Consider the following 144179-nt stretch of genomic DNA (forward strand, 5'->3'; position numbering starts at 1 on the left):
ACTAACTGGGGACTAATTGGTCAAAATATAAACAGAATATTATGCAGATATCAGGTGAGACTCATGAAGAATATGTTAGAAGAGAACTGTGTACGATACAAGAATTGTAAAAAGCAGCCTGGAAACCTGAATAGGAGATATGATGACATTGATGGAAAAAAATTTTTAATATATAAGTATAGGATTCGAACAAAAAAAGGCTTAACCCCCCCCCAAAAAAACAACAAACAAACAAAAACGAAATAAATACACCAAAATGTTGAGAGATTATAGTTTCATACTGGCACTATGAGCGATTATTTTTTCTTTTCTATTTTTCAAAATTTTTGACCAAGGGGCTCTGGTTCCTAGCACGTCCTGGGCCAGTGCGGGGCTGAGCCTTCCACATAAACTAAAACCAAGAGCGGAACGAAATTGGTGACTAGGCCAAGGAACCTCAGAGAGGCCCTGGCCCCTGTAACCTCCCACCTAGTGCTCCGAGGCTTTCCCTTCTCCCAGGCCCGCCCGCGCCCAGTGCGGGCGAGACCCGACCCGCCGCCTGGACCTTACTTACCCTGCACAGTGACCACCGCGCCCTGCGCGAGAGAAACCAGTGGCCGGCCACTCCACCTGACCTCAGGACATCCGAAGCCCCCCGACCCCGTCCGCTTCCTGCCTGGTGCACCCCTCCTGCCCTCCCTCCGGGCCCAAGGCCCCCTCTCGGGGCTGCTGGTCTGGATAAGGAAGATGGAGGAAACTGTCCGCCTCCCCTCCGCGCCGGGGTCCCGCCGTTCGCGCCAGGGACCAGCAGACAGCTGCTGGGTCAGCCCCGGGCGGGGCTCCCGGAGCTTGCGACGGCCCAGGATCTCCAGTCCGGTCCCTTTTCATTTTTGACAAGTGAGGGAAGGAGAGCTGGGAGAACTCACAGCCTGGCACAAAGAAGAGAGGTTCTCAAATTGGGGACTCCTCTCCGCCATTAAAGCGTTGACATTTTATTTCTACGGACGATGCATCGCACAGATGGTTCAGGATTCATTGGTAGATACTGAGCGATTGGGGGAGGTTAGGAGTCCACCCGAGATATCTCCCCGCCCTATCTTGGGCCAGAAATTCCGTCTTTAACCAGTCTTTTGATCCCCAGTCAAATGCAATTCCTGCCCTCCACCCCACGCCACTCCATCCCCCAAGGTACCCTCGGTCGCCGAAGAAAAGTAGAACTCTAGGGGTCTGTAATAGGACTCTTGGAAGTCGGGGTGGGAATCCTGAGAAGGGCGAGGCCAAAGCCACCGCCGGGGAACAGCTAGGTGGGGTCGTTGAAGAGGGCTGGGCACCGGCGGGCTGGGAGGGAGCGTAAACCGGCTTCAGTTTTGCTTGGGGGCACACGCGGACTGAATTCACAATTCCTCCCTCCCCGTCCCGCCCCGCCCCGCCCCGCCCCGCCCCCAACCAGGCCCAAACTAGAGCAACATCGCCCCCTGCTGGACTGAGCGGGGCATTAGATTTTACTCAAGGCAGGCCGCGCTCGGGAGCGGGAAGGAGCGTCCCATGGTACTTGGTCCCGGCTCAGTTCTGGCCTCCTGAGTTACTCTAGTAAGTGGCTCACCCTCCCTGGGCCTCCGATTTTCTTCCTCTATAAAATAAATGTGTTGGGTGGCATCTTCTCTGAGCTCACTTCCAGGTCCGGATTCTAGAACTCTCCTTTCTCCTCCCCCCGCCCCCAGCCAGGAGCCCGCAGGCGCTTCTTCACCTGCCTCCCCCCCGCCCCGCCCCTCCACCCGCAAGGTCCTGCCCACCAGCTATGGCACCCCAGTTTCTACCCCAGTGCTGCGGGCTGAGCTCTGTGCCCTAAGCGTGCAGCTGCAGAAGGCCAGCACCTGCCCCTCGTTTGGGGCCCCTGTTTTCCTGGGGTAAGAGTGGGAGATGTGCTGCCCCCTCCGATCAGGGCTGACTGTCCCCAGAAAAAATTTCTGTGAGAAACGGTGGAGGAGAATCCAGGCCTTAGATCAACCGGGGTGGATATTTGAGACCTCTGCCCAAGTCTGGCCCAGAGAATTGTGCAGAAGGAGTAACTGAGAAGGGAAGGAGTGTCAACCGACCCCCAGCCCCTCTCCGGCATCAACTCTGCCTCCACAGCCCCGCCTCGGGCCACCGTACCTCTGCAGCACCGCCTGCCTTCAGCCTGGCTCGCCACCCGACCCCCCCACTCCCATCACGCCTGCTTCTTCGCCTCCAGGAAAACCGAATCCGGACCCAGCTGGCTCTAGTCGCTTTGATCGCCCTCCCCAGTCCCCAACCCACCGGCTGAGGGCGGGGGGAGGCTGGGCTCCTCGTGCGCCTGTCCGCGGCGGCACCCACCACATCCTGGCACCCTCATCGTGGTACCACGTGTTCCCTTGTCTGCCCCCATTGCTTAGCCGGTGCCCAGGACGGCAAGAGACACCCACGGCAACCGCACGCCCCCCCACACACACACAGACCCGTACCCCAGCTCCCTGTAGCTCCTCTCCACTGCGCGATCGCTTGGGGGTCTCTGCGTGGAGATCCTATTTCATGCCTCTGCCTCTGAGCACAGCCAGGAACATTCCTGAAGGGCAGTTTACCTTAGTGTGTGGGGTGTGAAAGAAGCAGCTCATTTCTCTCCTTCCTGCTAAACTGAGAAGGTGCAAACCACCCTGAGAAATCCTCTAACCCCCATCATTCCGCCCCCGCCAAAGGCGGTGGGTGGGAGGAGCCGGAGGACGAGACGAGAAGGGAGGGAAAAGCCTTTGGTCTCCCTCGTCTATTCTTTCCTTCCCTAGCTCCGCCTTTTCTGCCCTCCTCCCTCTCCCAGGATCCACACCTCCCTCCTCCTCTTCCCAGAGAAGACTGATAAATGGGTCACCGTCCTACAGGAGTTGCTGGGCCCTTTTAAAGGGCCCGCCCTCTGGCTCTGGTGGTTAGCTGTGGAAACAGTCGTTCTTCCCTCTTGCAATGTTTCCATTGCTGCGTCCTCCGGCTTCCACAGCTCACCCCGCAGGTAACCGGAGACAACAACTCAGGTCCCCTCGGAAAGGTGCATGAGGGGCTTGTCATAGTTTGTAAAATGTGAGCGTGAAAAGCTTTACACGGTTGAGTTGAGGTTACTTCGTGGATGCTCCACCAGCGGCCAAATAAAAAAATTAACCCTCTTGTGTAAAAAGAAAAATTTCCACTGACTTTTTAAAGTTTCTGTTTTGGGTAAACGGTTTCAAGACGACAAATTGTCTCACCAAAAAAGAAGGAGGAGGAGGAGGAGGTGAAAGAGGAGAAGGAGGGGAGGAGGGAGAAGGGGAGGGGAAAGAAAGGAGCCTTGGCCTTTTGATTATTTTGCCTCACAGAGTTTTTTGGCAGAGCCTGAACTGTGAATACGGCAAACCTCAGGACAGTCTGAACAGAGAAAAGAGCTGAAGCCTCATTTGGTTGTTGAAATTAGTAGTGAACAACTAACTGGAAAGAAAGCACGTTCTTTAAGCACCAATGAAATTTGTATTTTAAGTGATGTGAGTTCTGGAAGATAGGGACAGCACCTGGTGTGTGGAAGTTACTAACATTGTTGACACTCAAAGAAGGCAAAGAAAGCAAAGAAGTGCTTTGCAGAAGAGGCTGAATGGCCAACATCTGACAAAACGCTCAATCCCATCCTTGTTTAGGGAGATGCAGGTTTAAACAACAATAAGATACCAACTCACACCTATCAGATTGGCCGAATTGAAAACACTGGCAAAACCAAGAATTAGAAAGCATGTGGGTAAATGGAAATTCATCCATAGCTGGTGTGAGTGTAAGTGGGTACCATCACTTTGGAGAGAACTTTGCCAGTAGCTATGGGGGTAAGAGAAGAAGATGCTTCAGGTCATCATTCCTGTCAAGGTCAGTGTCCTCCTTAAGTCATTCCTCTTCCAGGTTGATACCCTAGAGAAAATCTTGTACATGGACTCTAGGAAGTATATGTACAAGGATGTTCACCGTAGCGTTGTTTATAATGGCAAAAACTGGAAACAGCCAAAAGGTCCATCAACAGAGGACTAGAGAAGTAAACAGTGGTATTTGCCATCAAATCTTACTTCTCTTGTATCACCCCCCAAATATGAAAGACTATGTGCTCCACTCATTTAAAAAATTTTTATTGTGGTAAAATACACATAATGTTTACCATCCTAACCATTTTTAAGTGCACAGTTGAGTGGTATGAAGTACAGTCACATTGTTGCCCAACTATCACCACCATCCATCTTCAGAACTCTTCATTTTGCAAAACTGAAACTCTATACCCGTTAAACAACTCCCCATTCCCCCTCCCCTCCAGCCCCTGACAACCACCATTCTACTTTCCGTCTCTGATTTTGACTACTCTATGTACCTCGTGTAAGTGAAGCATACAGTATTTGTCTTTTTGTGACGGCCTTATTTCACATAGCATAACATCCTCAAAGTTCATCCATGACTACAGTATATATCAACATTTCCTTCCTTTTTAAGGTTGCATAATATTCTATTGTATGTATATGCCACATTTTGCTTATCCAGCCACCCATCAATGGACATCTGGGTTGCTTCCACGTTCTAGCTACTGTGAATAATGCTGCTATGAATGTGGTGTACCTCTTCACTCAGTTTTAACTTGACATCAAACACTTTTCATCATAGTATACTTGTAAAGTATATAATTTCCAATGTGTTGTAAATATTGGTATTTTAAAATAAAGCTTTACATCAGTCTTTTTATTTCTAATAGAATATAAACAGATGATGTATCAATTTTATTTCAACCATTGATGCCAAAAATCTTGGCTCTCTGTGCACCGATGCCAAAAAGAAATACGGAGACAAAGTTTTGGAGGAACGAGAAAGAGTAGCTTTATTATTTGCCACGCAAAGAGGGAACACAGTGGGCTAGCACCTCAAGAACTGTGCCCCCCTCCCTGGGGAATAGGGAAAGGTTTTTATAGCCCAGGGCTTGTGGTCTGGGGTAGGTGATAACACTCAAAGTAAATAAGGTCTTGCATTTCTTTTCTTCTGCAAATTCATGGCCAAAGCTGGCATCAGGCAGCGCAGCAACCTCGTGAGGTGTCCCTGAAGTTATCGGCCCATAAACTTCTTTCTGAAATGAAGAGTGCTACAGGGGAGTGTAGGGGGAGAAGAAATGCCAGGTGCAAAGGGTAATTCATATGGAGTCAGAGAGTAATTAGCTTTGTGAAGGACAAGTCTAGCTACAAGTGTTTGTTAGTAGTAACAGCTAAAGAATAACCAAGATTGCTTAACTCTTTATGGGCTGTTTCCCCAGCCTGTTCATTGTTTCCTTATTTTCCTTGTTTATCAGAAAAGAAAAGTCTCATTTCTATTTTTTGCTGCAACACCATCACCCATTTTAAAAATACAACAACAAGTTCTTTAACTTTTGGAAATTCTCCATCATTCCTTTTTTTCTTCAAACTTATGAATTCTATCCCACTTCCTCCATAGACATTTATTCTAATATAATACATTCTTATGCTTGAAGATCTTTTATTGATCATACTTCTCTGCCAAAAAAAAAAAAGCATACAAACTGAAGTTTTAATTTCCTACAATCATAAATTTCTAAGTATTAAAAGTTTAGATTATGCCATCATTGCAACTATCAGTAGTACACAATTGTTCAAAAATAACAAATTTAAAATAAAATTAATTTTAAATTATAAAAATTTAAATTGTTAAAAGTAATTATTAAACATAAAAAGTAACCCTTGGTTCTAATGTACTACAGTTATGCAAAATGTTACCATTGGGGGAAACTAGATGAAGGATACATGGAATCTGTCTATATTATTTCTTATAATTGCAGTGTCAATCTGTAATCATCTCAAAATAAGAAGTTTCATAAAAAAGTAACTTTGAGGGTGTCAGCTATGAATTGGCATTTTCCATTGGCACTTGCCATCTACCTCTACAAGGATTAAATCATGTGCTGCTACAGCTGCTGACTTTCCCTGAAAGGAGTTCACGGTGGAAAGCAGAAATGAGGCACTCTGTGCTCTGGGAAAAACTGGCAGAACAGGTCTTCAGATAGTTAGATATTTTCAGGAGCCCATTTTATGAGCCCAATTCTTGTATCTCCTCATATCTAGAAAAGCGCTAAAATCCTTCATGGTGACTGACGTCTGCTCCTCTTGGCTAGCAGTAACCTGCACGAGACTAGCAGCAACCTTCTGTAAAAAATATGTGCTTGGTTGCATGTATTCCCCCTTCACCAGAATCACATATATACTGATCTTCCCGCCTGCCTCTTTGGAGCAGTTTCTCAGAGCTATCTGGGATGCTGTCTCCCGGGCTGCCGTCCTCATTTTGCCCCAAATAAAACTTAACTCGCTCCTCTCGTGTTGTGCATTTTTTTTAAGTCGACAAGGGGAAATTCAGCTCTTAATGAGATGAATAGAGTCCAATTAGTTAATGAACCCACAGGATAATATTACCTATCGTTAGAATGAGACAGAGCTCAGCATCAATTATTTTACTTTTTGTTTGTTTGTTTGTTTTTGTTTTGTTCATAACAAGGAAGCACTGAAAAATCTTGTTTCCATAAATAAACAATTGGTTTTGTTACAGCAGAGTCACTAAATCTTTTGATTTTTCCAAAATTTTTTCAGCCAAAAAAACCCCCAATAACCCCACAATAGTGACCCATCATCAGAAGGTAATTTTAATGATCTATTAGTTGCTTTGTTATTTTGCAACTAACAAAGTACCACAAACTAAGTAGCCTAAACCACAGGAACGTGTTGTCTCACAATTCTGGAAGCTAGAAATTTGGGATCAAGGTGTTGACTATGTTAGTTCCTTCTGAGGGCTGAAAGGAAGATCTGTTCCATGCCTCTCTCATAGCTTCTAGTGGGTTGCTGGCTGTCTTTGGTGTTCCTTGAATTGTAGAAGCATCACCCCTATCTCTGTCTTTATTTTTGTTGCAGCAAAAATAGAAATGAAGTTTTCCTTCGAGAGCAAGGAAAACAAAGGGAACAGTGAACAGGACAGAGAAGAAACATAACCTGGCCTGAAAGAGTTAATCACGCCTAGTTTTATTTTAACTGTTACTAATCTGTAGTATCTGTAACTAGATTTATACTTCTCAAAGCTAACCTCACTCCCTCACACTATGTAAATTACATTCTGCACCTATCACCCCTGACTCTGTGTGAGTTACATCCTGTGCCTATCACTCCCTAACCTTATCACATCCTCGGGCATACATTCCCTATGCCCTCTGGTAACAAATCACCCCCTGCAGCTTCTGCATTTCAGAAAGGTCTCTGGCGGATAAACCAGAAACAAACGGTCCCAATTACCAGAATGCTGGACCCCAATTACCAGGCTGCCTGACGCCAGCTATGACTGTTTTGAAATAATGCAAAGGAAAAAGAATGCAAGACCTTCACTGTTTTGATCCTTATCACATACCCCGCCTGTGAGCCCCACATATAAAATCTTCTCCAATTCCCCAAGGGGGGGGCACAGTTCTTGAGGCACTAGCCTACTGTGTCTTCCCTTTGCCTGGCAAAGAAAAATAAAGACATCTCTCTCATCCTCCAAAATCTCTGTCTCGGTATTTCTGTTCGGCATCGGTGCACAGAGAAGCTGAGATCTGGCAACATTTTCACTTGATGTTCTCCCTGGCTATGTGTCTATAACCAGATTTCCCCTTTTTTAAGGACACCAATTATATTGGATTAGGACCTGATGAACTCATATTAACTCGTTTACCTCTGTAAAAACCTTATCTCCAAATAAGGTCACATTCAGAGATACTGGGGATTAGGACTTCAGCATATGTAAATTTGTTGGGGGGTGGGGGGGAGACTCATTTCAATCTATAACAGTTGCCAGCTCTAGTAGGTCTTCTTCCCATTATGTTGGAAGGAAAGACTCAGGAATCACTGACCTGCATGTGGATTGGTCATGATCTTTAGAGTTATTCACTTCTCAGTTTCTGGAATCCACCAAAATAGGCTTTATACTACAGCCTGTCAAGTAGCTATCAACTGCATTGTTCCTCTCTCACCAAAAGCAGTTGCCTACCCTGATGAACTTAGAAAGGGTTGGGGAAATAGAAATATTTTTAATTACCATACAAATTTACCAAAACAATATTTTGATAAAATATTTTTATCTTATCAAAGGCTTTACACTTTGTTTTCACTACAACTTTGGAGCTAAAGGTTTCCCTCGTGTGATTCATGGAAAATAAAAATACTTCCAACTAACCTCATTGGCAAAGGCTTCAATGTCAAACCAACTAGCAAATCAGGCTTCCGTTCTGTTAAAAAAAAGAAGTCTGATTCCTTTTGCAATTCTAATGAACATGTTAATGTGCATCTCATAATAACTGTCTCGCTTCTGAATTCCAGCTCTACAGTGGAGAGGCAGGTAGAGCGATGCAGCTCAGGAGTCCGCCCTGAGGAGCTCTGCCTCTAGTATTCTCCCGGATGCCCTGTTTTCCAGCATCTCGGGGACTCTACTCAGGAGAAATGCATTCTTTGGCAACTCCTAAGCAGATGGATACTAAATGAAAAATATTTGGGTGTTTCTCTTTGATTGCACCACAGTAAGGTACAGGAGGATGGGAAGTCTGCTGTTTTGTTTTAAAGCAGGAAAAGAACAATTATGAAATGCTGGGTGGGGAAGGAGAATCTGTGTGAAAACTAGACAAAGGCATTTGTTCTTGGGCAGATCTGTCTCAGGAAAAAGGATAAACAGGCTTTTGGGATCTGGAAAACAAACCCCTTAAAATTATGTGTATCCTCTGTTGGTGGGAATGTAAATTGGTGCAGCCATTATGGAAAACAGTATGGAGGTTCCTCAAAAAACTAAAAATAGAATTACCATATGATCCAGCAATCTCACTCCCGGGCATATAGCCAGACAAAACTGTAATTCAAAAAGATACATGCACCCCTATGTTCATAACAGCACTATTCACAATAGCCAAAACATGGAAACAACCTAAATGTCCATCGACAGATGAATCAATACAGAAGATGTGGTATATATGTATATATATATACAATGGAATACTACTCAGCCATAAAAAGGCTGAATCAAATAATGCCATTTGCAGCAACATAGATGCAACTTGAGATTATCATACTAAGTGAAGTAAGTCAGAAAGAGAAAGACAAATACCATATGATATCACTTATATGTGGAATCTAAAATATGACACAAATGAACTTATCTATGAAACAGAAACAAACTCACAGACATAGAAAACAGACTTGTGATTGCCAAGGGGGAAGGCGTGTGGGGGAGGGATGGATTGGGAGTTTGGGATTAACAGATGCAAACTCTTACGTATAGAATGGATAAACAACAAGGTCCTGCTGTATAGCACATGGAACAATATTCAATATCCTGTGATAAACCATAATGGAAAAGAATATGAAAAAGAATGTATGTATATGTATAACTGAATCACTTTGCTGTACAGCAGAAATTAACACATTATAAATCAACTATACTTCAATAGAATAAATTTTTAAAAAGTTACGTGTATCCTTAAGGACAGTCTTCACGTCCCCCCAAAGGTATGAAGACCCTGATTGAGAACTACTGAACTGTGGTATATTCACCAGATAATACTACTATACAGCATTTAAGTTAAATGAACTAAATTTACGTCTCAGCATAACTCAAACTCAAAGACATTCAATATGATAATATTTCTGTATATTGAAACATTCTCAAAAATTATATACAGCTAATACATATATATATATATATATATATATATATATATATATATATATATATATATATATATATGGTAAAGGTATTAAAACAGAGAGGGGCAAGTTGAAAGTAATAGGATGGAAAAAGATATCATTCAAACAGAAAACATAAGAGAGCTAGAGTGGCCATATGAATATCAAACTAGACTTCCAAACAAGGTATCACCAGAGATAAAGAGGGACAATTTGTAATGATAAAAGGGTCAATCTGATAAGAAAACAGAACAATCTTAAATGTGTATGTATCCAACAACAAAGCTTCAAAATATACGAGGCAAAAAGTGGACAGAGTTAAAGGGAGAAATAGACAAATCCAGGACCGTAGTTGGAAATGTAACATCCTTCTTTCACAACTGATAGACAAAAACCCAATTTTTGCTTCTGGGGAGGAGGCAAGTTATTTGAGGTTGCTGCAATTGTATCTGTAACGTTTATCTGAAGCAAATATGACAAAATGCTAACACATTAGTTTTGAGGGGTGTTTTCTGAGGAGCATATGAGTGTTTTATATTATTTGCTCTATTTTTTCCAAATGCTTTCGTAACTTAAAAAAAAAAAGTGAATGGAAGAAACATTTAAGTGAATGAACAATAAATGAGGTGCAGACATCAATGTCACCTCATCCAACATTACTCCAACTCCCTACCCTCCCCAGCCTACCCTCCCTCCCCCGCCTCCCTCCCTACCTGTGAGTCTTCCTCTGACAAACATGTCCTTAAGTGGACCAGGCACTGAACACAGGCTTACAATCTCTTCCTGCTATGGGCTGTATTCAAGCTGTCCCAAGCTTGAATGTCCTCCCAAAGCTCCTTTATAGCCCAAACCTGCAGCAGCCACCTCTCCATAAAGGCTTGCCACCTTCTCGAGCCCCATCCTGAAGTTCCTACACCACCTGAATTAATGCCAATGTCTTCTTCTCTCTCCTTAAATATGCGCCTTCCCTAAAGGTTCAATATCCTCTTCTGTTCCTCCCCTCCACTCTACCTCTCTTTGCAATCAGACCCACTCTCACAACTTAAATTATTACCCCCTTGCAGAGGCTGCCTCCCCAGCCCTGGCCCCTCTCTTGAATTCAAATCCTGGCTCTCCAATTGCATTCAGGATGCTTCTGTTTGAATGTTCTCGACATTAAAGATCTGTAGCAAGTTGACGCAACTTTACAGCAAACGTGTGTCTGCACCAAGAGAGGAGAATGACACAGCGTGAATACAAGTTGTCAGCCGATATGTGGGTTTTTCCCATCACGGATCAGCTTCTTACTCTCTTCACCCCATTCAAACTGTGACTAAGGCTCCCCCAAGCATATTTTAAACATCATCTCAACTTCTTCTGGCTTCCTGGGATGCCTTCCTCTCTTTGCTTTTGAAGTCTTGTGGTTCATCTTGATATGTTCAGAGATGGACATAGTTTTACTTATCCTATTTGGCATTCTGGGAGCACTTTTGATCTGACCACTTGTGTCTTTAATTGTAGAAAATCATAAGCAATGATCTCTTCCATTTTTCCTTCTCCACACTCCCTTTATTCTCTTCTTTCTGAAATCCCATTAAACATTTCACAGTACTGATTCACATCTCAATAGCTTTTCAAACTGCCTCTGTCTTTATCTCCCTGCATTGCAGTCTCTGTGAATTCCTCAGTGCTAGTTTCCATTTCACTAATTGTCCCTTCAACTATGTCTAATCTAGAGTGTATCCTAGTTTATATCTAAACTATATATAGATTTCATTTCCAGGATGCTCAGTATTTATCAGTATTTATTCAGTTGTTCTTGTTTAATTTCTGCATTTTTACACCTTCTTGTTCTCTGTTTCAAACTCTTTTCAGATTGTTCTATAATTTGCATCTCTTCTGGAGTGAACTCCCATCCCAATTTTAGTTAAATATCTTTACATATATTTTGAATTTTGAGTGTCTACATAATCTCATCTTGAATGGGAACTTTAAAAATCTCTCTCTCTTCATACTGCATCCTCCTGGGTGTTTTCAGGGCCCACAGTCAGAACCAGGCCTTATTCTGATGGCTCTGGGCTCCTGTCCAGTAGTGACACTGCCACAGCTCCAGTCTCTGGCCTGACCTCCCGACACTATAGGGGAGCAGCCCTATGTGAGCCTTGACTATGGAGAAGCGCACAGCTTTCTCCAGACTTTCACCAAGAGAAATCCTGACCCAAGACACAGACTCAGGAACAGACCCCAACAAGCTGGCCCCAGATTTCAGCCCTGGTTCCACCCCTACATCCAGGATGACACTCGCCTTGCTTTTGAATGCATCTATCTTCTCCCCTTCCTCCGTCTCCTTCTTTTACCTTCAACCATACCATTACTACGTATTAAAACATGGTATCAGCACCATCTTGATTAGAAGTCAAGTGCCTCATTCTAAGCAACCTCTCTCCTAATTCTTACCTTATCTACAAACCAGCCACTTTGTAAAGCCTTTCCTGAGCACTCTTACCTGAAATGAGCAATCTCTACCTCCTCTGATCTGCTCTACGCTGCATTTAGCTTTTACAAAACAAGGGTTTCTTGAAGACCAAGTGTGTGCCATGGCCTATTAGGCACCACAATATAAACATGAACAATACAAGGTCTCTTCCTCAAGACACCAAGGGTCTGGTCATCAAGCTGGATGAGCAAACACAACATTGCTGTGCAGAATAAGTGCTTCAGTCCAGGGACGCCCAAGGTCCAGGTGACACTGAGAAGCATATGGTCTATACTGCCTAGGAGCACAGGGAGGGGGCAAGGGGCTGAGCCCATGAGGAGGAGATGCTTGAACTGGGTCTTAAGGAAGAGGAGTTTACTAAGCAGAGAGCAGAGCTGAGAACAAGCCAGGCTAAAAGAATAACATGGAGGCAATGGCACTGAGGTGGAAAGGAGCAGGGCTCCTTTGAGAAACAGAGAGGCGGCAAGCCTAGGAGGTGTGAAGGAGGCAAGCAGGAGGGGATGAAGATGGGCTGCAGAGCCGAGTGTGCAGGGCCTCAGACAACATCCAGGATCCCCCAGCGTTCTCCTAGGGACCATGGGAAGCCCTTGCAGGATGGAGCACAGGGTTGGCAGGACAAGATTTTCACTGAAAGTGACCAGAAGCACGGGAAGAGACCAGAGTAGAAGTGGGGTGGCCAGTTAGGAGACCACTGCAAAAGTCCAGACAAGAGACGACAGTAGCCTCGTTGAACTTGGGAGCCTGGGGTGTGGAAAAGTGGAAATGGCAGAAGTGAGGTAGAATTAACAGGTATTTGTGATTGAGATAAAGCAAGGCTCTGATAATTCTAGAGTTCAAAGGCCTTTCTAGGCCCAAACAAGCTAACTCTTTCCAAGGAGACGGTAACATCTCTTGGACCGGCAAGGGGAGACAGCAGGCAACTTCCAACACCGTGATTCCAGGTTGGCCCTGAGTCAGCGTCTTAGGAGCTGATTAATTTCCTACCTCTGCCCTGCGCAGTTATGTGTTCTGAATAGTCTTTAATTAATGTAAAAAAGTATTTGCATGGCTTAAGAACATACACCTTGAGGAAAAACAAAGACCTGTTTAAATTCAGCATAGAAACTGGTTACTCTCTTACCCTCTCTCTCTCTCTCTCTCTCTCTCTCTGGATATCTTTAAAAATAAGGAGTTTATTTGACAGAGTGCTGCTGTTCCCCTTTCTTCATCCACCCCATGTGAGTGCCACACAGTGTGGGATGTGGAAGCTTACCTGGCAGGCCCCACCCAGCCCTCTGCACACCTGGCCCTGCAGCAAACAAGCATCCCCAGAACTTGCACAATTGCATCTGTTCTCCTGTCTTTTGCAGGGCGGATGTCACTGTGGTTTCATTGAGAATCTACCAGTTCTGTGAAAAATATCATTGGGGTCGCAAAGCCTCCTTGGTGGGTTTGACATGTTGCCCTGACATCCCCCCATCCTCTGTCATGCTCTGCACAAAAGGGGCTGCCACACACACGGCTGACACTTTTCTTAACTGCAAGGCTGGAAGACCTCCAAACCAGCTGCAGTTCACTTTCAGGAGACTGGGATAGGACGATTCTATTTTCAAGTCTTGTACCCCAGAATCTGGCCATCATCGTACTCAGGGACCTGGTTCCCAAGATCCGAATATCTGCAGGTTGACTCTGGCTCCCCTCCAGTGCTTCCTCCACCAGCAAGGTATGCCTCTGTGGCTGGCCATCCTCTTCACCACCCTCCTGATTGCATCTTTTGGCCAGAAGGGCCATTGAACATTCCTGCAGTGGGAACAGAGACGAAGCAAAATGGGAAACTATCTAAAAAGAGGATTGCCTTGTCAGTGGCCTATCTGGACTTGGCTGTTTCCTTGTCACCCTCATTGATGTAAGTTAAGGCACAGCACTGTGTCTACACAGCCAGGAACACACACACACACATATATCGATATGCCAGGGGACCCACTGCTGTGTGCCACAGTCATATTTACAGTTACAAAGGGTTTTCCTTCCCCCACCTGCCTGTCTTCCATCTGAAAATGTTACATGTGCATGAGTGACTCCTCAATGATACAGATACATTGTATCTACTACAGCCTTACTAGTAATTGCAAAAATTGAGAAACTGCTTAAATGTCTATTAATAGGAAAACTAAGTTAGGGAAAACCCATATAAAATGCGCCTCTTTAGAAATATGGAGTCGATCTACAGGTGCTGACACAGAAAGCTTTCTTCTGCTGTTAGACAAGAAAGGCAAGTTGCAAAAAATATGTGCATAGTACAACCATGTGTCAAAAATGGTGTGTAAGCAGCTGTTTATGCATAGATTATATCTGAGGAGCACATTTAACTGTTAACAGTGGTTTTCTCCGGAGAATGGATGATGGTGAGGAGAGCTGAGACAGGGAAATTTCCCCATACTCTTTTTTGTATTGTCTGAAGTTTTTCAAGAATACATAACTTTTGTAATTTAAAAGACACTGTAAAAAACATGTCTAAATATAAATGGTCCACGTTAGAGTAAGCACCTTTGATGCTTTGGGCGGAGGGCTGGGGGAGGGGGTTGAAATCAAAGTAAAAAAGAAGAAAAAGAAGCCCACCCAACACTTAAGTTCAGACCGCACGAGGGGAGTACAGTTCTGCAAACACAGCTCAGCCCAAGCTGTGATGTGACATGCAACCTCGCGGGGGGGGGGGCGGGGGGGGCCGGGGTGTGTGTCTGGAAAATAGTTCTCGCCACTGCCGCGGGGCAGAACTCACGGGTGGGGCAGACACATGGAACAGATAATGCCAGGTGGCTTTGAATCAGGCAGCAGCAGCATGAAGGGCACCCACTATGGGATGCAAAGTGGGAAGACCCTGAAGAAATGAGAGAGGGCACCCACTATGGGGCAGAAGGTTTCCGGACAGCAGAAGACATAAAGGAAGTCGCCAAGTGTGTGTCAGGTTCAGACAGGGAGAACTGTCTCCACCCAAGCATTCACCCAGGCTGCACACTTGTCCCCACCAAGCACCCATAGCCAGAGGTACAGAGGAGTGAGGTCCAAGTCCCCTAGCACGGGAGCTGGGCCCGGGGCGGAAACAGAACAGCATTCCAGGCATAGGGAACAGCAAAGGCAAGAGGAGCCCACAGTTCAGATAATCTCAAGCCCTGTGGGAATGCAGCGGTAGGTGGATGGGAAAGACGAGGGCAGAGGCTTGGGAGCAGCCAGAACCCAAAGGCTCGGAGCCAAGCCAGGGCTGAGCTGCCACGCGGTCCTGCAGGTCATGGAAGGTTGCAGGAGTGACACCATCAGATGCCCTTTCGGAGAATAATGTTCACAGCAGGGTGGCTGGGGGACTGGCCAGGAGAGGGGCTGGTGTGGAGGCTGCTGAGTGGGGGCCGGAAGGAGTGAGGCTGTGTGGCCAGGTGCAGCTGCTGGGGAGAGCCTGAAGGGTGTGGTCAGCAGAGGTCACACAAGGCTTGAGTGGCTGCTGCCCCTTGGAGCTCCGGAGGAGTGGGCCAGTCACGAACTCCTCTTCAGCCCTCAGGGCCCATTTTAGGGCCCCAAAGCCCCAAGGTACCGGTGCTAGGGCCACTTTGAGTGAAGGCAAAGGAAGTGGACACTTCTCTCTCCTTCCTGCTCACTCACCCTCCCTTCTTGAAATCTCTCATCTCTATCCTCTGCCGCTGTCACACCCACAGGAGAGCCATTCCAACGGCCACTTTCAAGCCCTTTTCCTTGTCCTCAAACCCGCGGTTCTCAACCATTCCCAGCTTCCCGTCAAGGCTGCCTCGACGGCCCCCATTCACGGACCCCAGCCCCCTCTCTGGGCTGGAAGGTGACAACCGCGAAAAGGAGGGCGACTCTCTCCTCCGCGGGACTTCACGTGACATCACATCCTCCGAACGCGAAATCGGCTCCGCGGCCGGCCGAAGGGCGCAACTTCCCCGGTCGGCGTCCCACTGGCTCCTGCGCTCCTCCGAGCTTCGAGCCGCGAGCGGAGCGGCGCCGCGGGGAGCGCGCCATGGCCTCGCCGGTGACCGCCCTGCTCCTGCCGCTGGCCCTGGTGCTCCGTGAGTTGGCGATCCCTGGGGAAGACGGGGCCGTGGCTGGCGGGGGGCGCGGGGCGCGGGGCTCCCGGCTCAGCCTCACTGCCTGTGCCCCGCAGATGCCGCCGCGGTCCTCGAGTCATTCTCGTTCCGGATGTCGCCGGTGCAGGTGCAGGCTCGCCTGGGCGAGAAGGTGAAGCTGCACTGCGAGGTGCTGCAGTCCAGCATGACGTCGGGCTGCTCCTGGCTCTACCAGAAGCCCGGGGCCGCCTCCAGACCCATCTTCCTAGTGTACCTCTCCAGCACGCGGTCCAAGCCGGCCGAGGGGCTGGACACCAATTACATCTCCGGCACCAAGGCCGAGGGCGCCAACTTCCACCTCACTCTGCACCGCTTCCGCGAGGAGGACCAAGGCTACTATTTTTGCTCGTTCATGAGCAACTCGGTTATGTACTTCAGCAATTTCGTGCCTGTCTTCTTGCCAGGTCCGGGCGCCCGGGGTGTGGCACCCCTCGGTGTGGGGTTTGAGGCTCAGCCTGAGTCCGTTTTTCACACGCTTCGAGCCTCTTAGCGCCCCTGGGGGCTACTTAGATCCTGTTCCCATTTCACAGTTGAGGAAACTGAGGCTAGGGGCTAGAGTGCGACTGGATAGGAACTGAAGATGGCTTTTTAGGTCCGGTTGATCTGGGCTCGAGTTCCGGGCTTGTGTGATCCTGGGCAAGTTGTACTTAAATTCTCTGAGCCTCCCTTTGCTGGTCAGTAAAATGCGGGTATCACCGCCAAGCCCACGAGGTTTCTGGTGGGGCCCTGGAGAGAGGCCGGGCGGAGGGGAGCGGGCCCTGCATTCACGTCGGAGGCGCCGGGTGCGGTTCGCGGACCAGGAGGTCCCACCCCATCTCCCCTGCCCTGAGCGCAGAGCTCCGCGCGGGCGGCGGTCTACGGCTCCTCCAGCGGAAAATCGGGAGGAGGCGCCCACTTGGCCAAGGCGCGCGGAGCGGTGGGGAGGGTTCGCGTGCACAGCTCCAGCCCGGCCCCCTAACCACTCTCTGTTGCCCCCGCAGCGAAGCCCACCACGACGCCGGCGACGCCACGATCCACGCGGGCGCCCACCAAAGCGTCGCAGACTGTGTCTCCGCGCCCAGAGGTGTGCCGGCCCTCGGCGGGCAGCGCAGGTGAGGCGGGCGCGGGGAGAGTCCTCGCCAGGGGCAGCCCTGATCCTGCAGGTAGAGCCGAGGGCAGCCCGAGTGGTGGGGAAGCCGAGAGACGGAGCCGGGAGAAGGAAGTGCCCAGGCTGGTGGGGTGGGGTGAGGGATCCCGGGCCCGCTCCTAAATGTCGGCGTCTTCTGTGTCGTCAGTAGACACAAGGGGGCTGGATTTCTCCTGCGATATCTACATCTGGGCGCCCCTGGCCGGGACCTGCGCCATCCTTCTCCTGTTATTGGTCATCACGGTCATCTGCCACCGTCGTAAGTCCTAGGGAATCGCGGCGGGGAGAGTCCCCCCGACTCCCGCCCTTTGCGCGGCTTCGCTCTAGGCAGCCCTTGCCGGGAGTCGGAGTTGGAATTCCTGGGACTCTGAGCTGCTCCGCAGGGCCAGGCGCAGCCTTTGTTTTTCCTGGAGAGAGAACGCGGGAAGACCCTCTCGCGCTGCTCTTTCCGCTCTCCGGGAGGTTTTTAGGAAGACAGTGCCCCGGAGCGGCAGCAGCAGGGGTGGGGTGTTCCCTGGGCAAAGCCTGTAGCAAGCGCACAGGTCTGGGCTTATTACAAATGCCTGGGACAGGGCGCGGGGCGCGCGGGGGGGGGGGGGGTGGGCTCTGTGGCCCTGGGACCTGTGCCCGGGAGGGCTGGGTCAGAACCACGACAGGCAATGGTTTATTCTTGGTCCCCCTCCTTGCGAGCCCCCCGCCCCGTCTTGGATCCCACGCAGGTGATTGTACTAACCCACGTTCACCCACATCTGTATTTGCAATGTTTTTTATTTAACATCTTTATTGGAGTATAATTGCTTTACAATGGTGTGTTAGTTTCTGCTGTATAACAAAGTGAATCAGCTATACAGATACATATATCCCCATATCTCCTCCCTCTTGCGTCTCCCTCCCACCCTCCCTATCCCATCCCTCTAGATGGTCACAAAGCACCGAGCTGATCTCCCTGGGCTATGTGGCTGCTTCCCACTAGCTATCGATTTTACATTTGGTAGTATATATATGCAATGTTTTTTAAATTGATGCAAAGAGGGATAGGAACGAAGCCCTTACCTGGACTCTCATGAGTTATAATCTTACTTACTGTATAGCACAGGGAACTATGTTCAATATTTTGTAATAACCTATAATGGAAAAGAATCTGAAAAAATATATACATATTATTTGTATAACTGAATCACTTTGCTGTACAGCTGAAACTAACACAATATTGTAAACTGTCTACAATTTCTAAAACTTTTAATAATAACTATTAAAACCATAAAATATAAATATTATATCATGCTTTCTTTATAGCTTATTTCTTTATAATATAAATTAATCTTCACAGTGTCAATCATCATTATGCACTAATGTCATTTTACAAGTTTATTATGTCTTTTTTATAATGTCGATGTAGTTATTGTTTGCTTTAAATAAAATAGTCATAGCCACACTAGAAAAAAAAAAAGAGTTATAATCCTAAATAAATAGGAAAAGTGAAGGAGAAACCATATTTGGGAACTATTCGTCGTGATGGGGCAGTCACTTTATCCCTTCTTTTTCCTTATCCAGGGAGCCGAAGACGCGTCTGCAAATGTCCCAGGTGAGTCTCTTATAACCTCTGGGCCTGCTAACCCCAGGCAGCCCTGGACACAGGTCCTGGCTCCCCAAGCAGCAGATGGTGGGAACCTTTCCCAGAAAGAGGCCATGGCAGTGGAGTCCTGGGGACCAGGGAGTCAGCATAGTGCCTGAACAAAGAGAGGCAGAAGGGTGACACTGGGGAGAAAATGGAGGCCCAGGTTGGGCTTAGGGGGAGAGAAGTGTGACTTCAGGAAATGTCTGTCTTATTTGGCCTAGTATCAAAAAGCCCATCTGAAGAATTCCCCCAATTAATCCTAGCTCCTCCGAAGACCTGTGGTCTATTTATCTGGATGATTCCAGCTGGGTCTTGTAGTTTTCTTAAGAAAACTTATTTTTTCCTATTGGCTTGGTCTAGACTTTTTTTGAGAGACAGCCAGTTTTATCACCTGAGCCAAATAAAGAATGGCCTCAGTTCCTAATTTCCCTGTGGCAATTCGGGGCCTTGATTTGCTGCCAAGGACTGGAGCGGGAAGAAAGGAGGACCAGGGGTAGGGGCAATTAGCTATCTGGCAGTTCGACTCCCTTATCCAGTTCCAGCCCATGATCTTTCTGAAGCGATTAGGAAAAAACAAAAACGAAAAACAGTGTCTGAAAGAGAGGCCTCAGTCTCCTCTCTTCTTCGAGCTTCGGCCAGACAGCCCTGTGCTAACATCCTGCAAGCGCCCACTCTAGCCCAGCTCTGTGGTGGGAGTTATACCCAGGGTCTTCCTTACCCTCACAGCAACCCCATGGGGGAAACACCGCGGTGCCATCTCACAGATCACTGGCTCAGAGATCAGGAAACCTACCCAAGGTGGCAGAGATATGCTTACACTCCAATTATCAATAATATTGAATAATAACAACCACTTGATGAAAGCCTAAAGTGTACCAGTGCCATATATATATATATATAAAAAGTTTCAAGTTTCATAACAACCTTTAAAATAGTTACTGTGACCACCATTTTACAGACGAGGAGACTGAGGCTTAGGACATTTAGTGACTTGTCCAAGGCCATACTGCTAGCAAGTAGCAGAGCTGCAACTGCTATTCAAAGCCCAGGCTCCTCTCTGTGGCTGGGGGCCGGGGCAGAGGGCGTTAACGATAACCAACTATATTCACCAGTTCCTTTCGGTAGGTGAAAATGTTTCAGGTTTTATACCTGGGGTTCACGTTTCACACTCCTTGATATTTCTCTGCAGGAACCCAAGTTCACTGTCTTATACATCATTATTTTTAACAGTGGAAATGTAATGAATTTCCAATGCATATACTAGAGGTGATATACCAAGGGGATAAAGACTCTTTAAAAGCAGAGAAGGATTTTTAGCAATTTCAATATTCAGGGTACAGTTGGGAGCTTTTGGAGGAGAATCGTCCCTTATCTCTATCTTTTCTGAAAATTCTCATTTTGAAATGAGCAACTGAGAATAAAACTCTGCCATGAAATACAAAGCTATGCAGATTAAAAATATGAGGAACTCACACATGAGTTAATAAACTCAGTGATGACCAAGGGCAGCTCAGCTTCAACACAGAGGTTTTGGAGGATGGTGTGTGTAGACATGACACTCACGATGAATCAGCCCATTTAGAAGGTGCCAGCCCAGTACTGAATTAACACATTTTTAGTGCAGCATCAAATTTGGGTTGTCAAAGGGACTTTCAGGTAAAGTAGCTCTGCTTGGTTGACGGTGGTGGTTCTTTCACATCCTCCCCTATCACTGTGATCCTCCTGAGGGCTGAGAATCAAGTCAGATGATGGCTTGGTTATCAGTCTGCTTCTCTCACCTCCATGGGGACCTTGACAAAGTCTCTAAGAAGCTAGGCTAACGGGCTTCAGATCCTGGCTCCACCACCTCCTAGTTATGTGACCTTGGGCACGTTCTCTAACTTCTCATCCCCAGTGGCTACCCCTCAGGTTGCCATGAGGATTAAACAAGATGGCACAAGGAAAGCTCTTGGCAGGGTTGCTGAGGTCATTCACCCAGTGCCGTGCTGGTGCCACAGGGACAAGTCCTCAGACCCCCATGAAGGCTGGGAGGTTGGTGAGGGGTGGGTAGACACGGGTGAATGCTGCATCGCATTGCAGGGGCTCTTGCTGCAGTGATGGTCACCTGCCTCTCTTCCAGGCCTGTGGTCAGACAGGGAGGCAAGCCCAGCCCTTCAGAGAGATGCACCTAGCATGGCGATGGGCCCCGCGTGACAGCCACTACAAGACTTCAAACTGAGAACTCTCCTGACAGGGAGAGCAAGAGTCCTTCCCTTTCGGTTTCTCCAGCCTTCCTTCCTTCCACATGTATTCATTCTCATTATTATTGTTTTCCTGGGGGTGGGGTGGGAAGGGTTAACTTTTTCTTTACGTGTTTACTTTAATTGACACAAAACGAGACTCTACCATGTCTACGGTACACCGCAAGGGTTATAATACCGTTGCGCTCCCATATTGGGGTAAAGGGGAGGTAGGCCAGAGCTATACCGCAAGCTGTGTTCTCAGAACCAGGCTGTGAGGGCTGGCGGGGGCCTCGGCACCCACTCAGCCCCAACCTCTTCCCCACCCATTTACAAAGGAGGAGGCTGAAGCCCAGAGATGGGGGGCAGCTGGACCAGAGTCCCAGCAGGGCTCAGGGCTCAACCTCCACACGGTTCAGGTCTCTCTTCTGGAGGCCTCTGTCTCAGCATGGGGAGCTGTGTCTCAAGCCTCAAGAGAACGAGTGATTTTTTGAGCACCTGTGATGGACCCATTACTGCGCCCAGAGCCCCAAGGAGGTAATGAAATAAGACAAGAGGACTTGACGGAGTTCTATGATGTAGCTGAACAGGATCAGACTTTTTAATAATCAAGTGTGAAACAATACAGGTAAGAGGAATTCCTCAAATAAAGTGGAAGGGGTGAACTGAATCCTGGAAAATGAAGAACTAGACCTCTGAAGAAAACCCCTGTGAAATCCTGAAGTGGAGGCAGGATGGTTCTCCCAGCCCTTGCGTTGCAGAGGGACCCATGAAAGAGGAGAGGCTGCCCTTTGCAAACAAGATTTGAGCATCAGGAAAGCTGAAGGGAAGTCAGCTCTCTCTGAACTTGAGATTTTGTATTTGAACATGCTCCTGGGATCGTCGGTGAGTTTTTACAGTTTGTAAAGGCGGAATTGTGACAGCAGCTGGTACAGGCCCTGGCCTCCCCCAGACCAGCAGATGTGGGAACGTAGCAGACAGACTCTGGTGAGGAAGCTAAGAGCCCAAACTGCAGCCCTACACATGCATTTCCTCTCTTACCGCGTTGTAGAAGAAATGCATGCTCATTGGAAGAAAAAACTTAAAAGATAAGGTAATAAGAATCACCCATAATTCTTTACCTCAGGAATAATCCATTGTTAATATTACGGTGTACATTCTTCCTGATTATTTTCTATGCATATATATAAAATATATACTTTTAAAAAATGGGATTGCACTATGCTTTTATAAGTGGCTTTAATAAACAAACATTTATGGCAAACTCTTTTTTTAATTACTTGGCTGCATCGGGTCTTAGTTGCGGCACATGAGATCTTCGTTGCGGCATGCAGGATCTTTCGTTGCAGCATGCGGGCTTCTCTCTAGTTGTAGCACGCGGGTTCTAGAGCGTGCGGGCTCAGTAGTTGTGGTGCACAGGCTTAGCTGCTCCATGGCATGCGGAATGTTAGTTCCCCGACCAGGGATTGAACCCACATCCCCTGCATTGGAAGGCGGATTCTTAACCACTGGACCACCAGGGAAGTCCTATGGCATACTTCATAATAGCAAAATCTCATTCCATTTTTGGTTGTGCCATCATTTAACTATGACTTGACGTTTAATTGTTTTCAATTTTCCACTACTATAATAACAAACACTACTAAAATGTTACACACATCTTTAGGAGGAATACCTAAAATTATTGGGTCACTGCCCACTTTCACCTTGGACCCCCCCCCATTTTCACATCAATTGAAATGGATTCATCTCTTCCTGTATCATCTTCCTTCCTTTTGTTCTTTTTGGCAACAGATGAGCTGATACTCCTCTCATAATAAATCACAAAATCTTCATGTCTGTTGTTCAGGTAAAATATACATACTGAAAAGTGCACAAGTCGTAAGCATACAGCTCCAAGTCGCTATTAAATGAACCCTCGCATACCCAGCACCAGGGCAGGAATAGAGCTTTCCCTGCCTCCCAGAAACTGCCTTCCACAGCCTTAATTTTTAAAAACAGTCTACTTTTAGAGAACAAAATTCTAGAGGAAAAAGTATCCCGAGTGTGGGAAAGCAGAAATGAAAGCTGAGAAAGTTCCTTTGAGACAAAATCTGGTGCTTGACCCCTCCTCCTGAACATACCAAGCTAACCAGACCAGGGTTGGGGGGAGCCACCCCAGGGACTGAGGCCCAGCTTGCTCTGGGCTGTCTCTGGGTTGCCTGAAAGAGGTGAGGAGAGAAGCATCCCACAAAGGGCACTCCTCTCCTCACGGGACAAACTTGTAAGGATGGCTGTTCTCATGGGACTAACTGGAGAGGATGGCCGTGGAGCACCAACGTCAGAGAATCTGAGCCAGGGCGAAGGGACAGGAAAAGAGCATTTGCTCTCCAACCTGCAGCTCAGGTGTAAGCAGCCGGGGAGCCATGCTAGGGAGGCTCCAGAGAGGGTTAAATATAATACTTACTGATCTTTTTCATACCCCCTACAAAAGGGTTTCACTTACCACAAATAATATGGTAAACAACAATTTGGAGATTAAAAACATCAACATAGGAAAAAGCATTCATTAGAGTTGGCCCTCGAGACCAGGAAGAAAATAGAATGCCAGTCTGCAGACCACGAGGCCTAAAGCATGCTAGCAGGGGGCTGCGAATCTAGGCTCAGGGCTCTCCGGAGACCACAGACATCCAGCCTGCTTGTTCTACGCATGCGGGAGAAACACCCACAGTTCAAAGCCGAAGGCCTCAGGTCCAACAGTCGTATCTTACTTGCCAATCTCTAGCCTGAAGCTCTAGTTTTACAAATTCTCCCATGTGAAAGATGCCCACAACACATTTTTGGACCCTGAAAAACAGGAACTAGAGAAATGACTTCTGTACTAGGCAGTACACTTGTTTATCAGCTGGCCAGAATCCAGCCTCAGTGTGGTTCATTAAACAAACATGCGTACTCTTAACAAAATGTATCCTATTTGTGGAAGAAAAAAACAGAGAAATTGGTGGTTTCTTTCTCCAGCTTTTAAACTGTTTCTAAGAGAGCCCACCATACGCTTGGAAATCCCCCATGACTCTTCAACAAGTGGGTCAGGGAGAAGGCTCTCTCTCTTTTTTTTTTTTTTTTTTCTTTAACCAGCAAGAAGCTGCCCCTCCCTTCTGCCCTGGGCCTGTATACAAATCCTTCCTGCACATGATTTTACAACAGGTAGGGACAGGCACCCTTAACCTGCTCTGAAAAGCAGGTTTGAGCAGTGCCTCTCCACCAAAGGGAGCTGCAGGAGGCCACGATAACCTTAAATTAGGTTACATGCAGAGGTTCTGAAAGCAGCTCCCTGGCTCTGCTATTAATTAACTGTGTGTTCTCCAGCAAATGACAACGTCTCAATACCTCAGTTTCCCCACTTGTAAAATGAGGGTAACAATAGTCCCTATCTCAAAAGGTTCTTGGCAAGAATACACACGTTTATATGTATTTTCCAAGTGCCTAGAACAGCTCCTGGAACATAGTAACAAACGTATACTGAAAAAATGAACTTGTACTGAATTTCTCAAAACTACTGTTGCACCAATTACACTCTGAATGCAGCCACTCGTGTCTGATTCTTCCAAATTCTATTGTGAAAAGGGGTACACAGTAGTCATTCCTGATGGATCCACACGCTAGTATACCCAGGGATCTCCACCCCTGTGTGCGGAAGACAGCCCTTCATACACATCTCACAAGAGCTCAGTCCCAGACGGACATGGCCTCTGCACGGTGTGATGTGAAGCTCCCTTCAGCCTGGCATCCTGAGTGCCACCACCCTCCCTGTGCTGGTGGGGGCTGTGCCTGTCCACTGCACAGGAGAGTCTTACCATCCTTAGAACAGTTGGCTGAGGCCAGCAGAGTGGGTAAAGGATGTGCCTGACCGTTGGTCATCTCAGCACCTACTGAAGGCCCCATCCCTGCAGGCCTATCTCACCTTTGCATGCCAGTTACAAATTCCCCTTGTCTGCTCTCTCTGAGCTGGCTGTGACCCGCATATGTCATCAGTCTTATGTTTCATTGACTTAACGAAATAATAGCTACCAGTTACTCAGCACTCACCACGGGCCAGGTATCTCATTTAGGCCTCATCAAAACCATGAGGTAGGAACTATTATTCTACTTTACAGGTGAGTAAACTAAGGCATAGATAGGAAGTTTCTATCACTTGCCCAAGATTCTACAACTAGAATCTGATGGGATCAGGATTTGAACTCAGGTCTAATCCCATAGCCCAAACTCTTAACTGCTTTGCTATATTGAATATTTTACAGTCTGTTTTTAATTTTAAAATTAGGCAAATACAGGCAAACCTCAGAAATATTGTGGGTTCGGTTCTGGACCACTGCAATAAAGCAAATATCACAATAAAGCAAATCACTCGAATTTTCTGGTTTCCCAGTGCATATAAAAGTTATGTTTATACTATACTGTAGTCTATTAAGTGTACAATAGCTTTATGTCCAAAAAAATGCACATACCTTAATTGTAAAAACTTTATTGCTAAAAAGTATTAACCATCATCTGCGCCTTCAGCAAGTCGTAGCAGTAACATCAAAGATTACTGATCACAGATCACCGTAACACATAAAATAGTGAAAAAGTTTGAAATATTGCTAGCGTTACCAAAATGTGACAGAGACATGAAGTAAGCAAATGTTGTTGGCAAAATAGCACCAATAGGTTTGCTCAACACAGAGTTGTCACAAACCTTCAATTTGTAAAAAACACAGTCTCTGTGAAGCCCAATAAATTGAAGAGCAATAAAACAAGGTCTGCCTGTAGAGCACTTAAAAATTCTCTAAAAGTCTAAAAGCATCTCAAAACCAAATGTACTTTTTTTACCTATGCAGCCCAAGGTAGAAAACAAAGGTCACCACCTGCTCTGAAATTCAACAAATGGGAAGAATGTTCTAGAACAAGCGTAGAACAGGGGTTCTGTCGGAAGTTAGGGCGAGGTTGCTGCTTCTGAATACCACCAGGGGCCAAGAAATGCAGCTCGAGTAGACGTACTGTCAGTGAAAAGCACTGACAGCTAACTCTTCATTTGTCCAGTATCTCAGGGGAGGTGAAAGCATTGACTACTGGTGCTGATGACTTAATTCCATTCTGTGAATCAAATTTCACCTGTTTCCTGGCTGAAATACATGGTTAAGTGTGGCAGAGACTGCAGGTTGCTTTCCTAACAACCATTCTCCCCTTCTTCCTTCCCAACAGAACTTTCATTTTATTACAGGCGGCGATGTGCCAGGCTCAAAGACTACATTTCCCAGACTTCCTTGCAGCCAAACGTGGCTCGTAAGTCACTGGGTAGAGCTTCCGGGGAAGACTTCAAAGGGGCTAACTCAGCTGGAAGCTTGTTCTTTCCCCACTCCTTTCCTCCTCCTTCCTGCCTGGAACACAGATATGATCAGAGGTGAAACTGAGGCCACACGTCAAGGCTGTGGAGCAGAATGACAGGAGCCTGGGTCCCCTGATAGCATGAAGCCACCACACATACCCCAGACTGCCTGCAGCACACACGGTGCTAACTGATACACACTAGCCCAGACACGGGCCCTCAGCCCAAGTTTCCAGAACCACCTCTCAAAGCTTTCACGACAATGTAATAATTTCCTGTGAAATTCCTCTGTAGGGCTGATTAGCTCACTAATCTAAAATAACTAAAAGCAACAGTCTTGTGTTAAGAACGAAAGGAAACCTAAAATGCATTTCTAACCTGATCAAAAGGGGAAAGCTCCCGAAACAGTCTTGAATGCTAACAAATAACGTGTTTCCTTTTAAGGTACATCTTTGCTTCAGAGGGGAAAGGACACCAAAGCCCTTCATTTGAAGGGCAGCACTTGCTCTGTGGCTGAATGCAGTCTTCAAACGGAGTAAAAAGACCAGTCCCAACGGGAGATCGGCATATCATTACACAACCCCCATAGTGTAGGGGGCCAGTATAAGTAAGCAGAGTGTGGAGAAGTTAGAAACTCACCTAGAAACTGGAGACAATAGAAAGAAATGGGAATATCTTCTAGAACACCAGAGCAAGGAGTCCCATCGCTTTGAGAGACAAGAACGCTTCAATGCCTCTATATATTACAAAAGATTTTGGAGCACTGTGTGTGACAAAAGCATCACCTTGCTGCATTTTCATTACACTTCTCTCAGATTACCCTCACTGAGAGTAGAGACCAAGTCTGTCTTGTTCACCACTCTCCTCCCGGAACCTAGAGTGCTGAAGAAAAACTCACTCTCAGCTTCATTACATACTGTACTGGCCTCCCAGGGTCTAACCTCCTCTCCCCAACCACTGTGGCCAGAGTGGACCTTAAAGACACACAGATCAGGAAATTTCCTGGCGGTCCAGTGGTTAGGACTTCACGCTTTCACTGCCGAGGACGCGGGTTCGATCCCTGGTTGGGGAACTAAGATTCCCGCAAGCTGCGGGGTGCAGCCAAAAAAAAAAAAAAAAACCACACACACAAATCATTACATCTCTCCTTTCTCTTCTCTCCCATCATCATCCAGTAGTTAGGTCACTGGTGGGAATTAACCTCACTACAGGGTCTTCATACTTTTCTACTTTTCTGCACCTACCAGCCATCCATAAGCTCCTGGAGGCCCAGGAACTTGTTTCCTCCTAGTGCCTGACGCTTAAAAAAAAAATTCCGTGTTGACTGACTGAAGGTGTCATTCCATGATATGTTAAGTACTTTCTGCATTTAACTGGCACACAACTGCTTAAGTTACTAATGGATTCTATTGCCCAAGCCAGTATTTAGCTTGAAGCACTTTGCACTTTTCTAAGCTGGAAGGAAGCATAGCTAAGGAGATACAAAATTCCCTGACACACATGAGCCCTTGCTTAGGCAGTGCTTCTAATGTTCAGGAATGTTACATTTGCTAGCATGGAAGACTCACGGGAGCATCACACCCCGCTGCAAGGAAAAGGTTTTTTGGAAAAAGAAAAAATACTTTCTATCATACACATTGACAGGAGATTTCAATGAAGCTTTGTGAACGGATCATTACACTGTCGTCCCTTAATGCGAGGCTGGCTGGCTTGCCTAACCACCCATCCACCCATCCAACCATCCATCCATCCATCCATCCATGCATGCATCCATTCGTGCCAGGCCTCGCGGCTTCTTGGCCCTCAGCATTGGAAGCGCAGAATCCTAACCACTGGACCGCCAGGGAATTCCCAATGCAAGGCTTTTTTAAACAGTGGATCCCGACCCATTAGAGAGTCATTAAATCAATTGTCTTGATGAGCATTAACCAAATAATAAAAAATATCAGAGGGCTTCCCTGGTGGCGCAGTGGTTAAGAATCTGCCTGCCAATGCAGGGGACACGGGTTCGAGCCCTGGTCCGGGAAGATCCCACATGCCGTGGAGCAACTAAGCCCGCGAGCCACAACTACTGAGCCTGCGCTCTAGAGCCCTCGAGCTATGAATACTGAAGCCCGTGCTCTGCAGCAAGAGAAGCTACCGCAATGAGAAGCCCCCGCGTGCAGCAATGAAGACCCAATGCAGCCTAAAATAAATTAAAAAAAAAAAATCAGAGCGCACCACACATAAGCATTAAATATATAGTTCTGTAAAACTTGTTTCAGAGTTATAAACTTTTATGTGTATACAGGGTTGTATTAATTTCTTACTGAGGGCCAGAAAAAAAGTTAGGAAAGAGTGTCCTCTGGGAAATGACATTTGTGTTTGCTGGGATATTATCATCAAGTTTCTCTACTGGGAGTTGAGGGTGAGAAGCATCAAGCTGTTCATCTGAAGGTACATTTTCAGTCTTTATTCTGCCATGACAAAAATCTATTATTTTACATCTTTGGTGCTCAACCTTCCCCATTTGGAGAGGGGTGGAAAATGCATTTTGCCACGCTGTGAATACAACAAACACTCCCTCAATTACCTGGATGCCTAAAGAAATACACTGATTTCTAAAATAACCATACTAAAACAGAGTTCAAAGCACACTCAATTTAACTTTTCTTGATGACTCTGGACTTAGTCATCAGGGTAAATTTTGTTCAGTACATGTGATCCTTACCTGCCACATTTAAGAGGAAGGATACTTCATAAAATAAGGGAGCATCCAAGAAGCTCCTTGTGAAGGAAGCCAGTTTTCTCACAAGCATGCAGATGTGGATTCATCAGGTCTGGGCTGAGGCCTGGGATTCTGCATTTCTCACAAGCTCTCAGGTGATGCCAATGTTGCTAGAGACTGACCACACTTTGAGTCTGGAGAGCCCCAAATGCAGGGATAGGTGGTGAGGCCAGGCCGCATCTATACCCCCGGGACCACTAGCTCCAAATGCCACTGGGTAGAACCCACCCTGATTCCCCTAGGTAGAAACATTCTAAAATTTCAGATGAGAATGAGTCTTTCTTAGAAAATATACAGAAGCAGCACAAATAGATCCTTGGTCTCTACCACCTTAGTGTGTCACGGTGTATGACAATTCATCCTCTGTTCCTCCTTGGCAAAGCTGGGTGTTCACGCCCCACTCCACCAGCAGCCTGGGCAGAGCTGTTTCCGGGCCCCTCTTCCCAGTCACACACTATTCACTTGGTCAGAGGGTCCCAGGCATCCACAGGATGAGCATGAGGGGCAGGAACCTGTAAACATTAACCCAATTCCCCCCTTAGAAACTGGGGACAGTGCCCAGCCACCTCCTCTTCTCACACTGCTGGTGGCCCAGAAACAGGATGAGATGGTGACAAAGATATTTCCTTAAATTCTTTACGTGCAGACCCTCAGCAAATACAGACAGCGATGTTCTCTTACCTCCATACTCCCTCCCTCCTACCTCTGGCACCTGTCACATTTATACAGACTGGTTCCACAAAACACTTTTCAAATGTGCATTTCTTTAATTTTTAAAAATATACACAGGAGAAGCCATGTGTTTTACATAGGAATACACACATTAACAAAGCATTTCTTATAGTTTTCCAAAACTCTATTATATCAGTCTGAGATTTATAAATTAAATAGATCAGAACCTTTTAAGTTAAAATGATATCCCTGAAACTACTGGATATGCTAGACTTTTCTCAAGATCAAATGAACAGAGAATGTGAATATGGTTTGTGTTAAATAAGGTTTATTGTTAGCTTTATTGCCTATAGTCTATAAGATGCAACTTTATTGTGCCTTTGCAAACAGGATACATTTCTTAAAAAAACTGATCAAAATTTTCCATACATATAGCTCTATATGATAGATTACAGTGCAACACTATTGTTACATAATTATAGAAATACTATAGAACCCAAGAGCACAGGGTAAGCAAAAGAAATACAATCCTGAGCCATCTGAACAAGATGATTTGATGAATCCTTTTAGTATAAGTCTAGAAAACATGGAGGAGGGCAAAAAAATACATGCACACTGCAGTCAGGAGCAAAATACATTAAATACCTGTTCCTTGCTAGACACAGGTGGGGGTAATGGTGAATTTCAGACACATGCACACTCATTCACGCTCCCATTTTCTTCTCCTAGCTTCCCTCCCATCCCCGATACATTCACTCCCACCCCTTCCCAAAAGAAAAGATCAGGCACTAAGTCCTCGTGAACCCCACATCTGCCTTGCTGGAGAACATTAAAATATGAGTATAGGTCATCACCCATAACATGAAACAAAGCATGTGCTATAAGCCAGTTCCAGCTGCTTCTGCCTCTTTGGAAGTAAATGAAGCATATGCTCACTACAGTTTCAAACTGTAGAGGGAAATGTCTTGAAAACTAAACTGTTTTCTCTCCCTACATCTTGAAGTAAAATCAACAGCGGAAAAACTCGCCCTAAAACTAATTGCCTCATCTGCTATTAAAATACATTTGTCATTCCATTTTTGGTATCTATTCAATTATCGTTGAGTAAGAACAGTTCGTGAAGTTTGTACCTGCTTATGGTAAACACCACCGTACTACATAAAACCTGCCGTAGCCGGACAGGCTTATGAAGCACCAAACCTTCTGTTGTGTTCCCTGCTAACATTCCCCCAAGACCAGAGCATTCTAGTGTTACCAAAGATAATGTACGAAGAGTTAAGTAATTAAAGGTATTTGGTTTGTGTCTTCACCTTACACATCCTAGTGATGAAATTAACCAAACATGCCTCCATGCCTTCCCTGAAAATAACCTGAGTCAGCTGACTAAGCAGACTGGCCAGCCTTACTGTCAATCCACTTAATCAGAGGTTGAGCTGGAAAACCAGAGGGCTAATGTCTACCAGCAGCTTGTCTTGTGCAGATAAACCAAGAGTTCTTGGTTTTTGCAGTATCTACTGTCCCAAAGGCTGAAACCACCGAGGTGGAAAATAACTCACAGCGTAAAATTTACTGAACTTTAAACTGCATAACCTGTGGGACTACCTGGAGAGAAAAAAGGATCCTCATTGCCCCATAAAATGTGGCGTGGGTTTTAGTGTCTCTGTATACATCATCAGCTGCTACAGAAAAATCAAAACAAAAGATTTACTTCATAATTTCCTTAGTTTCAATCAAATGCTCATACACCCACAAAATACTCACACACCCTATGAATATGAGGTGGCTCTTTTCTTCGAAATTTTAAAAATCAAGAGGCACCAATACCCGTTCATTTATGTATTAGAAGTATCAATATAATCACCACTAAAACGACAGAAATGGCATTTGTGATGATCGCACAAAGGAGAAAAAAAGATCAAAAGACAACCTTAGCCACTGCACTTCAGACTGTACTTGAAAGCACAGATGCTCTAAATCAGAATCTAAGAATCTGATAAGGTTTTACTGGTTTAGCATAGTCCCATGGCCTTTGTCCATGACTGGTAAATGGAAATGGTTTCCTAAAGAAATTTAGGAAACCACTCTGAAATTCTGTTTTCAATGGACATAATTAGTCTGACTGTAAAAACCTTGGCTCTTTTTCACGACCTTTTGCAAGAGGAAGCAGAGAGCGACGAAGCGCGTCCGCCCGCGCTGCTGACTGACAGCCTCAGTAATGACATGGTCCTGACACCATTGGTGAAGGTGTTTCTAGAGTAGAAAGGACAGCACGTTTTATTTCAGCATCTTTGGTTAAGGTCTGGCCTCTTCAAATCCACCTCTCTCCTTCACATTTAGTCACCAGTGAATTTTAAGTCCATGCATTTAATTAAAGAAGGTTATAAGACATCATTTGCACGTTAAATTGTCAGATCAATAGAGTTTCAAATTTTTGGCCCTAACCCTGCCCAGTGGGACCACAAGGACCTTGCACAGGAAGCTGTAAAATCAAATGCTTCCATTAAAGCATATTCTTTGTAAAGTTTCATGAGCTGCACAGAAAACTGTCAACAGGATTTCCAACACGGGGAGAGGGACAAAGCAGAGCTCTCTCCTGATTTTCTCCTTGAAACTGGCCTGAGCCAGCTGTGTGAAGTGTCTGGCCGCCAACAGACATTTACCAACAGCCTCTGGAGCAATGTCTGTATTGTTCCAACCTTATGTAAAGCCTAAATGTTGTGCAGGTATTTGAGGTGGAAAGGTGAGAGTAAGTTGTAACTAAAACTAAAACTACATCTGGCCTAGTGAGAAAAAGGTTAAAAAAAAAAAAAAAAAAGACACTCTGGGTTTCATTCAAAGGAAAAAATACATAATAAAGCAATTTTACATCCTCGGCCAGAGTGTCGCCTGGAGTTCTCTACCTTCTCCTGGAGTCCAAGGAGCTTCTCTCTGCTCCCTTCCTTCACTGTGTTAGTGGACAGAGGGTGCCGACAGAAAAGCCGTGAGGCCGAGCCGGAGGCTGGGCAAAGCGAGCGGCTCAGCAGGCCAGTCGATCCCTGGCCAAGCCCCCCAGCACACAGTAACTCCTGCCATCAGCCTGATCACACACAGCAATCAGGCAGTACCCCTTTCCTTTACAAACAAATCCCCGTTCCCTCAGGTGAACATTTCAGGATAAACCATCCAGCCTAGGATACACTACAGCAAATGCTGCCCGTTTCCAATTAACTTAGCACCAGATCTGGTATCTCCCTCCCCCGCAAACGAAGTCAATCTGCAGTTTAAAATGTGAAGCGTCACATTTGTCTTTGCTTCTGTGTATTCTTCTTTCTTCATTTTCTCATGAAAGTTTTCCTCTATTGATATTCAGTTCCGTGTCAGACGACACAGAGTTGCAAAGTATTTGGTGATTTCCATATGACATTCTTCTCAAAATGAAGTAACTTCATGGGTTTAAGTCAGAATTATGTCCACAGAAGTCTTTTCCATGTAGTTCAGCATACAGAGAAAGACTCTTACACATGGCTATTTCTGGACAGTGCATTAAATGAAGATACCTCACAAGAGAAAAGATCGTTATCTGTATCCATTAGAATAATATACAGATTCACAGTCAATGAGATGATATGCTTTGCAGAAGAGAGGCATTGAACAGTATACTACTATTCAAATACAAAAACAGCAATAAACATATTCTGCACTACAGAAAATTTGCTAGCTTCTAACTTTAAGGGTTGAAAGTGATGAGTCTGGTAACTGCACTTTAGGACTGGAACATGCTTCTTCCCCTCCAGATACACAATGTTTAATGCTGGTGCACATATATATATACACACATATATATATACACATACACGCAACACTGTGCCTGCAATGATATACAAATGCAATATAAACAGCCAAGTCCTGAAAGCAGATTTTAGAGAAGAGGGCTACCAAGACCAAGATAGCAAATATCAACTTAAGAACACTTCTAACTTCACAATTTTGTTTTATTGAACACGCTTTTAAAACAAGCACCTCTTGGCAATAAAAGCAAAGAAACAATAGTACTGCTTCCACTCTGTTCTAGTGGAAGACTGCTCACACCAACTTGCTAATAAATTGGTGATGGAATTTTATAACAGGCAGTCTGCTGGGGCTACAAGCAGAGCCAGTCAGCCTTGTCTGCTGACTTCTTGGTGAGAGCTGGAGCAGAGGAAAACATCACAAAAAGCAAATTTGGAATCTATCACAGCTCTCTTCCTTAAGCAAAAAAACCCCTGCAAATTAGTTTCATAACCACAATTCAGTTTTTCAAACTTTTTCTGAAGAGTTTTCATTTAATTATGTATACATAACAGGAAATAAAACATTTTCCACACACATTCTCAAGGCTTACAGTTATCAGGAGAATGACAAAAGTAAAAGCAGGAGAAATATTAAACACATGGCAGGAAGGTAAATTTCTGTTTCTGCTCTTAAAAAGTAAAAAAATCACCATATAATTAAGTACAAAAACCTGCATTGAATGACAACTGCTGGTGTATTTACTTGATCAGAAATGAAGACCAAGAATATAATAAAGCCCTATGATAATATTCATCTGGAGCGCTCCCCTCAGTGTGTATACACTAAGATGTTGGCAAAGTTTCCGGAGCATTAGCTTATATAAACACGGGAGTCCTTGGTTAGCTGCATTAAATGGAACGTTCTCTTCTGAAATGCACTCTCGATTCAGTTTCACTTACAAATTGCAAACTAAAGTTATTTCTTCAGAAAAATATCTGTTTGGCATCCCCTGGACTTTGTTCCATTGGACAATATGGACATTTTAATCTAAAGACAAGAAAGAAAACATTAAATCAAGGAACAGGATCAGTACCGAGCATTCAATTTTTATCTAGTTATAGAGTCTTTAACAATTACACACACACACACATGCACACGTCTGTTTTTTGCTTTGAGGATTAACTGTGCTTTTCCCTTAATGTTAACAGCCAAGCTTTGAAGGGTCACAAGTAAACACCATCCAAGCCAGATGCTAAACTTCAAGGCTCTTCTTCAGTGGAAATCAGTGAAAACTATTTTGAAAACAAAGACAACTGTTCTGAAAATTACTTTTGGGGTTTCAGAAGTAAATCCAATCTTTCTTCTCCAAGGTTTAGCTCATACCTATCTCAAAATGACTTTCAGACGTACTGGTGTCACAATCCACTCACATGCAGCAAATCTGATGCCAGCTGCTCTGCCTACCCAGAGCAGCCTACATGCCCCGTTGTGGCACACAATACTCTGCAGTGGCACATGAAACCAGCATGGTCTGAACCAAGATCAAGCTCTGGCTTCAAGTCACCACCTATCTGCACTCCCAGGGTTTCTGGGAAGAACGTGAACAGCTTCAGGGCCTTCTCTTCAAAGAAAGACTTCACCATAATGGGTCTGAAATGAACCCCAATGAGAAATTTTCTAGCTGCCTTAGCTAGAAATAGGGTTTTGAGACTGTATTTTTAAATTTGGGTTCATTATGTATAGAAATTATAAATGTATATACCTGTTGAATTACAATTCTACAAATTTATAAATCACATATAGATACGGTAATTCACTTTATAGTAACAAAAGTTAAATGCTCATCGTTAGGGAGCTGGTTAAATAAATTATCACATTTCCATATGACAGAATAATCTACAGCTTTAAAAAAGAATGAGGGCTCTTTCTATACCATAAAAAAATCTCCAAGATGTATCACTAAGTGAAAAAAAGCAAAGTTCAGAACAGTGTATAGCATGCTACCATTTGTGTAAAAGGGAGGGGAAGGGCTGAGATGACAATGTACCACCCACCCAAAAAGTTAAGAGTTAAAGATCATGCTTATAAATCTAATCAATAAATTCACGAACAAAGACTAAAGACTGAGAAAAGATACCACCCACTAAACTAAATAAGTAGTTAAGAAATCTGTTTATTTCTAAATTCTAGCTACATTTATTTATCCTTGTTACTTATCTTCCCACTAAGTTCCAAAAGAGTATTTGTTTCTTTTTTTTTTTTTACTGCCACTGAAAAAGTCAGGCACTTACTTGCTACCATTAAACATTTTATTCAGGGCATCTCTTGATATAATATGACCACAGACCAATTTCATGGGTGGATTGTTATCTGTTGTTTGCTGACGAAGAATAGGACAGGCAAATATTGAGTGATACCAGCACTTTTTACCAAGGTCCACTTCAATCTGTTTTTAAAAAAAGGTAAAAGGCTCACGTTATATTACAGAAAACCATCCACATATCAATACGTACTCTGCAGCAAAGAACATGTATCAAACCTACTCATCTGAAGGTAACTTTTTACAGCACTCTTCTAAACTAACCAAAGATGGACAGTCTTTGGGGTTCAAAGTATTACCTCACAATTCTAAATTATTTTTAACACTACGTATCAAACCAAACTCTGATGCCTGAGAGCAAGAGTCAAAGGCAAGGCAACGCTCTACAAGTCAAATACTCTTGAAAATTCATGAGGATATATCGAAGAGTAAACCCACCCGAAATCCTGACTGTTTTTACAGCACCCTTAGCTAGGTGATACAATTCAGTGCGATAATTCCTTTAAAGGTAGACTAAACATTGTTTACTGCTGTGTGGGCTTCAGATCCAGATCTTTTCCATGTTTTATGTGTAATTGTCCAGAGAAACTACCTGAAACAAGGGCTTTAAACTAAAGTTCAGCAGGAGAATACACAACCCATCCATCTGAGCTCACAGCACTTGTATCAGCTATCTCTCTTTGCAGTAAACAAAACAAAAGCTATGAAATCACCTTAGCATAGTGGTTCGCACAGGACAGAGGCTCCACAAACATCAGCTCTTTCTGTTTTCTTTCCTTTTAAATCTAAAATGGCTATATCTACATAAAAGTCTATTGCTCAGATTCTTTCAAGAAAGGTGGCAAAGTGTAACAATAATCCTGAGAAAAAATGACCAGATCATTCCCCCCCTGCAACTGTTTTATTACCCTGACACACAGGCTTTGGGTGAATTCAGATTTCAGTGTGCTTTGTTCTAGTGCGCAAGCGTCAAAGATACTGACAATACACCTGGGAAACTGCCAGGTTCTTGCAGGCACCTGCCTCAGCAAAGCGAGTGAAGGCTCAAGTTCTTTTCACTTGCTCAAATGAGCAGCCACAATGCAGGGTATTGCTCGTGTCCCGACCACACTCAGGACTGGCAGTGCACCTGCGCCTTTCATCAGGACAGATCTCTGAGAAGCTGGGGCAACCAACCGACAGTTACCAGCTGGAAGAACAGGGTAATTGCAGATAAACCTGCGCACAGGGGTGGCAGAAAAAAAGCAAAAAGCCAAATGCATATTTTAGCCCTTTAGGGTCTGTGACCAAGTCATGACAGGAATGATAATTCCCGTCAAAGTTTCAGCGCCTACTGTCAGAGGCCCGGTGGAAACATACACACACGATGACCTTTGTTATTGCTCCATGTCATAACTACTACGGCAACAAAACCTGACTGCCTACTATGTGTCCTATATTATTCTAAGCATCCCTCTGTTATCTCCAGCCTTTAATAGCCCCATAAAGAGAAGGATGGTCCCCATTTCAGAGATGGACAAACTACTGCTTTGAGAAGTTAGAGAGTTGGCAAGTGACTGGAGCAGATGTTTAAAACCACGGCCCAGTCCGTGACAACAGTGGACGCACAGCACGGGAGGGCCACTGATGACCGCAGGTGTCGCTGCGACGACCTTTAACAGCTATACACTTACTTTAATTGGTATTAGAAAAATATAACCAGCACAAGCCCATGATCTCAGAAATATCAATGTTTCAGACAAAACTAAATCAAGTTGACTCATTGCTTTCATATTTTAAAAAGTTCACAGTATGAGTGGTTTAGCAACTGCACTTAGAACACACCACATGCTACAGTATATCCACTCTCCCCACTTCTGATGCTTTCCTTCATTAGCTGTCACTGCCACTCTAAGTCAAAATGGTAAGAAAGCTCCTCCAGCGCCTCCAAAATGCACCAGCTCCCCACTTCTACTGTTTAATCATGTCTACATACACATAAAAGAACCCCTGTCAAAAGGCTACAATAATGTTCCCTGATTAAAAGGCAAGACAGGCATTTAAAATCCTTAACATCCATGTTCTTCTAATGACAGGAGAGGTAATAACTAACAGAAAATGGCACTCACAGGTAATTCATCTTTCTGGTTCCAAACTCCAGTGCACTGCCTCTGTTCGATCACAGCTTTGATATTAATTAAAGCTGGCAGCGCCACACAACCTGCTGAGAAACTGGGAGGGCAGAAGAGGAAATGTTAATGCCAGGCCAGGTGTCAGAAAGCTTGGTCCTAGGAAACGCCAACTCCTCCAGACTCTGTTCTGTGTGCAGAGGGCCCCGGCCATTGGATTCAAAGCATTACAAAGCCCTCTATTTTGCGTGCACGCACGCACACACACAGTCTTACAGTTTACAAAACCACCAGATTTAATAAGCTCTGCCTACCAGTCATTAATAGCATTTTTTAAAAATTATTTTATTTTATTTTATTTTTGGCTGCATTGGGTCTTTGTTGCTGCGTGCTGGCTTTCTCTAGTTGGGGTGAGCAGGGGTTACTCTTCATTGCAGTGGCCGGGCTTCTCACTGCAGTGGCTTCTCTTGTTGCGGAGCATGGGCTCTAGGCGCACGGGCTTCAGTAGTTGTGGCACGTGGGCTCAGTAGTTGTGGCTCGCGAACTCTAGAGCGTGGGCTCAGTAGTTGTGGCACACAGGCTTAGTTGCTCCGCGGCATGTGGGATCTTCCTGGACCAGGGCTCGAACCCGTGTCCCCTGCATTGGCAGGCGGATTCTCAACCACTGCGCCACCAGGGAAGTCCATTAATGGCATTCTTAACATTAATGACACTCTGAAACATTTTCTTGCACAGTTCCTTCCAGACCCAGATCACCCCTGTACAGGGCAGAAGCACCTTTCTCATCTAGAAGTGCTGGCGGTCAGCTCTCCACTGAGTCCCTCTTCAGGACTGTCCTCATTTGGAGAAAGCGACCTGACCAGGGACACGTTCGATGACCGCTCCACCTGAGGATACAAAAGTTGTACCAATTTGGGACAACTCCACAGGCCGCTGCAGCTCCAGAGCTCCGCAGGGGTGGACTGAGGCCTCTGGTGAGACTGTCTCCCAGTCCGGCTTCTCCCTCTGCCTGGTCTTGCTGTTTTCATTCCCCACAGGGGCTGATCCCAGTAAACTTCCTGCACGTGGGTCTCCGCTCATTTCAGAGTCCGCCCCAGACAACCAGACCTGCAGCCCCACCACACCTTACAGTTAACTGCACGAGTCTGTCTCCTACGCTCAGGTGGAGCCCCTATGGAACGCGGGCTGCGCCTTAGTCACCTCTGTGTCCCACACAATGCCTGGCACGTAGCAGGGGTTCAAAACACTGGAGGAGCCAAATAAATAGAAGAGCTAAAAAGGTTCTTTTTTTTTTTTTTTGGCTGTGCCGCGAGGCATATGTAGGATCTTAGCTCCCCGACCAGGGATCGAACCCGCGCCCCCTGCAGTGGAAGCAGAGTCCTAACCACTGGACCGCCAAGGAAGTCCCCAAAAAGTTATTTCTTAAAACTGGTTCTTAAACCTTTTGGATCTCAGGACCCCTTTACAGGCTTAAACATTAAGGATCTCAAAGAGCATTTAGTTTTGTGGGTTATAACTATCATTATTTATTGTATTAGAAATTAAAGCTGAGAATTAAAATATTGATTAATTCACCTAAAAATAATAAACATGTTATAAATAACAGTCTCACAAAAAATAACTATATTTTCCAAACCAAAAATAAACCTGTGAGAAGAGCAGCATTGTTTTACGTTTTTACAAATCTTTCTAATGTCTGGCTTAACAGAAGACAGCTGGATTCTTACAACTTCCTCTGCATTCAATCTGTTGCAATGTATTCTTTTGGTTGAAGTAAGTGAAAAAAATCTAGCCTCACACAGATATGTAGTACTTAAACCACCTTTTCAGATAACTGTGGATATTCTTCTTTAATGCCACACCAAAACTCAACAAATAGTAGTTTTGTTTTGTTTTTAATTTGGCTGCCCCGGGTCTTTGGTTGCAGCATGCAGGATCTTCAGTTGTAGCATGTGGAATCTTTAGTTGTGGCATGCGGGATCTAGTTCCCTGACCAGGGATCGCACCCAGGACCCCCCCCCCCGCCCCCGCATTGAGAGCATGGAGTCTTAACCACTGGACCACCAGGGAAGTCCCAACAAGTACTAGTTTTTTTAAAGGTTAGTTGGAAAGTGGAATCTGAATCCTTGCCATTGTACTTTTTGTACCCTGCTCCACTGAAATCCAATGGTCTTGTACTCTGAATGAATCTTTTACTCATGCATGATTTTGTGAGATCTTACTGATCTTCCAAGTGTTAGCACATTTCATTATGTAATATCAAAAAATTCAAACTCATTATTATTACCACCAATCTCATCAGAAATGTCTTTAAGCATTGGGGAACTGTCAAGCTTACAGTGGTCGGTTCAAGTTTTCCCAACTTTCTATTTTAGCTTACAATCTTGAATTTTACCACTGTAGCAAAAGATACCACCAGTTGCTTTCCCTGACACGACAGGCTTACTTCATTCATCTGAATAAATATCTGCCAAAAACCTGAGTGTGAGTAACTATAGTCTGTCTTTTAAGACAGTAAAAGTAAAAACTGTGTTCAAGTAAAAACTGTGTTCCAGGAAAAAAGCAACCAGTTTTTAGCTCGTAACTCAAACATTATACAGATGCTTTTTCTTGAGACAATCATCATACTGTCTCATGATTTGGCATGAGCTGAAGTGCTTTATCTGAGCTTCCCATTTGGGCACACAGAATATTAAAAAGATGTATACTCAAAGGTCGAAATTTAATAAAGTGAGTGATTTTTAACGTTTTGTCAAGAACATTCTTAAGTAAAACTAAAATATCTGCAAGTGTGTGGTGGATGAGGAATACAGCAAGTCCTTGTGGGGTTTGGGACCACTGCCCTGATCTGTGCTAAGGCTGGAGCAGTTTAACCCAACGTGAACACAGTGGAAAAGGCTCTCAGAGACCCCCCAAAGGATCACAGACCACACCTAGAACTAGGTCACTGCCAACTGTGATGATCTCTTGAAATACCAACTGCACTCTTCTTCAGAAAGACACATGTTCTCTCAGCTTTAAACATCAAGAACTAGACAACAAATTAAGCAGAACTAACCAATGCAATGCACATTTCAATAATAGGATAATTTCCATACCTGACACTGAGTGGGGACTCCACAGAGAGCCCCAGGAGGGCACAGGCATCCCGTGTAAAGATGTCACAGATGTCAGCCCACTGGTTTGCGTCAAGCAGGTGAACATATGGTGAGTTCTCAATCCCTTGTCTCAGGTACACGAGGCTTCCCATCAAAACCTGAATGTCTAAACAAAAGCAGCAACAATTTGGAGGTGTGAATGATCACATCTGAAACAGAGCTTGCAAGTAACACACTGAAAAAGGCAAGAATTCCCCCAGCTGACATGGCATAAAATAACTTACTGACAATATCTTTTAAAATTCTGGTACTTAAGCTTGGTTTCTATTAAAGAAACAGCACAGAGAAAAAGAAGAAGAAAAGGGAAGCACTAAATACTGAACTTATAATTTATACACAGCATAGTATAATTACCATTATCTAGAGAAGTAACACTAATGTCATAAATGGGGTCATCACATCTCTTTGGCTGTAAAACTAGTCAGTCCCTCTACACTGACACTTGGGGGTAACTGCTGCTACCCTGTCGCACCTTCAGACACTCTGTCGTGGCCGTAACAGCAGTAAGGTGGGGGATGCCGGGGGCAAGTGCATACTTTACGTTTTCTCTGTCTCCTCTTAGGTTAGTGTAGAATCCCCCAAAATGCAATGTCTCTCTCTGACTTTTCAATTAAGAGGCTTTAATGCTTTACTTTTGTTCTAGAGCCAGCCAAGAAGCTTTTTTTAGTAAGTGATTTATCATCTACAATTGTTTCAGTTTATTAGCAAATGTATATTAGATCTAGTTAAGATAAACGTAAATTCCAGTGGCGGCCATGGTCCTGTTCCAACCATTAAAAACAGTTGACTCTAGACTCACCTTTTTGATGATTTAGGGCAAACGGCTGAAAATTTTTCGCATATTGTAATGCCTCTCGTTGATTTGTAGTTCCACCCATTAACAAGCTAATAAAATAGAGTCTGTGTAGCTTAAATTCCAAGGAGCTGTTCTGGGCTATGAGCATTTCTCGGTTTGATACTGCCCATCTAAAGAAAAAGCAAAAAAAGATTTTTAACAGTAATTAAGAGCACAGGCATGTCTGTCAAAAATGGTTTGAAACCTAACACCAAATAATGGGTTTAGTCTGCCATCTTGTGGAAGTCAGTGGTAACATCAATCCCTAGGCCCAGAGACTTTCGTAAAGAAAGTAAACAAACTACACCTAAAGATGCTCTGCAGCCAGTGAAAGAAAGAAAAAATATTAAGTTAGATGACAATTACATATTTAATAAGGTTTAACACCAAGACAAGACTGTCTCTGACATATTTGGAACTGTACAAGGCCACCCTTTGAAGCAGGTGTCAGCCATGAGATTGACTACTGACTGCCTAGATCCACTACTCTTTTCCTGTTAAACTGGCATGTTTATAAATGAAACACAAGATTCTGAAGGGGAACATCTATGTTTAAACTTTCACTGGTGCAAGCTTTTTGTGCTATACTTGCTTTGAGATTAAAAACAGTAATCATAAGTATTTACCCTCAAGATGCTTTCAGTCTAATCAGGCAGATAAAGCTGTATAAGTAACATACAGTGTCAACACACAGCGCCAAAAAGATTTGTACAAACAGTGCTAATGAGGGAAAGAACAACATGCAGTTCTGAATGATCCGAAGTACAGTGACGCCAGCCTCTAGAGTACAGACAGTTGGAATAACCCATCTTGAGCTGGGACTATCAGTAAAAGGTAAGCACTAAAGCAGAAGAGCATTATCAGCCAGCTGTTAAAATCAGATTTGCAAGCAAGCGGTAAGAAGCACTGCTTCATTTCTTTAAACATATTAACACGTAGAAGATGTTGGTATCGTTCTTCTTTAATCTGATCTTTAGTTGGACAGATATTCCCCACCTAACCCAATTCACTAAGGACCCTCAGAATCTGAACTACTGGGTAGGAATATAAACACTGAGTTACTCTACAAACTACAAGAGCAAAACGCTTCAAGTTATTCTAATGAATCAGCTGACTGGGATTAGATGTCACGCAGCAGCACTTTCACTGGGTCCTGTCCTCCCCAAAAAGGTCGGCACACGCACATGCATATTCTCATCAACTTGCTGATACATCCACATCTTAGTCAAATCATGAAGCTTCTCTGACCTCAAAATCAATGTGATTTTAAAAAATACTAATCACTTGGACCTTGGAAATATTTGCTTACATTTATTTAAGTAAGCCTTGGATCCTGACGTGGCACTAAGGTTAATGCAGTCTGGTGACTTGGTGACACCAACTGGGTACTGCCAGCAGCTCTCTTTTATGAATGCCCAACACCCGCTGTCAGTACCGAAAGCACTGTGCATCTGCCCGTCTCCAGTCTGTCAGGCACCTTCCTGACTTCCAAATCCAAGCAAGCGTATTTAAATCAGATCACTTACCAAAGTTTTTCCTACTCCCTTCTAACTCATAAAAGCATGAGTATGTTTTCCTCCTACCAAGTGAAGAGAGGCAGTGAGCCTTTTCTTTTTTTCAGTTTCTGATATGAGGTATATATCCAAGCATTTGCAAGAGTCAAAGAAGGGAACTAACAGAGAGTAACTACAAATTTTAGTGAACGATGAAGACCAACAGAAAAGGGCAAAGTCCTTAAGTGGGCAACTCACAGAGGAGGAAAAACTCTATATTTATAGGCAAATGTTCATGATACAATGTTAAAGGGGGGGAAGAGTTGTGATATATAGGAAAAAAATAAATCCTACTCGCCAAAATTTTTAACAGGAATGACTCTAGGAAAGCTGGATTCACGCATCAACTGCTGCAGTGTGGGCTATGACTCATCGGAATAGGGCACCAACTATGAGAGCAGCCCCAGGGGGCTCAACACATCCAGGAGGACACACAGATGAACAGCAGCTAACGGCAGTCCAGAGGACAGTGATTTTTAAGATAGGTTCGTTTTCCAAGTTTTCTATAATGAACATATATCACTTATTTTTATACTTAACTTTTGTAGCTAATGCAAAACTAAACAAAATTCCTTAACTTTCTTTTTTCATCAAAGAGCTAACGGTAATTGCAAATTACTTTTGTTAAAAGTAATTCAGGCTATGCATTAGAAATTCAAGCTTTTCAAGCTATAAATATATGGACCTTGTTTTTAAACTTGGAGAGGCATTTAGACAATGTAATTCCTTATTTACTACTTGAATTTATTTTGACACACTTTCAAATTTTGCTATAGACAGGGCTACAAAATAGTCAGGAAAAACTAGCATTGCTAATTGCTGTCCCCCTACAAGATTCTTAGAAAAGTAGATACCGATTACAAAAAGGAGCTGCAGAGAGAGTGTAGAGAGAATGCAAAACCTAAATTCGTAGAATACAAGTTTTCACGTGTTTCTTAAGAGTCATATTTCTTGTCATTCTATTCTGCAACACTGTATTATCTTCATTTAACTTCTAAATATTATATTAAGCTTAAATCTCACAAGGCAAGGGATTAGAATAAACATTTCTAAGTTTCTCCCTCTCTGGCAAAATGTCATTTTCTAAGCTAAGGATGATATACCCCATTTTTAGCCCCGCAAACATGTAAGCACGCTTAAGCATTAGGGTGAAACCCTTGCTGATGGGGCCTCTCCCTCATCCCCAGGATTGTACCCGGGCCCTCAGGTTTGTATTTTCTTGACCCTAATTCCTGGGCCACAGTTTACCAGCCAGGTAAGTATCGGTTTAACACTCTGTGTTGCCTCCTAACATGAGAGTTCATCTATTTTGATCTCCTTCATGATCACTTCATGGTCCTACATCTCTAGCTGTGTAAGTTCTTGATGGGGTTGTCTCTCTCGACAATCATCGCAACACCTGCCTTACCTAATCTTTGGAATCTGGGTACGAATTTCACAGCAGCTTTCTTATCCACGCTAGCAGCCTCCCTAGACAGTTTAACGTTAGTCTATTCATGATGATTTCTGAGATGATGAAACCATCCTTTACTGGCAGTAAAGTCCTTCCTCAATCTCCTTTTATAACTGTTTTCTTTCAATGAGGCAACTAATAACTTAAGCACTTTGGCCTGAATGTTAGCCAAACTGATGGCAGGTGTTTTGGTTTGTTTTTACAAACAAAGTAGAAGTAAATGCTCCATCATTTAAACGACAAGCAGCTTTCTGTTCCCAGTGCGATTTAAATTAAAAGGTGTTAAAGCGACTTTAACCTTGGTGTTTACATTCATAGGACTTTTCAAATATGCAGTGTACCATAGCTTCATGTAGGCCTAGGTCTGGTCCTAGCTTCCCTTTGCTGTCATCATTTTCAAATCTTCCTCAATGCATTCAGTTTCACTTCTAGCAATTCATCTTTGTTGACCAAGTCCCTCTTTCAATGATCCATTTCTGTAATGTGTCATGTGGGCTTATCAGCAGAGGCAAGGAAGCAATACAACCACACATTTGCTGTCTGAGGGGGAAACGAATTGCACTGTGACCAATCACCAACAGACTGAAAAAGCAGTGAGGTGACCGGTCATGATCCTGAGGCACATGTGTTATTATGTAGTGATCTGTGGACTGAAGAGCTGGCAGAGAAGTTTTTATTTTATGCAATTACTCACAATACTTCACGGTGAGTGAAATCTGAACTGTGCTGTTGGGGAATTGGTGTTATTTAACTAAACTGTAGTAAATGAAATTTGGGCATACTGGAATTGTGCAGAGAGAACTGCCCATCGCTTCAACAGAGAAAAGAAATAGGAGAGGAAAAACATAAGGATCTCAGAGGCAGGAGGTTACTTTATAAAGGCAAAGACGGCCCAGAGTGACACAACGGAGAAAGAAGTTTGGGAACTGGGCCTAGCATCACCGAGATCTCTGCCCCTCCACTCTTCTTTCTGAGAAGAGGGAAGGCTGGAAAACCAAGAGCCTGATGCCGAGAGGCAGCACAGGGAAGGTGAAGAACACGGTGGCTGGCCAACAGGGTGAATTAGAGGCATCTGTCAGGCGGTATAAAGAATTAAAGGAGGAAAATAAGAGGCCTCTTGAGAACAGAACGGAGGCAGAGAGAGGTGCAGGCCAAGAAAAACATGCAAACAGATTCAGACAACCTGATGCAGCAATGTGCATCACCAGCAACAGTGATGTGTCCAGGTGAATGAAAGCTGGTCCAGATACAGGACTCGTTCCTTCTATGAAATTAGAAGCCATGGTCCTATCTCCGAGTGTAGGTGCTAGTTATATTTTTACAAAAATACAATCAAACACATTGAGTAGCTGAGAACAGAATTGAAAAATCCAAGGCCCAGGCTCAGTGACCATATTTTCTACAAGTTCCCCACTCATCTCTCCATCCACAGAACTCAAGAGGTTCTTTACTTGAACCTGTCTCAGCTCTTCACACACAGTCTACTTGGTAGGACAGTTTCTGGTCTCTTAAAGCAGGGGTTCTGCCTTGCTCAGCTTGGCACCCCTTCTACTCTGCATGGGGTACAGTGATAGAGGGCACAGGTTAACAGAGCCAAACATGCATGGACCTTTAAACCCTGGCTCTGTGGTGTGAATCGGGGCAGTCTGTTACTTAATGCTCTCAAGTCTGTTTCCTTACTGTAAAGCAGGGGCAACTCAGAGGGTTATGGGCATTAAATGAGGGGGCTCGTAGAAGCACTGAGCCCGGAGACTGGCACAAACAGACAATAATAAGCTACTTAACATGTGTTTACTGAGGGGATAGGCCTAACGTTCTCCAAAGTCATTAGTATGAAAATTACATTTACAAGAGTTACTTGGGCATTTCCATGTAATACTCAGTGCTGCTTTGATTTTTATAGAACCAACTCTGTGGGAATCAGCATGTACCAGTTAATCCCCTTCAGAATTTTTTGAAGTTGTCTTCGCTAGAAGTTCACACTGAATATTGGACTGTTTGATTCACTGAGCAGGAACAAGGGGCAGAACAGCCTTAATTAACCTGATAACAACAAATCCCAAACCAACAAAGCACACGAGACTGCAAAAGCGCAAAACTACAATCGGCACCAAAAACTGAATCCACTTGTCTACAAAGCACTAGAAGACATACGACAGAAAGACAAAAAAACAGTTAATAAGGGAACGGGGTGCTGTATTCTGGCTAATGGCATTTCTAGCAGAAAACTTTTGATTTTTAATTTTTAAAAAACTAACGATCACTATACTACAACCAGCAAGCTAAATGTAAACATTCAGGTAAATTATTAGCTTTACTGTGGTTTCTAAAATAAATTCTGCTCCCACATCTCCCATGTGTGCCACAAGAGCACTGCCAGCTTTGGAACCATTCCTTGTTTAGAGAAACACTGTAGACCAAAAAAATGACACCCAATAAGGTCACCTATGTCACAGTTCTCTCTGTTCACTGCCACTGCAGTGGCCAGTAGAGAGACCTTCTGGGCCTCTTCCATTAAAAGACCCCCAAACAATACTACTTACTTAGGTGACTAAGTCAGAAGCAACCCCCATCGATGCAATTATCCCACAGAAACACAAAGCGTTAATTATCTTCATCGTCAGGCCTCCGAAAAGACTTGGCCCATTGTTAGCTCCATGTTTAGAATTTCCGTATTAATCCAAAAATAATTAAAACGAGATTCTACCTTCAGAGCTAGCTGTTCTTTCCCAGAAACCTAACTGACAGCACTGGTCTGTTTATCTCTCCTCTCACCATTCTGCCAGCCTGGGTTGGGCTCTGTTTCTGATAATAGTGAATAAAAATGCCTCTCTCCAGTTCCTACGGCACATTCCACTACAACCTTTCACAGCGTTTTTAAAAGGCTTACAAATACCTTCTTCTTCTAGTCTATCTCGGGGCTATCTTCTTGGGGGTAAAAGCTGAAGCTCAGGGGAATGAGTGACATGCGTTTACTCCACAGGTGCGGAGTGGCTGAATGTTGCTGGTGACCGAATCAAGTGCTTAAAAAATCCAGAGACTGGAATTCACCCAAAAAAAGTGAAGTACGCTATCACTTTGCTTTAGGACAGCTAGCATTTCATTTCTGAGACATTTTCAAATGGCAACTCAGATATGAGTTGAGTCCATTGCTGGAACTACTAACATTTTACTCATCTCAGAGTTGGTGTGAATCTCTGTCCTTCTTCCATGCTATTTAAGAAACCACACAAACTACCGAGTTTCACATTTGAATCATACTTCAACTTTACATGAGGTTCTTAGCAACACAGGGCTTGGTGGGCATACCCAACAGCTACCTGTGACAAGTGGGCACCACATTGGGCAGCACAGTTCTATAGATTAGTGATTTTTTAATAAAGTACTTAAATATGACTTTGCCTTATTTACTGCTAGTTTCCCACCACAAAACCAAGTGTTTGATAGGCTTAAATTAATAACAGTTCAGCATTTTATAAGAACAAATTCCAGAGTCCCCTTTAGTTCCCCCTCCTGGCCTAGTTCAACTCCTTATTCTTTTAAACACTTAATCTCAGTGACAGTTTCTTTCAATTTTCCCTTTTTGTAAAAGAAGATGCTTAATCTCTCTATAGTCATAGCTTGCCCACTCATTTCCAGTAATGCTCAAGCCCTTGGTGAGGATGGATCCAGATAAGAGATGGCCGTGTCTCTTCTTCTGCCTGAGGAGTACCTACTGTCTTGGAACCTCATACAGACTTTTGCCAGCAACAAACATAGAACAGACAACAGAAAATGATGTCCTCACCCCAGATATTTTTTCCCCTTTGGCCTTTATATTCCATTGTGCTTTTTTCTCTTCTGTGTTCTTGCCACTGGGCACCTCTTTCCATTTTCAATTAGCTTCTTTTTAATAGAGTCGCTCTCTCTCCACCAGACTTAGTGCATGGGCCCCGTGAATTAAAACAGTATCCCTCAACTCAGCTCTCCTGCCCTTTCAGAATTAACAACCCCTGGGACACAACAAAACAAAAAAAGAAACAAAACAAAACAGAACCCCCTCAGACTTGGCGCGGGGGGGGGGAACCCAACTTGTTCAAACCTTGACTCCTCTTCTCCAACAGTACATCTATCAGAGTCTTCATTCTGCGGTTCTCTGTAGCTATTAAAAATGCCTGGATCAGCAAGACTGCCTGCCTACAGGAAGGCAAAACTAACAACGAGAAAACAGACACCAGAAACAGCGTAATCCGGGTCACCCTCTTTGCCAGTGGCAGCCAAGGCTCTATGACCAGGCACCTTGGCTTGCTTCCGTCATTTTCACTTTCTAAAACCCTTCTCTGCTTATAAACTGTGTCTTATGCACTGATACCACAATTCCTCTAAGTCCAGCAACCATTTTCTTCTCCTCAGAGCCACCATTCACACACACCACCAAGAAACCACAATGGCAAGCTCACCTCAGACTCCTCTGTGCTTTTCATTTCTAGCCTCACCTCACCGCTAGACTGACAGATGGAGTCCTCTCATACCTCAGCAGCTTGCCTGATACTGTTCATGGCCTGTCTAATCGAAAACCCTGCAGTGATCTAGACTAATGAAATAGTTTTTCTCTCTTCTTCTGTGAAAAATTCTGTAACATCTCTCTTTCTTATAATCATTCAGTTAGTTTCTCTGTTCTCTTAATGGCATTCTACTGAGACTTTGCAAATAGAACTGCAAATTCCTCTAAACAAGGGCTATGAGGCCCCTGGGCCTGCTCTGGGTACTGAAAAACAACAGGTTCCCAAGTCTGCAAGGTTGAGACTCAGATTCTAGACTGCGGCAAATCCACCAAGGCAGGATTACTCTTTGAAACACCTTTACGAAGGCCACCAACCAGCTTCCCCCAGAGACAGCACTTTCAAAATGTCAGTAACTGGCACAGAGTTACAGACAGTTTCTATTTTTCTAATTTTCTCCATCTCCTCAAATTAAGTTACTGTTATTCTTTTGTTGACACTAGTTATTTTTGGCTTTGCTTCTATCTGCCACATGAAGGAGGAGGTCATGTTTGTTCAAAGTTCTCCTTCAAATTATTCCATCTTTTATTGAGTGCCTGCTACGAAATAAGCACTATGCTAGGTGCCAAGAGGAACTCAAAAAACAGACAAAGCAATCTGGATGAGGAGAAAAATCTGTACACAAACTCAGAAATATAGGGGCAGGAACAAAAGAGTAGGCAGGGTCCTGACTAGATCTGTATATATAATTAGCTGTTCTTCTGCCGCTTCTCTCTGCCATGTCACCATTCCTTATTGCCTTCTTTTCCACTGCCTTTTATTAGTTGCAATTAATAGGTAATGCTCACCAGACTTCCTCCTCATCTAGTCCTTCCGTGACCTCTATCCATATTAATCTTTTTGGTTGGCCTCTGCCTCAACTGCCTAGGCTGCCTCGAGAACTGCTGCAGGCTTTCACCGTTTTCTTTCTCTCTCGGGTGGTTCCACGGTGGTTCCTGTACCTCTCAGCAGGTACAAAGAGAAGATGCCACACATGAAATATGAAAGGTTTTCCACCGTGTATCTGAACCAAAATCCCCGAAACTCATGTCCCACATTTTTAAATTTTTGGTACAAGTTGAGTACAGTGAATTTTCCATACCTTGCCCATAAAATATGTTGAGTAAGTATTTGCTTTGCATCCACCAATAATAGGCAAGAATTGGGAGAAGTCTGAGTTTCTGTAATGGAGATTTCTGTTAAAATAACATTTTCCAAACTTATGTTCTACAGATCACCAATTTTGTGAGTTTTAATAGGTGTTAGGAGACAGGGAGCCTTCGGTTAAATACGCATGGGAAACACTGGGTTTTACAAAGTTAAATGAGTTTCTTTACCGTAGGACTGTTGATGGCCCCTTAATATGCTAAAGTGAATCTCTCATTTCTTTTAATTAACTTTTATTGGAGTATAGTTGCTTTACAATGTTGTGTTAGTATCTACTGTACAGCAAAGTGAATCAGCTATCTGTATAAATGTATCCCCTCTTTTCTGGATTTCCTTCCCACTTAGGTCACCACAGAGCACTGAGTAGAGTTCCCTGTGCCATGCAGCAGGTTCTCATTAGTTATCTATTTTACACATAGTATCAACAGTGTATATATGTCCATCCCAATCTCCCGATTCATCCCACCACCCCCTTCCCCCCTTGGTGTCCATATGTTTGTTCTCTACATCTGTGTCTCTATTTCTGCTTTGCAACTAAGTTCATCTGTATCATTTTTCTAGATTCCACATGTAAGCGATATTAATACGATATTTGTTTTTCTCTTTCTCCCTTACTTCTAAAGTGACTCTCTTAGAGGAGAATATTAGGGAATATCATGTGAAGCTTTCCTCGACTGATCTTTTGACTCCATATCCTTTTTTTCGTGGAGCAACTTCCAGGCTCAATTCCTCCTCTGTAAACCCAGTACTTACTTCATGGGGTTATTTATGAGGACTGAATAAGCTAATACAAATAAAATGCTTAGAACAATGCTAGGCATGTAGTAAGCACTCCAAAAGAGACAACTATAATTATGACTACATCCCCATATGCAGATATTTAACATGGCAATATTCCCAGAAAAGCGAAACGAGAAAATTTCTACTGTACAGTTGGCCCTCCGAATCCACGGTTGCGGAACGTGTGGATGTGGAGGGCCTCCGCAGGTTCCGCAGCCGTGGATACGGAGGGCCAAGGATACCAGGCCGTTTTACATAACGGACTTGAGCATCCATGAATTTTGGTATCCACAGGGGTCCCTAGAACCAATCTCCCATGGATACCGAGGGACTCTAGTTTCCACTGTTAGTGCCAAGTGGATGGGCTGAGTCCTCCCTCTGCCTGAGAGGCACTGCTTGAGGCTACAAATAACAGAAAACATTTACAGAAATCATTGATATATATGCCATAGTTATCAGTCAGAAACTTAGACCTTACAGAAAAAGCCCAAAGGTAAAAGGGTCTTATGAATTTTCTTTATTCCAAAAGGAACAAGTCTTGAGAATTTTGAGGGCTAAGGCAGTCCAAATACTCAGCACAGTCTCTGGTACATAATAAGCACTCAATAAAAGTTGGATGACAAACCTGAGAAATTAATGGATAAATGACTATTACCTCAAATAACAACTCATATATTATTTCTAAATCACTATAAGACAACTGGGAAACCCATTACATTTTTATATTTAGGCTCCCTCACTCTCCTTTATAATTGTTTAATCATTTAGGTGGAATATAAAAGTAGGCAGAAGAGTGGCTGCCATATTTTGTTTAAGAGGTGTTATTAGAGGCACTTGATTAAATTTAATCTCACAGGGATGTCACAATAAAATCTGCTAAAAAAAAAATCAAACTATAAAGGTAATATGCATAGTACACACTGGTGCTGCTTAAGTGACGTTTACATCTTTAAAGAATTAAAATAAATGAGGGACATCCCTGGTGGCACAGTGGTTAAGAATCCGCCTGCCAATGCAGGGCACACGGGTTCGATCCCTGGTCCAGGAAGATCCCACATGCTGCATAGCAACTAAGCCCGTGCGCCACAACTACTGAGCCTGCACTCTAGAGCCTGTGAGCCACAACTACTGAGCCCGCATGCCATAACTACTGAAGCCTGTGTGCCCTAGGGCCCACGTGCTGCAGCTACTGAAGCCATGCTCCGCAACGAGAAGCCACCGCACCACAACGAAGAGTAGCCCCTGCTCGCCGCAAATAGAGAAAGCCCGCATGCAGCAACGAAAATGAATGAGCTACCTCATATTTATAATTTATACAGAAATTTGATATTTATAAATTTACACAGGACTCTACCTCTTTTCTGTTCACCTAGGCTGGTTTTAGAACTCTGCAAAATTTTCTAAGAACTGAGAAATGATGAGAAACGGAAAACTAACCTATGAAGAATTAAATGGGTTAGTAGAAGGAAAAGAAAGTGTATTTTTTAAAACTCATGAAGGATCTTCCCAACTATTTTTTTCCCTGATAACAACGATACCAAATACTTCCAGTTTTAAAATCCCAGGATTCTAAGGCTATGACCTCAAAATCATATCACTGCTTCTATCACCCAGTTTCTTCCTTTTATTTTATAACTTTCCTTCCTTCCCCCTTCCCTTTCTTCCTTTTTAAAACAAATAACCTGATAATTCTCACATTAAAAAATTCTAGGACAGGGGTCAGCAAACTATGGCCACGGGCCAAATAGGACTTGCTGCCTGTTTTGTATGCCAGATGGTCAAGACGGTTTTTTTACATTGTTAAAGGGTTGTAAAATAAAATAAAGAAAAATACGCAACAGAGACCTTATGTGGCCTGCAAAGCCTAAAATATTTACTACCTGGTCCGTTATGAAACACTCTGCTGATTCTGTACTAGGATAATATTTATCAGAGCTAACCCAGTAATTTCATATAATTCACATCAATGACAAGTTCACAGTGAATTATTTTATGACGGTAATTAGAGTAAAACTCCATAACAATATTTGTTCTCTTTACGTATGCCACTTGGTTCCAATAACCAATTAAATAGCTTTTTTTTTTTTTTTTAGAATGCTAGCACCGAACCCAGAACATTATGGAAGTTCAAATATCAAACTCAGACCATCTGAACAACAGTCCTTCAGTTATAAAGCTAGTCTAAAGCGGTGGTGTAGCCTAGCTAGAGGAAACCCTCTTCTCTCATGGGAATTCAGACCAACTGATAAGTGAAATGAGCCCTAACCATTTTCTCATATTGCATATCCCCCAAACTCACTTCGCTAAAAGAAATAAAATAATTCTCCCCTGATGCCTCTGAAGTCTACCCCAGGTGAGATATATATATAATCTCAAAATCTCTAATGTGTTTTCTGATTCCATTTTCTTACAGAGTTCTCTCAAAGTACTCAAAAGAAAACAAACTCAGTAACTCACTCCAGAGCAGGTCTCAGAACTCGGACTTTTAACGCTTCTAATATTCGGTTTAACTCCACAAATGGTTCTTTCTGGCTTGGGTCTACAGAAAGACCAGATTCCTGAAAAAATTGAAAGAACTTTCATTAGCAGTAATCAGAATAAAGAGATATGGTAAAAGCATATTCTACATTATAAAATGTGAGGCAAATCACTAAAGATAATTTCTTTTTACCATGCATTTCTCTGGCAGAGACTGATGACTGAGCCCCAGTATCATTCTTCCTCCAATTCTATAATAGTAAAACCCCAGATTTTAGCTGGGCACATAACCATATGGAATAAAGCTGGGCATGGCTTTGCAAAATGTAAGTTCTAGCCAATGAAACATAAGTATATACTCTTTGTCCCTTCCTGTAACACAAAATGTCTAGCTGGGGTTCGGGCTATCCTGGACCATGTGGACAAGGGACACCTTAGAAACAGCAGAGCTACAAGCAGCCAAGGTCCCTAAGAGCTTCATGGCACATGGCTACCATATATGCAGTGGATGGCTTACTACCTCCTATTTCTGTGTAAGAGAAGTAAACTTCATTCTTGTTTAAGCCATTGGTATTTTGGGTCTCTGTTACTTGTAAACAAAACTTAATCCTAAATGACACAATTTATTTTAGGAAATTTATATGGACACACACACAAAATCCCATAACATACAGAGAAAGACTTGAGTTATTGCTTATCTGAAGTGTTTAACAGAAAAGGCTTACATTAGAGGTCTGGTTTACAGACTGGCTTTAAATTATTTAATCCTTATGGTCCTTCGTTTTTCTAAATGGAAAATACAACAGCACAGAATGTAAGCCACAGAACAGAGTCTGAAGACACACGAACTGGAACTGAATCCAAGTTCCTCCACTAAGAACCTGTATGGCCTTGGGCTGGTTACTTCTCCAGACCTCAGATTCCACATCTGTAGAATGGAAGCAGTCATTTCTTCCTCACAGGGTTGCAGTGAGGTTAAAGGCAGGGCTTGGCGGGTGGTAAATACTCAATACAGGGCAGCTGCTAATGTTATGACTATGTGGTATTGGTAAACTGTTCTGAGACCCCTAAGTTCATGTCTAATAGGAATAAAAGACAAATGTTGCTCACCTGAAGTAAATTTTAGCTTGAAATTCATTTGATAAACAAAGTTCTTTAAGCTGGGCTAGATGAGAAAAGCAAATATAAACCTCTTTGTCCTTTTCTTCTCTGCTATACGAACCTTCCCTCTTAAAAGAGATGTTTTATACATACTACTGTATATAGACGATAACTAATAAGAACCTACTGTATAGCACAGGGAACTCTATTCAGTGCTCTGTAAGGACCTATATGGGAACGGAGTCTAGAAGAAAGTGTGTATATGTGTATGTATGACTGATTCACTTTGCTGCGCAGCAGAAACTATCACAACATTGTAAATCAGCTACACTCCAATAAAAAAATTAATTAAAAAAATAAATAAAATGCTCTGGCTTATTCCAAAAAAACAAACAAACAAACAAACAAAAGAGGAGATATTTGAAAAAGTAGCATCACTTCTGACCCTTGATTGATGACCTGGGACCAACATTCTGGGGCAGGAATAAGGAAATAATTTGAATAACAAGTTCTAGGACTATAATTTTCACCAACTTAAAAAACAAACAAACAAAAACTTCCTAGTAAATTGAAGTCAGCCCAGATGATTAAAATGTAAAAATCTGCCTATGGCTTAGAAGACTTAAAAACTGCAAGGACTTCCCTTGTTTCTGTTTCATCCTCTCGCAAGTGGCACACTGTTACCTGGCAGAGCTCCTCGGCTACATCCAGCATTCCTTGTCGAAAGAAGTGCTCCACCATCACCTCATTGAGAAGCCTTTGGCTGTCTGCCTGCCAGCAGCCATCTATTCCCACACTGCTAATGTCAGAATCAAAATTCTGAAAAACAAGAAAGCAAATCATGAATTGACCAGGATACATCACTTGATATGTTTTCACCCCACCTAACTTAACAATGGCCTTTGTTTCACTCTGAGACACCACAAATAAGTACCCAATTCCAATTCATCTGCAGCCTATGACAAGAGATAGCTTTTCCATTGCTCTTTTCTAAAACTTGCCACGCTCATTCATTATTGCTGGGAGGGTAAACAAGCACATTTTTGAGGGTATTTTAGGGAAATACATAAATTTAACAATGACTTCTGTGAAGAAATTGATTTCTAGGCATTATACAATAGCAATATTTTCAGAGGTGTGCAGTGATACCTGTAAAAGCATGTTAAATGCAGCACTGTCTAACAGAAAAAAAAAAGAAAGAAAACCCATTATGTCCAGCATAGGATTATTCAATAATCCATGGCATATCCCAACAACTGCCGTGCCAAGGTGGAGACTGGGGATAGAACGGCCAGATAGTTCAAAGAACAGGCTCTGGGGCCAATCTACCTGGGTGTAAATCCTGGTTCTATCTTACTAGCTGTGTGACCTTGGCCAAAATTACTCAAGGTCTGTGAGCCTCAGTTTCCTTATCTTAAGCAGAGAAAAATACTTTTATGGGCTGAATTGCATCCTTTCACAATTCCTGTGTTGAAGTCCTAACTCCCAATACTTTATAAAGTTAAAATGAGGTCATTAAGGAGAGCCCTAATCCAATAGGACTGGTATCCTTATAAAAAGAGGAGATCAGGACACAGACAGGTATAGAGGGAAGCCCATGTGTTACAGACCGAACGTCTGTGTTCCTCCCAAATTCCTACATGGAAGCCCCAGCAACCAGTGTGACTGTATTTGCAGACAGAGTCTGGGAGAAAGTGGTAAAGGTTACATGAAGTCCTAAGGGTGGGGCCTTAATCCGGTAGGCCTGGTGCTCTTGTAAAGACAAGGAACAAACACCAGGGCTCGCTTGCTTGCTCGCTCGCTCTCCACCACATGAGGACACAGTGAGAAGGTGGTCATCTGCAAGCCAGGAAGGAGGTTGTCTGCCTTCAACAGGCAATGAATTGGCCAGCACCTTGATCTTGGACTTCTCAGTCTCTAGAACTATGAGAAAACACATTTCTGTTGTTTAAACCACCCAGTCTATGGAATTTTGTTATGGTAGCCCAAGGAGACAAAGACACCACGTGATGACACAGGAAGAAGATGGCTATCTACAAGTCAGGGAGAAAGGCCTCAGAAGAAACCAACCCTACCACACCTTGATACGGAACTTCCAGTCTCCAGAACTGTGGGAAAATAAATGTCTGTGTAAGCCACCCAGTCTGTGGTACTCTGTTATAGCAGCCCTCATAAATTAATATACTTCCTTATTGGTTCAATGAAATGGTAGTTGTTATTATGCTAGTATTACTATTCATAATTAAAAAGTGAGGTTCATTGTTCTGTATTTACTAACATGGAAAAATGTCCATAACACCTTAAGTGAAAAAAAGCAACTTTGGGCTTCCCTGGTGGCGCAGTGGTTGAGAATCTGCCTGCCAATGCAGGGGACACGGGTTCGAGCCCTGGTCTGGGAAGATCCCACATGCCGCGGAGCAACTAGGCCCGTGAGCCACAACTACTGAGTCTGCGCGTCTGGAGCCTATGCTCCGCAACAAGAGAGGCCACGATAGTGAGAGGACCGCGCATCGCGATGAAGAGTGGCCCCCGCTTGCCGCAACTGGAGAAAGCCCTCACACAGAAACGAAGACCCAACACAGCCAAAAATAAATAAATAAATAAATAAATAATTTTTTTTAAAAAGCAACTTCTACAAAACTACACAATTATGACTCCATTTGTTAAAAAAAAAAAAAAGAATCCTTAAACACCCAACCTCTCCCACTGAATGCAGTTACAAAATCAGGACTGAATGGAGTAGCTACTTGAGGAAACAAAAAAGTGAATAGTAGTAAGTGGACTGGGGAGGAAGGCAAAGAACTGGCAGTGAGTTTACTACTTTTCTCCCTCCAATATCTCTTAGCCTGGATGCAATGCAGCCAAAACCCACAACTGGGCACCCAGGATGTGGACAGAGCGCTCCAGGAGAAGCCCTTCGGTTCTGGCATGGGGAACAGGAGTGTATTCTCCTACTACACAGAGAGTGGGGGAAATCGCATGCTTTTTTCCCTCCCTTTTCTTGTACCTGTAGCTCAAGGCAGTCTGTAGTTAAACCAGTTTCTATTTCTACCCTTCACAGCAGTACCTAGATTATGTATGACTGAATAACCATGGGACAAGAATCTTGGGAGACCTTTAGAACTCTGTCTACCACAGCAGGCAACCTAAAACTCTGAGGCACCTTTAGAAAGGGATCCTTCCTCTCCAGTCAGAGAAGCTATGGTCCCAAGAGCGAGGGGCAAAAACCCCTCTTGCATCTTTTCTCTCTGTCCTTCCACCTTGTAGCCCCAGATGTAGGCAGAGTTATGGTAAATATACAGGAGAGCAGGGTAAGTAAAGCCCCAGATTTCTGGCTGGATGACTAAAAAGGCAGCCCCAGAGAACCATAAAGTAGCAGGGAGATCACAGACAGGAAGGAATGCAGGAAAGTGATCCCCCCACCAAGTTGTTTATGAACTCCTGGGCTCACCCTCAAGTTATACAGGATGGGTCTGACCCTCAGCAGCATACCACAGACTTTGAAAACTGGACTAAGAGACAGCCCTAGTTTCCAGGTCCCAGAATGGCCACTGGTTGGCACACAAACAGAACATACCTGAAGAGCTCTGTAATGGCTTTAGAAACGAAGCTGACATTGAAATTATTTTACAACTCAGAGAATACTGAGTAGCCTGAACCCAACCAGGTCAAGTCCGCTAAAACAAAAACATCAATGTTCTCCATAGAACTTAAATAAGACCCAGAGGCTCAAAACATAATATTAAAAATGTCCAAAATACAATCCAAAATTATTTGTCATACGAAGAACTAGGAAAATCTAAATTCACATAAGATGTTCAACAGACAACAATGCAAAGATGACAGATGTTGGTATCATCAAAGATGTTAGAACAATTATAAAATTGCTTCAAGAAGGAAGGGCAAACACTTTGAAACAAAAGACAGAAAGTCTCAGCAAGAAACAAGATATAGTAATCAAAATTAAAAAGTTGTTGCATGGACGCAACAGCAGAACAGAGGCGACGGCGCAAAAGTCAGTGAAGATCAACAGAAATTATCTAATCTGAATAACCAAAGATTGAAAAAAAATCGAACAGAGCCTCAGGGCCCTGCATGACAATAACAAAAGATCTAACAGTCATGTCAATGGAGTGCTAGAACAACAGAAGAGTATAGTGTAGAAAAAAATGTTTTTAATATTTCCCAAACCTGGCAAAAGACATAAATCTAGAGATTCAAGAAGCTCAGCAGACTCCTAAAAGGATAAATTCAAAGAAATCCACACTTAGACACTTCGTAATCAAACTGTTAAAAACTTAAGACAAAGAAAAAATCTTGAAATAGTTATCAAGAAAAGTGATGCACTACTTATAGGGGAACTATGATTCAAATGACTACAGATTTCTCAATAGAAACCATGGAGACCAGAAGAAAGTGGTACACTTTTCAAGTACTAAAAGAAAAGAACTGTCATCCCCAAATTTTGTACCAAGTGAAAATATCCTTCAGGAATGAAGGTGAAATAAAGACTTTCTCAGATGAAGGAAAGCTGAATTTGTTGGCAGAAGACCTGCTCTGAAAGAATCGCTAAAAGTTCTCCTGATAGAAGGGATATTATACTAGTAGAAGACAACTCGGAACATCAAGAGTGAAGGAAAAACAAAGATACCTCTGAAAGCTTTCCCTGCCCAATTTTACTTCCACCGCCTTATCTTTCATAGGCATTACCCGCTGGTAAACCTCTTGCATTTCTTTCTTTTTTTTTTTTGAAGCACATGAATTTAATTAGATGAGATCATTTAGATTTACTGAAATTACAATCTAAGTCAATCATTGCTTAAATACAGTCCACACGACACAGGATTATTTTACAGTACATACACGAACAGGTAGTAATAGAACTGCAAACCACCTACCATTTACGATCACTACAATGCAGGAGAGAACTCCTCTCCAAAAGTAAGCCCATTTTTCTTTAAAGAGCTATCTATTCTTAGATGTCAAGTCAGTAGCCTAAAACTAAATATGCACATTAACATTTGGAATTACTCAGACAAAAACAAAAAAGCAAAATTACTCTGAGTCTTCATTTTTATTCATTTTCTTTTTATAGACCTCTTTCTTGGCCTGGTACTTAATCTAAAGAATGGAAATAACATAGGGTATCTAGATGCTACAGCAATAGTCTCCATGCCCACACTGAATAGACTATCTAGCACTGAAGAAAAGCCAGAATTGTTTGGATAAGGTTCTCTAATTTCCCATCTGCTTATCAGATTCCGCCTGTTGAGAGATGATTTCATAACAGTTCATCAATACTTTTAAGCAAATTATTATATCTTTATGCTGTCTATGACAACTAGAATACTAGAAGTGAAGATGGTGCTATCTTGTTCCTCTTCTGGACTAAGGTACAGGCCTAGAAGGGTGACTGATGTACACTCTCCCATATTTTATTTCCCCTGACAAATGCCCATTCAAGTGACCAAAGGAATGGGTATCAGAAGATGACAGAATTTATTGTGAACTCAGAAATCTGCCTATAATTGTATAACTGTCTGAATGCACCCTATAAGCAAGAATCATTGAGACTAATTAAGATTCCTCACTGATCTTTCAACCTCATTCAATCCAAATACAACCTTCAGATTTCTACTTATCCATTTAATGATTACTCCCCCAACCGCATCAACCCCCAACAAATTTATCAGGTGTCTATTATTCTGCAGGAAAGAAAGAAAAAAGCTTTGGAAGACACAATGGTCAGCTCAAAGCACAGACCACATTAAAAGAGACAATTTTTTTGGTAGTATATACTTAGGATTTTAATAGCTACCACCAGACAGTAACTGCTCCAATCAAACAAAACAATTCCTTTAAATCTGTCCTTAATATACATACCAAAGGTAAATGTTCATCTAGAAAACTAGATGACTTTAAAATGAAAGAGTCTAACATTTAAACAAATTTAGACGGTTTTACAATGATGCTCTTCATGTAACTTTATTCCTATAATGTATACCATGGTCAGTACTACACAGGTGGTAAGAAAAATTGAATACCCTTGCACTCAGGATACCTCTACTACATTCAAGTTCTAGAACTTATTTGCTAGTCTTGGAAAATACAACTAAGCATGAATAAGCAATGCATTCGATGAAAATTTCTGAGCTCCCTTCTACCGTTCTGATTTTCCAGTTTAAACCACTGAGGTCGATAAGTAAATTTTTTTCATAGCTTATTTTCTGCTCACATGCAGTAAAAATTAAAGCTAAAATTATTAAAAAAAAAAAAAAGGTTGAGGAAATGCAATATAGTATCAGAACTCCTTTTGTTTTAACTGCATGTTCTTACCGTTGCATCAGAGCAAGGATCAGTTCCAGCCCCTGTTGCTAGGTGACCAAACTCATTTGCATGGCTGCCCAGGAAATCAGCAGCACCGCAAACCAGCCAAGAAGTGGCTAGTGAAGAGAAACATCTGTCTATTACCACTTCTGTTTTACTATACTTTTTCCTTTTATATTTTTAAAGGAAAAGAAAAAAAAAAGTGGAAAGATGTTCCTAAATGTGAAGGCAGGATTCAAAAAAGAATCAAAAGCAAAAAAGCACACATTCAAGGGTGTGTCCGCCTAGAAAAGATATTACGGCTTAAAAAGAGAAATCAGGACACATAAATTCGTACATCACCTCATGTACTTTTAGTATCATTCACATTTTTGATGGATTAAAAGTTTTAAAATCTGGAAGCTAGGCAGAGGAGGAGTAAATAACTTTAACAGACCATCGCTATGAAACCATGAAATCTAAAACCATCCTACCTCTCTGCCGTATCATGAACATGCTTACAAATTGGTTAGATTTAAGGACTGGCTTTCATCGCTCACCATCCGAAACAAATCCATTTCTGAAATACATTTTATGAAATTATAATTATTGAGCAGGTAGTGATAACCATACACGATAAAACTCAGTATTTGTTTTAATTCCTAAGTGCCAATTCTTTAATACTGTTAATTTGTTTTAAACTTCTCCATCTACTTTTGAAGAAAAATTGGTCTGTGAACCTAACTATGTGCTATTGTTGCACCCACCAGGAATCAACTTCCCTTCTAAGCACCCAGTTAATCTGATTTAGCAGTGAGAGGTAAACTGCAAAGAATATTTAACAGAGAACAAAAAGACCTGGATTCTGGTTCCATGCAGGCTGGGAAAAGATACCTACTTGACTACAACCCCAAAAAGATTAGTATCCAAAAGAGGTTTTTTTAAAAAAAATTCCTACCAATCAATAAAAAAGACAAATAACCCAATAGAAAACAATAGACAAATAACCAAGAAATTCACAAAGGAGAAAATTCACATGGTCAAACATATGAAAAGAGGCTCAACTTCAAAGATGATGAAGGAAATGCAAATTAATACAAATAGATACTATTTCACATCCATCTGATTGATTTAAATTTTTTAAAAGTCTGATACCACCAAGTGTAAGTAAGAATTGAGGAAACAGAAACTGTTATATATGTTCAGTAGGACTATAAATTGTTACAAACCCTTTAGGGAAAAATTGCTAAATTTTTACTAGTAAACTTAGTAAAGGTGATGAGGAGGTATACGCCCTGTAATAAAATAATCCGTATGTAGGTATATACCAGACAGCAGTGCTTTGCCAACTATGGGTTGGAAAATAAATTTAGTAGCGTCTCATAATGAGCATTTATAAATGCTGCTCCTTTTAGACACTCCAGTCTCTCCTCTGCATGATATTCATACCTCTCCTTTAGTTTTCAAAGTTAAGAGATAGGTAGATTAACCAGGTCAAGGAAGGTGGTGGGGGGGGGTTAGGGGGTGCACACTGGTAAGTTATTTCTTTATAAACAAAGGGGAGTCATGTGGCATGGCCAGACATGTGCCAAACTACTCCGCTGGGCTTTTAAGATCCTTAAAATGCCCCACAGTCTAACCACCTGTCACATTTGCATCCCTGTCCCTCACAATTATCTTACATGCTATTTCACATTTTTTCTGCTCTGGTCAATCTGCTTCCCCAACTTCCTCCTTATCTGAACCAACTACAGAAATCTGAGCGACTATTTTACTAATTCTCCCAAAGAAGGCACATACCTCTTACCACTCTAGAAGCACAGGCCAGAAATTCATACATACAGTGGGTGCCCTCAGGGTACTAGGAATTAATTCTTTCAAAGAACTCCAGTTGGGAAAGGCTCTTCAAAGTCTTAAAATCTGGGCTTTTATCCCAGCTCTTCCATTTGCTTCCTAGTTCTGTGATCTCAGGCAGGTTACTTAGCCGAAGTCTTAGTTTTCACATCTGTGTATGCCAACCACAATCTCTACCTCACAGGGTGTTGCTAAAGACTAAATTAAATAATGTACATGAAGATATCTACTACTATCAGTACCTATCCCATGGTAAGCCTTCAATAACACAGATGCTGAATCTGAGGGCCAGGCCTTGCCACCAAATCTTCTGATTCTACATTTAAAAGAGCTTCATTTTAGAAAACGTAAATAAAAATAAAAACACAAAAGCACTTTAACAGAGGCATTAATAATGAATTCATTAATTTAAAATCACTTGAATACAATTACAGACTGGATTAGTTGGCACAGCTTAATAGGTATAGCGTCTGTTTCCCCTCTCAACCCAACCTAACTTGGATGCTAGACCAAGCAAGCTGTTTCATCTAGACTCAGGCAAAAGTGGGTTTGTACCCGCTCCAGATCCAGTGGGGCTCTCTGATCCTGTATCCTAATCTGAGACTTGACTGCAAAGGTCCAGGCTTTCCTCTGTGGACTAGACTATAATTCAACAAATAATTATCATTACCAAGTAAATAATGTAGTTTCATTCTGCTCAGAGCCTAAAACTAATAATGTAATGGGACATATGGCAGAGAAAGCGGAACTCAATTCATCTTCTCTTCTGAGAATGATCTTCAGACTGAAAAGGGCAAAACCAATATTGTTTCACAGAAACTGAAGCCCAGTACAAGTGAAGAGACCCAGAGAGCAACTAGCTGCTTAAGTCAGGACTCTTGGTTCCTACAAACAGAAATCTCTTTTGCCCAAGCAAGTTGTATTTAAAAAGAGGCACAGGTAACCAGGGGTAGACAGGAGGATAAATGGGTCTCAAAAGATTTCCCCTCCCTCATTCTCACGACATGTAGGTTTTGCTTCCCACAGGAGACCAGATTCTTTCAAGGGCTACTCATCACTCCAGGGCTCACGTATTTTCAGCACTTCTTTCCATAAGGGCTCTAATGAGAAAGATCCTAGGGAAGGACGGTGAGGTACCCACCCGGGAGCAAACGAAGGTGGCCAAGCCTGGATGGCTCAGGCCCATCCTCACACCATGCAGCACTGTGGCCAAAGTGGACAGGGTATCGAGAACACGCTGCTCCTATTCAAACCACATAATTTAAAAAGGAACACCTTCCATCTTGACCACAAAAATATGAGATTTTTATTAAATGCCTTGCTAGTAATTGGTGGCAGTGGGGCTGGGGGGGAAGGCGGTTAGTTTGACATGTTTTATTTTTAGGGAATTTGTTCCCAGCTTCTCATCACTATTGTCTTTTTATAACTTTGTTCACCATTCCTTTTCAATAATTCTAAAAATTCCACCCAAAACATAAATCAAATTATCTGCCTATATTTCAGAACTCAAAAGTTAGCTTTTTCATCTTACACTAAATTTTCTAGCCCTTTTAATTTCCTTCATTTCCTTCCTTAATCTCCTTCCTTCGGTTAACGTCTCTCTACTACAAGGATTTATCTATTACATAGTAAGAACTTTAGAGCCAGTACTTATCTGACCTCACCCACTCTAACCAAACGACTTTTTAAGGCTAAACCCCCCAAATTTTCTCCTGCCGGTATCTTTTTCTCCTCTCATACCCCAGTCATATCTACATAAAAGGCAGTTCCAAACGGCTCACCCAGAACTATCTTAAAATATTCTCTATTTCACTTTTTATAGCCTTACTCCATTTTTTAACAATCATCATGTTGCCTCACCAGTGTAGATGCTCCATCTGGTGGCAGAAGATTTTCCCCCTTAAAACACTACCAGCCCTGCAACGGCCTAACTGATTTCCTAGCACAGCACAGTGTTTAAGACCAAACTCTTGTGTGATACCTTTTCCCAAACATCGATTCACCACTTCCAAGCTGTACACCTGGGGTATGTTACTTAATATTTCTGAATCTTAGTTTCCTCATATGTGAAATGGGAATAATGTACCTGCATCACGGGCTATAGTAAAGCTCTCAGCTCAGTATCTGGAACATGGTCAGCACTCCATTAAGTGAGAGCTGTATTTTCCTACTCCTGACTTCTCCTTAGTCTAATTTCATCCTATCTAACGAAGGCAAGCAAACCCTCAAATGCTTTCATCGTTCCCTCCCTTTCCCCCTAATCTCCTTGGAACAAATCCTGAGGCCTTCCATCACTGGCCTGTCCCCAGCCTGATCTTGTCCTAGTCCTGACAAGGGCGGCTGCTCCAATCCAGTCAGTCCCTGAGAGTCTTTAACAGGAGTCACGCATTTTCTCAGCTGTTCAGCTCCTTTCTGGGTGCCACAGAAGAACCACACCTCACTGCTCTGCTGCTCTAAATCTTACCCATTCTTCCAAATCAAATTTAAAATATCAACTCCAGAAACCTTTGGTTAATCAAGAGCATAATGATCTTCCCTTTCTTTTCTATAGTAAGCAGAGTCTATCCTATGCAAACTTACTTTATGTTGCCTCGGAATGTTTCGAGTTCTTTTATGCGTACAAAAAGCACCCTTACATGAACAAACTAGACCACAATCTTCTAAAGAACTGTATGTTTCACTTTCCACTGTCCTACAGCAAATTTTAGACACTTTAAAATCTCAGCACTATTTCACACACACACACACACAGGAGTCTAAAGCAATAATTGTTGTTATTGACTTTTCTTAGGAATTAAACTTTAAAAAAGTCAAAAGACTAAGTAAAACACTAAATAAAATACACTAAACAGGAGAGAATTCTAGATTTTCTTAAAATAGAGAAGGAATTAAAAAATTATAAAATAAAAATTAAAAACACATTAAAAAAAATTTTTACCACAAAACCCAACGGTTGTTGTTATTATATATTATAAACTATGATTATACGACAAGCATCTGGAGATAGTCAACACGTTAAAGCAGAAATCTTCAATAACTTTTTATGTTGGCAATAATTAAAAGGCAGAAAATGTCTTGGTTAACATCATAAACTTCTTTTCTGTGTACGTTTTCAGCCAAGTGATGACTAAAGAACTTTAAAAGGAGCCCTGAAACATTAAAGGAAAAAATAAATCATTTAAGCATGTCAAAAACTTACTGAAGTTCCTCACTCAACAGCCAACCTGCTCACAGAGGAGTCACCGGCTTCTTTACTGTCCTCCTCTCAGCAGGGTGGGAACACGTGTCCATGACATGGTGCTCACAGGCCGCTGGATGGCATTCCAGTTGATTACTCAAGGCTGTTTGGTGTATAAAGGCTTGAGCCACAATGGCTTCAGCTTCACCCTGTTTGTTTACCAGTCCACACAAGTCCACCCAGCCTTTATAGCAGGCGGCCCCGGAAGCTTGCGCAAATTTACCAGGTGCAAACTAGAAGAGCAGGAAGACTTTACAAGGCAATGGAGTCTTAGACAACAACAGCCAACACAGAGTTCCTCATATGCATGGGAAGCTCATGTACAAGGTCTAGGTAGTTCTAGCAGGGTAACAGCTTCGTTTACAGCTGAGGCTAAGTAGATGCCCCCCCCCACCCCAAAAGAGGGGAGAGAATGCACTGGAAAATGTTAGCGAACTGGGCTAAGAGATCCAAGCTTTCTGCTGTGCCCCAGGACTATAATTCAACAAATATCACCAGTATCAACTTAATGATATTATTTCATATGATAGATCAGAAGAATCTAGAATCCAGGTCACCTAGAACCTAAACTACTTTCACAGGAACATAAAACCTACCAAAAAAAAAGAAATTACTTGAAAAAGCCCTTATAACTTCCAAGTACCTGAAAAATGTCCTCAAAAGAGAAATGAGTAAATTGAAATATGTAATTAGCAACATTCACCTCAAACACATCCCCCCTAAAAAAGTCAGAATATAGATTACTCACTATGTGTTCCCTTGTTATCCAATCTCAAAAAGATACTTCCATTTCTAGCACCAAATACATTTAAATGCTTTGTCTCAAAGATTAGCCAAAATATGACAACCCTTATGAATATCTATAAAGACCTGCCAGATCAGGACGAAGACATGTTTAGCAAGTCACCAGTAGCTGGGGGACAGGAGTAAAAGAGGGTTCTGATGATAATTATGACAAGACATAAGCTAGGAAATGAGGACATATGGTCATCCTACCAGTGGCAGAATGCAAAGCTCTTGAATTATTTGCCCAAATGTTCCAAATCTTGGTGGCCAGTAGTCCGCACACTTGAGGTACGACTGCTGAGGCCGTCCCTACCTACTCCCAGAATCTGGGATCTTTTCTCAGATGCTTTCTCTGATTGGCTGCTTTGGAAGCTTCAGCTATTCTCACTGTCATGGCATGTTCTGGTCCTGCTGCCCCCCGACACTGGCCTAACTGCAGGCAGCCTGGTGGTCAATGCCTCCAGGAGCCTCCTGGGGTCTGAACCATCATTAGAACGCCTTGGTCGCTGTCAGCCGCCAAAATCCGAAGCTTCCTCAACACCACCAGTAGTTACCTCACCCTAAAGAAACAGAGGGTTCCTCACCCACAGTGATTAAAGACCACCTCTAAAGTGCCCCCATCACCATTCCAGGAGGTCTTTAAGCAGTACACGCCAACACTCACTTCAGGTACCAGCTGACCGCATCCAACGCCACAGCCTCCAGAAGTCTGAGGCTGAAGCCGCTCCCAAAGCTGTGTTCACTCCCCTGCAGTTAACAAACAGGCATCACAACCTCAAAGCTATTTCAGAGAACACTTGCTGCCTTCCCAGCCTCTGCTGGCAACGGCCATCACTGACCCCAAAATGAGGCTGCCGCCGCCAACACCACTCCTCTGCCTCTTTGGCTGCGGCGAAGCCCGCAGCGCTGTGGGAGTGGTGAGAGCTCTCCGAAAGGTCACTAACACTTCTGAAGGCACAGCTACCCAAACAGTCCCCAGAGCCCCGCCTCTCACAGTCCTGTCCCACCGTTCCTACCAGGTAACCACGTCTCCTTACGAGCTTCTAGTGCTCACTGAGGCTGCCTCGAGCCTAGCTTCTCAATCCTACTGCTCTGTAGGATTATTTCTAACAGACTTACGCACGAGTTAGAGCCACTCTCTGGATTCCACGAGTTTCTACGTTACAGCTACTGTCCTCATGTATACAGATGGAGCAGCTCGTGAGACTGGTTTTGCTACAAACAGCTGTCCCCAGAAGTTCTTCCTACCCTCCCGGAAGTTTACAATGTGTGAACAAAAATGTCCATAAGCAGTCACAAACTCCCCAGTGATTGACTATTTCAAACTCCTCTGAAATAGTCAGAGGTATCACACAGTAACCTTATTAGGCCACTTCTCTTAGTCGCCACTAGGACTATGAACTCCGAGGGCAAAACTGGCCCAGGGCTAAAAGTGAAAACTGCTTAAAAGTAAACCACCAAGTTAAAGATTAAAGAGATGTCACAAGAGCAACTATATTCCGATAAAAATTAAAAAAGAAAAATCACCCAATACAAGTGACAGGCCTTGCTAGCTGGCAACCAACCCACTCACACAGAAAGCAACACGGGAGACAAGTGACTAGCATGCTCACAGGAAAACAGCAAGAGGTAGGATGATGCGGGGGAGACAGATGCAAGCGTGTTACCCTAATCATCCCATAACAGAGGCAGAGTCATGGCCTCGGAATTACTCAGGAAGTAGGAAAAGTTACTTCTAGAAACAAACTCCCTCCTAGTAAGTTAAAATTGCTTGGAAATTTACTCATCATGACACTAGGAACGGTAATCATTTAAGCAAATGGGTGAAAAACAAGGCTGTAAAAAGAGAAGGTTTTCGGTTTGTTTTCTTTTTGTTTTTTTAAATAACAGCAACAGGGAACTTTAAGAATAACACAGTAAAACCAGATCTGCATAAGTTTATTAAAAGCAACGATAAAAGAAACAAGAGAAAATAATCTGAGAAAGCTAATGTTATTGAAGCAGTGACAGGAGATGAAGGACGATGCTAAAGCACACCAGACACTCCCTTCAACACCATACCTTATCAATGGCTTTTCCGACCCGAGAAACACTGCTGTGGATGTCTTTGTGGTCTGAGGCTAATTTTTGAACAGTATCCTTTATCCTCTTACAGCACTGTGTCAAAACAAGTGAAAGCGTCCCTGATAATTCAGCATCTTGACCTATAAAAAAGAAAAAAAGGAAGAAGATTGGTTACTCACAAAAGCAAATCCAAAGATGGCAAGTTACAAATTGGCCCTTTGGAACATGAAAGATGGAAGTAAAGTGAAGAAAAATCAGTGTCTGCTTTGAACAGATGGTCACATTCATAGATAATATTTTTCAAGTGAATACTAAGAAAGCTCTTTTAACTTTTTATTGTTTGGAATAAATTTTAAAATTTTACTATGAAATAAATCACTTTTGTAATTACTGAAATCAGGAGACAATCATACTGTGAAGGCATTTTTCAGAAAATATGCCTACATGAATAAACTCACTTATTCAATCCACTTAAACTGTCCAAGTCATTCTCACATTTCAATTATTACTAAATTTCCTAAAGAGAGATAAATCTAAATGCTTTATGTTCTATATAAAGAAGAAAAAACAAACTTCGTTGGATACCATGATGAAAACAGTGAAAAGAGAAACAGGGCAGAAAAAGAGTTAACATATCCCCACCTGTAAGCAATAGTGAGCCATTCTTAACCAGTTAGGGGGTAGGAACCCTCCTGAAAGCCAAGTTCCCAGATGCCAGCCAAGGGTCAACCTTGCAAGCAGGCCTGGAACCGGAGGGTTCCTACCACCCTAACTGGTTAAGAATGGCTCACTGTGCCTCAACTGTTTGTATAACGTGGTTTGTGCTGAACTACTTTTCTTCTTCGGTATCTGCTAGACAGAGGGTGCCTGTAATGACAAGTACCCAGTAAACACCTGAATACTGTGTCTCTAAATGAGCTTCCCTGGTAGGTAACACTTCACACTTGTTAGAATTTGATGTTAGAGGAATTAAGCGTGCCCTGTGTGACTCCACTGGGAGAGGACTCTTGGAAGCTTTCTCCTGGTTTCCTCCGGACTATGCCCCATGTGACTTTTCCCTTGGCTGATTTTTGCCTTGTATCTTTTTGCTGTAATAAATGTTAGCCATAAGTATGGGTATGACCACCTGCTGAGTCCAGTGCATCCTGCTGGTAATCACTAGAACCTAAAGGTAGTCTTGGGGACCCTGACACCCAAAACAATTAATCAACTGGAAGTTACTACAGTTTATATCCTCTTTCCCTGTGCTACTTCCTCAGGAAATAGGGAGGAGGAAGAGAAAGAGAAGAACCAAGAGAGAACAAATTCAGTTATACTTGTCAATTACCTCATAGATCTATACATCCACACCTGTAAGCAACAGACCTGGCTCCTGAAATCTTGTTTATAGCGGTGGTTCTTAAACTTTAATTTACATCAGAAATTTGGCTGCGCTAAGACCCAGCGCAGCCAAATTAAAAAAAAAAAAAAAAAAAAGCCCGAAAGTACAGTAGCCTTAGGATGTTTATTCATTCAACAGCTATTTATTGAGCACTCAATTATGTGACAGGTATAGAAGTGTCCAGGCAAAAATCTCTGCCCTAAAACTTACCTTCTGGTGAGGAAGATAAACACAAAGTAAGTCAATTATACAGTATGACAAAAAAGGATACGTGCCACTGGCAGGGGTGGGGGGAAGCAGAGTAAAACAAATGGGGAGTGTGTGTGGCTTGAGCAATTGTAATCTTAAACAGGTGGACATCGTAGACCTCACTGAGAAAGTGACATTTGGGCGAAGACTTGAAAGAAGCGAGGGTATTAGCCATGTGGCTACCTCGGGGGGTGAAGGGTAGCAGAATATGCCACCCCAAAATAGCTTCTTTGGCGTAACAATGATTTTGAGCTGATTATTCTGAGAAACAGCAGACACAGAAGCTCTGAAAACAGAGTAGAAGTCACCCTTTGGTAAAGGAAATTTAAATTTATAAAATAAATCTCCGTTTGTAAGGGTTTCTCCCTCTCTGTACCAGGCAGAGAAGAATGACTCTAAACCTCTAAAGAAATTTTTTATCATGATGACAGCTCAGACTTAGATCTGTATAACAAACCTTATTCTTGTTTACTGTGCTTTTCCTGGTAACCTCTCCATTACTGGCCTCCCCATACCAACCTTTCTTTTGTCTTTAGCTGAAGATGGTATTTAAGCCTGAATTCTAAGCCACCTCTTTGAGTTACTCATTTTTCCCTGAGAATCTCCCACATACACATGAGGTATATGTGTTAACAAACTGTCTGTTTTTCACTGGTTAATCTGTCTTTTAATATAGTATTTTCAGCCAAGAACTTGCAAGGGTAGAAAGAAAATTATTTTTCCTCCCCTACAGAGGAAAGCATTCCAGACTGAGGGGGACAAAGCCCTACTGCAGAAATATACCTAGACTACTCAAGAAATAGCAAAGAGGCCAGTGTGGCTAAAGTAGATTTCTGGCAAAGGAAATCAGTAGGAGAGGAAGCCCAGGAGACCAGGGTGGGTCCTGATCTTGTAGGGCCTTTCTGGTACTGTAAAGTCTTTGCCTTTTACTTTCTTTGAGTAACAGGAATGCCCATTGCAAAGTTTTGAGCAGAACAGCTACATAAACTGACGTAACATTTTAATACAGTCATTCTGGCTGATGATAGGAGTACAAGACAGAAGCAGGGCGATGAGTCAGGAGGCTGTGGCAGCAATCCAGATGAGAACAGTGGCTCAGCCGAGGGTGTTAGGTGTGGAGGTGGTGAGAAGTGGTCGGATTCCGGACATATTCTGAGGGCAAAGCCGACAGGATTTTGACTGGCTATGAGGGAAGAAAAGGACTCACAGATGACTCCAAGGTTTTCACCCCAAGTCAACCAGAAAGACAGAGCTGTCTCCAATTCAGATGAAAAAGATTAAAGGCTGAGCAGTTATGAGGGGGGAGGGAGACATAAAGAGTTCAGTTTGGGGCTTGTGAAAGCTGAGATGTTGAGTAGTCACCCCAGTGCGTATGTGTAAGAGTGAGTTGGATATATAAACCTGGAGTTCAAGACTAAGGTCAAGGTTGGATACAAATTTGTGAGTTACTGGCATACATATGATACTAAACGAAATCAGCAAGAGAGAGTTGGGGCAGACACACAGAAGTGATAAAAGGAGGGAGTCCTGGAAACTCCAAGTTTATGAGACCAAGACAAAGTAGAACTGGAAAAGGGGACTAACAAAGACTACTGAAACACTAACTCTGGTGTGGGAGGAAAATCAAGGAAATACGGTGTTCAGAAAGCCAAGTGAAGAAAATGTGCCGAGGAGGAGGGAGTAACCAACTGCGTTAAATGTGCTGCTATGTATCAAGTAAGATGTGGGCTGAGAGCTGACCACTGACCTACAATACAGAAGTAATCAGTGACTATGACAAGAATAGTTTTTCCAGAGTTTTAAGAAAAGAAATCTAGAAGATTGTAGGGACCGTGAAGAGGGAATATAATAAGTCTGGCTCAATGACAACCACTGAGAGAAGTAAAAAGATAAGTAAACTGGAGATAGTGCCCATAAGGTACCCAATCCAATGTGGGGTGGCCAAAATAGAAACTATCCTTACTTCTAAATACAACTGCACAAAGTATATATCAGGTGCTTCCAATCTCTAATAACACAGTTTAGGCTAAGAGAATACTTGGTAATCCAGGAAAATTTTAAAATCTGTCTAAAAGGTGTCCCATATATACTTGGGGCCAAAAGAATCTAATTGCTTCAGTAAGCTCTGCTCTGACCATTTCTGGTCTTTCTGTATCTAAACCTTATCTAAGGTCAATGGCTTTATCTTCTCTATGAACTTCTCTGCCCACAGACTTACTCAGTCTTCTCAGTTCCTAATGAATTCTGTTCTCTCCACCACTCCTCTGGCACAGAATCATACACTATTTAATGATTTCATGTATATATGCCACCATCAATCTCAACTAGATGTAAGACCCAAAGGGAAGACAAGTTCTTATTGTAAACTGTATACTTCACAGTCTTATCATATGCCTTGCACATCTGCAGGCACTATTAATATAAGTATTTGGATTGATGGTAAATAAAGCAAGGGGGAAAAAAAACAGTTAAAAAGAAAGTCATATTGAACAAACGGTGCTGGGATAACGAGCTATCCATACGCAAAAGAATCATACCATAGAGAAAAATTAAATCAAAATGGAATGAAGACTGAAATGTAAGAGCTGAAACCATCGAATTCTTGGAAGAAAGGGGGTGTATTCTTGACCCTGGATTGGGCAATGGTTTCTGAGATATGACACCAAAAGCAAAAGCAACCAAAGAAAAAATAATTAAATTGGACTTCATCAAAACTAAACTTTTGTGCTTCAAATGCTACCAAGAAAATGAAAAGAGAACCCACAGAATGGGAGAAAATACCTGCAAATCATATATCAGATAAGGGTCTAGTATCTAGAATACACAAAGAACTCTTACAACTTATCAATATCCAGGTGAATAACCCAATTCAAAAATGGGCAAAGAATCTGAATAGACATTTTTTCCAAATAAGATATACTGGGAATTCCCTGCTGGTCCAGCACCTAGAACTTGGCGCTTTCACTGCCGTGGCCCGGGTTCAATCCCTGGTCAGGGAACTAACATCCCACAAGCTGTGTAGTGCAGTCAAAAAAAAAAAAAAAGATATACAAATAATCAATAAGCACAGGAAAAGGTGCTCAACATCTTTAATCAACAGGGAAATGCAAACCAAAACTACAGTGAGAGGGACTTCCCTGGTGGCACAGTGGTTAAGAATCCGCCTGCCAATGCAGGGGACGCAGGTTCGATCCCTGGTCCGGGAAGATCCCACATGCTGCGGAGCAACTAAGCCCGTGAGCCACAACTGAGCCCAAGTGCCACAGATATTGAAGCCTGCGCGCCTAGAACCCATGCTCCTCAACAAGAGAAGCCACCGCAATGAGAAGCCGGCACCCCAAGGAAGAGTAGCCCCCGCTCGCCACAACTAGAGAAGGCCTGTGCGCAGCAACGAAGACCCAACGCCGCCAAAAATAAATAAATAAATAAATAAAATTTATTAAGAAAAAAAAACTACAGTGAGAAACTACTTCACACCCACTGGGATAGCTATAACAAAAAAGATGGGCAACAACAAGTGTTGGCAAGAATATAGAGACTCAGACCCACATCCATTGCTGATGGAATGTAAAATGGTGCAAAAGCGGTAGAAAACATTCCTCAGAAAGTTAAACAAAGTTACCACATGACCCAAGAATTCCACTCCTAGGTATACACCCAAGAGAAATGAAAACGTATGTCCATACACGAACTTATACATGTTCATAGCAGCATTTAATAGCCCCAAAATGGAAGCAATCCAAATGTCCAAATGATGAATGGATAAACAAAATGTGGGAAATCCATATGACAGAGTATTATTCAGCTATAAAATGGAATGCTGATACAGGCTACAACATGGAGGAACCTTGATAACATTAAGTGAGATAAGCCAGACACAAAGGGCCACAAATTGTTTAATTCTACTTCTATGAAATGTCCAGAATAGGCAAGGAGATTCATGGTTGCCAGGGGGTGGGGGAAGGGTGGAATAGAGAGTGACTGTTAGTGATATGAGGTTTCTTCTGGGAGTGATGAAAATGTTCTGGGATTAGATAATGGTTATGGCTGCACAACTCTGAATGTACTAAAAGCTAGTTTAAAAGGGTGATTTTTATGGTATGAGAACTTTAACTCAATTTTTTTTAAAACCTAAAAAATGCAAACCATAACTCCTATCCATCCAGACATGTTTGTTTCTACAGTCAGTAGACAACAACGTAAGCAAAAGGTTAAGGAACAGAAAAGCAGAGCCCAAGCTGGAGAGAGGGCATTTGGAATTTACCAGCTGAACTTCTATGCCCCACCCTTGAAATCCATCGGTATTTTCGAACCTTAGCAACTTAGTTTGCTAAGTTTATAAATGATAGATACTAGTAATATAAGGTCAATTAATTAACACTGAGAGAGTTTTCAGTATGCCCCAAGGAAAAATAATTTCTACAAACTATTTGGAAGCACAAGAAAAGTATAATGGAATAATCTGAAAGAGAACCCTGGGAAAGCCCTGTTCAGAGAGAAGGATTCCACTCATGCACTTTCAAATGGATTCAGTGGAAAGCAGCCAAAGGTAAAAACAGGTTTGAAAATCACTATAATAACAAACTGACTGAGACCAAACTTCTAAGTCCTAAAGGGAGTGTCCTAATGTTCTTCTGATTTATTTGTCTGAAAACAAAACCTGCTTCAAGGAGAACCATTCTGTGAAAGAAATCTAACTGGATTCAGTTCCTAGGAGGAAAGCTGGGCAATTACTGTGACAGCCATCTTTACCATAACTAAACCAGATATGAAGGTGAACGCTGGATTCCAGGTTTGCCACTGGAGTGTTCACTTTTGACCCAGGATGAAGTCGCGTGCCAACTGTGTCTGGCAATGCGATAAACCTCCCTGTACTCAGAACCCATACACAAACATGAAAGAAATCGTTCTGAGACAGTGCTCACCACTTAGTCACCACGAGTACTTTTTTCTTCTAATACTTTATTTTTTGAGAGCAGTTTTATGTTTACAACAAAATTGAGAGGAGGCACTGAGATTTCCCATATATACGTTGCCCCTATACATGTACAGCTTAATGGTTCATTCCTTTTTATTTAGTCCACTGTCTGGATATAAGCACACTTTCCTTATCCATACACCTACTGAAGGACATCTTGGTTGTTTCCAAGTTCTGGCAATTATGAATAAAGCTGCTATAAACATCCATGTGCAGGTTTTTGTGTGGACCTAAGTTTCAACTCCTTTGGGTAAATACCAAGGAGCCCTGATTGCCGCATCTTATGGTAAGAGTAATGTCTAGTTTTGCAAGAAACCACCAAACTGTCCTCCAAAGTGGCTGTACCAGGAAAGTACTTTTTTTTTTAAGGTCACTTTTATTATTAGACTTGATTCAACAGGCAAAATAATTAGCATGTCAGTAAGAGATTTTAAATCCAAACAAAGGACCAACACACATGGTTGGTCTAAGTTAAAGATAATTTTTCTTTTAGTGCAATAGAATAGTACCTTTTATAAACAAATTTTAAGCGTGATATTCTCAGAAATTGGAATAGGCATGGTCTCCTCCAAAATCAGACATCTGCCAAACTAAATTAAACATATTTGAGTTAACTCCTAAATTGTTTTTATAGATAGAGCCCAGCTAAGACTTCAAGCTCTGCCCTTCAGCTTCACTGCCTAGCCATTTCAGGATTTACGTCCATTCATTTCACGGAAACTGTAAATTAGAAAAATATTTGTTTGCATAGCTTCCTGTACTTCTCTATCAGGGTTTCACACTACATTGTAAATATTTATTTGTCTATCACCCCCACGAAATTACTTGAAGGTAGAAAATATGAGTGTTTAATCTCCAGCGTTTAGCATGGCAACCAGCACATATCAGGTGTTCAATAACTATTTACTGAATGAACAGAAAAATAATAGATCGTGTATTACACAGTCTCAATTTCAAGCCCAGCACTGGAGACTCTGGCACTACCAACGCTGTGAACCAACGCCCTCTCAGCTGCCAACCTTTCACGTCTAGCTGCTCGCTGTACCTCTGCTCTCTCCCAGGATGCTTCAGCTGTACTACTCCCAAGAGCACTGCACCCTAAATTTTCCAAACACCAAATAAATACACCAGTCAATACACACACCAATTTTCAAATAAAACACATTCACAAATTAGAGTCCCCCCAGTTATAAGTTCCTTCTCTTTTCCAAAGAACGACACCCCCCCCAAAAAAAACCCTTAAACATGTAGATGAAGACTTGGAATAAGAACTCACAGGCTTGTGTTTTGAGCCACAGTTTCCTTGTTTGTAAAAGAAAATTATCCCAAAGCTTGCCAAAGAAATGAAATACTTCTCAACTTTAGTACGTAATGTGTTCCTATAAAAGCGTACCCAAAGTCAGTATGTAGGAAGGTAGAACAAATTACACATTAAAAAGGGTATTTGGTTCCCACAAAGCAAAAAATTATAAAATTCCTAATTTAACTTGGTTTTACAAATAACTTTTAATACAGTTTGATCATTTTGCTCATATATTTGTTCCATTATTTTCCTTCATTACTAATCACATGGCTTAAAACAGCCACGTGAACAACTTTGTGACGTGATTTACTCATCATTTTGGGCCACCTAATAATACAAGCAAGACAATGATATCATTAAGACTGAAAACTAAGTTTGCATCCCTACTCAGTGTTTGCATTTTCAATTTTGTTTGCCACTTATTTTTATGGTAACCCAGGGAAAAAAACCTCAAAAAATTACACCTACACAGTTAAGAAAGTGTTGTTAGAACTGAACAGCTGGTTGGTAGGTAGCTCTACAAACGCCATCAGTTGATATGTCTGCTCATCAGTAGATAATGAAAAGTTCTAATTTGGTCCATAAGAGGCAGTTTAGAGTTATCAATTACACCACAAAGTACATGCTGCCTAAGAGTCAAACACATGAGAGATGAGACTCATGATAATTGAGACCACGCTATAAAAGATGGTGAGGCACAACATAGAAAGGTATTGCTATGATGACAATTATTAACATTTCCCAAAAAGCTGAAAACCTCACCGCCTAGGACTAGGACATTTTGGTAGAAATAAATAAGACTCCCCAGAAATCACTAAGACTTAACGTTTTTATGAATATTGTGGCGGCAGGAAAAAATTTAAATATCCAAGTTTATAAATAATACATGTATGGCATTTGAGCTCTTCTGAGTTATTAAAAGTTAACTCCGCTTTCATAAAATGGACAGAGATTTTAAATTTGGAATTAAGGGGAAAGCAAAACGGCACACAAGTTTTAATACAGATAAACAGAAAGAAATTCATTTACTAAACATAATCCTAACTGTACCTAAATGAAAACTCAGACCTCACAGAACTATACTCCAGAATTCATTCTAGATTAGTTCCTTTAAAAAATAATTAGAGGGGCTTCCCTGCCAGCGCAGTGGTTAAGAATCTGCCTGCCAATGCAGGGGAAACAGGTTTGAGCCCTGGTCCGGGAATATCTCACATGCCGCGGAGCAACTAAGCCCGTGCGCCACAACTACTGAGCCTGCGCTCTAGAGCCCGCGAGCCAAAACTACTGAGCCCGCGTTCCACAGCTACCGAAGCCCGCACACCTAGGGTCCATGCTCCACAACAAGAGAAGCCACCACAATGAGAAGCACGTGCACCACAACGAAGAGTAGCCCCTGCTTGCCACAACTAGAGAAAGCCTGTGCACAGCAACAAAGATCCAACATAGCCAAAAACAAATAAATAAAATAAATTTATTTTTTAAAAAAAAGGGGGAGGGAAAAATCACATTAAGAGTCAATGAACATTTGAGTGCTGAATGCCTTCTCAGCAGCGTTGAGGGTACGGATTAAGTGTTCTATACAGATTAAGAAATTTAGGATGGGAAGGAATCCCCTGGCAGTCCAGTGGTTAGGACTCGGCACTTTCACTGCCGGGGTCCGGGTTCGATCCCTGGTCAGGGAACTCAGATCCCACAAGCCCAAACCGAGCCAAACCAAATTAAAATAAAATGAAATATTATCTCAGTACACATGACTAAAAACAAAAAAGCTTAAAAAAAAAATTTAGGATGGGAATAAAAGGAGATGAAGGATAAGAGTCCAAGACTGATTCTAAAGAAGCTGTTGACAAGGTGACCATGGATGTGCTTGCAAGATATTAAAATAGAAAAACTTGAAACTCTGAAAGGTAAGGCTGGTATTAAAAATAATAATAAAAGGGCTACTTCATACTGTGAGCAGCAAACCAAACTGTGGCCTATTGACGTTCTGAGCTTCTTATGAGCTACCTCAGCACCTAGAACACAGCAGCTGCTCAACAGAGATTTACTCAGAGGAAAAGGAAAAGGCACAAAGAGAAAACACTCATTTTTTTTTTTTCTAGAGGCAGTACATCCTGAAAACAAAACAAACTTTTTGGTATATTAATAGCTGGCAAATGTACAAAGTAAAGGATAGCATTTGTTGGTCAACCTCTGACCTTTCTGAACAGAAAGGTAGATTCACAGATAGGTGTTCTGATCCACTGCACCAAATCACAGCCTAGTGGGCTGCAAAACCAACTACGAGCGAAAACAAAAACACAGAAATTTATCTTTAAGAGCTAAGTGACATGGTACAGACTAACAGCGCTCCTGGAGCAGAGAGCAAGACCAACATGACGGGCACAAGTTTGAAAGGTGACGCTCTACAGTAGCCTGTGAGGCAAGAACTACCCAGAGAAGAAGAGGAGGAGGACGCAGGCACAAGTTTTTAAATGTCTCCTAGATATTTTTAGAGAGCCTGTTCGCTCCGTTCACATTAGAAATATAGAGAATTAATCTCTAGACATCTATTTCTCTCTGAAATGAATAGGGGAACCAGTTAGCACTTCTTTTAGCATTTGAATGTGGGTTTCACATTTAAAAATCAAACCCTAATTTCTACCTTTCCCTCTCCTAAACTTCCCATTTTCCTCCTGGTTCTATAATTGTCTACCTGTCATTCATGCTCAGACCTTAGATTAACCTTTGATTTTTCTAGCCCTTCTCTCCTACTCTGCACCAAGTCCTGGTAATTCCTTCCCTCAGGAGAGCCCACGCATGGGTCTCCATCTCTACCACCACTACCCCAAAACAGGTGCCTATTTCATCAGATCGAGGTTGACAGTAAACCTTAACTAGGCTTCTTGCCTCTAGTCAAACCTCACTCCCAACTCCAATCAACTTAAATGCTAACTGGTCTCAGATCATGTCCGTGTCCCTTCCCTGTTCAAAATGCACCCCCGCCCCTGCCCCAAGTCATTCAGTATCTTCCCAGTCTTCCACCTTCCCTGATAGCCATGACTCTATAAAACCTGATTCCAATTTAATTTTCCTTCTTTTTACTCTTACCTCCCCACTCTGGTCCTTCACTGTTCCCAGGACGCCTCTTGTACTCTCACTCCTCCACACCTTTGTTCTCGCCAACCTCCTCTCCTGGCACCCCGCCCTATATTCCCACTCTCCACATTCAGTTACTGAAACTTCCCACAGGTTAGAAGAGTCTGTCCCTGTCCCAAACCCTACCCTATTGTTGCCACCATTCAATCAGCGTTTGGCCTATCCTGTACACACGGCCTTGCATTGTAAAAACATACTGGGCTCAGTATGTAAAAACATACTGGGCTCATACTGGGCTCTCCCCAACTACTCAGGAAGTTCTTACAGCATGATGAGGACGATTGCTTGTCCTCTCTAACTCCCACAAGATTTAGCCTAGTTCCACATATACTTGGTGATTAATAACTACTGATCAAGTGCTCTGCAGTTCAACTGAAATAGCCCACCTCCAAGCAGCTCCTTCTAAGGGGTCCTCTCTCCCCATTTCTCTGAACTGCTAGTATTTATACCAAGCAGAAACACTGTTATCTATTATAGCGTACTGTGCTATGGCCAGGGTTTTTTCCCCTCTCCAATGTAAAAGTCTGGCCTCATTATCCAAATAAAGCCCCTTGAAGACGCTGTTTTGTATACCTTTTGAATATTCCTTATAGCAGCGGTCCCCAACCTTTTTGGCACCAGGGACCAGTTTCGTGGAAGACAATTTTTCCACGGACCGGGGGGTGGGGTTGGTTTCGGGATGATTCAAGCGCATTACATTTATCGTGCACTACATTTATTGTGCACTTTATTTCTGTTATTATTACTTTGTAATATATAATGAAATAATTATACAACTCACCATAATGCAGAATCAGTGGGAGCCCTGAGCTTGTTTTCCTGCAACGAGATGGTCCCATCTGGGGGTGATGGAGACGGTGACACCTGAAGTGTGTTGCTTATGTCCAGGCTACTCCGTAAGATGCACCTTAATTGTCACTTGCCACTCACTGATAGGGTTTTTTTTTTTTTTTTTTTAATATTTATTTATTTATTTATGGCTGCGTTGGGTCTTTGCTGCTGCGTGCGGGCTTTCTCTAGTTGCGGCGAGCGGGGGCTGCTCTTCCTTGCGGTGCCCGGGCTTCTCATTGTGGTGGCTTCTCTTGTGGCGGAGCACGTGTTCTAGGCGGGTGGGCTTCAGTAGTTGTGGCACATGGGCTCAGTAGTTGCAGCACATGGGCTCTAGAGTGCAGGCTCAGCAGTTGTGGCGCACGGGCTTAGTGGCTCCGCGGCATGTGGGATCTTCCCGGACCAGGGCCCGAACCCATGTCCCCTGCATTGGCAGGCGGATTCTTAACCAATGTGTCACCAGGGAAGCCCCCACTGATAGGGTTTTGATATGAGTCTGCAAGAAGTTGATTTATTATGGTCTCTGTGCAGTCAGACCTCTCTGCTAATGATAATCTGTATTTGCAGCCACTCCCCAGCGCTAGCATCACTGCCTCAGCTCCACCTCAGATCACCAGGCATTAGATTCTCATAAGGAGCGCGCAACCTAGATCCCTCGCATGCGCAGTTCACAGTAGGGTTTGAGCTCCTACCAACAATCCAATATCATCTCACACCAGTCAGAATGGCCATCATCAAAAAATCTAGAAACAATAAATGCTGGAGAGGGTGTGGAGGAAAGGGAACCCTCTTGCACTGTTGGTGGGAATGTAAATTGATACAGCCACTATGGAGAACAGTATGGAGGTTCCTTAAAAAACTAAAAATAGAACTACCATATGACCCAGCAATCCCACTACTGAGCATATACCCTGAGAAAACCGTACTTCAAAGAGTCATGTACCAAAATGTTCACTGCAGCTCTATTTACAATAGCCAGGACATGGAAGCAACCTAAGTGTCCATCATCGGATGAATGGATAAAGAAGATGTGGCACATATATACAATGGAATATTACTCAGCCATTAAAAAGAAACGAAATTGAGACATTTGTAGGGAGGTGGATGGACCTAGAGTCTGTCATACAGAGTGAAGTAAGTCAGAAAGAGAAAAACAAATACCATATGCTAACACATATATATGGAATCTAAGAAAAAAAAAGGTCATGAAGAACCTAGGGGCAAGATGGGAATAAAGATGCAGAACTACTAGAGAATGGACTTGAGGATACGGGGAGGGGGAAGGGTAAGCTGGGACAAAGTGAGAGAGTGGCATGGACATATATACACTACCAAACGTAAAATAGATAGCTAGTGGGAAGCAGCCGCATAGCACAGGGAGATCAGCTCGGTGGTTTGTGACCACCTAGAGGGATGGGATAGGGAGGGTGGGAGGGAGAGAGACGCAAGAGGGAAGAAATATGGGAACATATGTATATGTATAACTGATTCACTTTGTTATAAAGCAGAAACTAACACACCATTGTAAAGCAATTATACTCCAATAAAGATGTTAAAAAAAAAAAAAAAGAACCTAATGCCTAATGATTGGAGGTGGAGCTGAGGCGGTGATGTGAGCGATGGGGAGCGGCTGTAAATACAGATGAAGCTTCGATCGCTGGCCCGCCACTTACCTCCTGCTGTGTGGCCCAGTTCCTAACCAGCCACGTCCTGGCCCAGGGGTTGGGGACCCCTGCCTTACAGTGTTAAGCAGACCACTGGACACAGAATGGTAGTTAACAAACACCAGTAATAAAGATATCTAAATAGTCAGAGTGTCTCAATTAAAACACTGCTTAACACTGCTTAAAGGTACAGACCTTAAAAATAACAAGTAAACCTTGGTTTACAGATTTCAAAGCCAGTTCATATCATCTATTTAATTCCCATAACTCTGTAATATAACTTACCAGTCTACTGAAGAGGAAAGAGGCTAAGCAAGATTGTAGAACCAGTGAAGTTGTAGAACAAGGACTCAAATCCAGATCTCCTGAGCTCAAGGACAGACAAACTTTTATGTTCTTCTCCACAAGCTCAGACTCATCCTCTTATCTCCTGAACTAGCCTCCACCTTCCTGGAGGACTGAGGCCGTGTATACAATGTTTCTTTTTAAAGAAGTCTCTCTTTATCTCCTCCCAAATGTCTTCATATACCAATAATAAGATATTAAATCTATATGGATTCCACAGATAAAACAAACTCATCAAAGATAACACACTGTGCCCCAGGCCTCTTACGTGGAGAAAGACTTGGCAACATAAGCCTTATGGACTCTCTGAACAATGTTCCCAAATAAGGTGAAAGCTTATTTCTAAAAGCCTCAGTTCTGCCAGAGATTCTAGTCTCTGTTCTTTGAGGCGTTAGACTGCACGTAATCTAAGAGGAAGGCCAGACGAAATGCCCTGTTGAGAGCATCACCTCCCTGGTACCTATCAACTTCTGGGAGTTACATGGAGTACCACAGGCCTCCACGTACACAGCTCAGGGCCAGGCCCCCCCCCCCCATAGTTCTCCCCTCAACTGCATTTTGGGGTCATTTTCAAAGATTTTACAGATCAAGAAGCAGGGCCCAAAATAAAAACAAGACAGTTTTAATATCCCAAGTGAATAGTAGTTTGCCTAAAACGCCACTCTCACTATTCTAACTACTAAGATTAAGACATGAAAACAATGGAAATTTCTCTACTAACTCTAGTATGACAGTATCACAGAAGTGTTGGCAAGTTTCTCCCTTACCAATGTTATTATCCAGAGTTAGAAACTACTTAAGAGATAAGATAACCCTAGGAAAATGATTTTATTATACCAATCATTAAAGCAATTTCAAGTTAAGTTCCCAAAGGTAACATGAATTGAGTTGTATTCTCTAGTCTACAGATTAAGTCATACCAGCAACTCAGTATTTGAATTACATGAACATTACAGTTAGGAGCCAAGGCAAAAGCTGAGAAATAAAGAAACCATCTCAAAGGACACTGTTATCAAATGTAACTTGTAGCTTCTCAACTATCACAGATATCTATCACTTCTGTCTGGGTGCAAGTCTTCCTTTCTAGAACTCTCTCCTCTGAGCAACAGTGGATCACATGGCCATACATCTGACATTTGCTAAGCACAGCCCAAGGTGGCTAATGGGCTCCACCCACCGGGCCCCGTTACTGATTCAGGAAAAGCTTATGACCTGAACCAAGACAATAAGGATATTCCCTGGTAATTTTGTCGGAAATACAGAAAACAGGCATGTTCCTGTATCTGGAATCACAAGCAGTACAAGGATGACATGAGTCCACTGGCCATCTTTACTTCCATGTGGAAAAAGCTCTGCTGAGAATGAAGCCAACCATGGAAAGCACAGCTGAGAGAGGAAGAGGACAAAACCAGTCCTCGCGACACCCTCTGTGCCCCTGGAGCCGCTGACCTAACCTCAGCCTTTTTAGTTATGAGTCAACAAATTCCATCTTAGTTAAAACTATTCTGCCACCTGCAACCAAAAGGATCCTGAGTAATATACTAGTCTGAATGAGTAAGGTGCCAAAGGACAAAGGATTAGCTCCTAAATGGGCCTGAAAAGGAATGGCTGACAGTTAAATCTGCTTCTAAACCCAACTGGAAACACCAACACTAACCTATTATTATTATTCTCACCATCTGTAAAATAGGCCCAAGTAGCTTGGTGACTGGCCTATTCCCTTCCTTGAGTATTTGAACGATGGCTACTGCTAATCCACGCAAACTTTTCTGACCTACTTGTCTGCTACCTTCCAGACTAGATGTTCAACGTAGATGTCAAATTTTATTCAATTCAGAACTTTAAAGGCATTATTCTCTCAAGAGTGTCTTGTCTAGCAAAAAGTTTGATTAACAAATGGAAGACCAAGCTATGTAGTCTACTTGAAGTACACCAAAGAATAAGGGTGAATAAATAGACAAAGCACCGGTCCACCAAACCCTGATCCTTTTACAACTCATTCAACACAGTACACTCAACACTGGTAGGCTCTGAAAAGCAGAGAATTTACATATATAAATAAACATACTTTTCAATATGTATATAGTATATACAACCCAAATTCTAGAATGGAAAGTTATGCCTAACATGCGACCACTGACCTCTGGTTTTTGTCTACTGACACAATACCACAAAAACTAGTTTAAAACATGATCATCTATTTTGTTTTTTCTTTCATGTTCAACTGCCTACTTCTCATTTGTCACCCTCAAATTTAAAAAAAAAAAAAAGGAAGCAATTCTGCAGGTAGTAACTAAATTCTCTTTGATTCACCAAAGAGATAAATATAGAGGATAATACTTTAAAAGTTTTATTACTAAGCGTCAGACCACACACACACAAACACACACACACACACACAAAAGGAGTTTTAGATGATAATATGTATTGATCACACCCACAAATGAAGTTGTCTTTACCACCTTGCAAATTGAGATAACACTAGGCCTAAATCACAGTAAGTAGAACCACATGTCCAATGCCTCAAAGAAAAAATAAACAGTGATAAATTATCATTTCCCTGAATCCTCTTAAAATTTTTTCTGGAGGGCTTCCCTGGTGGCGCGGTGGTTGAGAATCTGCCTGCCAGTGCAGGGGACACAGGTTCGAGCTCTGGTCTGGGAAGATCCCACATGCCGCGTAGCAACTCGGCCCGTGAGCCACAACTGCTGAGCCTGCGCGTCTGGAGCCTGTGCTCGGCAGCGGGAGGCCGCGATAGTGAGAGGCCCGCGCACGGCGGTGAAGAGTGGCCCCCGCACCGCGATGGAGAGTGGCCCCCGCTTGCCACAACTAGAGAAGGCCCTCGCACAGAAACGAAGACCCAACAAAGCCATACATACATACATACATACATACATAAAAAGAATGTAAGCAGACAAGAATAGCATTAAAAAAAAAAAAATTTTTTTTTCTGGAAACTAGCATCTCTGGCTGTGAAGTGGTCCAAGAATAAGAAAGACTGAGATGGAGATTTTTTTACTGGGTATCCTTTTTTATCATTTGAATTTATACCATTTACATGTATTATCTACTCAAAATAAATACAATTTTAAATTTAGAAAATTCCTTGAGAATCACTTTCAGAAACTATATTAAAACTCCCTTTAATAACAGCCTAAAAATAATTTTTAAAAATACTGTACATCCTTTACACTTACAAAGATTATAATTTTTTCAAGTATACCACATACATGTCATAAAACTGTTACCCAATTGTTTCAGCCTAATTTTCTATCATGAAATATGAATTTAGAATATCAGCAATACATGATATATAGTTCTTTTATGCTCTCCCTTTCACCACAGAAGTAGTAATGAGAAACAAAATATAAATATACTTGCCAAAAAAAGGTAATAAATAATCACAAGTCAAATCACCAAGGTGTATCTATACCATTTATCTGTTAATCAAGGGCTGTCCAAAGTGTGGTTCCAATACCACTGATGTGAATGGTGACTTTAGTTGTATGTGAAATAATATTTTAATAGTTACAAATTTATTTTAATATGTAGTTGATTATACCTAACGCACCAAATCTATGATTTCACAAATATCATTGCCTAAAATGAGGATAAATCTATTTAAGTGAAATTGTGAATCCATTTGAAAAGTAAGAGTGCACATGTGTGAGGGAAGTTTGGGAAGAACCAGCACATCATCCAAATTAGATCAAGGGCACTCTGTGAACAATCGCCAAACAGCATCAACGGCATCAACTATACTGAATCTTAAATTAGACCAAACTTCACACTCACAGGGAAACTCACTGAAAGGCTGATACAACTAAATGACAACAGTGCTCTCCTCTTCCCTCAGAGTTGGGGAAATGCCACATGGGGCAATTTAGAGCAAATGAGAGATCTTAGGGCAGGCCCGGCAAGCACCCTTTGGGCAGTGTTTACCATCTGGAATCAGAGTGGTGAGAGTGGACCTGAGTTGTCAATGGGCTTACAAATTAAACTCCACTGATGTTTGATCAGTTTCTACCACAAACCATCCTAACTGTCCTCACTTGGTATAGCTGTCTGCTCACAACTTTAGAAAAAATAAATTAAAACATAAGAAAGGGTAATTCAACCTCCCAAACTGACCTGATCCCCTGACCCTCGCTAATGGACACTTCTAAATCAGGTAGTCACTCACCAACAGTATGATGCAAAGTAGGGGATCTATGAAGTCCCCAAGATTCTACTTTATTCATACCACATTCTTACAAGAATATCACCACAAATGAGCCCTGAGAATGAGATCCAAAGCCCTAATGGAGGGTCCCAATTGGAGCCCCTCCCTCAGGTCACCAGAGGCCACCAGATCACTTGCCCAGACAGGTACATTCAGAGCCTTGAAAACGTCCCTTTAAACTTGAAAATGGAGTTCCAAACTCAGATTTCAGTCGATATAACTTTGAGAAGGGTATATCTAAGATTCAATGTAATACCCTGCAGAGAACTTTAGAAATTATCTGCTTTGAAAAATACCATAACCCAGATAGCAAAGCATGATGTTTGTTGTTTTCATACATAAGAACACCATAAGAAAGTAGACCTTATTTTGAAAACTAGACCTGGCACTTGTGGTACTTATTTTTCTTTCATGTTTTATAGCTGCCTTTAGTCACTTAATCCTATTACTAAAGAATTTTTTAAAAATCAAAGAGATTATTAATATAAGACTGCAATTTGGTAGACAAGAAGGCAAAAAAATAGGAGGCTGAAGAGGGAACACACACAATTTACCACATCAGACTGTTGGAATAGCACAGCAAACTCTGTGGCTAATACCCCGCTGACCGTAAGTTCCTTGAAAAGTTCCCAAGCAAAGAGGTCTAGAACACATTCCTGCTTCAGCAAGTTCTCAAAATGATTTTATCCATCTGGGATGGGCCCCAAATCCCCTAAAATGAGGCTCACAATCACATTCTCCTTCAATTAATATGCCCTCTGTCTTCTCATGGAAGAAAGGGATTTTACCTTCCATCTTCCGCCTCTCAAGCTCTGCCTATCCAAGCCCTCAATCTCTGACCTGGTCCCTAAAAATGAAATGTTCCTTCCACCGCTCCAAGTCCGCACCCTGCACCCACTCCTTCCCTTTCAGTCTTTAACAAAACATAGATCTCCTCTCCAGTTGAAGGCAGAGGGGGCACACCTTCAGCCCCATTACTTAAGCAGCCCCTCACCCCTCAATCTGCATAATTCTTCTTAACTCCCAGTCACTTAGTTTATTTTAACAATTCTATGAAACTGCAAGGAAAGAGGGTCACTGACTCCCAATAACCAAATACCAGTTGACCAACCTCTCTTTTTCTAAGCCTGTCCTTTCTGTTTCTGGGGGCACCTCCTGGCCCTCTGCTCTTCAAGAGGAGTTCAAGGCTGTGGTTAGATCCTAGAGTCTTTCCTCCCGCAGCCTAAGTAATCTCCTTCACTCTCCTCTGTAGGAATGACACCAGGAAACCATCTTAAACCTTACTTTCCTCCCAAACTCCATCTATACATCGTCAACCACCAGTAGACATTACGCCCTTGGCTATCTTCATTGGCCTTTCAAGGCCAACTTTGTCCAAAACCAAGTTCACCAGAGCCTTGCCAGGAGTCCCACCCCACTCCACCTCTCCTTCCCCATCGCAGGCAGCTGTCTAGGTCTGCTCATTTTTCCATATTCACATTCCAAGTCCTACTCCCACTATGGTCTCTCGTTTGCTTCTTCCCCGGAGTTCAAACGTGACTGCCGGTGTCCAAGATGAGATGCTGTTAAGACATCCCTCACCATGGATGAGCACTAACTCTCAACTGCAAGCAGTCTGGGAAAGGAAGGTGTACAAGAAGGAAGGAGAGATGGAGAGAAGCTCGGCCACCGCCACTGTCCTCAATCGCACCTGCCACAGTATCGACATCACCCCAGCTACCAAACCTCCCTCGTCAGAAACTTCTGTTCAGCCTCTGAGTTGAGAAGGCCCCCCCAACCTCTTTAATAAATCCATTAAATAAAGTTCTTTACTTCTTGCTCAGAAGGAATCAACACTATGGATATTTTAATCTAAGGACACCAGACCTTTAATGTTCTTTAACAAAACCAAAACCCAAAACCCTTCCCAACCAGCTTCCACAAGTTAACTCTGGCAAAGTATCTGCCCCCAGGGCCCAGGGCAATAATAATACAGGGGAAACACCTTCCAGAGAAAAGCTGTTTGCTGAAAGGAAATCAAGTAATAACTTGACCAGGTAACGCAAGTAACTAACAACTTATGTTACAATGTGTTTCCGGAGAGTTGCCTCTGTCTCTTCGCAGGCTACGTCAGGAGAGCTGAACAGTTTGATTTAGCTAGTTTCCTAGGAATCGTGTCGGTGCCGCTGCGGAGTTAAGAAAAGCTACTTCTACACAGAGTCAAATTATGGACTTGCAGGAGCGGCTGTTCCGTTAATCCACAGCTAAGAATAACACTCGAGTTTCTAATTTAAGAAAAAGAAGAAGAAAAAACAGAAGAAGAAAGGCGAGAAAGTAAGTCCCCGGGCTAAGTGTTCGGAGCAAGGGAGGAGGAGGGGGCTTGCTGCACTGACCCTCTTATGGCCCAGATCCTTGGGCCCAAGGCAATTGATGAGGAGCGCCCACCCCGGGAGGGTGGCAGTTTGCAGGTGCGAAAGAGCGGCCCCCATCCCCGTTTAACCCGGGCTGGAGCCCGTGGCTCCGGAATGGGTTTCCGGGTGGGTTCGCGCTGACTCGTAATAAACAACGAGATCGGGGCAGGTTCGCGACAAATCGGGCGAGAGAAGGAGAAAAAGTCACAGGGGCCTGGTGGGTCTCCGCGCCCCGGGGAAGGCGGGACCGGGCCCCCATGAGGGCACCCTCCTAGCCCGCCGGGGCCTGAGGGACGCGGGCGGGTGGGCCCGGCCCCGCGCGCCCACCCGGGACGCCCTACCGTGGCTCTGCAGGATCTCGTGCTTGAGGCCGCCCGTGTAGTCGATGAGCTCCTCCAGGCCGCGCTCGCACAGCTGCCCGTAGCCTGAGAACTTGTGCAGCACCTTCTCCAGCTCGCGCTCCACCGTCACGCACTGATCCATCCCGGAGGCGGCGGCGGCAGCGTTCGGCTCCCCGGCGCCCGGGTGTCCGCAGCCGTTCGGCCCGGGCCCGGCCGAGGCCGCGTCCTGCTCCTCGTCCCCCAGGCGGGCGGCGCGGGCGGCCGAGGCGGCGGACGCGCTAGCCCCGGCGCCGGGGAACCCCGGCGAAGCCCGCGCCCGCCTGCCCCATGGCGCCCCGACCCCGGCGCGTCGCCGCTGCTCCCGCTCTCTAGTCCCACCCGGCCCCGCGCCCCCGCTCCCCGCGTTCGACTGCCAGCCGAGGCGCCGCCGATTGTTTTTGTTTTCACGGGAACCGACCGATGACCTGGTTCTCCCGGGCGGCACCAAGCGCCGCCGACCCGAGGGGGAGGAAACCACCCCAGCTAGAGAAGGAGGCGCGGGCCGTACCAATCGCACCCTCGAGGGGGAGGCAACCCGGCGAGCGCGGGCGGAGGAACGCGACGAGCGTCCGCTCGCGCCGCCGCTCTAAAGCTGTGGGCCGTACCACGCGGGAGGCGTGCAAGGGAGCGGGAGAGGGTGGAGCAAGGACCCAATTGGTCCGAAGAGCTAAATAGGGAACTTTGGAGACAGCCCCAGCGATCCGAGAGCGCTACAACTACGCGCTCCGTAAACAAGAGGGTGGAAACCGTCCCGAACCACTCCGCCCAGAAACTGGGAAAACGAACCAATGGGCGCCGGGAATACGTAAGGAACAAACGTCCTCCAATCCCTGGCCGAGGCGTAACCCTTCAGCCAATCCGAGACTAAGGGCCAAACCAATAGACTCGCTGTTGGAGGGGGTGACTTGGAGAGCATCCCGGGAAGCAAGTCGTTTCTAGAAAGCCAAGAGGGAAAACAAGGCAGAAATAAAAAGGTCTATTTTCCGTAGGACTTCGCTCTAGCCCTGAGTTATTTCATCTCCCCATCACTCCTGGGGGTACTGTCGTTCCGAAGTTTTGGAAGACGGACTCTCCGCCCCGGAGGAAAAATCAAGCCTGGCCAGGCGTGGTGGGTGGTGCTGCAGGCGAGGGTCGCTAATGAGAATGAAAGGCGGGGGTGATTCTGAGGCGGGAGAGGGGGGCTGCCTGCTGGCCGGGCGCGGTCCCCAGTGCTGGCTCGACTCTTGCGACACCGGAAGGTCACACGCCTCACACCACCACCCCCGCAGGCCTCGGGCCTTTGGCCCCTGGGCCTGGAGCCTCTCCTGACCGGTTGCCTCACCCCGCGTCTAATAGGGCAGCTTCGCGGAATGCAAGCTCGCGTCGGAGATCCTGACGGCCTGGCGCCTGCCTCTTCGGCGCCTTACTCCTTTGAATCGGATGGAGTTACGCCCTTTGCGTAAATCCTTTCCTTGACTTGCCGTGGCGCCTCCAACCTTGGCCTATACCTACTTGCTCACTAAGCTGCAGCTGCACGAGGAGCCAAGCTGGTTCTTGCTTCAGGGCCTCTGTACTTAGCTTTTCTTTGGCCTTGGAAAGCTCTTCCACCTTGTCATTAGCTCACTTGTCCCACAGAGGGTCCTCCCCTGACCACACTAATGTATCTTCTACCCTCCCGCGCTCCCTCCTCCATTGCTATATCATTTATTATAATACCTATTATACTACCAGTTTTATTCTTTTCGCTGTACTTACTAAAATCTGAAATGATCGGATTAAATTATTCGTTTACTTTTCTGTCTGCACCTCTTCAATAAAGTTCCACGAAGGCAGCCCCCTTGCCTGTCTCTTCTGTGCCTGGAACAGTGCCTGGCAACATAGTATGAAATCTTTTTTTTTTTTTTTTTTTTTTAATTAAGGTAAAACCTCTTTGAGCTTCAATTTCCTTTTTTTATAATTTGGAAGTAATCAGAATTAATAATACTTCACGTCATTGTTAGGAAAATTAAGTGAGATAATTTATGTAAACACCCAGAAGCACATGATAACCACATGATAAATAGTGATGGTGGTTGTTACTATTGTTGTCAGTTCCCAGGAGTAAATCTGAGATGGCAGTTGAAAGTCATGGAATCATGTTGGTCTAGCACCCAATCCTTTAATTTATTTCTTGGTAATTCTCAAGGGCAGCCCCAACTGTTGCTGTTACATATCTTCTTTCTCTTCCCCACCTAACCCGATTTCCTTTCTCCTTTCTTGGCAGGTGGCCCTGATTCCGGCTTCACTGAGAAAGTGAAAAACATCCAACTCCAGCACCCTCTGCCACTCTTCTCAAAGTATGTCTACCTATACCATCCATTTTGTTAACTGTTGTCAAATACCTAAAGGAAGAAGAGTCCCTTCTCCCTTCCTAAGCTGCCAGCTGACCTGGGGACATGGGGGAAACCTTCATGTAACCCTCCTCAAACTGTTTCCCTTTTCCTCTCAGTCCTTTCATGGCCAAACTGCCCAAACAAATCCTCTGCACTTGTTCCTCCTGTTTCTCCAAGGATTTCCTTGATAAGCCCAGTCACCCTTTTCTCACTCTTTTTTTCCTTGACCTCACTGCAACACATGAAAATTGTGACTCACCATCACTTTTAAAATTCTTCCTTCACCTTCAGGGCATTGCCATGGTATGGGTCAGTCACCCCTTGTCCCTTGCTGGGTCTTCTTTCTCATTTAGTCACCTGTGTGGATGAGCATTCGTCCCAGGTTCTATCCTCAACCTTCTCTTTTCCCTTTACCTGCTGTACTGTGAGAACACATTAAAATTGCCCCTCTCCAGCCTTGATCTGTCTCATAAACCAGCTTCACATTCCCCCCAACTAGCAAGACATCATCATCCAGAGGACTCGTTACCTCCAGTCAACATGTCAGAAACAGAATCCGTATTTCCCTTCTACAACAGACTTTCCTCCTCTTGACTCCTCAGTTTTTGTCCGCATTACCCTAACTCTCCCATGTTCCTCTGCCACTTCACCATCCTCATCATTAACTTACCTCTAGGATTCTTGAAAACCTTTTCCCCATCAGATTTCTTGACTCCACTAACCTGTTTCCATTGCCAACTACATCCTTCTGAAGATCCGTTTACTAAGTCAGCTGCTTTCAGTCACCCCAGAATTATTGGTGCTTCCCAGGATTTTGTCCTCATCAGTATCCCTAAGGATAAAGATTGTCTCACTCCCTTTTCCATTCACCCTCCACATGTTCTATTGAGTCTAACTTCCTAATGTCTTAAATGAGGCTTTTTAGTTTCTACATCCTTCACCTTCCTTAGTACTTTTGACATGTTTCCAAGGTTATAATTGCTTCTCTTACCTGCCTTTATCTCTTACCTCTACAGTCCCACCAGGTGAATCTTCATTCCCCTCGAAAGGTTGTTATAAGAATTAAATCAGACCAAAAAACGAAAGAATTAAATCAGACAATCCATGTAAGGCACTCAATATAATGCCTGGCACATGGTAGGAGCTATTATTATCCACTGATCAGAAGTAATCACGACTCCCCATTACTTACAGCTTCAAATCCTAATTCTCAGCTGCATGGTCTGCCCAGCATAGTGACACATCACAGTCCCCCATCCAAACACTGGGCACTTGCACACTTTCAAGGTGAATTGAGTACAGCTTCTTCATGCTTTTTCTTCTTCTAGAATGCTTTTCTTTATTGTCAGCTACTCAGATCCTCCCCTTTCTTCAAGTAACAGGACAAATCCTATTACTATTGACACCTTTCACTATTGATACCTTCCAGATCTTGGTCTACCACTCCCCAGTATGGTAGTCATCAGCCATATGTAGCTATTTAAAATTTTAATGAAAAATTTTTTAAATTCATTTTCTCAGTTGTACTAACCACATTTCAACTACTCAGTAACCACACGTGGCTAGTAGCTACTGTGTTAATCAGCACAGTATGAACATTTTCATTGCTGTAGAAAGTTCAGTTGAACAGTACTGATCTAGACCATGACCATAGTAAAGTTACCAGCCACTCCTTTAACTGCTGGAGGACTTCGCTGTTCAGTCATTTAATGCTTAAATACCTACTGCCCCTGTATTTTTAGTTAACTTTTCCAATGTGTACCTTGTTTTCTCAACTAGATTGTTAACACCTAGGTCAGGGCTGACTTTTCTTTCCTCTCCCATGATTTAATCAACACAGAAAAAGCACTCTAGGTATTTGTTAAAGGAAAGAAAATAAACAAGAGGAGAAGAGGCCTCAAATTTAACCGAGGAGAGAAAAATAGTACTTTTTAAGGGCAGAGATCTTTATGTTTTCTCCTTACTTTGTATTGGCCCTTCCTACCCAGTGCACAATTGCTTTAAGCCTAAACCTTGATTTCTCAGAGAAGGGTCTCTAGAAGCAACAACCGAAAAATTCCATTTTCAGAACAACTGCAAATTATTTTTCTATGATTGCATTTTTACCACACAACAAAAAATAATTCACTCACACACGAACACCAACCAGCCAACAAACAAAAACCCCAGCCAGTATCAAATGGAGTCCTGCCCCATATTTTGTTCAATCTAGAGAACCTTTCATTTGCAATTATTCTGGTCTTTGCATTGGTCCTCCCCTCCACTCCAGATTCCTTTCTCTGTAACATTTAAGAAAACAATCCAAAGAAAGAAAGACGAGAGAAAGAAAAACCCTTTGTCTTATGACCAAAATACATGTTCATTGTAAGAAAATCAGAAAGTACAAATAGGTAAACAGAAATAATCAACCCGTGAAATCCCAAGACCCAGAAAAAAAGAAAAATCAGTTTTAACATCTGGGGTGAATTTCCAGAGTTTTTCCTGCATATACACATAGACCCATATGTGAAGGGTAGCTCTCGTTATATGTAACTATTTTGTAAACCACTTTTACTGTCCACTTAACATTTCTCTAACAAAAGGAAGTTTCTAGAACTGCTCGTGCCATCTTTTTGAAATGTTTAATAGTTAACTATAACTTAGCATTCACCCTTATTCTCATATGTATTCTTTTCATTTTGACTTATTCTTAGCTTGAAACTAGACAGAGGCAAGATAGAAAAAGTCAAAATTTCATCTTTCAGATTTGAGAATCTATAAAAAAACTGGTTTAAAAATATGCTTTTATGCAAAATGCACTTTCAGATATGAGTAAGAAAGACTATGTTTATAATTGTAAAAAACAGACCTTGTGAAAGAGACCTTGCTCATTTACTGACTGTTCTAGCTGACAGCCAATATGAAAGTAAGGTTAAATTGACAAAATGCATTATTATGAAATACTGGATTACAAAAAATAACATTCCTTTTCATCATTTCTTTAAAAATCGATTTTCATCATTTTTAAGCCAAAAAAATAATTCCATATGGACATATCTGGAAATTGCTACTAAGAATAATTTAAGAAATGGGTGGACTTCCCTGGTAGCGCAGTGGTTAGGAATCTGCCTGCCAATGCAGGGGACATGGGTTCGATCCCTGGTCTGGGAAGATCCCACATGCCCCGGAGCAACTAAGCCCGTGCGCCACAACTACTGAGCCTGTGCTCTAGAGCCCGCAAGCCACAACTACTGAAGCCCGTGCGCTTATAGCTCGTGCACCGCAACAAGAGAAGCCACAGCAATGAGAAGCCCGTGCACCGCAAGGAAGAGTAGCCCCAACTCGCCTCAACTGGAGAAAGCCCGTGAGCAGCAACGAACATCCAACGCAGTCAAAAATAAAATTTAAAAAAAGAAATGGGTGAAAGCATAACTACTAGCAAAAAATATTGATCTGAATGTTTTTCACTTCTTTTATATCTCCTCTGTGGTTTGGGGTATATTGCCACTTACATGCCTGTTTGCCGACATGGATGATACTTGCCTGCTATAATGACCTACTGTTAGGGATTGGACAGGCAGCGTTGACAATAATGCCTTTCCTTCTGTATCCATTACCACCTTCTTTCAGCATCACTAATGTTTGTAGAAGACAGCCTCTCTCACCAGCAAAGCCCACCCCAATGTAGCCTTCACCCCTTCTGTAAGCCACTCACTGGTTGCCTTCTAGTTTAGATACCCCCTTATAGATCTCTACGAGGATGATATGTAGGCATTGCCCTCGTATATGACGTCCCGTAGGGAGGTATTTACACCTTTTGGATCTGCTCCCTCAAGTTTTATTGGTCTGAATCTTTTTCTTTTTGGAATCCTGGTGTCTTTCTGTACTTTGTTTCCTGCTCACTCTTTTGTGTGGTTTACCAGGTCAGGTGTAGCCAGAAGGGTGCTAGCACTGTAACCCTGAAGTAATTCATTCAGCCCCTCTCAGGCTCAGTTTCCTTATATATAAAATGAGAAGCTTGAAATAGATGACCTTTAAGTCCCTTCCAGTTCTAGAACTACAGAGATGTCAGTGTTTATTAAGCAACATGTGAGGTACTACACAGCCGAACAGGAATGGGTAGATGCACCCTCCCTGCTTTTGAAAGCTTTGATTCTGAATCATTACTTCCTCATTATGGAAATACAATGGGTTCCCCCCCCCTTGGCTTTATTTATCCTAGTAATAATAATAACTGCCATTTATTGAGTGCTTACAATATGCCAGGCACTTTGCTTTAAATGTGTGATTATCCAAAGCAATCTTTTCAAGTAAATATTATTTTTATCCGTATTTTACAGATGAAGACACTGAGGCAGAGAGGGGTTAAGTAATTTCTCGAAGATTACACAGCTAATACACAGTGGAGCTGGAATTTGAATTTGAATTTGATCTGTCTGACTCCAAAACCCATAAGCAGTGTACCTCAAAAAAGCAAAATTATGCTCCATGATTACTTGTTAACATGGGGTTTCTAATAAAACAAAAGATTATTTATCCTAAGTAGTGTGGTTAGGTAATAGGACTCTAGGGCTAAAATTCACAAAAATTGTAACACTTCTACTTAAGATTCTTTGGTAAGAATCTTAACCAAACAGCCTTTTTTTTTTTTTTTAAATAACAATATCTACTTCACCCACCTTGCAACATCACTGAGTTATATATATTTATTTATAAAGTAATATAAATATGTTTTCAATAGTAAATGTATACATGTAATTAGTAAATGTATAAGAATATATATGTATATGTAGATATATAGAAAGTACTCTGTAAACCATGAAGCCCTATAAAAATTTGGGGTGCCGTTATTTCCTCTTATTATGTATGCATTTGATTCATCTGTTTATGTATCTTACTATGCATCTCTTCAGGGCAGAGTCTAGGTTGTAAATTGTTGAAGTACAAGTTTCATGACTTTTGACAACCTGGGGGAGACTCCAGATAGTAAACTAAGCAAGTGCTTAAAAATGGCCTTTTGAGACTTCCAGTTCCACAAACATGAAGTAATCCCATTCCTCCAGGCTGTTCCTAAAAAACTCTGGACATAGCACAGAAAACAAACATAGGAATGTTTTGAAAGGTAGGAAGAACATACATAGGAACAAACATAGGAATGTTTTGAAAGGTAGGAAGAAGTTGGGCTGCATAGGGGTCTTGGGACTTGAGAAATGCCATGGTGGTAAATTCACAGGTTTCCTCTCATATCTCAGATGGGGCACTGCAGAAACCTTCAGCCCAGCACCACAAACAGGCACAGACAAAAGCTCCAAGAAAAGCCCTAACCAACGAAAGGAAAAAAGAGTGGCCTAACGATGAAAACTTTGTTGACAATATCTGTCCTACTCCAGCCAAACACACAAAAAACTGCATCCTCTCCCCCTAGCATGGTATCAGCAGAGCTGAGCAGGGACTTAATTTTCCACTCAACCCCCTTTAATCCATGGACGTGGAGGCAGCACTCCAATTCCTCTGCAGGATGGTTTTGGCAGGGCTGAGTCAGGGAGCTGATCTTCCATCTCCTGCCTGGCAAAAGCAGGTGGTGCTCCAGTTCCCCCAGCAAGTGGTATCAAACACGTTGAGCAGGGAGCTGAGCTTACAGCCCCATTAAGAGGCAACAAGACAGTGGGAGTTGGTGCCCCGATTTCACTGGGAAGTTGTCAGTGGAGCAAGGGGAGTGTTGAACTTCCACCCCACCTATTTGCAACAAGGCAGCGTGAGTCAGTGCTCCACTTTTGCCAAGGTGGTGTTGGCAGGGCTTAGAAGCTAAACATACATACCCAGCCGCCCATGTGCTAAATCTCAACAGGGGGCTGCCTGCTAAAGAAAAAGGAAAAGAAGACAAAGATGAAATGTGATCCAGAGCTTTGTTAATATGCTATCAAGAATGTCCACTATCCAATTTTTTAAAAAATTACTCATCCAACTACCAGGAAAATCACAACATGAATGAGAAAAGACGATCAATAGATGCCAACAATGAGATGAATCAAATGTTGGAATTATCTGATAATTATGTTAAAGCTATCAAAAAAACAATCATTTACAAACTTTCTTGAAACAAATTAAAGACAAATAATTCAGCAAAGATATAGAAATTATTAAAAGAATGGAATGGAAATGATAGAACTGAAAAATACATAAGTAAAATTAAAAACTTGCTGTTTGGGCTCAATAATAGAGTGAAGATAGCAGAGGATAGGATCAGTGAACTTGAGGAACAGACCAGTAGAATTTACCCACTCTGAACAACAGAGAGAAAATAGTCTGGAATAAAATGAACAGAGTCTCAGTGACTGTAGGGTGTTTTGTTTTTTAAAGTAACAATCATATCACTGTCGTCACAGAAGGAGAGGAGAATGAGAGGAAGACTTAAAAAGTATTCAAAGAAATAATAGCTGAAAACTTCCCTAACTTGGCAAAAGATATAAACCTATGAATTCAAGTTGAACAAATACCAAATACTGTTAGATAAACCCAACGAATTCTACTTCAAGACATATGACAATTAAACTTCTGAAAAATAAAGAAAAAGAAAATATCTTGAAAACAGCCAGAAAGAAATGACACCATTTTGTATAGGGGAAAACCAAAACAAATTGCAGCAGATTTCTCACCTGAACCACAGAGGCCAGAAGGAAGTGACACAACATTTTTCTTTTTTATTTTGAATTTCAGAATTTTATTTTTTTTTATACAGCAGGTTCTTATTAGTTTTCCATTTTATACATATTAGTGTATATATGTCAATCCCAATCTCCCAATTCATCAGACCACCACCACCCCACCCCTGCCACTTTCCCCCCTTGGTGTCCATACATTTGTTCCCTACCTCTGTGTCTCTATTTCTACCCTGCAAACCAGTTCATCTGTACCATTTTTCTAGGTTCCACATATATGCATTAATATGATATTTGTTTTTCTGACTTACTTCACTCTGTATGACATAGATCCATCCACATCTCTACAAATGACCCGATTTCGTTCCTTTTTATGGCTGAGTAATATTCCACTGTATATATGTACCACATCTTCTTTATCCATTCGTCTGTCGATGGGCATTTAGGTTGCTTCCATGACCTGGCTATTGTAAATAGTGCTGCAATGAACATTGGGTTGCATGTGTCTTTTTGGATAATGGTTTTCCCTGGGTATATGCCCAGTAGTGGGATTGCTGGGTCACATGGTAATTCTATTTTTAGTTTTTTAAGAAACCTCCATACTGTTCTCCATAGTGGATGTATCAGTTTACATTCCCACCAGCAGTACAAGAGGGTCCTCTTTTCTCCACACCCTCTCCAGCATTTGTTGTTTGTAGATTTTCTTATGATACCCATTCTAACTGGTGTGAGGTGATACCTCATTGTAGTTTTGATTTGCATTTCTCTAATAATTAGTGATGTTGAGCAGCTTTTCATGTGCTTCTTGGCCATCTGTATGTCTTCTTTGGAGAAAAGTCTATTTAGATCTTCAGCCCATTTTTTGATTGGGTTGTTTGTTTTTTTAATATTGAGCTGCATGAGCTGTTTAAATATTTTGGAGATTAATCCTTTGTCTGTTGATTCGTTTGCAAATATTTTCTCCCATTCTGAGGGTTGTCTTTTTGTCTTGTTTATGGTTTCCTTTGCTGTGCAAAAGCTTTTAAGTTTCATTAGGTCCCATTTGTTTATTTTTGTTTTTATTTCCATTTCTCTAGAAGGTGGGTCAAAAAGGATCTTGCTGTGATTTATGTCAAAGAGTGTTCTTCCTATGTTTTCCTCTAAGAGTTTTATAGTGTCCAGTCTTACACTTAGGTCTTTAATCCATTTTGAGTTCATTTTTGTGTATGGTGTTAGGGAGTGTTCTAATTTCATACTTTTACATGTAGCTGTCCAGTTTTCGCAGCACCACTTATTGAAGAGACTGTCTTTTCTCCATTGTATATCCTTGCCTCCTTTGTCATAGATTAGTTGACCATAGGGGTGTGGGTTTATCTCTGGGCTTTCTATCCTGTTCCATTGATCTATATTTCTGTTTTTGTGCCAGTACCATATTGTCTTGATTACTGTAGCTTTGTAGTATAGTCTGAAGTCAAGGAGTCTGATTCCTCCAGCTCCGTTTTTTTCCCTCAAGATTGCTTTGGCTGTTCAGGGTCTTTTGTGTCTCCATACAGATTTTAAGATTTTTTGTTCTAGTTCTGTAAAGAATGCCACTGGTGATTTGACAGGGATTGCATTGAATCTGTAGATTGCTTTGGGTAGTATAGTCATTTTCACAATATTGATTCTTCCAATCAAGAACATGGTATATCTCTCCATCTGTTGGTATCATCTTGAATTTCTTTCATCAGGGTCCTTTCTCTCTCTCTTCTCCTTCTGGGACCCCTATAATGCAAATGTTGTTGCATTTAATGTTGTCCCAGAGGTCTCTTGGCTGTCTTCATTTCTTTGCATTCTTTTTTCTTTATTCTGTTCCGCAGCAGTGAATTCCACCATTCTGTCTTCCAGGTCACTTATCCGTTCTTCTGCCTCAGTTATTCTGCTGTTGATTCCTTCTAGTGTATTTTTCATTTCAGTTATTGTATTGTTCATCTCTGTTTGTTTGTTCTTTAATTCTTCTAGGTGTTTGTTCTTTAATTCATCTAGGTCTTTGTTAAACATTTCTTGCATCTTCTCGATCTTTGCCCCCATTCTTTTTCCGAGGTCCTGGATCATCTTCACTATCATTATTCTGAATTCTTTTTCTGGAAGGTTTCCCATCTTTACTTCATTTAGTTGTTTTTCTGGGGTTTTATCTTGTTCCTTCATCTGGTACATAGCTTTCTGCCTTTTCATCTTGTGTGTCTTTCTGTGAATGAAATTTTCGTTCCACAGGCAGGATTGTAGTCTTCTTGCTTCTGCTGTCTGCCCTCTGGTGGATGAGGCTATCTAAGAGGCTTGTGCAAGTTTCCTGATGGGAGGGACTGGTGGTGGGTAGAGCTGGGTGTTGCTCTGGTGGGCAGAGCTCAGTAAAACTTTAATCTACTTGTCTGCTGATGGGTGGGGCTGGGTTCCCTCCCTGTTGGTTGTTTGGCCTGAGGTGACCCAACACTGGAGCCTACCTGGCTCTTTGGTGGGGCTAATGGCGGACTCTGGGAGCGCTCCCGCCAAGGAGTACTTCCCAGAACTTCTGCTGCCAGTGTCCTTGTCCTCACATTGAGCCACCGCCACCCGCTGCCTCTGCAGGAGACCCTCCAACACTAGCAGGTAGGTCTGGTTCAGTCTCCTATGGGGTCACTGCTCCTTTCCCTGGGTCCCAATGCGAACACTACTTTGTGTGTGCCCTCCAAGAGTGGAGTCTCCGTTTCCCCCAGTCCTGTTGGAGTCTTGCAATCAAATCCCACTAGCCTTCAAAGTCGGATTCTCTAGGAATTCCTCCCCCCATTGCCAGACCCCCAGGTTGGGAAGCCTGACGTGGGGCTCAGAACCCTCACTCCAGTGGGTGGACTTCTGTGGTATAAGTGTTCTCCAGTTTGTGAGTCACACATGCAGCAGTTATGGGATTTGATTTTATTGTGATTGCGCACCTCCTACCATCTCACTGTGGCTTCTCCTTTGTCTTTGGATGTGGGGTATCTTTTCTGGTGAGTTCCAGTGTCTTCCTGTCGATGACTGTTCAGCAGTTAGTTGTGATTCCGGTGCTCTCACAAGAGGGACTGAGCGCACGTCCTTCTACTCCACCATCTTGAACCAATCTCGGCACAACATTTTTCAAGTACTAAAAGGAAAGGATTGTCAACCCAGAATTCTATGTCCAGTGAAAATATTTTTCAGTAATGAAAAGGAAATCTTGGCATTCTTTTTGAAGGAAAACGAAGAGAATTTGTCACCCGCAGACATACCAAAAAGAATATTTTCCAAACAAAGAAAACAAAAAAGAAAATTGGAACATCAAGAAGAAAAAAAGAACATAATAAGCAAAAATATTGGTATGTACTATAGACTTTCCTTCTCCTCTTGGGTTTTCTAAATTTCTAAATTTACAGTGCAAGCAAAAATTATAACACTGTTTGACGTGGTTCTAAATGTATGTAGAGTAAGTATTTAGGACAATTACATTAAGAGGGAGGGCAACACATAAAGGGAGATAAGGTTTCTGTACTTAACTTGAATTGGTAAAAGGACAGTAGTAGACTGTGATACGTATGTATAATGTTATACCTAGAGCAACCACTAAAAAAAATAATTTACAGAGTAAAATTTAAAATACTATAGATAAGGGGAAAATGGGGAGTTACTGTTTAAGGGGTACAGAGTTTCTGTTTGGGATGATGAAAAAGTTACCAAAATGAATAGTGGTGATGGCTGTCTGACACAGTGAATGTACTGAGTTTCATATTTAAAATGATTAAATATGGTAAATTTTATGTTATGTATATTTTGCCAAAATTTTAAGCATAGGTAATTAAAATAGTTAATTAAAAAAAACATAGCCGTGGTAATCATTTTGCAATATATAAGTGTATCAAATCAACATGTTGTACATCTTAAACTTACAGAATGTTATATATCAATTATATCTCTGTAAAGTTGGGGAAAAACACTATAGATAAATCAAAATGTAATTCTTCAAAAATGTTCAAGTAGGAACTTCCCTGGTGGCATAGTGGTTAACAGTCCACCTGCCAGTGCAGGGGACACAGGTTTGAGCCCTGATCAGGGAAGATCCCACATGCCGCAGAGCAACAAAGCCCGTGCACCACAACTACTGAGCCTGTGCTCTAGAGCCTGCGAGCCACAACTACTGAGCCCACATTCCACAACTACTGAAGCCCACACACCTAGATCCCATGCTCCGCAACAAGAGAAGCCACCGCAATAAGAAGCCCGCTCACTGCAATGAAGAGTAGCCCCCGCTTGCCACAACTAGAGAAAAACCCGCACACAGCAACGAAGACCCAACGCAGCCATAAATAAATAAATAAATAAATGTATAAAAACCGTTCAAGTAATCCACAGTATGTCTAGGAAAAAGAAACCAGAGAAACAGAAAACAAAGAGAAGACACAGAAAGCAAAAAATAGAATGGCAGACTTAAGCTCTAACATATCATTAATTACATTAAATGTAAATGATCTAAATACACCAATTAGAGGACAAGATTGGCAGAGTGGATTAAAAAACATGACCTAACTATATTATGTCTACAATAAGCTCATGTCAAATATAATCATATAAGTAGACTGAATGTAAAAGAATTTTAAAAGATATCATACAAACATTAATCAAAAGAAAGTAGGAGTAGCTATGTTAATATCACATAAAGACAACTTCAGAGCAAAGAAAACTACCAGAGATAGAGGTGGCCATTATATCATAGTGAAAGGGTCAATCCACCAAGAAGACATACCAATTAAAAATATGTATGCACCAGACAACAGAGATGCAAATTATGTGGAACAAAAACTGACAGAGCTAGAAGAAATAGGCAAATTCACAATAATAGTTGGAGACTTCAACACCCTTCTTTCAATAGTTGATGGAACAGCTAGACAGAAAATAAACAAAGATATAAAAGAACTTAACACCACCAACAACCAGGAGGATCTGATCAACATTTATAGATACCAACCCAATAACAGCAAAATATGCATTCTTTTCTTTTTTTAATTTATTATTTATTTATTTATTTTGGCTGCACTGGGGTTAGTTGTGGCACACGGGATCTTTGTTGTGGCATGTGGGATCTTTTTTAGTTGCGGCATGCGGGCTTCTTAGTTGCAGCATGTGAACTCTTAGTTGAGGCATGCATGCAGGATCTAATTCCCTGACCAGGGATGGAACCTGAGCCCTCTGCATTGGGAGCTCAGAGTCTTACCCACTGGACCACCAGGGAAGTTCCAAAATATGCATTCTTATGAGGTGTCCATGGAATATATATCAAGATAGATCATATCCTGGGCCATAAAACAATTCTCAGTAAATTTAAAAGAATTTGAAATCATACTGCATATGTTATCCAAACACAATGGAATCAAACTAAAAATGAATAACAGAACGATAACAGGAAAATAACAGGATAATAACGATAACAGGAAAATCTCCAAACACTTGGAAACTAAACAACACACTTCTGAATAATACATGGGTCAAAGAAAACTCTCACCTCAAGAAACTAGGAAAAGAAGTGCAAGATAAACTGAAAGCAAGGAGAAGGAAGAAAATAATAAATATAAAGAGAGATATGAATAAAATTGAAAATAGGAAAACAATAGAGAAAATCAGTGAAAGAAAATTAACAAACCTCCAGCAAGATTGACAGTGAATAAAAGAAGACACTAATTATCAATATCAGGAATTAAACGGGATATCACTACAGACTGCTGACATCAAAAAGATAAGGAAATACTGCAACTCTATACATATAAATTTAACAACTTAGATGAAATGAGCCAGTTACTCAAAAACACAGACTACCACAACTTGCTCAATATGAAACAGATCATTTGTATTTTTTTGTTGTTTTTTTGTTTGTTTTTTGTTTTATTTTGTTTTTTTGGTCACGTGCGGCTTGTGGGATCTTAGTTCCCCAATCAGGAATTGAACCTGGGCTTGGCAGTGAAAGTGTGGAGTCCTAACCACTGAACCACCAGAGAATTCCCTAAAACAGATCATTTGAATAGCCCTACAGCTATTAAGGAAATTGAGTGCATAATTTTTTAACTCTCAGAAAAGAAATCTCTAGGCTTACATGGTGTCTCTGGAGAATTCTGCCAAAACTTTAAAGAAGAATTAACACCAATTCTATACAATCTCTACAGAGAATACCTAATTCATTCTATGAAGCTAGTGTTACCCTGGTACCAAAACCAGGTAAAGACAGTAAGCCAAAAGAAAACTATAAACCAATATATCTCATGAACTTAGTTGCAGTAATACCCATGAAATAGTAAATTCATTCCAGCAATGTGTAAAAAGATTTATATACCATAATGTACAAGGAATACAAGGCTGGTTCAGTGTTCAAGTATCAACTCATAAATCCACCAAATCAACAGGCTAAAGAAGAAAAAGCATATAATCATATCAATTGATGCAGAAAAGGCATTTGACAACATCCAACATCTGTTTGTGATAAAAAGACTCAGTAATGGGAATTCCCTGGTGATCCAGTGGTTAGGACTTGGTGCTTTCACTGCCAGGATGGGTTCAATCCCTGGTCGGGGGACCTTCTCAACTTGTTAAAGAACATCTACAAAAACCTACAGCTAACGTAGTTACTGGCGTAAGGCTGAATGCTTTTCCCCTAAGATGTCCTTGGATGTCCATTTTCACCACTACAGTGAAGTGGCTAGAAGTTCTAGCCTGTTCAATAAAGCAAGAAAAAGAAATAAAAGACATGACATACATATTAGAAAGGAGGAAATAATACTGTCCCTATTGCCAATGATGTTAGTGTCTACATAGAAAATTCCAAAGAATTTACACACACACACACACAGAACTATTTAGTGAGTTCAGCAAGATCTCAAGATACATAGTCGATGCACAAAACCCAATTGCATTTCTATGTATTGACATTAACAACATGTGGAAACTGAAATTAAAAACACAATGCCATTTACAATTGCTCCAAAGAAAAATACTTACATATAAATCTAATAAAACATATACAACATCTGTATTCTGAAAATTACAAAATGCTGATGAAAGAAATAAGAGAAGACCTAGACAAATGGATAAACACATTGTGTTCATACATTACTCAGTAAAGATATGAATTCTCCCCAAATTGATTGCTATAGATTTAATGCAATTCTGGTCAAAATCTCAGCAAGGTATTTTATAACATAGACAAGCATGCTGTAAAATTTATAGGTAAAGGTGCAGGACCTAGAATAGTTATAATAATTTTGAAAAAAAAGAATGAAGTAGGAGGAATCACTCTATCCAACGTAAAGTCTTAATATATAGCTACAGTGACCAAGACTGTATGGTATTGACACAGTGATAGACTGATAGATCAATGGAATAGAATAGAGAACACAGAAATAGGCCCACACAAATATGGCCAAGTGATTTTTAGCAAAGGTTCAGGAGAAATTCAGTAGAGGAAGGATAGCCTTTTCAGCAAATAGGGCTGGAGTTATCGGGCATTCATAGCCCAAACAGAAGTGAACCTCAACCTAAGTCAAACACTTTTTACAAAAATTATCTCAAAATGGATTATGGACTTAAATGTAAAATAGGTCATGTAAAACTTAAAAAAAAAAAACATTGGCCAAAAATCTTTGGTGCATAGGGAAAAACAAAGAATTTTTATATATGACACCAAAAACAGTATCCATAAAATGAAAAACTTGTTCATGAACCTCATCAAAATTAAAACCTTTTGCTCTGTGAAAGATCCTGTGAAGAGGGTGAAAAAGACAAACTATAGACTGAGAGAGTATAATTGCAAACCACATATCTGACAAAGAACTTATTTCTGGAATACATAAAGAACTCTCAAAACTGAACAGTTTTAAAAAAACAGTCCAATTAGAAAACGGGCAAAGGGGACTTCCCTGGTGGTGCAGTGGTTAATCCACCAGCCTATGCATGGGACATGGGTTCGAGCCCTGGTCCGGGAAGGTCCCACATGCTGAGGAGCAACTACGCCTGTGTGCCACAACTACTGAGCCTGCACTCCAGAGGCCGCAAGCCACAACTACCGAGCCCACATGCCACAACTACCAAAGCCTGCCCACCTAGAGCCCATGCTCCACAACAAGAGAAGCCATCGCAATAAGAAGCCTGCACACCGCAACGAAGAGCAGCCCCCGCTCACCTCAACTAGAGAAAGCCCATGCACAGCAACAGAGACCCAATGCAGCCAGAAATAAATAAATTATTTTTAAAAAACACAGGAAAGAAAACAGGGAAGGACATGAACATACGTAGCACTGAAGAGGATTTACAGATGGCAAATAAGCACATAAAAAGCTGTTCAAAAATAAATAGCAATTACACATATACATGTATCTATTCTTTTTCAAATTCTTTTCCCATTTAGGTTATTACAGAATATTGAGCACTTTGCTGTACACCTGGAACTAACACAACATTGTTAGTAATCAACTATACTCCAATATAAAATAAAAATTTTTTAAAAACAAGAAAAAGGAAAAAAATTAGCAATTAGCAAAATACAAATTTAAACCACAATGAGATATCACTATATACGTATCAGGACGGCTAAAATAAAATGTAGCAATATGCCAAATGAGGGTGAGGATGCAGAGAAACTAGATCACTCACACATTGCAGATGGGAATGTAAAAAGATACAGCCATTCTGGAGAAGAGTATGGCAGTTTCTTATAAAACTAAACTTGCGCTTACCATGTAACCCAGCAGTTGTTTACAAAAGTTTTATTTGTGATAGCTCCAAGCAGGAAACAACCCAAATGCCCTTCAACAGGTGACTGGTTAAACAAACTGTGGGACATCCATACCGTGGACTATTACTCAGCAGTTAAGAGGAGTGAACTGTTGATAACACATGACGGCATGGATAAATCTCAGGGAATTATGCTGAGTGAAAAAAAAGCCAATCTCAGAAGGTTTTTTTTTTTTTTTTCAAGCTTCAACCAAGGAGTTTTTATTTTAAAAGATTTTTTTTTAATTTTAAATACTCAAAGTGACTTAAATATTTAAGATTTGTTTCATTACTTTTTTACATAAAAATCTTTGTTATTGAGGAATAATTTAAACCTAGTAAAATGCAGATCTTAGGTGTACAATTTAATCAATTACAAAAAAAAAAAGGTGTGTAACCATGTACTGTACACCCCATCAAGACATAAAACATCGTCATTACTCCAGAAAGTACTAGAGAGTTGGCCTACTTTAGAATTCCATATAAACAGAATCATAAAGTATGTTCTCTTTTTGTGTCTATCTTATTTATTCAGCATGTTTTTTTTTGTTTGTTTGTTTGTTTTTTTGTTTTTTTTTTAAAACATCTTTATTGAAGTATAATTGCCTTACAATGGTGTGTTAGCTTCTGCTTTATAACAAAGTGAATCAGTTATACACATACAATATGTTCCCATATCTCTTCACTCTTGCATCTCCCTCCCTCCCACCCTCCCCATCCCACCCCTCTAGGTGGTCACAAAGCACCGAGCTGATCTCCCTGTGCTATGCGGCTGCTTCCCACTATCTATCTATTTTACATTTGGTAGTGTATATATGTCCATGACACTCTCTCAGAAGGTATTTTTATGCAGCATTCTTGAGTGACAAAATTACAGCGATAGAGAACATATTGGAGTTTGTCAGGGATTGGGGATAGTAGGAGGGGCAGGGGTGGCTGTGGCTACATAAGAGTAACGAGGGATCTTTGTGATGGAGCTCTTCTGCATCTTGATTCTGATGGCCACACGATTCTACCTATGTGATAAAATTGCATAGAAGTAAGCTTCAGCATACACACACACACACACATGTGCATGTAAAATAAATAAATTTGATGGGTTGTACCAGTGTTAGTATCCTGGTTGTGATATAGGCCTATGTAGGATCTCTCTGCATTATTCTAACTGCATAGGAGTCTACAGTTAACTCAAAAAAATTTTTTTACCTGGCCTTTTGAGAATAATTATGATAATGAAGGGGAAAGGCAACCACTCTTTATGTTCCTACTTATTATATCTACATGCTCTTCTCTTTGTTTTTAGGTTTACCTGGTTCCTTTTTTCCAGTGATTAATTCTGAGTTAATGTTTAATCCCCTTTCTTCTATCTTCTCCATTTTTCCTGTCAAATAATCAATAGGTTTTTTGGGCCTGATGCAAGATTATTTAAAGTTATATTTAAATATAGAAACTATGGTCATAGTTCTCAAACTTTTGACTGATTTTCCTTACTGTCCCAAGGGAAATAAGGAGAGTGTTGTGCTCTCTAGTGGACAGCACGTGAGAAGTATGTAAACAGTGAGTTTCTGTTGCTACCAAAGAAATGCCTCCATTACTAATCCTCTGAATCATCTTGTGTGTTGAAACAAGTGAGGGGATTGTTTTCTGCTCAACTCATTCTGAGCTCCTGCCTTTACCCTTGGTTGAGAATCAGGCATTACTCTTTATTACTCTTTTTGGAAAAGAGTAACAGCTTACTAGAATTCCAAGAGGGTAATGTTTACCAGTAGAAATAAAGGTCAGGATATAAGGAAGACCACATAACTGATTACAAACATTTGAAAGGAATAGTAACATGTCCTTGGCAAGTACGACGTCGTTTTGTGCCCCCGTACCTCAGCATATGCTATTCCATCTGCCTGGAATGCCTTCCTTCCATCTTTCAAATCCTGCTTAGGTGTCTGAATCCTTCTGACCCCTTTCTTTATCCTACAGATATAATCATTCCATGTGCTGTACTACTCCTACAAAGAATACATACTTATACTGTGACATATAAAATGGAAAGAAGCAGTGCAATACAGTGATTAAGAACTTGAACTCCGGCACCAAACTGAGTTTGAATCTCAGTTCCACTATCTGTATGACCATGACCAAGTTATTTAACCTCTTGTTGCCTCAATTTCCTCATCTATAAAATGGTGATAGTAATAATATTTACCTCATAGAGTTGTTATAAGATGAAATTAATCAATATATATAAAATCCTTAGAAAAGTACCTGGCATGTAATAAGCACTATATTAAGTGTTAGCTATTGTCTTTATGTATATATTTATTTCACTTAATCAGACCATAAACTACTTGAGGGCAGTGTAAGTTACCTATTGATATATTCAAATTACTCTAAAACTTAACGATTAAAACAACAAACATTATCTCATGGTTTTGTGGGTCAGAAATCTGGGAACACTCAGGTGGGTCCTCTGGTGCAGGGTTTCTCACGAGGCTGCAGTGAAGGTGTTGGCTAGGTTGGCAGTTATCTGAAGGCTCTACGAGGGGAGGATCATGTGGGTTTTGGCAGGATTAAATTCCTCATGGACTGTTGGACCGAGTTCTCAGTTCCTCACTACCTGTTGGCCACCCTCGGTTCCTTTCAACTGGGCAGCTCACAACGTGGCAGCTGGATTCCATTGAACAAACAAGCAAGAGAGGCTGAGCAAGAGATGTCACCCTAATTTTATACCCTAATCTCAGAAGTGACATCCCTCACCTTTCCTGCATTCTATTTGTGAGAAGCACGTTACTAGGTCCAGCCCACATTCAAGGTGAGGGAATTACACAAGAGCAAGAATAAGAGGAGGCAGGGCTCCCCAGAACCCATCTTAGGGGCTGCCTCCCTCCTCCCACGTGCAAATTACACTCATTGCCTCCCAAAGTCCCCCAAAGTCTCATCTCATTATAGGCAGAGACTGTAACTACAACTACCTTTTCTTATGGGTTTGAACAAAGGGAAAACAGTAACATTCTTCTTTGTTTTGAAGGAAAAGTATAGACTCTCTTGTCACCAAAACTTAAGCTATGTGAACAAAATTCTATAAACAAAAATGTATTAAAGAACAAGATTTTTTTTAGCCGTTATTTTTTTAAAATTTTTATTGGAGTATATTTGATTTACTCTTAGCACTTATTTTGGATGCCCTGAAATCTTTTGGAGAATTTAATAACTACACAAATTTTAAACATTCATCATTTGATTTCATTTCCATGTTTGGTTTGAGTGTAAAGATATTCCAAGAGATCAGGAGGTAAAACTTAATTTTACATCTTAAATTTCAATAAGCTCTTCCATGTAATATTTATCTCGTCTATTTATAGTTGGTTTCATAATGCCAAGGAATGTGGATAATTTAAACTCCTTTTTCCAAAACAACGCCTGATCATTGTCCAAGAAGGTACAACCAACTAAAACACAGCATTGTACTCAAATAGAACTCTTCTCATCTAGCCATCTCCAGGGCATTTCTCCAATCTCTAGCTATAGGTGCATTCATTCACCTGTGATATGAAAGAAACACAGAGTAGGTATATGACATACCTTGCTTTCTATCCATGAGACATATTTTCCCAAGGCATAAGCAAAAGCCATCTGCTTTGCCATGGAGCCTCTGGTTGGATGTGTAATAGCTGTTGGAGAGGGTGTTGGAGAAAGGGCAGAGGGAAGGGGATTTCTCCTTATGAAGAGCTGAGTTCAGTGCCTTGAGACAAACCAGAGGAGTTGAACTTGAAGCTGACAGGTCTCCTCAAGGGGTATGTATTGATGGCACAATAATTAAAATCTATTTTTCTTGTTCCCAGTCCAGAAAACTTTTTTTTCTGTTTTAAAACTTTGGGATTTTAAGACAAACTTAAGTTTTTAGATTTAAATTATCAATATAAAGGGAGATTTTCAAGCTACTTCATCTATCAGGGCTAAAAACCTGTAGGGATCTTCAGGATAGTAGTTTTATTTTTCCTGAGAAGCTATGAAGGATATAATTCATAAAAAATCAAATGGTGTATTATAAATAGTAAATGGTTCTGTCTGTGGACCGCCAATCTCCTGAAATAGCACTTCTAGGAATCTCTGAGCAGTGCCTACTTACTAAATCCAGTAACGTTCCTGTCCTGCTTGCTACTGACCCATTTGTTTTCAAAACTTCTTCCCGGCATGAACCTTCAGTTCTGATCTAAATCAATCTCCTCATTTTCTCTGCTCACACTGTCCTTGCTTCTGTCCACACCCCTCTGCTAATCTAATGCCCTTTTCTCAAGCCTCTGAAGTCTGATCCTAACCCTCAGAGCCCAGCTTATATTACAGTTTTTCCTTGAAGCCTCCCCACACCATGGGAGCCCTCCTGGATCTCTGCCTCCTGTGGATTACTCTTGCAGATAAAATTTGTCACTGCTTATTTTGGCTCTTAACCAAATATTCTTTCTTTAGTTATCATATAACCTTTTCATGAGTGAGTGTACATCACAAAGCTGTCATGTCATGATATTTGTTTTCAATTTTCAAAGACCTGTGGAGGGACTTCCCTGGTGGTCCAGTGGGTAAGACTCCACGCTCCCAATGCAGCGAGCCTGGGTTCGATCCCTGGTTGGAGAACTAGATCCCACATGCATGTCGCAACTAAGAGTCCACATGCCACAACTAAAGATCCCACATTGCTGCAACTAAAGATCCCGTATGCCACAACTAACACCTAGCACAGCCTAAATAAATAAATACTAAAAAAAAAAAAAAGACCTGTGGAGATTAATAGGTTGTAAAGTGGGAGTTTGTCCTGCAGATGCTGTACAACACTACCAGGTGGTGGTGAACAGTGCTGCATATTCTTGAGATTGAAGGGTGCAGAAACAGAAGAATGTGTCTTGACTGAATTAAATGGTAGGTTTCTGCCTGAAACATTGAAATTAGACTTCCAAATCACAGTACAGAAATAAATTAAAACAACTTCAAATTAAACATGTAAAGCTGGTATTTCTTAAGAGTATCTTACTAAAAATGTTATATGGTGTATCTGCATGTGCACGCATTTGTATGTCTGTATTCTATGATACATGTGGATTCCTTTCCTCGTGGTTTCTTAATTATTTCTGAAACTATAATTTTGAAATTTTCCTGAATTTTTACTTAAACTAAGTCATTTTGTGGGCAGTTTGTCAAGTTTACTACCTTTTCTGGTAAGAGTTTTATCGTGACTACTGCTGGGCTCAGAAGTAAAACATCTACAAACTTCTGAACTAAATTGTAATGATGGTGACAGGTTTTATTCACCCTTCTTGGGTACCTTCTCACAGAATTTTCCAACCTGTCTCTCACTTGCTGTCCAGTCATTTCTCAGTACAAAATACACAAGACACTGTTTTATAGTCAGCAGCCAAAAATTCTTATATATTTTCCACCAAACAGAAGATAATACTCAGCCACTTAGGAAAATTCATCTTAATTTTACCCTCTCTCATGGCCATCTCAGGCAGGGAGTCCTTTAGGCATTTTTTATTTACTAACCTAAGTTACCAATTTAACAACTTTTTCCCTTGGCAAATTATAGTGTGTGTGTGTGTGTGTGTGTGTGTGTGTGTGTGTATGTGTATGTGTGTGATTTCAGTGGTTTCTTCATATTACATTTAAAGTGACAGTATCCCTTTTGGGAGACAGAAAAATAGCTGGTTTCATCATACTCCATAATTAAATTATAGGTTTTTTTAAAAATAAATTTATTTATTATATTTTTGGCTGCGTTGGGTCTTTGTTGCTGCGCACGGGCTTTTCTGTAGTTGCGAGTGGGGGCTACTCTTTGTTGCGGTGCACGGGCTTCTCATTGCTGTGGCTTCTCTTGTAGTGGAGCACGGGCTCTAGGTGCTCGGGCTTTAGTAGTTGTGGCACACGGGCTCAGTAGTTGTGGCACACGGGCTCAGTAGTTGTGGCTCACAGGCTTAGTTGCTCTGCGGCATGTGGGATCTTCCCAGACCAGGGCTCGAACCCGTGTCCCCTGCATTGGCAGGCGGATTCTTAACCACTGCGCCACCAGGGAAGTCCCTATAGATTTTTTTTTTAATTTTCTCTTTCCTGCACCTCTCCCAACTTAGCGCAAGTGTTTAAGTAGTATAGTATGTAGTCCTAAATTAAAATTCTATTTAAAATTCAAAAATTAGAATATGTCAGGGCACTAACTGCTACAAAAAGTTCTAGACCTCCTCCCCTACCATTAATATTACCACAGTATTATAAATTGTGTTTGTTGGAAATGAAATTTTAATTTTTAAGACTAATAAATAATTAGCAATTTAACAAATTACATTTAATATTTGTTGATGAGAGTTTACAACAGTGCAGCTGCTAAATTTCTCAGCATGTTGCCCTTATCCACACACAACAAGTGAAAAGTGCTCTCCGTAAGAGACTCCATGTTCTCGCTGCGATCAGAGTCCTGGTTCTCTCTTTAGAATTAAGGGAGCGTCCAAAATTCAAGATTCAATACTGTTGGAGAAGAAGTGATAAAGCCTTGATCCAACAACTCCCAAGAATGAAAATTCTGGAACAATTTCCTGGGCTGGTCTTCTTCTCCTGTTACCCAGCGTCTGGACCCAGAAGGAGTTGAGAGGAAATGTCATGATAGAGTTGCTCTATTAGTTGTCTCTTGCTGCATAACAAATTATCCCCAAACTTAAGAGCTTAAAACAACAAACATTAATTGCCTCATTTAATTTCTGAGGTTCAGGAATCCAGGAGTGGCTTAGCTGGGTGGTTCTAGCTTAGGGTCTTAAAAATAGATGACTCATTTATATATACATATGTATATGTATATTTATATATAAATGAGTCATCTATTTTTATAAATTTATATAATTATATATAAAATTGCAAAAAAGTGAGCACATTTTATTTTACATGAACATTGCATTTAATCAGAATGTATCATGTGTTTCATTATCATTTCAATTAACTTCTGATTTTTTTTTTTTTTTTTGCCTCTTTGATCAGGTCTTTATTCAAAATTAGCTGTCCAAAATGATTTGACCTTTACCGAATAAACAAATTTAAGTTTATGCAGCAGCCTTCTTTTCCTCTGTGGTGGGTTTCTTTTCTGTGGGCTTCTTTTTAGCAGGCTTCTTTTCAGCTGCTGGTTTCTTGGTCAGAAGAAAGGCTATAAAAACTTTTTCAGACAGCACAGGTTTGCTCCTCCCAGGGAAATGCAGCAACATAGCAAATAATTAATAAATGGGAAAAAAGACTAATGAAAGCATCAGTGTCAAATCATGGGGCAGATTAAGCAGAGAGCCATTAAAGTGAAATTGACAGCCCATAGTAGAAAGAGGAAGATGATGAAGTACAAAGGGCGTGGAACATGGAATCAGAAGTTTGGCCTTCCAGCCCAGTTCTTCCAGTTGTTTGGCCTTAGGTAGGACACTTACTTCTCTGTGACTTTGTTTCCTGAACTATAAATTGAGGAGATTAGAAGATCATAGTACCAGAAATCTCTTCTTAAAATGATGTAGCTTTGTGTGTCTAAGCTCTAATTGGCAAGACATAGAAGTATACAAGACAATAAAGAAAAGGCAAACAAAATACACACTTTAAGGAAATAACTGAAGAAAAAACTTCTGAATCAAACAAACAAACAACTTAAAGGTCAAGAAAGTTCAAGCTGCCTCCAAAGAATAATGATCAAAGAAAAACTCATTCCCACCATTCTCCCACCCCCAGTCAAGCATATTTGAAAGAATAATTGATCATAAATTAAGCAATAAATGAAAGTCTAATTATAATAAAAGATATGAACTCTGCATTTTCAAAAGATTATAATAAATTTAACAAAGGTACAGTAGATTTGAACAATACAATGAATAAAATGTAACTGATTGAAAAAAATCTATAAATGTACTTCCTTTCAGATGAAAAGATTCAAATGAATCTTTTATAAGAACTACACGATAAGCATAAAGAGTATCAATTCTATAAATGACTTTACACAGTTTCAAATAATTTTTTTAAGTACCTAACCATAAGGGAAAATAGTAAAACATTATTTTTACAAAGGTTCTCTTCAAAGAAGAAATACAGGGACTTCCCTGGTGGCGCAGTGGTAGAGAATCTGCCTGCCAATGCAGGAGACACGGGTTCGATCCGTGGTCCGGGAAGATCCCACATGCCGCGGAGCACCTAAGCCCGTGTGCCACAACTACCGAGCCTGCGCTCTAGAGCTTGTGAGCCACAACTGCTGAGCCCGCATGCCTAGAACCCATGCTCTGCAACAAGGCAAGCCCCTGAAATGAGAAGCCTGTGCGCTGCAACAGAGTAGCCCCCGCTCGCTGCAACTAGAGAAAGCCCGCACGCAGCAACGAAGATCCAATGCAGCCAAAAATAAATAGATAAAACAAATAAATTTTTTTAAAAAACTTATGAAAAAAGAAGAAATACAGACTATAATAATGGAATTTTAAATTAGCTGTATTGAGGTATAGTTAACATACAATAAACTGCACGTATTTAAAGTGTACAATTTGACAAATTTTGACATATGTATACACCCATGAAAACATCACCACAATCCACACAATGAGCACACCCATCACCCCCAAAATGTTCCTTGTGCCCCTCCACAATCTCTCCTGCACTGCCCTGCCTCCTGCCCATCCACATGATCTACTTTCTGTCACCATAAATTACTTCACATTTTCTAGAGTTTTATATGGATGGAATTATACAGTATGTACTATTTTTGCCTGGCCTCTTACTCAGCATTATTTTGAGATTCATCCATGTTATAACTTGTATGATCAATTCATTCATTTTTATTGCTCAGTAGTTTTCTACTGTATGGATGTACCACAATTTGTTTATCCATTCACCTGTTGATGGACATTTGGGTTGTTTCCAGTTTGAGGCTATTACAAATAAAGCTGGTATGAATATTTGTGCACCAGTCATTGTATGGATATACACTTTAATTTCTCTTAGGTAAATGCCTAGGAATTGAATGACTAGGTTATATGGTAAGTGTATGCTTAAGTTTTAAGAAACTGACAAACTGTTTTTCTAAGTGCTAGTACCATTTTTCATTCCTACCAGCAGAATGTAGGAGTTATAGCTCCTTCACATCCTTGCCAACACTTGGTATGGACAGTCTTTTAAATTAGACATTCTAATTGAGGCATAGCGATATCTCGTGATTTTAAATTTGCATTTCCCTAATGCTAATGATTTTTAAGCATCTTTTCATATGCTTATTTGCCATCTGTGTATCTTCTTTAGTGAAGTATCTTCTTTTGCCCATTTTTTATCGGTTGTCAGGTTTTAAAAAAATTTTTAGTAATCTTGAGAGTATTTATATATCCTGGACACAAGTCCTTTATCAGATATGTAACTTACAAATACTTCTCCAAGACTGTGCCTTGTCTTTTCACTCTCTTACCACTGTTTTTCAAAGTGCAGAAGTTCTTGATTGTGGTAAAATCAATTTTTTTTTCTTTTATGGATTGTGCTTTTGGTGTTGTTTCCATGAAATCTTTGCCTAACCCCAAAACATAATATTTTCTTCCATATATTCTTCTAGAAGATTTATAGTTTTAGGTTCTGCATTTAGTTCTATGAACTAGCATGAGTTAATTTTTCTGTGTAGTGTGAGATATGGATCAAAGTTCTTTTCTTTCTTTCTTTCTTTCTTTCTTTTTTTTTTTTTTTTTGGCATATGGATATCCAATTGTTCCAGCAGAATTTGTTGAAAAGAAATGTAATTTCTTTGGATGTTTGTGAAAACTCAGTTGTCTGTATATGTGTGGGTCTATTTTTGGCCTCTGTGTTCTTTCCATTCATCTGTTTGTCTATCTTTTTTTTTTAAGCATTTTTTAAAATTTATTTTATTTATTTATTTTTGGCTGCATTGGGTCTTCGTTGCTGCGCGCGGGCTTTCTCTAGTTGCAGTGAGCGGGGGCTACTCTTCGTTGCGGTGCACGGGCTTCTCATTGCAGTGGCTTCTCTTGTTGCAGAGCACAGGCTCTAGGCGCGTGGGCTTCAGTAGGTGTGATGCATGGGCTTCAGTAGTTGTGGCTCACGGGCTCTGGAGTGCAGGCTCAGTAGTTGTGGTGCATGGGCTTAGTTGCTCCGCGGCATGTGGGATCTTCCCGGACCAGGACTTGAACCCGTGTCCCCTGCATTGGCAGGCGGATTCTTAACCACTGTGCCACCAGGGAAACCCCTGTTTGTCTATCTTGATACCAATTCGATATTGTCTAGATTACCGTAGTTTTACAATGTCTTGAATTCAAGTAGTGGAAGTTCTTCAACTTCGTTCTCCTTTCACAGAGTTGTTTGGCTTTCTAGGTACTTTGTATTTCCGTATGAATTTTATAATCAACTTGTCAGTGTTTACAGAAAAAGCCTATTGGGATTTTGGTTGAGATTGCATTTAATATATAAATCAGTTTGGGGACCGTTGGCATCTTAACAATATTGAGTCTTCCAACCCATGAACAAGGTGTGTCTCTTCCTTTATTTACATCTTTTAAAATTTTTCTCAGCAATATTTTGTAGTTTTCAGAATACAGCTGTTATACATCTCTTTTTCAGGTTAATCACTAAGTATTTCATATTCTTTATGCAAACATAAGTGGTCTTTTAAAAGTTTTTTCAGTTTCCAATTGTTCTTTGACCATGTATGGAAATAGAATTGAATTTTGTATATTGACTTTATATCCTACAACCTTGCTAAACTCACTTCTAATTAATGATCACTTCTAATACCTCTTTTGCAAACTCCATTGGATTTCCTAAATGATCATGTCTGCAAATAACAATAGTTTTACTCTTTTCTTTTAAATCTGGATTCATTTTATTTCTTTTTCTTGCCTGATTTCATTGGCTGTACTTTCCAGTACCAAGCTGAATAGCAGTGGTGAGAATGCACATCCTTGTCTGTTCCTGATCTTAGGGAGAAAGTATTCAGGCTTTCACCACTAAGTATGACAGCAGCTGTAGATTTTTTTTTAGATGCCCTTTATCAGGTTGAGGAAATTCCCTCATGCTTTTGTAATTATTGATATAGTTAGGTTTAAGTCTATCATTCTGATATGTCTTTTCTAATTGCCCCATATGTACCTTGTTCTTCTTTTCTTCATTTTCTTTGGATTGAGGATTTTTTATGATTCGTTTTTATATCTTGAGTTGGGTATTGGCTATTACTTTTTCTGTTGTTCAATGGTTGAGTTAATGTTTATAGTATATTTTCCTTGATGCATCACAGTCTACCTTGAAGTGATATTATGCCACTTCATGTATAGTATACAAACCTTAAAATAGTATACTTCTACTTCTTAGCTCCTGGCTTTTATGCTATTGTTGTCATGTATTAGAGTTAATACATGTATTAGAAACCCCACAATACGTTGTTCTTATGTTTTCTTAAACAGTTATCTTTTAAAGATATTTAAATAAGAAAAAAGGGCAAATATTTACCCATATAGTTACCATTTCCAGTGTTTTTCATTCCTTTACATAGATTTATATTTCCACCTGATACATTTTTCCTTCTGTCTGAAGGACTTCCTTTAACATTTATTTCAGTCTAGGTCTGCTGGTGATTAATCCTTTCATTTTCTATGTATTTCAAAAAGTCTTTATATTGCCTGGGTTTTTTGTTTTCTGGGGTTTTTTTTTTTTTTGGCTGTGCGGCATGTGGGATCTTAGTTCCCCAACCAGGGATTGAACCGTCACCCCCTACATTGGAAGGTGAAGTCTTACCCACTGGACCACCAGGGAAGTCCCTAGGCTGACAGATTTTTTTTTTTCTTTTAGTATATTAAACATGCTGCTCTCTGCCATCTAACTTGCATTGTTTCCAAAGAGAAATCTGATGCTTCTTTGTGTCTTTCTACATAACTTGTATCTTTTCTTTGGTTGCTTTTATCACTTTTTTTTGTAAACTGATAATGATGTACCTTGGTGTAGTTTTTGTTATATTTCTTGTGTTTGAGATTTGTCAAGCTACTTGAATCTTTGAATTTATAATTTTCATCAAATAGGAAAAAAAAAAGTTGGACCATTGCTTCTTCAAATATTTTGCAGATCCCCACCCTGTCTCCGTTGAGGACTCCAATTACATTTATATTAGGCTACTTGAAGTTGCCCCAAAGATCACTGATTTTCTGTTCCTTTTTTCTTGAATTATTTTTTAAATCTATGCTTCAGTTTGGATAGTTTCTATTGCTATGCCTTGATGTTCACTTATCTTCTTTATGTCAATTTATAATCTGCCATTAATGACATCCAGTTTATTTTTCACCTTAGGTACTCTACATATTCAATTAGGTGTTTTTTAAATATATTTTATGTTTCTACTTAAGTTTTGAACATATGGAACACAGTTATAATAAGTCTTTTTTTTAACATCTTTATTGGAGTATAATTGCTTTACAATGGTATGTTAGTTTCTGCTTTATAACAAAGTGAATCAGCTATACATATACATATATCCCCATATCTCCTATAATAACTCTTCTAATGTAATTGACTGCTAATCTGACAGCTGTGTAAGTTCTAGTTTAGTTTTGTTTTATTGATTCAATCCTCATCAAGGGTCATATTTTCCTGCTTCTTTGTATGTCTAGTAATCCTCAACTGGCTGCCAAACATTGTGAATTTTGCCTTGTTGGGAAGTGGCTATTTTTATTCCTATGAATATTCTTGAACTTTGTTCTGGAATGCATTTAAGATAATTGGAAACACTTTGATCCTTTCAGGTCTTTCTTTTACAATTGTTAGGTGAGACCAGGGCCATGTTTAGTCAAAGGTTAGTTATTTTTTACTACTGAGGTAAGATCCTTTTGAGTACTCTACCCAACGTGCCATAAATTATGAGACTATTCAGTTTGGCTAATGGAAACAGGCCCTATTCCTGGCCCTCTGTGAGTTTCTCTAATCCTTTTGGATGGTTAATTCCCAAGCCTTGAGTAATTTCCTTACACATATGCACTGATTAGCACTCTGCTCAATACTCAAGAGGGACATTCTGAAGATCTTCAGGGTTCTCTTTTTGTATCTCTCTGGTACTCTGTCCTGTGATGTATAGCCATCTTGGTCTCTCCAGACTCTCAGTTTCATTTCCTCCATTCAGGGAGTCCAGTGAATCCCCTTTCTAGGCTCTAGACTGGAAACTCTCTAAAGGTGAAAAGCCGGGACAATTATAGGGCCTACCTCATTTGTTTCTTATCTCTCAGGAATCACCTTCTTTCATTGCCAGTGTGCAATATTGAAAATTATTGTTTCAAATATTTTGTCTGGTTCTGCTGTTGTTGCTTCAGATGGGACGATAAATCCATTTCCCATTACTCCATGTTGGCCAAAAGCTCAAGTCCATTAGTCTTTTATAAGAACTATACAGTAATCTTAAATAAGCTTAAATTCTACAGAGAATTATGTGTGTGTGTGTGTGTGTGTATATATATATATATATATATAAAATTTTATACATATACCAAATTATGTGAGTAAATGACAAAAATTATGTTAAAAGTAAATATTCTCTTCAGAAAGTCCAGAAATAATAATGGCATATTTTTAAACAATGGAAATCCTAGATAAAACATTTTAAAATCACTGGAATAGAGCCAAAAACAATATGTTTGCTTCAAATGCTTATACTGACAAGAAGAGAGAAAAGGGAAACCCAATTAGTCAAATTATATTTTAGAAAAATAGAAAAGGAAACTAGGAAAGGTATAGTAATAAATTTAAAAGTAGAAATATAGTATTGGAAAATGATAACTTAGTATGAAGGATAAATAAAACTTAAAATTAGCTCTTTGAAGAATAAAATACAGGTAAACTATCAGCCCAACTAATTTTTTTAGAGCACAGAAAGTACATAAATTAAGAATGCCCAAAATGAGGAAGAAGATATTGCAACCAATAAATACATGTATAGGGAAATGATGTAAGCCAAAATGCAGTAGTCTCCCCTTATCTTCTATTTTGCTTTCCCCAGATTTCAGTGACCAGCAATCAACCACAGTTTGAAAATACCTACAATACAATAAGATATTTTGAGAGAGAGAGAGACCATATTCACATAACTTTTATGACAGTATATTGTTATAATTGTTCTATTGTATTAGTAGTATTGTTGTTAATCTCTGAGGTTGCCCAATTTATAAGTTAAACTTTATCATATGTATGGATAGGAAAGAACATAGTATACATAGGGTTTGGTACTATCTGAGATTTCAGGCATCCACTGGGGTTCTTGGAATGTATCCCCCTTGGATAAGGGGGGACTACTGTATTACTTACTAGTTATCATTGGGAGCTGGGGTTACATATAACTTTTATTTATCTCTTTCTCTGTTGTATGTATGTGTGTGTCTGTGTGTGTTTTACATTTTCTGCAAAGAACATATGATACTTTGTAATAAAAAAGGTATTTGGAAAAAAAGTTTATGCAACAAGATTTAGAAAACTTGAAGTAAGAAGAAAAGAAAGAAAAACATTTATCCAGCTGATTCACAGAAGGAAAAATTGGAGTGGCCAAGAAAAGATTAAAGAGATGTTCACACTTACTAGTAATCAGAGAACACAAAATAAAACAATGTGAGAACATTCCACATCTTTGAGTTTGCATAAGTTAGTAAGTCTGATAATGCCACGTGCTGGCAAGGATGTAAGACCCAGGAGCTCTTATATTCTGCTAGCAATAGTGTAAACTTATAATGTTGCACTTTGCTTCTCTGGGAAACAGGCTCTGAGACAGAGATCTGTGTACGGAAGATATTGGAGAGTGTGCTTGGGAGCAATACTTGTAAGGAGGGAGAGAAGTAACATTCAGCAAAAAGAGAAGTTGAGCACTCCTTACTCCTCTTCCCCAAGACCCTGGCAACCATGAATAGGCTTTCTATCTTTATGAATTTTATTTCATATGACATATATCCTTTTGTGAATGGCTTCTTTTACTCAGCATGTTTTCAAAGTTCATCCATATTGTAACATGTATTAGTACTTCATTCCTTTTGATGACTGAATATTTCATTGTATAGATATATCACATTTTGCTTATTCATTCATTAGTCAGTGAATACTTTGGTTGTTTCTGCCTTTTGACTATCATGAATAGTGCTGCCATGAACATTTATGTGCAAGTGAACATCTATTTTCAATGGGTATATAGCCAGGAGTGGAATTGCCGGGTCATATAGTAATTCTATTTTTAACTTATTGAGGAACTGCTAAACCATTTTCCATAGTAGCTGCAACATTTTTCACCCTACCAGCAATGCGTGAGAATTCTACTTTACCCACACCCTTGGCCAACACTTGTTATTTTCTGTTTTTTTAATTATTATTATTATTATTAAAGCCATTCTACCAGATGTGAAGTGGTATCACATTGTGGTTTGATTTGCATTTCCCTAATGACTAATGACGTTGAACATCTTTTCATGTGCTTGTTGGTGATGTGTGTATCTTCTTTGGACAAATGCCTATTCCAAAGTGTTTTTTTTCTATCACCATCAAGCAGTTCTCAGCAGACACTCACATGGTGTCTTACAAATTTAACTCAGTTCTGACACTGTCTACCTGGAGGTAGCATCAGATCCCACAGGTTAAGGGCCCGGTCCCATAAGACTGCTCCCACATCAGACACCAATCAAAACGCTAGACATTCCACAGCCCCCGCCTCCAGTTTGATCATTTGGTTAGAATAGCTCACAGAATTCAGGGAAACGTTTACTTAGGTTTACCAGTTTATTATAAAAGATATTATAAAGGATCCAGATAAACAGCAAGATGAAGAGGTACACAGAATGAAGTCTGAAAGGGTCCCATGCACAGAAGCTTCTGTTCCTATGGAAGTGGTATATGTCATCCTCCAGTATATGGATAATTTTACCTGCCCAAAAGCTCATCAGATCACGTGTTCAAGAGTTTTTATAGAGCTTAATTTGCATATTCTCCCTCTCCCTCCGCCCCATTCCAGAGGTTGATAGATGGGACTGAAAGTTCCAACCTTCTAATCACTTGATATTTGTGGTGACCAGCTCCATTCTGAAGCTATCTAGGGGCTCACTCTAAGTCACCACATTGGCATAATAAACTCCCTGTGCTCTAAAGGGGGCTTCTTAATGAATAACAAAAGATACTTCTATTACTCAGGAAATTCCAAGGGTTTTAGACACTTTGTGCCAGGAACCCAGATACAAGCAGCAAATATATTTCTTATTATACCACCCCTATTTAAGTCCTTTATCCATTTTAAAAATTGGATCATTTGTTTTTTTGTTGTTGAATTTTAAGACTTTATACATTCCAGATACCAGGCCTTTATCAGATAGTATTGTTACTGAACTGAACTTGGGTCTACTCACCTGCTGCACAGCAAAGCCAATCTACTGACACCAGGTTATAGTGAAGGAAAGTACAGTGTTTGTTGCAGGGCACCAAGTGAGGAGAATAGGCAGCTAATGCTCAAAAGACCCGAACTCCCCGATGGCTTTCAGGGAGGGGTTTTAATGGCCATATTTGAGGTAATGGTTGCAGCTCGTGAACTTTCTTCTGATTGGTTGGTGGTGAGGTAATGGTGATGTTTCAGGAATCTTAATCATCAACCTTCTGGTTCCAGCCAGACTGGGGTCTACGTGCTTGTGGTCAACATGTAGCCACCATCCTCCACCTAGGGGGGTGCGGGTCTTGGCTCCTTCAGAACAACTCAAAGATCTGCATCAGATTGTTATGTATGTCCCTTTGAGGAGAACTAGGGCTCTGTTTTATCACTGAACTATTGTTTAAGCTATCATTACTTTTTTTGCTTGATTGCTTTTCCTTTCTTTCTGCATTCCCTCACTTCCCCAACTAGTAACTGTTGAATCTGCTCTTTGAAACTTAGGGAAGGCCTAGGAGAATAAAGCCTTTTTCCATAAACAAGAAACAGGGGACATAGAGGGACTTTTGTACCCAGGAGGGCCCTGCAGGGTCTGCTCAGTTTCAATATAATTTACAAATATTTTTCTCCCTTTCTCCAGGTATTTTCACTCTCTTTTTTTTTTTTAATAAATTAATTAATTTTTTTTAAATTTTTATTTATTTATTTATTTATTTATTTATGGCTGTGTTGGGTCTTCGTTTCTGTGCGAGGGCTTTCTCCAGTTGCGGCAAGTGGGGGCCACTCTTCATCGCGGTGCGCGGGCCTCTCACTATCGCGGCCTCTCTTGTTGTGGAGCACAGGCTCCAGACGCGCAGGCTCAGTAATTGTGGCTCACGGGCCTAGTTGCTCCGCAGCATGTGGGATCTTCCCAGACCGGGGCTCGAACCCGTGTCCCCTGCACTGGCAGGCAGATTCTCAACCACTGCGCCACCCGGGAAGCCCTTTCACTCTCTTTATAGTGCGCTTTGGTGTACAAAAGTTTTTAATTTTGAAGGCTGATTTATGTATTTTTTCTTTTGTTACTTGTGATGTTGGTGTCATATCTAAGAATCCACAGCCAAATTGAGGTCATGAAAATTTACCCCTGTTTTCCTCTAAGAGCTTTACAGCTTTATCTCTTATATTTAGATCTTCACTGCATTTTGAGTTAATTTTTGTATATTGTGTGAGTTATGGGTTCAATTTCATTCTTTTTTATGTGGATGTCCAGTTTTCCCAGCATCATTTGTTGAAGAGACTATTCTTTCCCCATTGAATGGTCTTGGCACCTTCGTTGAAAATCAGTTGACAATAGATGTATGGGTTGTGACTAGGAATTCTGTGATTAAAACGGTAGCTTCCAAAGTGGGTATATACACCCCTGAAAGTATTTTAAATGATCTGTTAGGATACAGAAAGTAATTTTATAAGCTATATATATATTTTTTTAATTTAATATATAATTTATAAGATAAGTAAATTAAAATTATATATCCTTAAAATAACAAATTAATCGTATTTGTATTTACTTTGCTAAAAAAAAAAATTCCACTGAGTAAATCTGAAGATCTAGTTGACTTTATTCAACAATTCATGAGCAACCTCCCATCTAGTAAAGAGAAACGCACTCTCGGGGTTGTACAAAATGGAAGGTTTTTGTAGGCAGAAGGAGAGTGGGACAAGAAGGGATTAGCAAAAGAAAAAAAAAGGATTGTTTTAGGCCAAGCCATCTTCTTTTGTGGGGAAGGGAACAACAACACGGGGTGGGGAGGTTTGTTTTTTTGTTTTTGGTTTTATTTGGCTACGCTGCACAGCACGCTGGATCTTAGTTCCCCACCAGGGATCGAATCTGTACCCCCTGCAGTGGAAGCATGGAGCCCTAACCACTGGACCGCCAGGGAATTCCCCAAACACAGGTTTCATTATGCATTCTTCCTCTGGGGGAAGGGGGAATAGAAAGGCCCACGTGACAGATTACCTCACTGGTGCTGATTAGAAAATCCCAGACTGGTCCACTAAGATTACATTCCTGGGGAAGGCCGAAACTAAAATTAGGTCAGGTATTAAATCTAGGTTTGGTATCCTGGGCTTTAGCAAAAGTGACACCACTTTGGGCCTGTGGTTTTCTCTTTAACAGCTTTATACATTGACCCTGTGATATACCTTTTCTTTTATTTTCTGTATATTGTGACATATCACAGTGTATTTGCTACAGGGTGTCATGGACATGATTAATCTTATTTTTGTAAAAAAAGTATTTTCAGTGCTAGACCAGCTACAATATTTTGTATTGAGATGGGAAAGCACAAATGCAATTTTTTGATACCACACGGAGTTTCACTAGCATAATCTTTCTCAATCTTTTCCCTCTAGAGGAGCTCTTGGAATAATTTTCAGGTCTCAGAGAACATCTGTATAATTTTTTTTTCTTACAGCTCATAGTACATTAGCATGATCATTATATTGTAGATATAACAATCCAATAATAATCTCCAATGATCTTTTTTATTTAATTTATTTATTTGGTTGCACTGGGTCTTAGTTGTGGCATACAAACTCTTAGTTGCGGCATGCATGTGGGATCTAGCTCCCCGACTAGGGATTGAACCCAGGCCCCCTGCATTGGAGCGCAGAGTCTTAACCACTGCGCCACTCCAATGATCTTTTGAGTAGAGAATAATTTTTTTTTGAGGATCTGTTTATTTAAGCTAATTGATTAGCCTACTATGTTGTGAGGTTCTTCCTACTAACAAAAGATGTTGTTAACTTATAATACCTACTTGATTTTTTATCTTAACCAACTATTCTGAAATTCTTATCACAAATTCCTACTAAAGGATATTCTAATGAGGTTGCTATGTGGTATATGTTGTGCGCGAGTATTTATTTTCCTTATTTAAAATTAAAATTTCTTTTAACCATCTGTCTTTGAAAAAGAATCAGATAATTAAGATTAGCTTACCTTTCTTGAAATCTATCTCCTTATTGCCTTGTCATAAATATTTAAAACTCATGAGGCAAATATAATACATTTTTGTTAAATAATTGGCTTAAGACAAAATGAAATTTAATTTTTTAAAGGTAAGGGAGTAGATTTAATTTACGTGAAGGTCATAAATTGATTTTAATTAATGTTATTTACAATATGAAATTTATTGACAATGCTGAAAGTTACTAAAATTATAAACCAAACGATATGAATAAAAATATCACCTAAGACAGTTTGATTCAAGATTGTATAAAAGCATTCCCTTGCTGAGTGACATGATCAGGCTCCCATGTAGGTCTAGCAACTGCAAAATTATTATAGGCATGTTAATTTCATGATCTCTTTTATCAGACCATATAAAAGCATTAATACTACTCATTATGAAAGTAAAAGTAAAGAATGAAATTAACCTTTTAATTGAAACCTGTGCCTGTTTGTTTGTTTTTTTTTTCTGGTCCAACACAGAGATTTTTTTTTTCCATTGGGGTATAGTTGTTTTATAATGTTGTGTTAGTTTCTACTGTACAGTGAAGTGGAGTTCCCTGTGCTATACAACAGGTTCTTATTAGTTATCCATTTTATACATATTAGTGTATACATGTCAATTCCAATCTCCCAGTTCATCCCACCCCCCAACCCCCGCTTTCCCCCCTTGGTGTCCATATGTTTCTTCTCTACATCTGTGTCTCTATTTCTGCCTTGCAAACCAGTTCATCTGTACCATATTTCTAGATTCCACATATATGCGTTAATATACGATATTCGTTTTTCTCTTTCTGACTTACTTCACTCTGTATGACAGTCTCTGGGTCCATCCACGTCTCTACAAGTGACCCAGTTTCGTTCCTTTTTATGGCAGAGTAATATTCCGTTGTATATATGCACCACATCTTCTTTATCCATGCTTCCATGACCTGACTATTGTAAATAGTGCTGCAGTGAACATTGGGGTGCATGTGTCTTTTTGAATTACGGTTTTCTCAGGGTATATGCCCAGTAGTGGGATTGCTGGGTCATATGGTAATTTTATTTTTAGTTTTTTAAGGAACCTCCATACTGTTCTCCATAGTGGCTGTATCAATTTACATTCCCACCAAGATTGCAAGAGGGTTCCCTTTTCTCCACACCCTCTCCAGCATTTGTTGTTTGTAGATTTTCTGATGATGCCCATTCTGACTCGTGTGAGGTGAAACCTCATTTTAGTTTTGATTTGCATTTCTCTAATAACAACTGATGTTGAGCAAGTTTTCATGGGCCTCCTGGCCATCTGTATGTCTTCGTTGGAGAAGTGTCTATTTAGGTCTTCAGCCCATTTTAGAATTGGGTTGTTTGTTTTTCTCATATTGAGCTGCATGAGCTGTTTATATATTTTGGAGATTAATCCTTTGTCTGTTGATTCGTTTGCAAATATTTTCTCCCATTCTGAGGGTTGTCTTTTTGTCTTGTTTATGGTTTCCTTTGCTGTGCAAAAGCTTTTAAGTTTCATTAGGTCCCATTTGTTTATTTTTGTTTTTATTTCCATTTCTCTAGAAGGTGGGTCAAAAAGGATCTTGCTGTGATTTATGTCAAAGAGTGTTCTTCCTGTGTTTTCCTCTAATAATTTTATAGTGTCTGGTCTTATATTTAGGACTTTAATCCATTTTGAGTTTATTTTTGTGTATGGTGTTAGGGAGTGTTCTAATTTCATACTTTTACATGTAGCTGTCCAGTTTTCGCAGCACCACTTTTTGAAGAGACTGTCTTTTCTCCATTGTATATCCTTGCCTCCTTTGTCGTAGATTAGTTGAACATAGGTGTGTGGGTTTATCTCTGGGCTTTCTATCCTGTTCCATTGATCTATGTTTCTGTTTTTGTGCCAGTACCATATTGTCTTGCTTACTGTAGCTTTGTAGTATAGTCTGAAGTCAGGGAGTCTGATTCCTCCAGCTCTGTTTTTTTCTTTTCCTCAAGATTGGTTTGGCTATTCAGGGTCTTTTGTATCTCCATACAAATTTTAAGATTTTTTTGTTCTAGTTCTGTAAAGAATGCCACTGGTAATTTGATAGGAATTGCATTGAATCTCTAGATTGCTATGGGTAGTATAGTCATTTTCACAATATTGATTCTTCCAATCCAAGAACATGGTATATCTCTCCATCTGTTTGTGTCATCTTTAATTTCTTTCATCAGTGTCTTATAGTTTTCTGAGTACAGGTCTTTTACCTCCTTCAGTAGGTTTATTCCTAGGTATTTTATTCTTTTTGTTGCAGTGGTAAATGGGATTGTTTCCTTAATTTCTCTTTCTTACCTTTCATTGTTAGTGTATAGGAATGCAAAAGATTTCTGTGCATTCATTTTGTATCCTGCAACTTTACCAAATGCAATGATTAGCTCTAGTAGTTTTCTGGTGGCATCTTTAGGATTTTCTATGTACAGTATCATGTCATCTGCAAACAGTGACAGTTTTACTTCTTCTTTTCCAATTTGGATTCCTTTTATTTCTTTTTCTTCTCTGATTGCCGTGGCTAGGACTTCAAGAACTATGTTGAATAATAGTGGCAAGAGTGGACACCCTTATCTTGTTCCTGATTGTAGAGGAAATGCTTTCAGTTTTTCACCATTGAGAATAATGTTTGCTGTGGGTTTGTCATATATGACCTTTGTTATGTTGAGGTAGGTTCCCTCTATGCCCACTCTCTGGAGAGTTTTTATCATAAATGGGTGTTGAATTTTGTCAAAAGCTTTTTCTGCATCTGTTGAGATGATCATATGGTTTTAATTCTTCAATTTGTTAATATGGTGTGTCACATTGATTGATTTGCATATATTGAAGAAGTCTTGCATCCGTGGGATAAATCCCACTTGATCATGGTGTATGACCCTTTTAATGTGTTGTTGGATTCTGTTTGCTAGTATTTTGTTGAAGATTCTTGCATCTATATTCATCAGTGATACTGGTCTGTAATTTTCTTTTTTTGTAGTATCTTTGTCTGGTTTTGGTATCAGGGTGCTGGTGGCCTTGTAGAATGAGTTTGGGAGTGTTCCTTCCTCTGCATTTTTGGATGAGTTTGAGAAGGATGAGTGTTAACTCTTCTCTAAATGTTTGATAGAATTCACCTATGAAGCCATCTGGTCCTGGACTTTTTTCGTTGGAAGATTTTTAATCTCAGCTTCAATTTCATTACTTGTGATTGGTCTGTTCATATTTTCTATTTCTTCCTGGTTCAGTCGTGGAAGGTTATACCTTTCTAAGAATTTGTCCATTTCTTCCAGGTTGTCCGTTTTATTGGCTTGTAGTAATCTCTCATGATCCTTTGTATTTCTGCAGTGTCAGTTGTTACTCCTCCTTTTTCATTTCTAATTCTGTTGATTTGAGTCTTCTCCCATTTTTCTTGATGAGTCTGGCTAATGGTTTATCAATTTTGTTTATCTTCTCAAAGAACCAGCTTTTAGTTTTATTGATCTTTGCTGTCCTTTCCTTCATTTCTTTTTCATTTATTTCTGATCTGATCTTTATGATATTTTTCCTTCTTCTAACTTTGGGGGTTTTTTTTATTCTTCTTTCTCTAATTGCTTTACGTGTAAGGTTAGGTTGTTTATTTGAGATTTTTCTTGTTTCTTGAGGTAGGATTGTATTGCTATAAACTTCCCTCTTACAACTGCTTTTACTGCATCCCATAGGTTTTGTGTTGTCATGTTTTCATTGTTATTTGTCTCTAGGTACTTTTTGATATCCTCTTTGATTTCTTCAGTGATCTCTTGGTTATTTAGTAGCGTATTGTTTAGCCTCCATGTGTTTGGTTTTTTTTACGGTTTTTTCCTGTAATTTATTTCTAATCTCATAGCATTGTGGTCAGAAAAGATGATTGATAAAGTTTCAGATTTCTTAAATTTACTGAGGCTTGATTTGTGACCCAAGATGTAATCTATCCTGGAGAATGTTCCATGTGCACTTGAGAAGAAAATGTAAGCTGCTGTTTTTGGAGGGAATGTCCTATCAATATCAATTAAATCTATCTGGTCTATTGTGTCATTTAAAGCTTTTGTTTCCTTATTAATTTTCTGTCTGGATGATCTGTCCATTGGTGTAAGTGAGGTGTTAAAGTCCCCCACTATTATTGTGTTACTGCTGATTTCCCCTTTTATAGCTGTTAACATTTGCCTTATGTATTGAGGTGCTCCTATGTTGGGTGCATATATATTTATAATTGTCATATCTTCTTCTTGGATTGATCCCTTGATCATTACATAGTGTCCTTCCTTGCCTCTTGTAATATTCTTTATTTTAAACTATTTTATCTGATATGAGTATTGCTACTCCAGCTTTCTTTTGATTTCCATTTGCATGGAATATCTTTTTCCATCCCCTCACTTTCAGTCTGTATGTGTCCCTAGGTCTGAAGTGGGTCTCTTGTAGACAGCATATATATGGGTCTTGTTTTTGTATCCATTCAGCAAGCCTGTGTCTTTTGGTTGGAGCATTTAATCCATTCACCTTTAAGGTAATTATCAGTATGTATGTTCCTATTACCATTTTCTTAATTGTTTTGGGTTTGTTTTTGTAGGTCCTTTTCTTTTCTTGTGTTTCCCACTTAGAGAAGTTCCTTTAGCATTGGTTGTAGAGCTCATCTGGTGGTGCTGAATTCTTTTAGCTTTTGCTTGTCTTTAAAGCTTTTGATTTCTCTGTCGAATCTGAATGAGATCCTTACCAGGTAGAGTAATCTTGGTTGTAGGTTCTTCCCTTTCATCACTTTATGTATATCATACCACTCCCTTTTGGCTTGCAAAGTTTCTGCTGAGAAATCAGCTGTTAACTTTATGGGAGTTCCCTTGTATTTTATTTGTCATTTTTCCCTTGTTGCTTTTAATAATTTTTCTTTGTTTTTAATTTTTGTCAATTTGATTACTATGTGTCTCGGCATGTTTCTCCTTGGGTTTATCCTGCCTGGGGCTCTCTGTGCTTCCTGGACTTGGGTGGCTATTTCCTTTCCCATGTGAGGGAAGTTTTTTACTATCATCTCTTCAAATATTTTCTCGGGTCCTTTCTCTCTCTCTTCTCCTTCTGGGACCCCTATAACTCAAATGTTGCTGCATTTATTGTTGTCCCAGAGGTCTCTTAGGCTGTTTTCATTTCTTTTCATTCTTTTTTCTTTATTCTGTTCTGTGGCAATGATTTCCACCATTCTGTCTTCCAGGTCACTTATCCGTTCTTCTGCCTCAGTTATTCTGCTATTGATTCCTTCTCATGTATTTTTCATTTCAGTTATTGTATTGTTCATCTCTGTTTGTTTGTTCTTTAATTCTTGTAGGTCTTTGTTAAACATTTCTTGCATCTTCTGAGTCCTTGCCTCCATTCTTTTTGCGAGGTCCTGGATCATCTTCACTATCATTATTCTGAATTCTTTTTCAGGAGGTTGCCTATCACCACTTCATTTAGTTGTTTTTCTATGGTTTTATCTTGTTCCTCCATCTGAGACATAGTCCTCTGTTTTCATTTTGTCTATCTTTCTGTGATTGTGGTTTTTGTTCTGCGGGCTGCAGGATTGTAGCTCTTCTTGCTTCTGCTGTCTGCCCTCTGGTGGATGAGGCTATCTAAGAGGCTTGTGCAAGCTTCCTGATGGGAGGGACTGGTGGTGGGTAGAGCTCAGTAAAACTTTAAGCCGCTTATCTCCTGATGGGTGTGGCTGTGTTTCCTCCTTATTGGCTGTTTGGCTTGTGTCCACCCAGCACTGGAGGCTACAGTCTCTTTGGTGGGGCTAATGGCGGACTCTGGGAGACCTCACGCCAATGAGTACTTCCCAGAACTTCTGCTGCCAGTGTCCTTGTCCCCGTGGTGAGCCACTGCTGCTCCCTGCCTCTGCAGGAGACCCTCCAACACTAGCAGGTAGGTGTGGTTCAATCTCCTCGGGGTCACTGCTCCTTCCCCCTGGGTCCTGATGCGCACATTATTTTGTGTGTGCCCTCCAAGAGTGGGGTCTCTGTTTCCCCCCCAGTCCTGTCAAAGTCTTGCAATCAAATCCCACTGGCCTTCAAAGTCCAATTCTTTGGGGATTCCTCCTCCCATTGCTGGACCCCAAGGTGGGAAGCCTGACGTGGGGCTCAGAACCTTCAATCCAGTGGGCGGACTTCTGATATAATTGTTCTCCAGTTTGTGAGTCACCCACCAAGTGGTTATGAGATTTGATTTTATCTTGATTGTGCTCCCCTACCATCTCACTGCAGCTTCTCCTTGTCTTTGGATGTTGGGTATCTTTTTTGGTGAGTTCCAGTGTCTTTCTGTTGATGATTGTTCAGCAGTTAGTTGTGGTTCCAGTGGTCTCTCAAGAGGGTGTGAGCACACGTCCTTCTACTCTGCCATCTTGAACCAATCTCTCCTCCACAGATTTCATTTTCAACTGAAATGAGACAATTTCTGATGCTTGTTAAATAAGAAAAAAACTTATTTACACATTTAAGAAAAGTTAAACACGTCAGCAAACTGTTCATTGTTTTTCCATAAATAGCAGGATCCTACTTTTTCAGAGGAATCCAGAACTTATTAACCTCATCTTGAGTATACAATTAGACTGCATCTCAAAAAGTCCTTCTCTTCTCCAAAAGGCACAGTTCTCAGGCTGAGCAGCAGGTTCAGGTTATGTCAGTTGCCTAAGTTATCACTTGTGTATACAGGGAGTGTGATTCAGTGTGATTCTGTGGTTCTTCCAGGAGGTTTTCAATAAGATGTGAGGTTTGCAGAGACCCTTCTTCACCTTCAAACCTAATCAACAGTGGAAACACATCAGTATTTCCCTTTGCAACATAATTTGTCAAAAGATTCCATTTTTTCTAAATCCAAGAACCTTGCCTCTTGAAGTTAAAATGTTTTCTCCAAGGTTTTATGATTCATCTTTTAGCCCAAACACCTACTGAGAATTCTTTCTCTGCTAAACCACTATATTTCTGTTTGTAGCAGATTTATGTGCTCTTTATCCATGTGTCCATGCAGTTTATAAAATATTCTCAATTGTATTGGCCACTTTTTAATAAAGTTGACTGTTTTTGTCACATCATGTAGACTTTTAAAATTTCTTCTTTAATAGGCTTTGACACCAGCACCTCACTGTGGAAAAAACAATATGTTGTGAATGAAGTCAGAATTTTCTTTGTTCTTTAGAGGCAAAGCCTCTCCTGGGGACAACCTTTGGTGGGCCCATTCAGTACAGATGCCCACACAGTTCTTCCAGGTCAGATGTTTTGATTCCAGATACAAAGACAAAATATTAAATGTATCTTGGCCTTGACTTGTTTAGGGAGCTCCTTGCAGAAGAAGAAGAAAATGTTCTCAATTTTCACCATTTTTTACAAATCTTACCAATGTTATGCTACAACATTTATTGGTAAAATATGTTGACTCATCAACCTGGATAGAAAAACAATTGTTGTTCAGTCTATCACACAAAACTTTGTTGGTCTAATGTTATGTGTCCCTAATATGTTGACTGATTATACTGCTGGGTGATTTTTCCTTTTCTGGACAATAAATAAATGCTACTAAATAACATGCTTTCTGAGCTTTTTCACCAATTGTGACTTTTTTTTCTTTCCTATGTTTTTACTGAAGTATAGTTAATTTTCAGTGTTGTGTTAGTTTCAATTGTACAGCAAAGTGATTCATATTTATATATATATACTTTTTCAGGTTCTTTTCCATTATAGGTTATTACAAAATATTGAATATAGTTCCCTGTGGTGTACAGTAGGTCCTTGTTGTTTATCTATTTTATACATAGTAGTGTGTATATGTTAACCCCAAATTTTCTATCCCCTTTGGTAACTATAAGTTTGTTTTCTATATCTGTGAGTCTATTTCTGTTTCATAAATAAGTTCATTTGTATCATTTTTTTAGATTCCACTTATAAGTGATATCATATGATATTTGTCTTTCTGTGTCTGATTTACTTCACTTAATATGGTAATCTCTATGTCCATCCATGTTGCTGCAAATGGCATTATTTCATTCTTTTTTATGGCTGAGTAGTATTCCATTGTGTATATATACCACATCTTCTTTATCCATTCATCTGTCTATGGACATATATGTTGCTTCCATGCTTGACTATTGTAAATAGTGCCACTATGAACATCGGGGTGCATGTATCTTTTTGAATTCAAGTTTTCTTCAGATATATATCCAGAAGTGGGATTGCAAGATCATATTGTAACTGTATAGTTTTTTAAGGAACCTCCATACTATTCTCCATAGCGGCTGCACCTATTTTCATTTCCACCAACAGTGTAGGATGATTCTTTTTCTCCACACCCTCTCCAGCATTTATTATTTGTAGACTTTTTAATGATGACCATTCTGACCAGTGTGAGGTGATACCTCACTGTAGTTTTGATTTGCATTTCTCTAATAATTAGCAATATTGATCATCTTTTCAGGTGCTTATTGGCCATCTATATGTCTTCTTTGGAGAAACGTCTAGTTAGGTCTTCTGCCCATTTTTTGATTGGGTTGTTTGATTTTTTTGTTTTGTTTTGTTTTTGTTTTTTATTAAACTGTATGAGCTATTTTGTATACTTTGAAAATTAATCCCTTGTTGATAACATCGTTTGCAAATATTTTCTCCCAGTCTGTAGTTGTCTTTTCATTTTGTTCATGGTTTCTTTTGCTGTGAAAAAGCTTTTAAGTTTAATTAGATCCCATTTGTTTGTGACTTTATTTTTTTTAACAGTGGTTACTCTGTTTCAAGATTCCAATAGCCACTTAAAATAATCAGCCCCCTTACTTTTCAAATGACTGGGATTTGAAGTTAAGTATCTTTGCAATTTGTGGGAGACACTGCTTACTTTGTAAGCTGTTTAGTACAGACATGCACAAAGGAATAGAACAACTTGGATTATCAGAGTCCATTGTCCCCAGGTACAATGAGATGCTTCAAAAGATTGAAACTCTTCATCGTAAACTCGATCAGACTCTTTCTCTTCCATCTTACAACTTGTCTTTAAAAGTAATCCTGTTGGACAAACACACATGTTTAAGAACACAAACACTAATAAAATATGAAATGGCAGATTGTTATAAATAACTTTATGAGAAGAATTACTGCAAAATGTGACATTTTTACTGTGCAATTCAGTTCTAACTAACGCAACCCATGCTTTCAGTGATTATAGTTTATGAATAAGTGAAATGAATAACAGCAATGTTATAAGAAATGGGAAGGAGGCATTGATAATACTCTGTTATAAAGTACTTGCACTACCCATGAAGCATTATAGTGAATTAGTAGTAAATGTAGATTGCAAGCCCTAGGGAAACCACTTTAAAATATTTTTAAAGAAGTATAATTGATATGCCAAGAGAGGAGAAAAAATGGAATCATATAGAATGCCCAATTAAAACTAGAGAAGGCAGAAAGAGTGGAAGACAAAAAAGAAACAAAGAATAAGGGCAACAAATAGAAAACACTTAAAATATGGTAGATATTAATCCAACTATATCAATAATTAAATGTGAATGGTCTAAATACAACAATTAAAAGACAGAGACTGTCAGAATGGATAAAAATGCAAGACGCAACTATATGCTGTTGAAAAGAACCCCATTTAAAATATAAAGATACAGATTAAAAGTAAAGATATGGAGAACAATATACCATGATAGCACTAGTCAAAAGAAAGCTGATGTGACGCATGAATTTCACACAAAGCAGACTTCAGTGCAAGGAAAATTATCAGAGATAACAAGGGGCATTACACAATGATAAAGAGGTCACTTCTCCAAGAAAACATAACAATCCTTAATGTGTATGCACCTAACAACAGAGCATCAAAATACATGAGGCAGAAACTGGTAAAACCGCAAGGAGAAATACATGAATCCACTATTATATTTGGAGACTTCAACACCACTTTATTAGTATTGGAGAGTTACAGCGGGCATAAAATCAGCAATTACATAGTTGAACTAAACAGCACCATCAACCAACTGGATCTCATTGGTACTTATAGAATACTTCATCCAACAAAAATAGGATACACATTCCTCTCAAGCTCACATGGAACATTAACCAAGAAAGACCACATACTTACTCATAAAATATACCTTAACAAATTAAAAGAACAGAAATCATATAGCATATGCTCTCAAATGACAGTGGAAGTAAACTAGAAATCAATAACAGAAAGACAACTGGAAAATCCCAACATCTTTGGTAGTTAAATAACATATTTCTAAATAACAAAGGAGTCGAAGAAGAAGTTTCAAGAGAAATTAAAAATTATTTTTAAAAAAATTAAAATGAGAATATAACTTATCAAAATTTGTAGGATACAGTGAGAGCAGTGCTTAGAGAGAATTTTATACCACTAAAGGCATATATTGGAAAAGAAGAAAGGTCTAAAATTAATAATCTAATTACCTTAGGAAACTAGTAAATAGTAATAAAATTAGTAATAAAAATTTTTTGAACTATTAATAAATATTAGAACAGAAAACAATGAAATTGAAAACAGGAAATCAACAAGAAAAAAAATCAGTGAAACCAAAAAGCTGGTTCTTTGAAAAGATCAGTGAAATTGATAAACCCCTAGTCAGGATAACCAAGAAAAAAAGATAAGGCACAAATTACTAATCTCAAAAGTGAAGAGGGGCCATCACTACTGATACCATGAACATTAAAAGAATAGTAAAGGAATGTTATGAACAACTCTGTGCCCACAAATTTGATAACTTGAATGAAATGGACCAATTTCTTGAAATACACAATCTACCAAAACTCACACAAGGAGGAATAGGCAATATGAGTAGGCCTAAATCTATTAAAGAAATTGAATCAATACTTAATAAACTTGCAAAACAGAATGCACCAGGTCTAGATTGTTTCCCTGGTGAATTTTATCAAATATCTAAGGAAGAAATTATACCAATTCTCTATAATCTCTTCCAGAAAATAGAAATAGAGGGAATACTTCCTAACTCATTCTGTGAGGCCAGCATTACCCTAACCAATTACCAAAACCAGAGAAATATATTACAAGAAGGGAAAAAAAAACTACACAGTGATATCTCTCATGAATAATGGTGCAAAAATCCTCAATAAAATGTTAACAAATAGAATCCAAAAATGTATTTTTAAAATGTATACACTATGGCCAAGTGGGATTTATTACTCCACGTATGCAGAGCTTGTTCAATATTTGAAAATCAATCAATATAATCTACCACATCAGCACACTAAAGAAGAAACATCATATGATCAAATGCAGAAAGAACACTCAACAAAATCCAACACCCATTTATAAAAAAAACTCAGCAAACTAGGAATAGAGAGGAACTTCCTAAGCTTGATAAAGAATATGTATAATAAACCTGTAGCTAACATCATACTTACTGGTGGAAAGCTAGACTCTTTCCCTCTAAGATCAGGAACTAGGCAGGGATGTCTCCTCTCACCACTCCTATTCAAATTGTACTAAAAGTCCTTGTTAAAGCAATAAGGCAAGAAGAGTAAATAAAAAGTATACAGGCCAAGAAGGAAGAAATAAAACTTTGTTCATGAAAATGATATGACTATCTCTGTAGAAAATCTCAAAGAATTGACACAGTAGCAACAACAACAACGAAGTCCAAAATTCCTGGAACTAATAAGAAATTATAGCAAGGTTGCCAAACATAAGGTTAACATACAAAAGTCAATTGCTTTGCACAGCAAAGGAAACCATTAACAAAACAAAAAAATAACCTATAGACAGGGATTACAAACGATGTGACTGACAAAGGGTTAATATCCAAAGGGTTAATATCCAAAATATACAAACAGCTCATACAACTCAATATCACAAAAACAAACAACTTAATTTAAAAATGGACAGAAGACCTAAATAGGCATTTCTCCAAAGAAAACATACAGATGGCCAAAAAGCACTTGAAAATGTGCTTTCAATATCACTAATTATTTGAGAAATGAAAATCAAAAGCACAATGTGGTATCACCTCACACTGGTCAGAATGGCTTTCATCAAAAAGTCTATAAATAATAAATTCTGGAGAGGGTGTGGAGAAAAGGGAGCCCTCCTACATTGTTAGTGGGAATGTAAATTGGTGCAGCCACTATGGAAAATGGTATGGAAGTTCCTTAAAAAACTAAAAATAGAGTTACCATATGATCCAGCAATCCCACTCCTGAGTATATATCCAGAAAAACATAAAACAAAAACTCTAATTCAAAAAGATACTTGCACCCCATTATTCATAGCAGCACTATTTACAATAACCAAGACATGGAAGCACCCTAAATGTCCATCAACAGATGAATGGATAAAGAAGATGTGGTATGTATATGTGTGTGTGTGTGTGTGTATATATATATATATATATATATATATATATATGTATACACATACACACACACATATATACATATATATGTATATACATATGTATATATATACATATGTGTGTATATATATACACAATGGAATATTACTCAGCCATAAAAAAGAATGAAATATTGCCATTTGCAGCAACATAGATGGACCTAGAGAATATTATATTTAATGAAGTAAGTCAGAGAAAGATAAATACTATATGATATTACTTATATGTTGAATCTAAAAAATAATACAAATGAATCTATATGCAAAACAGAAACAGACTCAGAGACATAGAAAACAAACTTATGGTTACCAAAATGGAGAGGAAAGGAGGGACAAATTAGGAGTATAGAATTAACAGATACAAACTACTATACATAAAACAGATAAGCAGTAAGGATTCACTGTATAACACAGGGAATTATATTCAATATCTTGTAATAACCTATGATGGAATAGAATCTGAAAAAATATATATAACTGAATCACTTTGCTGTACACATGAAACTAACACAATATTGTAAATCAGTTACACTTCCAAAAAACAGTCAATTGCTTTGGTATGTGCCAGCAATAACCAATTGGAATTTTAAAATTTAAAAATTACACCATTTACATTAGCACCCTCCGCCCCTCAGAAGGACATACTTAAGTATAAATCTAACAGAATATGAACAGAGCTATTTAAAGAAAACTACAAAACTCTTATAAAAGAATTGTGGAAAGGAGATCAATATTATTAAGATGTCAGTTTTTCATACTTGAAATCAATGCAATCACAATCAAAATCCCAAGTTATTTTATGGATGTTGACAGATTCTAATGTTTAGAGAGGCAAAAGACTCAGAAATAGCCAACACAATATTGAAAAGAAGAACAGGGAATTCCCTGGTGGTCCAGTGGTTAGGATTTGGCACTTTCACTGCAGGGGCCTGGGTTCTACCCCTGGCTGGAGAACTAAGATCCCGCAAGCTGCATGTGGCCAAAAAAAGAACAAAGTTGGAAAACTGACACTACAAAACTTTAAGACTTATGGTAAAGCTACAGTAATCAAGACAGTATGATATTTGGCAAAAGAATAGATAAATAGGTCAATGAAAAGAAATAGCGCAGAAGTAGAATCACACAATATAGTCAACTGATCTTTGACAAAGGAGCAAAGACAATTCAATGGAAAAAGGATAGTCTTTTCAACAAATAATGCTGGAACAACTGGACATCCACATGGAAAAAAAAGAATCTGGGCATATACCTTACATCTTTCACAAAAATTAACTCAAAAAGGATCATAAGTCTAAAGGTAAAATGCAAACTATAAAACTTCTAGAAGATAACAGAAGAAAAAATCAGCACAATCCATGAAAGAAAAATCTGTGAAGTTGAACTTCAAAAAAATTAAAAACTTCTGGTCAGAGAAAGACACTAAGTGAATGAAAAGACAAGTCAAAGACTAGGGGAAAATATTTGCAGGACACATACTTGATAAATGACATATATCCAAAATATACAAAGAACTCTTAAAGCTCAACAATAAAAAGACAACCCAATTGTAAAATGGGCAAAAGATCAAGCAGACACCTCACCAGAAAGACATACATATATCAAATAAGCATATGAAAATATGCTCACCATTATATGTCATAAGGGAATTTCACATTAAAACCAATGAGATACCACTACACACCCATTAGATTGGCTAAAATCAAAACATTGACAACACCAAATGCTGACGAAGTTGTAGAACAACAGGAACTCATTGGGGGTGGGAATACAAAATGGTACAGTCACTTTGTAGGGTTTTTGTTTTGTTTTGTTTTTGTTTGCTTTTTCCTAGTAAAAAATTGTATTTACTTAGAAGCATTCAGAATGTCAACAAAAGAGCTGCAACTTTTTTTCTTTCTTTTGCAATTATGGACTGGTATTCAGTTAACAAAACAACAATTGTTTCATATAAGCTGCATCAGAGACAACTGAAGATGAAAAAACTACCATCCCCATATATAACTAATTTGTGCTGTGCACCAACAAGAACCTGCTTTAAATTTCCATGCCAATTTACAACCCCCATACCGTACCAGGCAAGGTTAGTGGCTGTGGAAAGTACGACCAGGACACAGCTATCTAAATACACATTCAGTAGTGTGTTAACTGTACAAAAAAAGGCACTGTACAGTTCAAAAACAAATCATACACAGCCTTACATTTCAATTTTTTTCTTTAAAAGGGGTGAGTTGTGTACGGGGGGGTTAAATACTTTATGGACAAGAAAAAAAAACTGCACTAGAACCAACTTATTCATCATCTTCTTCTTCCTCTTCATCCTCATCTTCCTCTTCTTCCTTCTTTTTCTTTCTTTTCTCAGCCTTGACGATTCCCTTTTTTGCTGCATCAGGCTTCCCTTTAGCTCCTTATGCAGCAATATACTTTCTGTACTTTTCCTTCAGCTTAGGAACCTTCTTCTCATAAAGCTGCTTTTCATCTGCAGCAGTGTTACTCCACATCTCTCCCAGTTTTTTTGCAACATCACCAATGGATAGGCCAGGATGTTCTCCTTTGATTTTTGGACGATACTCAGGACAGAACAAGAAAAAGGCTGAAGGAGACCTCTTAGGTGCATTGGGATCCTTGAACTTCTTTTTTTGTTTCCCTTTAGGAGGGATATAAGTTTTCATTTTTCTTTCATAACAGGCCTTGTCTGCCTTTACCATGTCTTTGAATTTTCCTTTCTCTTTAGCAGACGTGGTCTTCCACCTCTCTGAGCACTTGTTAGAAAACTCTGAGAAGTTGCCTAAAATATCTGAGTGCTTCTTCTTGTGCTCCTCCTAGCAAGTTTTACAAAGAATGCATATGATGACATTTTGCCTCTCGGCTTCTAAGGATCTCCTTTGCCCATGTTTAAGTATTTTTCCTCAGCGAGGCACAGAGTCGCCCAGTGCCCGTCTGGCTCTCACTTGCCTGGGCACTGTCTCTATGGAGCTCAATGACTGTATAGCCACTTTGGAAGACAGTTCGGCAGTTTCTTACAAAACAAAACATACTCTTACCATACAATCCAGCAGTTGCACTCCTTGATATTTACCTAATGAGTTAAAAACAAATTCACATCAAAACTTGTACACGTGTTTATAGCAACCTTATTCATACCTGTAAACACTTGGAAGCAACCAAGATGTCCTTCAATAGGTATATATATAAACAAACTGTGGTATATTTATACAATAGAGTATTTTTCCTCATGAAAAGTAATGAGCTATGAAGCCATGAGAAGACATGGAGTAACCTTAAATGCATATTTCTAAGTGGAAGAAGCCAGTCTGAAAAGCCTGCATGCTGTATGATCCCAACTATACAGCATTCTAGAAAAGGAAAAATAGAGACAGTAAAAAATCAGGATTCTCGGGAAAAGAGGGAAGGATGAACAGGAGGAGCACAGAGAAATGTCAGGACAGTGAAACTACTCTGTATGATACTGTAATGGATACATTACATTATACATTTTTCAAAGCACATAGAATCATACAACACAAAGAATGAACCCTAATGTAAACTATGGCCTTATTTAATAATAATGTATCAATATTCATGTATCAATTGTTAACAAATGCATCACACTAATGCAAGATGTTAGTAATAAAGGAAACTGGGGAGGAAGGAGTTGGATAAAGAAGATATATGTTTCTCTAAACCTAAAACTGTTCTAAAAATAAAGTCTATCAATTATTTTTTAAAAACTCTATCTCCAGAGTTAATTTTAAAAAGGTAAAAACTTTTACACAGGATTTTCTAACCTATTTAAAAGTTTCTAAAGCACTCTAGTGGGTTTTGAACACATTTATTTAAAATGTAAATGTAGCATATTCTGATTAGCTTGCAGGAACAATTGATTGTCATTAGGGAAGATGAAAATTGACTAGCCAAATTTCAACATAAATTTTTGCATAATTGTTGGATGAGATTGAAATATAAATCACTTGGAATTGATTATTTTTGTGAGGTGTCTTTTACAGCTATTTTAGATATTAAAACAAAACTTTAAATCCCTATGAAACAAAATGTCAAATCCAGATTTTAGCTAACATTTATTGTTACTGTGTACCAGACACAGTTCTGAGCACTTTATATGTATTAATGATGTATAATATTCCAATAAAAATCCAACAGGTAGGTACCACTATTCATCCTATCATCCTATTTTACAGATGAAGAAACAGAAAGAAGAAAGAAAGAAAGAAAGAAAGAAAGAAAGAAAGAAAGAAAGAAAGAAAGAAAGAAAGAAAGA

General features: G+C 40.9%; 2 protein-coding genes and 1 pseudogene across 4 annotated transcripts in view; 1 reads left to right on the forward strand and 2 right to left on the reverse strand.

Annotated features, from left to right (window-relative positions):
* Positions 1-16078: 16078 nt before the first annotated feature.
* Positions 16079-23446, forward strand: CD8A (CD8 subunit alpha). The gene is made up of 6 exons (XM_082426917.1): positions 16079-16259; positions 16355-16720; positions 17297-17407; positions 17591-17701; positions 18997-19027; positions 21180-23446. The coding sequence occupies exons 1-6, from the start codon at positions 16211-16213 to the stop codon at positions 21229-21231; spliced, it is 720 nt and encodes a 239-aa protein (XP_082283043.1). The 5' UTR covers positions 16079-16210; the 3' UTR covers positions 21232-23446.
* Positions 23447-30368: 6922 nt separating this feature from the next.
* RMND5A (required for meiotic nuclear division 5 homolog A) lies at positions 30369-90739 on the reverse strand. Of its 2 annotated transcripts, XM_082426860.1 has the most exons (9): positions 90373-90736; positions 69531-69673; positions 55970-56104; positions 54164-54264; positions 42198-42364; positions 41339-41504; positions 38241-38343; positions 36104-36258; positions 30369-34859 (listed from the first exon to the last, which is right to left on the reverse strand). In XM_082426860.1, exons 1-9 carry the CDS (start codon positions 90512-90514, stop codon positions 34796-34798), a joined length of 1176 nt encoding a protein of 391 aa, XP_082282986.1. In that variant the 5' UTR covers positions 90515-90736; the 3' UTR covers positions 30369-34795. The 2 variants fall into 2 exon arrangements, with proteins under 2 accessions (XP_082282986.1, XP_082282987.1); XM_082426861.1 differs by lacking the exon at positions 36104-36258 and having other exon boundaries at positions 90373-90739.
* Positions 90740-137671: 46932 nt separating this feature from the next.
* The window catches only part of LOC309643809 (high mobility group protein B1 pseudogene), a 14117-nt pseudogene continuing 7609 nt past the window's right edge, over positions 137672-144179 (reverse strand). Inside the window, exon 1 of the transcript in view lies at positions 137672-144179. This exon is cut by the window's right edge and continues 7609 nt beyond it. The product of the transcript in view is annotated as a high mobility group protein B1 pseudogene (transcript).

This window comes from Balaenoptera physalus, assembly GCF_965194825.1.
Source record: "Balaenoptera physalus genome assembly, chromosome: 15".
NCBI lineage: Eukaryota > Metazoa > Chordata > Mammalia > Artiodactyla > Balaenopteridae > Balaenoptera > Balaenoptera physalus.

What these genes read in the sequence shown, in the direction of transcription:
- CD8A (XM_082426917.1), top strand. Translation starts at nt 16,211, where the DNA reads ATGGCCTCGCCGGTGACCGCCCTGCTCCTGCCGCTGGCCCTGGTGCTC. An exon ending in GCCGCTGGCCCTGGTGCTCC is followed by an intron (nt 16,260 to 16,354) that starts GTGAGTTGGCGA and finishes TGTGCCCCGCAG; the next exon opens with ATGCCGCCGCGGTCCTCGAG. An exon ending in CGTGCCTGTCTTCTTGCCAG is followed by an intron (nt 16,721 to 17,296) that starts GTCCGGGCGCCC and finishes TTGCCCCCGCAG; the next exon opens with CGAAGCCCACCACGACGCCG.
- RMND5A (XM_082426860.1), bottom strand. Translation starts at nt 90,514, where the DNA reads ATGGATCAGTGCGTGACGGTGGAGCGCGAGCTGGAGAAGGTGCTGCAC. An exon ending in TCGGAAAAGCCATTGATAAG is followed by an intron (nt 56,105 to 69,530) that starts GTATGGTGTTGA and finishes CTTGTTTTTCAG; the next exon opens with AATTTTGATTCTGACATTAG. An exon ending in GTTCTGAGACCTGCTCTGGA is followed by an intron (nt 42,365 to 54,163) that starts GTGAGTTACTGA and finishes CTTTTTCTTTAG; the next exon opens with ATGGGCAGTATCAAACCGAG.